This window comes from Vanacampus margaritifer, chromosome 11, assembly GCF_051991255.1.
Source record: "Vanacampus margaritifer isolate UIUO_Vmar chromosome 11, RoL_Vmar_1.0, whole genome shotgun sequence".
Classification (NCBI taxonomy): domain Eukaryota; kingdom Metazoa; phylum Chordata; class Actinopteri; order Syngnathiformes; family Syngnathidae; genus Vanacampus; species Vanacampus margaritifer.
Genome location: NC_135442.1, coordinates 15,059,772 through 15,167,780, shown reverse-complemented (window position 1 = coordinate 15,167,780; position 108,009 = coordinate 15,059,772). Strand labels below are relative to the sequence as shown.

At 39.0% G+C, this 108,009-nt stretch overlaps 5 protein-coding genes across 8 annotated transcripts in view; 3 read left to right on the top strand and 2 right to left on the bottom strand.

The window, feature by feature from the left end:
• Nucleotides 1–16,466, bottom strand: part of dcbld2 (discoidin, CUB and LCCL domain containing 2) — a 17,181-nt gene extending 715 nt beyond the window's left edge. Inside the window, exons 1-15 of the mRNA XM_077580593.1 lie at nt 15,890–16,466; nt 13,902–14,126; nt 12,961–13,098; nt 11,593–11,644; nt 11,436–11,508; nt 7,107–7,240; nt 6,981–7,021; nt 6,671–6,886; nt 5,079–5,203; nt 4,672–4,816; nt 2,692–2,835; nt 2,519–2,612; nt 2,392–2,441; nt 2,177–2,311; nt 1–164 (exon numbers count right to left, since the gene is read on the bottom strand). The exon at nt 1–164 is cut by the window's left edge and continues 715 nt beyond it. Coding sequence (XP_077436719.1) covers nt 1–164; nt 2,177–2,311; nt 2,392–2,441; nt 2,519–2,612; nt 2,692–2,835; nt 4,672–4,816; nt 5,079–5,203; nt 6,671–6,886; nt 6,981–7,021; nt 7,107–7,240; nt 11,436–11,508; nt 11,593–11,644; nt 12,961–13,098; nt 13,902–14,126; nt 15,890–15,995 — 1,842 coding nt within the window. The 5' untranslated portion in view covers nt 15,996–16,466. The remainder of the gene's footprint in view (nt 165–2,176; nt 2,312–2,391; nt 2,442–2,518; nt 2,613–2,691; nt 2,836–4,671; nt 4,817–5,078; nt 5,204–6,670; nt 6,887–6,980; nt 7,022–7,106; nt 7,241–11,435; nt 11,509–11,592; nt 11,645–12,960; nt 13,099–13,901; nt 14,127–15,889) is intronic.
• A 21,857-nt stretch (nt 16,467–38,323) lies between these two features.
• col8a1a (collagen, type VIII, alpha 1a) lies at nt 38,324–60,138 on the top strand. The gene is made up of 3 exons (XM_077581025.1): nt 38,324–38,413; nt 55,815–56,127; nt 56,247–60,138. The coding sequence occupies exons 2-3, from the start codon at nt 55,824–55,826 to the stop codon at nt 58,172–58,174; spliced, it is 2,232 nt and encodes a 743-aa protein (XP_077437151.1). The 5' UTR covers nt 38,324–38,413; nt 55,815–55,823; the 3' UTR covers nt 58,175–60,138.
• Nucleotides 60,139–60,989: 851 nt separating this feature from the next.
• On the top strand, nt 60,990–64,328 carry jagn1a (jagunal homolog 1a). Its single transcript, XM_077580171.1, has 3 exons — nt 60,990–61,120; nt 61,333–61,436; nt 63,341–64,328. The coding sequence occupies exons 2-3, from the start codon at nt 61,348–61,350 to the stop codon at nt 63,801–63,803; spliced, it is 552 nt and encodes a 183-aa protein (XP_077436297.1). The 5' UTR covers nt 60,990–61,120; nt 61,333–61,347; the 3' UTR covers nt 63,804–64,328.
• A 1,456-nt stretch (nt 64,329–65,784) lies between these two features.
• tfg (trafficking from ER to golgi regulator) lies at nt 65,785–78,034 on the top strand. The gene is made up of 8 exons (XM_077580440.1): nt 65,785–65,952; nt 68,081–68,293; nt 70,478–70,561; nt 72,139–72,285; nt 73,134–73,301; nt 73,491–73,637; nt 76,813–76,905; nt 77,043–78,034. Exons 2-8 carry the CDS (start codon nt 68,110–68,112, stop codon nt 77,447–77,449), a joined length of 1,230 nt encoding a protein of 409 aa, XP_077436566.1. The 5' UTR covers nt 65,785–65,952; nt 68,081–68,109; the 3' UTR covers nt 77,450–78,034.
• Nucleotides 78,035–79,633: 1,599 nt separating this feature from the next.
• abi3bpa (ABI family, member 3 (NESH) binding protein a) lies at nt 79,634–106,694 on the bottom strand. 4 transcript variants are annotated; one of them, XM_077580964.1, is made up of 23 exons: nt 106,401–106,694; nt 96,920–97,099; nt 96,763–96,831; nt 96,560–96,692; nt 96,171–96,361; nt 95,999–96,042; nt 95,453–95,498; nt 94,273–94,338; nt 93,837–93,914; nt 91,947–93,098; nt 91,771–91,848; nt 91,265–91,429; nt 90,588–90,644; nt 88,269–88,331; nt 87,162–87,284; nt 86,281–86,370; nt 85,075–85,287; nt 84,833–84,941; nt 83,738–83,817; nt 81,460–81,489; nt 81,201–81,359; nt 80,871–80,993; nt 79,634–80,795 (listed from the first exon to the last, which is right to left on the bottom strand). In XM_077580964.1, the coding sequence occupies exons 1-23, from the start codon at nt 106,504–106,506 to the stop codon at nt 80,680–80,682; spliced, it is 3,471 nt and encodes a 1,156-aa protein (XP_077437090.1). In that variant the 5' UTR covers nt 106,507–106,694; the 3' UTR covers nt 79,634–80,679. The 4 variants fall into 4 exon arrangements, with proteins under 4 accessions (XP_077437090.1, XP_077437092.1, XP_077437093.1 ...); XM_077580966.1 differs by having other exon boundaries at nt 91,947–93,095; XM_077580967.1 differs by lacking the exons at nt 91,771–91,848; nt 91,947–93,098 and having other exon boundaries at nt 106,401–106,688.
• Nucleotides 106,695–108,009: the final 1,315 nt, after the last annotated feature.

Genomic DNA, 108,009 nt, shown 5'->3' with positions numbered 1-108,009 from the left:
TCCTGAGGCAGGCAGGGGCTCGGCGTACGCGTGGTAGACGTCGGGTGAGATGGGCGCGTCGTACAGGTCGGGGTCGCTGTAGCCCGGGTCGGGACCCTCGTCGGGTTTAAAGGTGGACCGGGCGCCCAATGTTGTCACGCCGCTCACCAGGGGCTGCGCGTATTCTGGACAGATACAATAAATGGAAATATGTTATAAAACAATTTACACAGAGATACAAATGTGATAAATATTTGTTTTTTTTATTAAAATAAAATTTGAAGATGCATGTTTTTATTGGACAAGCATATTTAAAAGAGGTTGGGTAGGGGAGAAATCAGCTTCTTTCGTTACCCTGCTCTTAACTGTTAAAAATGTTGAATACTGCCACCTGCTGGTGTGTTTTACACACAACAGTGGATCAGCCAGAACACCTCACAAATGCTGTTCAGACTTGTCACAGTTTTAGCAAGAGCCTTCTAATGTTGAAATTATTTTTGTAAGCAAGTACATGTATCTTCACAAAAATACATTTTTGGTACAAGTTGAAGTCAACAATTACCAATGGAGACATTTATTATAAATTGAATACTGAGTATTGAAAGTAAACTTTTTTTTTTTAAGTGAGTAGTTGGAATTTTTATTTATTTTTGTTTAATTTTGGTGTATGATAGCTAGTTGTGTACACTACAGTTTACGCGTCATAAACAATTTCCAGTGATTTTTTTTGCAGTATTGAAAATGGTTGACGTAAATGTGTCAAAGTACATATTTATGTCAAAAAAATATCAAGTACACATACCTGTACATGGAAATTCTACACAAGTACAGCATCAAATAATTTGTACTCACTCACGCAAGACTGCTTTGAAGCCACAGAATGCAACAATTAATTGTATCTTCAAACTGATGCAGATGTGATGTATTATGACAAACCGCATCTTTTTTTTCTTCCCATGGCGACCTCCAATATTGGCGAACCAACCAGGACACGTGAATTCGGCACTTGCATCTGTGCAAATCTTACTATTCAAACTACCGTGTGTGGCAGAGAGCCTGTCAACATGGAAACTATTTTTCAAGCAACTCCACATGGCAAATGAAAGACGTAATTGCCATAATTGGACCGTCCAAATTATGGAGATTGTTACATACTTACTACTAATATGTGCTTATAATAAGATGAATACTAAGAATCGCTTCTATTTGCAGTATATAGCGTGGTATTTGAAATCTATACAGTGGTGCCTTGACTTGCAAGTAAGCAAATTTAGGAGTTCTGGGAAACGAGCTGTTGCTCATCGGATCATTCCTGAGCAAAAAATAAGCGATAGGAGTGCTAGACGTTGTCAGACACTTCAACTTAACTCATTTCAAAACAAGCAGCAGTTTGGCAGATATTCAACAACTTAAAAAAAACAAAAAAACTTGGAACTAAACATAAAACCAAGAAAATTACACAATGTGCATTTCAAGCACATGTATTTAAAACAGCGCACAGCTTTAGCCTACGAATGTCCGCTAGCTTAATGCTAATACACAATGTCAGGCAGGCTAACGAATAGCCTCGATAGTGGCGGTGATCTAACTAGGGCCTGACTAATTATATACAGTAGTATATTATCTATTAATTGTCATATTTGTTTTGTTTTTTTCCTTTCACATTATAACATAAGACAAAAATAGCATTCAAATACTCAAATTTTTATTTTGAAATTGGCAGATTTTTGCCGATTTTGCTCTTTGTACTGTTCTGTTAAAGAAATATGACAAAACGATGTAAAACAATTACATTTTCTTTTATCATTGTTCTAAGGGTTGAGGGACCAAAATAGTAATTTTATTTTTATTTTTTATTTGAATGAATCGGTCAATAAAAACCATATTGGTCAGGCCTTGTAATCTTTTAAGCAACAAATATTTGAACACAAACACTGAAGCAACACAGAAACAAACAGTATAACAATATAGTCTTTATCCGAGTTAGTTGTGAAACTCTTCTTTTTATGTCTGTATTATACTGCACCCTGGTGGCCAAGGCACACACACCAGAAGGAGCACAATGTAGGGCTGGAACAGATAAATAGCATTTCCATTCATTTCAATAGGGAAAGATGATTTGATATTTGGAGTTCATTTGTTTGTGACCTATTGTGATGCTTTCAATCTGATGGTCAGTACGGCAAACAATTGGTACCTGCGGGTTCGGCGTGCAGGCTCGTAACGGCGCCCCTCGCCGTGAGCCGGCCCACCTCGCTGCTGCTGTAGCGCACCGAGTCCTCCGCCTCCACCATTTTGGACGGCAGCAGCTGCTTCATACTCTTCCACCAGTCTGCGAGGACAACACGGCTAATTCTAAATTGGGAAGTTGCCGGGAAAGGATAGACGGTAAAAAGAAGGATGATGACGCACCGGTGCGATTCCAGTGAGGAAGATCGTACGTTCCTTCGGAGTTCTTCTTCCTATAAACGGCGATGCCGAGTCATAAAGTCAATGATTTTTTTTTATTTTTGTCAAGTCATGATGAGCGAAGACTTACCGACTCCTCCAGTGCCAAGCACAAACCACTAGTAAGATGAGTGCTGTTAACACCATGACCAAGACGGGCACCAGGACGGCAGCCAGCGCCACCTCTGAGTAATAAAAATAAAACAATTTACTTCAAATGAAGCGGGTTTTAAAAAATATATATATTTATTGTTATAAACGCACCTTTGCCAGTGAGAGGCGGCACGGTGGTGTTTCTGATGTCCGGAGGGGGTGTGGTCTTGCCGAACGTTCGCGGGCGTTTGGGTGCTGCCGGGCGAGGGGTGAAACGGCCCGGCGGGAACATCCTCGGCTCCATACCCTTCCTCGCTGTGGAGAACAGCGCAGCTTAAGCTACTATTAGACATGGTGCTACGGATCCGTTTTTTTTTTTAAGGGAAAACCTGATCCAGCGGCTGTTTTCACCAGAAGACATGACGTTTGAGAGACGGTTTTGTTCCTAGCGCCACCATTATACTACCCAGGGTTCCTTTTTAATGCAGCCTTAAAACTTAAAATTTAATGCCCATGTCATACTACATTTACATGTGCACAAATAAAAGTATATGTGACCGGCTCTGGCAAAAGAGTCCTTATGTTCCCCCCCCAAAAAAAAAATCTAAATTGAGATATTCATATATTCAAATTCTACACTTAATTCCCTTTAAAATAGAGTGTTCGAAAAAATCGATTCGGCAATATATCGCGATATTACAGCGCGCAATTCTCGAATCGATTCGATATGCGGCCGAATTGATTTTTTAAACATCAATTTTTTATGGGAATGGTCATTTTCTTCCTCTAAGTGGCATTCGTGTTTCATGTTGGATGTTGGTGACAGGAACAGTACATTTTTCTTTTCAAATTCAGAGCAATTGGTATTTGGAAGATGAGCATTTTTTGTTCATTGTAAATTACAACTTGTCACCAGTCCTCACAAATCCAGTATACCGTATATATTTGTATCTCATTCATTATTGTTAAATTATGTTAAAGTGCTTATTTGCACAACGGTGTAAAATAAAGCATCTCGACATCATATTTAATGCGCCATGATTTCATTTAAGGCCTTAACTCTAGCAAATCCCATGACTTTTATTGCTTTTTAATGACCCGCAGAAACCCTGACACTGCACTTTGTACGCAAAAAAAACTGATCTTGTGTCTGTCTGATACATTGTGAACAAAACCTGACACAGATGATAATTCGCAGGTGTGTCAAACTGCCGCCAACTACTGCCGGGGATGACTTGCCTTTTAAATTTTTTTTACCTTTAATATTGGTGGCTGGTATCGGAAGCCTCCACGATAACCCGATACCTAAAAATAAGGCTGTTACCAGTACTCGTCCATCCCTAATCATATCCCATCTAATTCAAGGTAAACTGTGAATCTGCATATTAGCCATTTGTCCTTCACAAATTCACCCATTTCTGGAGTTTTGGGGGGAATCTATTGTCTGTAATTACCTGAAAACTCACCTATTTGCTGTTTTTGTGCTCTTGTTAAAACCATTTCTAGTCAACTTTGGCACCACGTTGGTACCAATGAGCTATTTAAGTGAGTCAAGTTTTCGCCTTGTCTAATAGTGAAAAAAAAATACTTTGCTGCCATTTTATGGCATCTATAGGCAATTACTAACCTTTTTGGGTGGGCATTCATTACTTCATTTTCGCCATTCGCGTCAGGACTTGGTCCCGAGCACTAATCCAAACCGCAGCAATAGGTGAAAACATACCAAGCTGTATCGTAGCAACCGAAATGAACAGCTTCGTTCAGAGTCGTTTTGCCAACACGGGACACTAAGATGGCGTTAAAAACGAAAAAAAAAAAAAAACTGTGGCCCGGTGGGTGGTGTCTGGTCGGTGCTGGATTTCACTTTCCTTTCTTTTCTTTGGTCCTTCCTCGGGTCTCCTGACGGCCTCACGACTGGCTGGAAGTGTTCGGTTTAGGTGAACGGTATGGGATTTTTTAATAGGTTTTAGGTGAACTAATGAATACACGCTCACACACGCACATACAAAATAAAAAAATTATAAAAATAAAAAAAAGAGAGAACAATGATGATGACATGTCAAATCGGTAAAATTACCGAATGAACAATACTGAGCTCGCCAGAAAAAAAAAAAAAAATTAAATACCACCCGTTACGCATTGCGCTCTCACCTGCCACTTGGCACCCGAGCAGCTCCACCTTGATAGCGATCCTCTGTTGCCACCAGGTTGGATTGATCCTCACGTAGCGCGCCTCGATGGGGGGGATGAAATTATTCCTCACCTCGTCCAGGTAGTTGATGTTGCCTTGGAAAATCTGAAATCGCAAGAAAACAGCGACGTTCGCAAAACAGGCCACTTAGTCCCTATCCATTTATTATTAAAGCCGTGCGCATCCCAGCACTCGACTCAAACCACTCATTTCCTGAGATAAACCCCGAATCAATACCTGTTGCTATGGCAACACAGTCAAGTGTGCGACCCCCCCTCAGCCATCAGAGTCTTTTTTTTCCCCTGTCAATTTGCCCGACATGGATGCCAGTGACGTTATTGCTAAACTGATTAGCTGCTGGTGTTACCATGTCTTGTGTGGAGTTGGCCTCCTTGTAGCAGAGCCAGCGCTGGCCATCGTGACTGTAGAGGACGCGGTACGCCGCCGCGTAGTACGGGTACTCCCTCAGCGTAGAGCCCGTGCTGGTGATGCCTTCATGGAAGAAAATCAAACGTTTCACTAGAAGTAAAGAGAAGAAAGTGGAGCACCGCCACCGCTTGCCTGCATGGGAATGCATGGTCACTCTCGGAGTGTAGTCGGCTATACTTGTCGTGATACAATTTACAGACGATAGCTAGCGTAACACCTCAGCGTTATTTCTGGTTCGTTAGCAGGAAAGCTGCGTCACTGCAATGTGCATCTGTATAAAACGTGACAAACTAAAGGCAGACAATGGAGTCACTATAAAAAAAAATTGCAGTAATATAACAATGCATATCGTTGCCGTTGGGCTGAAAGTTCATCATTTGCTCAATTCCATATTTTTTCAAAAATATATGCTATTAGTCAGTCCACACATGTTGATGTTATTTTTAAAGGGTTTCTTTCTAAAGGGTTGAAAATGGCTTATTTTGCTGATGGTTGAACGAAAATGCTGGGCTTTGGTGTCTCCTGAAAAGTGACTATTTTGGAGGTTTTGGCCCGACGGCAGCGATATATTTGTGGGGCTGAGGGTCATGTTGTAGTTTACGATTTTCAAAGTCCACAACTCATTTGCTCCCCAAAACGTAAAAATATGTTCTATTTTAAATGTTTTAAGTGTCCCAAAGACGTATTTATACGTTTTTAATGGGGGGGGGGGGGTCATTTTATGCTAGAGCATAAAGAAGGCTTTGATGCAGCCTCAACTGCAGAGAACAGTTGAAAAAATGGTAGTTATTACAAAAACGGCCAGCAGAGCAAAAGGTCAGCCAGGGCCATGTTGAAAAAAAGATCATTTACCTACAGTTCTAAACAGATTTGTAAATAATGATGAAACGTAGCTATATTCTAATGCTAATTGCTGCAAAACGGAAACAGATAAAAATATCATCGTTCCCTGTTTATATAGCAATAAAACACAATATTCTGTGGGCCTTGCAAAATCAGTCAAAATCCAGTAAAACAGCTGGGAGCGAATGGGTTTGCTTCAGTGAAAATGGCTGGGAGTGAATGAGTTAATATTAAAAAATATATATTTTGCTGTCACCAATGTCTAAAACGAAACGCTAATGACATCTAGTGGCAGAAATACAACCACAACACAAATCAGTGTCTCGCACTCCTTTTTACAGTACATCTTTTTTTAACTTCAAATAACTTTATGAATCACTATGAAATGAATGTATCAATGAAGTAAAAGATAACATTTTTCATTTTTATGATTATCAACACAAGTACGAAAAACCTGGGGGGAAAACTATTTTATTGCACTTTTACAACAGATATAGCACGCCATTAATCACAAGTTAATTATTGAAATCTGAGATTAACTACAAGTAAAAATTTCAATCGACTGACATCCCCAGTTGGAAAAAATTTATGTGATGTTGCGCTGAAGTGAATCAATCAAATCCACGACAGGATTTATGATACAACAGCTAAGTGGTGTGCTTAATATTTTGGCTGCCAGGTCAGTACCTGTGATCCTCTTCTGTCGTTTCAGGTCCACCTGCAGCCATTGGTGTTGGTCACTCTGGGAGGGCGCCCAGGGCAGGCCCGCCTTTTTTAGCCGAGCCCCTGACGGTGCCCACACGCTGAGCTGGCCTGCCATGTCATTCCACTCCCACACGGACGAGGCGGAGATTTGAATATCCGCTACGCCGCCGGACTCTAACCCCAGCGTTCCATAGCAGCCTTCAAAAAAAATTATTTTTTTTTTTTAAAAAAAAAAGGTCAACCAAATGCATTTGGTGTTATCCTTTTTACACGGTAACCATGTGACATCTACCATTTGTTCTGAAGGTGAAAAGACTGTTTGACAGGATTCCTCTGTGGGGCAATAAAAAGTCAATTAGGGCGGGGTGAGGCGGTGACAAAATAATAATTAGTCAATGTGTGGTTCTTTCTTCCTTACCCAGTGGACGTGACGTTGTTAGCCAATGTGCCCTTGTAGTGCGGGATACCTTTACTGCTCACCACATGGATAATTCCCCCCACGGCGTTGGACACCACGCCAGCGTGGACGGCGGCCAAACACAGGGGAGACGACTAGACAGGTGGCAAAAATTAAAACATTTAAAAATCTATGAAGAATGTTGTCATTCACATTTCAGTGTTTCCCACCCCCCCCTCCCCCCTCAAAAAAAAATCTAATATCAGTAAAACCCTACACTTGACTTCATTTGGGACTGGGAACTGTTTAAGGTGCTGCTGTTTTGGTTAGCAAAATAATTCAAATGGGGGTCAACATTTAACACTAAATTGTCTGTGTGTGGACAATATCGCTGTAGTTGCACTTACTACCATTTTTTTCCAAATAATTTAATTTAACAATTAATTATTTTATTATTATATAATTATTAATTAACTATTAATATAACTTAATTTCCAACTGGAAAAAAGGTGAGGCATTAGCTCAAGAGAGGCATTTATTTTCCTTAAGTGGATGAAGTAACCAGCAAATACTTGGGGAATAAATAAACGAAAGTGACAAAATGATAACAAAATATATTTTGAATTGCATATAATACATAATAAAATTGAACATACAGTATGTCAAATAAACTAAAACTATACAAAATGGAAATAAAATACTCTTGACAGAAGGTAAATCAATACGTCTGACAGTGGCAATAATCAAAACTGCATGCATGTCGCTCACACTACAGCAAATGGGAAGCCCGTGAGTCGCTGCGATGTCACCTCTATTGGCGAGAATGCTGGACTGTCTCAGGTAGTGAATCACCACGCCGGCTGTATTCCATTTTAAACGTGCTACCCTAAACACAAAAAGAGACTTCCCGGGAACAGCTGTGATTTCTTTTTTAGGGCTGGTAAAGGCCCACTAGAGGAATTTGGCACTAACGAGTCGTGGGGCGATCCTGCGGAGTGACGAGCGTGTTTGCAACATGTATTTATTCCCATACACGCCGCGGGCGATCAACACTCGCCTGATGACTGCTTCAAATTTCCCATAATACGCAAACACACACTCCACTTCCGAGCAAAACTCTGTATGTTATGTTTGCCCCGGCTGTTATATAAACAGTGTGACGTCTTAGCAACACGACACAATCGCGTGGTACTGATTCATGTTGTAATTCAAAGAATCCTTCCAATAATCAACTGTATCACACAATCCACCCCCCCCTCCCAAAAAAAATAGTGCATAAGCTTTAACAACTATGGCAACTCATTAGCACCTTTTTGAATCTGTGTGTTTACAATTAACTCATTCACTGCCATTGACAGTTATAGACGTCAAATATTCATTTGAACTATTTTTATTAGTTTAACATGTCTTTCCATTTTTTTTAACAAGAGTATGAAAACCTAGAATTTTTTATTGTACATTTAGAACAGATATAAAATTTGTGATTAATCGTGAGTTAACTTGTGAAGGCATGCAATTAATTACGATGAAAATATGTAATCGCCTGACCCTCCTAATTTTTAATAATCTTTTCTTTAATCGCATCAGGCGATAATTTTTTAATTGCAATTAATCGCATGACTTAAATAGTTAACTCATGATTAATCATACATTTTATATCTGTTCTAAATGTACAATAAAAAAAATTCTAGGTTTTCATACTCTTGTTACAAAAGTGGAAAACATTTTAAACTAATATAGTTCAAATGAATTTTTGACGAATCTTTTATTGTACATTTAGAACAGATATAAAATTTGTGATTAATCGTGAGTTAACTTGTGAAGGCAGGCAATTAATTACGATGAAAATATGTAATCGCCTGACCCTCCTAATTTTTAATAATCTTTTCTTTAATCGCATCAGGCGATAATTTTTTAATTGCAATTAATCGCGTGACTTAAATAGTTAACTCATGATTAATCATACATTTTATATCTGTTCTAAATGTACAATAAAAAAAATTCTAGGTTTTCATACTCTTGTTACAAAAGTGGAAAACATTTTAAACTAATAGATATAGTTCAAATGAATTTTTGACGAATCTTTTATTGTACATTTAGAACAGATATAAAATTTGTGATTAATCGTGAGTTAACTTGTGAAGGCATGCAATTAATTACGATGAAAAACATTTAATCGCCTGACCCTCCTAATTTTTAATAATCTTTTCTTTTCTTTAATCGCATCAGGCGATAATTTTTTAATTGCAATTAATCGCATGACTTAAATAGTTAACTCATGATTAATCATACATTTTATATCTGTTCTAAATGTACAATGAAAAAAATTCTAGGTTTTCATACTCTTGTTACAAAAGTGGAAAACATTTTAAACTAATAGATATAGTTCAAATGAATTTTTGACGTCAATAGCCGTCAATGGCAGTGAATGAGTTAAAAAACAAACAGCATCATCCTGAATTAATCTAACTGTATTGCTTGAAAGTGAACTGGAGAGCTGCACCCTGCCGCCAACGCCGTGTCCGTGTGTCAGGCCTCCATAGTCATCATAATAACATGATGGGATGCGCACGCACGCATGCATACAGCGCACACATATACTCCATATGACATGCAGACAAAGTGAGGTGTTGTCCAGCATGTCAGCCGCACTGAGTCACCCTCCGAGAACACGTTGCAGCTGCACTGGATTAGGAGCTCTTTTCTTCTGGGCCAAACTATTATCTCACCTCCGTTTCACCCCTGTGACCCGGGCCCTCCTCTGTTCCTGAGGGGCGCCCCACTCCCTCAAAGCCCAGCCCACCACTACCACCACGTAGCCCTCCCCCCCTCCTTCGTCCTCCCTCGGTTGAAACATGCGGCGATGACATCATCGTGCCCCCGCAGAGTCAGATACCAAAAAGTAGAGAGCACAAAAACACAAGGTCAAACTACAACGAGGCTCAATGAAGGGCAAACCGTAATTCCCTCGTACCCTCAAGACATCACTGCCTGCACTAGCCCATATTTGTTTTGTATCTTAGTTTTGCTATGATATGCTCATTGTATTTCTCTAGTTGACATTTTTCAGCATTTAGATGCAATTCCAGCAGTAATTGTAACTACTACGACAACTTTTAGTCAACTTTTTAGTCCTATATTCATTTAATTCTATTTGGCATTTTGTCAAACTGACATTTCTCAGCATTCAACAATAGTTCAATAAAGTTATTTTGATATTATATCATTCATAACAGGTGAATTTAACATTTGTGAGTCACTTTGCATCGGTAATTGTTACAGTTACTAGCCTAACCTGACTTTGCAGAGACGACAGAAGTACCAACGTGTCCTGACCAGCCAGGTGTCAGGTGCCGTTTTTAAAGTGCCGACTGAAGCAAATCAAATCAGCCACCGCTTATTTCGTTAGCGTTCCGTCTAACTAGATAGCGGGCCGAATTCAAATTGCTCAGTGTGATCTAAACAGACTGAAAGCTAATTAGCGTGGGAACGACAGGCGCTTTGTAACAACAAGAGATGGATTCTGAGTATTTTCAAGAGGCGTTCGATATCAGATCAATTTAATGGCTTAAACAAGGTACAAAGTACAATTTGCAGAGAGTGGCTATCCTGGGTAATGGTGAGCTTAGATTCAAATATGGACCCATAAAAATGTTAGTTTAAGTGAGAGGTGACACGACTGCACTCGCGTTTGAACACATTTGACCAGCCAGGTTTGGCCCTGATTAACTCATTTGCACCCAAAAACGTATAAATATGTTCTATTTTAAATGTTTTAAGTGTCCCAACGATGTATTTATATGTTTTTAGGGGGGGGGTATGCGAGAGCATGCAGAAGGCTTTGATGCAGCCTCTGAACTGCAGAGAACGTGTGAAGCAACGGTAGCAATTACAAAAACGGTGGCAGCAGAGTATAAGAGATCAACCAGGGCCGTGTTGCAAACAAGCTCATTTACTCACAGTTCTAAACCGATTTGTGAATAATGATAAAACTTAGCTATATTCTAATGCTAATTGCTACTAAACAGAAACAGAAATATATATTTTTTCCTGATGAAAGAAAAGACTTGAATCTTTTTTTGGTAGGTTCCATGTTTGTATAGCAATAGAACACAATATTCTGTGGGCCTTGCAAAATCAATCAAAATCCAGTAAAACAGCCGGGCGCGAAGGGGTTTACTTCAGTGAAAATGGCTGTGAGTCAATGAGTTAATTTCCCCAAGGCTAAATTTCAACAATAATTCCAACAGTCCAAGGTCCTTGTGCAAATGTGCTCCATGATGGCCACAGTGGCACTACTGTAAGATTTCGATTTCCCAACTTTACTATAGAGAAAATGGTTTTGCTCACCTCTCTGTAGCCATTCGGTATCGTTCCAGAAACCTCCTCGGTTGACGTCAAGCATCCCGCTGGACAGTATTTGCTTGGGAAGAGAGAGAATAAAAATGAAAGTTGGACAAAAATCAACAAACAAATGCCTCCATTATGCAAACATTGAGGATTTTACCTGAACTCCGCCTCGGGGAAATCACTTCCTTTGTGCAGGCAGGTGATGATATCTAAAGTCAATAATGTCAGAACAAGTTGATGTGAACAATTATGTTGTCTAAGGAATTAGCAGCTTTAAGACACAGCTAAGTTCAGCTTCAGAAAACAGGTGAGCTGTGATTGGTCGTTGCCTGAACCCTGAGCAACTGTGATGTCATCTTTAGTTGACAGCAAGTGGCAAAATGGCCGCCCCCTGAGATGGCTAAAAACAGTTGGATTTTGCTGCTTAACTAATGTTTAGACTAGTGAGGTCACATTTGACATATTGCTGTCAAGAAATGTTTAAGGTTGAGTTCTCCTTTAAAGAGTGACTCGTCTGACTTAGTGTATGTGCAGGTAGCATGCATTCAATTCCCAATCAATTACAGTGTGAATGTGAGTATGAATGGTTGTTTGTCTATATGGGCCCTGTGATTGCCTTGACCACAAATGTGCGAGACATTTATAATAAAAATCTTAAGTTACGAAGTTTCTATGAGATTTTTTTTCTCCATTCAAATTCTGTATTGCTTTTTTTTTTTGGAGGTTTTTCACACATTTGATTTCACAATGCAAATTCTTTACAATCAATATTTCACATTCACTCAATTCAATTTCAGCCAGGTAATTGCTATGCTCACCACTAAATGTACTTTTAAGACTTATTACACCAGAGAATGCCACTTAATGCAGACTTGAAAATGTCACAAATTTTAAATATGTTGACGTTTTAACGGTAACCAGTTTTGCAATCCAAACTTTGACATTTCCACGAGTCAACCCGACTTTCCGAGAATTCACCAGAAATCTCGTGGCGTAAAAATGATCTGGTCTACCAGCCGCTGAGTCAAAGTGACTAACACAACTCCCCCGCCACTCACCACAAATGGTTGCTATGGTGACCTATATTGTTTGCCGGTCAGCAGCCACGTGGTTCACCTTTTAAGTGTACATTTGCGGTGACATGCACAACAACAAAAATGCACACACACACACACACACACAAAAAAAAAAAAAACTCTATTTGTAAAAGATAATCACCGTGACTAGACCTAATGGACGTCACCACTTCCTCTTCTTGTGGCGTGAAAAAGTAAAGTCACGACTACACCGGCTGAGTAGAAAATGAAACATAAGGAAAACGTTTTGTACTGCTGGGAAATGAAAATAGAGACATTTAAATAGAGAATTACCTGGCTGGTTATTTTTGGCCAAATCTCAAAATTGCTATTTTTGTCCAAACGATGTATTTTTTGCTATTTACGCAAAACTAATCTCCGTGACCTATGCCTGATTTTGTGAAAACACATCACATATAGCAAAAACAAAAGTGCCTTGAGCAGGTTACCTGTGTGGTCTGTGGTGGAATACGACAGGTAGAATCCACGTCCAGTGTGGTGGGTCCCGCTCATGAATTGAACGGTAACCTGGTTGCCGGTGGACTCTATTAGCTTGTTCACCTTCACGTCCAAACCGCAGTACTTCGCTGTGGCACAATAAAAGTAATGTTAGTTAGAAAAATATGTAATATATATATTTTTTTAAACAAACTTTAAGACTCGCACAGAACTGCATCCAATTATCTTCTCAGTCCTGTAGAGTTGATAGCCGAGAGGCTAATTTTGTTGCTAGCTAAACTGACTTGATTCTGACTGGAACACACTGGAATAGTAAGTAAATTGTTAAGCTTATGTTGGAGTGAAATGTATTATATGATATTGTCTAATGATAAATACTGGCTGTCTTAATAAGCCAACTGCTTTCACACCTCAGTCCTTGTTGGCACAAGATAACATACGAAGCTAAGCCTTTTTTAGTGCTACTTTAAAACCTTTCTAGCTTGATGTTAGCGCAATAAGAGTAAATGTGCTTCGTATGTTTGGTTTACTAGGCAGTTATCTATTACGCTATTTATAAACAAACACAATAAAGTGATTTATTTAAGATGTACTAGTAGCACAAATAGTTGTGTCAAATAATACTTAATTCAATGTTTTTTATAAGCTCTCTCAAACAGAGTTCAGTAAACATCAAAGCATTAATCTATCATTTTTAGCCATTTCGTGAAACTTGTTCTAAAAATAGGAATCATTACCACAGCAAGCAAAGCTTGTGAGATTTCAGCATATGGCAAACGACCTCATCAAAGAATTGTTTTTGTGGTTTTAGCTTTTGGGGGGGGTTCTTCATATTTTTGTGACACTGCAGAAGCCAGTCAATTTCATCGAAAGATGAACCCCATTTTAACTTTTTGCTTATCGCATGCGTCCGCGCCACTCGCATGCTTACCGATCTCGCTCCTGGCAGGTCCGATGCCGTTGTACAGGCGGAGGTAGTTGACCTGGCAGTCGCTGTCGTCGATGTCCAGCTCGGCGAAGCAGAAGTGGACCCTGTTGCCAGGGGGCACGCTGATCTCCCACTCGCACACTGTGTTGTTGGGGTACGGCCCCGGGTAGCCCAGAGACGACAGCGTCCCGCTACTGGGGCCCAGCACTGTGGGGCCGCAGCCATCACCTGCACGGAAACGAGAACATAACCAACAGGTGAACCTTTTTCTCTTGTTGGGGCCAAACCTCAATCTTGGCTTGTTTTTCTTTATTTCTTTCTTTTTGGGGTGGCTTTTCCCTACTACACATAATAATATGACCTCATACATCACAAGAGATCAGTTCAGCGGGTATCAAAAGTTTTAGCTCGTGGTTACAGGAGAGAGATCACATAGGTCTTCAGACCTCAGCTCAGCAAGCAACAACATGATTTGACATGGTTTAAGATTTTTCTTTGGCTTTTTTGTCACACTTCTGCCATTGTAACTGATGTCACGAGTGAAATTTCATCAGACTACAGTTCAGCAAATTGCGTGTTTCTGCGTCTTTGGCTATTTTGCAACACTTATTTCTACAAGTGAGCTTGTGCATAACCTCATTCATACCTTACTAGAGCTCTGTTCAGCAAGCACCAAAGGATTAGTCTCAGGGGTTTTGCATTATGTTTTCCAAATTATGACCTTCATCGTATAGGACAAGATTTCACCAAATCTTGTGAGTCTTCCAAAGCTCTGAGCAGTTTTAACGATTTACTTTGGTCATTTTTTTTACTTGACAATTACTCATTAACGCGACGCGTGTTTATCTTTTACTAACAGTGGTTAACTTGCTTGTACACTGTTTTAAATGTTGCTTTGACCCAGGAACAGACTATATCTATCTACTTTATTTCCTATGGGAAATTTTCAGGTCAAAACCTCACAGGATCCACTGTAATCCCTTTTGCAGCTGCGCAACACGCGCTAATCGTAAGCAATACATCAAAAAGTGCAACTTAAGTCAACTTGTGACCTTAAAGATTTTTTTTAAAGGGAGAGCTGAAGTGTGTTTATCTGTTACGCAAGAGCTTCCCGGTGGACATTATCCAGCTGAACAGGACAAAAACAAAAGCCTCTTTCCCTGCTCTGACTCACCGCAATGTTCACCAGCAGCTCATGTTACCTTCCTAATAACTCACCACAACACATCACTTTTAAATCAACTGTCCCCTTGTGCCACTGCAGTCAGCGCAAGGCCATTATATATCAGATTTGATTGAGTTGCATGACGTTTGAGCTGTAATTAAAAGTTATTATAACAAAATTGTCCACGTGTTTACAGTCATGCCCCCCCATACTCTTTACCCCAACCCCAAACTTTACCCACCTGAGTTTACCCCATTAAAACTGAACCCAATTCGCTCAAATGTGCCTGAGGTAGCTCCAAACATATTAAATGTAGGGTTCGTGGTACACACACACAATAAAAGCATGAAGGAACTGGCGTGATTGGAGCGAGGGGAAAGGCCACAACATGCCCGACATGTGCTGCTGTCTCGTATTGGCAAAAAAAAAAAAAAAGCAGCCACGCTCCTTCAAAACATGTAGGATTTTAAAAGATCCTTCCTCCGTTTGATATTTTAATCCAAGGTGGAAGTACGAATTTGCATCTTAAACTATTGCTTCAACGCTTTGTTTTAAATCGGCGTTTGTGTGAGCCCTCAAACGCTCCACGTGCCCCAAAAAAACCCAACATGAATAAAACCGGTTCTCCTGGTTTTAGCGCAACGAATGCATGGCGGCGGGCGGCTGCAAACGCTCAAAAAGCAAACGGAATTCCGCGCACGAAAATGGCCATGTTAGGACACAACTCAACTTTTCATTGCATTCGTAACACACTACGTTAGTTTGTGTGTTCCCCCCCTTCTCACACCAGTGTTTACACCACTCATTGAGGGCTTTCCGCACCCACCTTTCTGCGCCCTGCAGCCTTCCGCGGTGAGGATGATGACGAGGATCGACAGGACGAGAACCCCGGCCCCTGTCGGCCCCCTGCCCACCATTACCGCTCCTTCCATAGTAGCAGCCTGCAGTCCAAATGCATACTGCTCGCTTCGGGAGCGCCGGCCGCACACCGCTCCGATCGAAGTGCCCCACGCGAGCCGACGTTCAGGTCCACGCGAGCGGATCCGAGCGCGGCGTGTCCACCGCACCCCCGTGGATGTTATTCTGCCCCGATATGACGATCCAGTGAATCGCGACACTTACTATGGAGGTTAGTTAGTTAGCACACATACACACCGCAGCCAATCTAAAGGGGCTACTTCCTCCATTAAAGCTCCACCCCCTGGAACTCGCTCGACCACATTTGACACCCCCGCAAGTCCAAAGGGCAAATCCACCTCGGATTAATTTGGCTTTAGGGCAAATATTAGGCCTTGTGCCTCTTCACTATCTAAAACAATTCGCATGTGTTTTGATAGAATGTCTCGACTTCTGTGCTCAAAACACAAAAAGGATCAAAATATTATGGTGCATTTAATATCCACATGTGAAAATCTGGTTGTAGAGCGTTACCATGATGGCCAGAAGTGGAGCTAGGGTGTTGCTAATTGAGCTACTTAACCAATTATGGGGCGGAAAATCATAATCACAATTATTTTCATTTAGATTGAAATTACGATTAATAAAATGATCATTCGTTGATTTCAAAATTTAGGATTTATTCCACTACTAAAACTCAACTACTCAAAACTATCATGATAGCCTCATGTTCATTAATTGCTGCACGTTCAACACTTTATTCTTGAACTCTATATTCTTTTTGTCAAGTACAAAATGTTCATTATTCTTAAGCATAACATTACCTTTAGCTCTTTAGCATATGTATTTTATCTTATGTTGTTATTTTGTGCCATGTTATGTGGAAATGTGACCAAAAAAAGTCCTTGGATAGTTTGAATTTTGAGGAAAATTCCTTGAAACCTTGAAAAGTCAGATATAATAAACTTAAAAGGGCAGCAAGAATTACTAAGAAAGTAAAATAAGACTATGCTATAATAATAATAATAATAATAATAATAATAATAATAATAATAATACCAAATTAACTCATTCACTGCCATTGACGGCTATAAACGTCAACAATTCATTTTAACTATTTCTATTAGTTTAACATTTTTTTCCACAGAAAATAAAAACCTAGAATTGTTTTATTGTACATTTAGAACAGATATAAAATGTGTGATTAATTACGATTAAAAATTTTAATCGCCTGACGCACCGAATTTTTAATAATCTTTTTTTTAAATGAATTTATGGCAGTGAATGAGTTAAAACAAACAAATACCGGTACCACATATTTTCTTTTGCCTAGGGGAAAATAACAGAAAATAATTAAGTAGCACTGCATTATACCAGAGGTCACCAATATGATGCCTGGGGACACCAGTATTTGTCAGGTGTGGGTGTGTGAAGCCATTTGAGACCCTTTCAAGATTAAGCACTATATGAACATGACCAAGGAACCCCTAATGACCCTCATGAATAGCCAGCAGATCGGTTCTAAGAATAGCTCATCATACAGCGTTATCTTTTATTTGTAATTCTTCTCTAAATCGCACTTGCAGTAGTGTAATTTAAAAAAAAAAAGTTTTTTTTAAGTCGTGTAGTTCAAAGGTCAATACGGTTGTACTCACACATGACCAAACCAGTTTGTTTAATGAGACAAGCTAGTATGTTTAATGATGATGATTTACACACAAACAATTTGAAAATATATTTAATGAATCACAGTGTTGGCCGTCGGTGAAAAATGGTCACTCTGAATGGCTGTTAGCAAGACACAGAGATACAAGTGGACTGAAGAAATAGGCCACGAAAGCAAAGCAATGGATAGTAAAATGCATATTATCTAGTGAAATAGATGTTAATTTTTCCATAGACTTGATCTTGCTTGTACTATGAGTGTGTTTGTGTTGAGCATGTTTCTGGATATGTGTGTATTTTATTTCATGAAACACTGATTGTGGACACATAAACAGTTACATAGGTGGCTACGAGCATGCGGATGTATATGTGCAGTCATAATTTTAACAAAAAGAGCAGCGTTACAATCTTACAACATAAAAGACGGACGATTAAAAGAAAAAACGAGCTATATTTCAATACAAAAGTTGAAAAATGTCATTCATGCAACTCAGTGAACTGAAATGATACAACTTCGTTAGTGTCTTGCTGCAACCTGATGTCCACATTGAATGGATGATTTATTTTCTCATGTAAAGCACTACAAAGTCAAGTAAAAGCTGTCACAGTCCAAACATTTGTTTTGGAAAGTCACTGGAGCGAGGAGGTCACATTTTCTGTCACTGTCGTGTAACGCTGGCGTTCCTAAGCATCGTGACTCATCGGGAGGATGGCCCTTTTATTATTTTTGTTTCTTTATTTGACAAGATGACATAATGACATGTTCCAGGCTGGATTCCATTTATCTGCTGTCACAACAAAAGTCCATGTTAAATGTGTTTAAGGGTGACAACAAAAGGCCTGGCACTGCCTAAATGAAGTCATCAGTCATTTAAAAAACAAAAACATACACAAAACATAAAAAAAAAAAACAATGAGCAATTTAATTTTAAGTCAACCAAACATGCGTATAGTATTTTTGGAACGTGGGAAAATGCAATACCTGCATGGAGAAAAGCCATGCAATCATGGGGAGAACATGCAAAATTCTACTCAGATTCGAACCCAGAACCTCTGGGAGGCAGACATGCTAACCACGATAGTGCTACAGTGGTGTCATCTTTATAATGAACTTCAAGTCACGAAAACATTTTATACCACAAAACATTATATTAAAAAATAATTTGAATATAAGTACATTATTAAATTGATTAGGTATTATTTATTGTATTTCATAATAAAATTGAAAAGACACTAACATTAAAAATCAAGTGTCAAATTGATTATGCAGTGTTTTTGTGTTTGTATAATTAAGCGATTAATGGAAATATGCAGTATATATAATATAAATAAACTAGAAATCAATTAAAGCATTTAATTAATGTTTTTTTTGTATTTTCATGATTAATTAAAAAATATATTAAAAAATTATCTTGAAAACACACCAAAAAAAATTTAAATACAATATTTGAAGTATTTATGAACAAAGTATATTTTTTCCACTCTGATACTGTACATAGTGAGACCTGGTTGTCTCACGTCATGTGAAATTAAGTTGGCGTCAATGAAAAACAATCCAGCCTCCACCCTCTTCTAGCATATAAAGATCTAAAATGCGACGTCACTGTCGTCTGTTTCTACGGCTACCAGCACAAACAAACATTTTTTTTTAAGCCCTTAGCCTGCACGCATATGTCTGATTGTTATTATTTTTATTACTCCATATCAGGGGTGGCCAAGTTCGGTCCTCGAGAGCCATTATCCAGCCTGTTTTCCATGTCTCCCTCCAGCGCAGCTGAATCTAATTATCAACTCATCAGCAAGCTTGATAACCATCCTGATCATGAATCAGGTGTGTTAGTGGAGAGAAACATGGAAAACAAGCTGGATAGAGGCTCTCGAGGACCGAACTTGGCTACCTCTGCTCCATAGCCATAAGTAAGCATCCAGGGAAATCCCGTTGTGTGGCATACAAAGTCACAAACAAGCAAAGTCGAAACGCTCTAAAAAAAATAAAAAGTAAATAAAAAAATAAAAAACATGTGGGAGACAATACAAAAGTTTTATTATAAACTGTTTTCCCCGAGCTCTCATTGGAAGAATAAGCAAATGGCGACATCAGGTGGTCACAATATACTACTACACATAATTGTAGAAACATAAACCTTATGATTTTAATTTAAACCCTTATCGACCAAAATTGTAATATCAACAAACAATAAAAACAGTAGTCATGGTAATATAAAAGGGATTTGTGGGTTTTGCATAATGGACAGTAACATTAAAATTTAAAGCAGCAGCAGATGGTCAAACGTACTTCATATTCCGAGTGTCACTTAATGCAAATAAAAATTTTAAAAAAATAAAAAAGGGAAAGGGAAAATATATTTTTTTTCAATTGGTTGTTCAGAGTGCGGCTTGTTGCGAAAATGGAACTTGATGAGAATGAGACGTTTTGCTGCACATCACGTGACAGGTTCATGTTCCAACATCTTCATGCCCGGCTGCCATGACAACAGCCGCTAAAAAAAAAATAATCGGTACATTCTGAACGCAACTGTTGAAAAATACATAATATCTATCACGATGCCATCTGGTCCAGCTGTTTTACAATGGTCGTTTGAAATTTGTTATATGAACTTATTTATTTATTTATTTTGAAAAGATCACGCAGTACTGTATTGTTAAACATTAGTCGTGTATCCCAAAATCAAAATTAAAAATAATGCTCGTCTTGACATATGTTCAAATTTTATTAATGAATGTATGAGCGTGATTTGATGAGTTGATCAAATTAATAATTTAAAGAAATGATTATATGCATCCATGTGACACAATAGATTTAATGTAATCAAATAAGAGTTGTTTTTAGTGATGCAACGGTGCATGTCACGGTCACATGGCATCCGTGTTCAAGTGCATATGTAATAACACACGTCTCCACTAGAGGGACCCAAAGGGCACAGACTTGTACCAGGGTCACCATTTGTCACCTGTTGCAAAGTCACTCCTGGAAAAAAATCATTGTGATTGCATATATTAATATACTGTATACAGTTGACAGTAGTTTATTTACTTTATTTACAAGAGTCGTTAGCCCATGTGCCTCACAGTTGTCAGTTCCAAGTTCCAAACGAATGTATATGAAGTTTGCACTTTGCCCAGGAGAAAACCCAGGCAAGAACGGGGTTCCCAAAATAATAGCCTATGATGTGTTTTGGGGATAAACTATTGATATGTGATGATGACATGTAGGTGATATGGATCTTTTAAGCTGACTGATTCCAATTCCCGATATTGGTAAGAAAAAAATTCCGATAACCAACTAATTAGCCGATTATTATTATTTTTATTTTATTTTTCATTTTGACAATCCGTTGTCCTTTAGTATTTGTTTAACTGAGCGTCAGAGAGCAGTTTTCAAGTGCAAAAAAAGCATGAACTAATAAATTTAGCTTTAGATTTTGGCAACAAGTGTATGCAGTACATAAGCAACATAGTGAGTGAAATTACTGAGAGAAGATGACTTATGCATGATGCCTCCTCATTTTAAATCATATTACTTCTGCTCCATTATTGTCTTTGCCTTGAAAAGATGAATTTAAAATAAAAACCAGAGACACCTTTCTCACATGTCAAAAAATGTCGTCTTTAAAAGAGTTGCATTTGGAATACATGATGTACGCAGAGACAGAGAGACAGAGAGAGAGAGAGAGAGAGAGAGAGAGGCGAAATGAGACAATGGAATAGGATGTCATTCACACAAAATAATAGGGGTGTGCCAAAAAATCGATTCTCATAAGAATCACAATTCTCAATTAGTACGATTCAGAATTGATTTTAAATGTCCCAAAATCAATTTTATTTAAATTATTTTTATACTGTCTTGCCTTTGTCTGTGTGTGCGCCTTTATTTGGAGCGCTGTTCATGTTGTACCCGATTTGGCCACTTAGGGGCAGTGTGGTTCCACGCTGTCTAATAAACTGTTAAGTTGTAGCCACATTAGAGAGTAGAAGGAAAAAGTCACAATCAAATTATTCCAATAAAAGTTGTTTTTTTTGCAGTGTGGAGCCGTTCTTTTGAGTGATAAAAGTGCCGCAAGTAGCGCGCTAATTAGCATTAGCGAGTCAGACTGGAGTAGATCATTACAATTCCTTGCACATCTATAGATTGAAGCAAAAATCATTGTCAATTGAATCATTTTGAATCAAAAATCGGTCTTAATCGAAAATCGATTCTGAATCGAATCGCAGGCCCAAAAATCGGAATCGAATCGTGCGACATTCAAAGATTCCCACCCCTACAAAATAACGTTCTGTCAGCCATGTATATCGTTTACTTCCTGCCCATACCTACTAAAAAAAACATTTACTGTTTCATGAGAAAAGCTGTATTGTACTCCAAATGCACAAAAAAGTGAGAATATACACACGTGGACAGTTAGTTAAAGATGGTGTGTTGTTAAATCCTCTGGGTGATGTTCGCAGCATTAAACTCACACCCACGCTGGCAGACACACAGCCCAGACTATTATTTATTTGCCACATTAAAAGGAGGCCTCGCCGGTTCCTTGAGCAGAACGTGTGTTTGTGTACCCGCGTCTCAGCGGACGTATGGCTGCGTGCGAGCTATGCGTCCTCCTCCATCCATCATGGCCGACGTCGACATGGCCCCCCCACCTGTCTACCATTCTGGCCTGGTACTGCTTTGACCATCATCATTTCTCTTTCTTCCCTGACGTGATGAGCAACGCCATCCCGTTTGACGGCCCAGAGGGGCGGCAAGGCCGGTGGTCTCGGCCGCCACATGTACATACATCACACACTCAGCTTCCTGTACACTTGCACAAATAAACAATTTACAAAAGCTCTATTAAGGTGGCAAATTTCCTCCACAGGTTGTCAGGGAGGAATAATAATCTCTTTTTACAGGAAGACTAAATAATCAGCAGACACACGCTGACCTTTTAAAGCCACACGTGATGATAAATGACGGGAGGAGTTTATTCTCCTCCCCTGGTGCGCTGTGTTTGGTTGCCACTGCAGTGTGCAAGACATACGTACACTGGCTAGACTTGATGACTGGGATGACTGGGATCCATGAGTCTGGATATAGTCCTGTCCCACTGCGTCAGCCGCTGTCTGGGCTCCACAGGTCACACACATTTTTAATGAGATCCTAAATGATTAGTAATTGATTTGTTTTATTTCTGGGGATTATTTTTCTTCTTTTTATTTTTATTTTTTTTGTCATTTTCTTATTCTATGGGAATTTGTTTCAATATTGAATTTTTTTCCATTTTTAAGAATAATGTTCTTTTTATTTTTAATATTTTATTTGTTCATTTTTCAGAATTTTTTATTTTAATCCATCCATTTGTTCATTTTCTTTTGATATATTAGTATTTTATTCTTTTTTTCATCGCTTGTTTTTCTTTTTCTTTTTTCATTTATTAGTATTTAATTAATTTTTCTTGATTTTTTTAGTATTTTCTAGGGAATATTTAAAATTTTTATTTACGAGTATTTCTCTTTTGTTTTTTTGTTTATTTCTTGTAGGGATGATTCTTTTTTTCTTAATTATATTTATAGTTTATATTTCCTTTCTATATAAAATATTTTTTTTATTTATTATTATCATTGTATTTTTAAGGAATTCTACATTAGTTTTAGGCAGTTTAATGATTGCTTTCTTTTTTAATTGTTTTATTTAAAAAGTTTTCTTTTTTTAAAGTGTAATATACTTTTTGTACTATTAATTTATCTCTATCATTGCTATTTTATTCAATTTAGTATAAGGATTGCTTTCATTTATCGATTTTCAGGGTTCAGCTTCTTTTTTCTATTCTATTCCATTTATTTAATTATAGGCATTATTTTTTCAGCCTGTTTTGTTTGATCTTTATTTATTGTATAATGCCCTTTTTCCACATAATTATGTTTTTTTTTAAAGATATTTTTAAAATGATATTTATTTTTTAAGAACTGCAAATGACTCCATAGAAGGGCTGCTCAGTAAATAAAAGCAATATAATTAATGAAATTAATTATACACAAAAGTCAATTTGACCAAGTTGATTTGGTTTGATTATTTATTTGTTTAATAGGGGACAGTTTACCTTAATTAACATTTCAGTGGTTTAAAAACAAAAAGTAAATGAACTACAATTACAGTCGCAAAGCTGATTTTCATTAGTCCTCCTGCCAGAATGCACAGGCTCTGTTGCTACATGCAACTAGCATGTAGCAAAAAGCCAAATGGCTAATGGCCGTTTGATGTTGAGTATCAATTACTGATACATACTATACACCCCATACTGTATAACAAGAGACGTGCAGTTTGTATAAAACACTCGATAAAAGTATTGCCCTTTCCTATTCCGATGTCATTACGTGTCTGTCTCGTGTGAATGAGTGCATATTATTTAAAAAAAAAATTGTTTTAGTTTTATGCGTGCCAAAATACCATAACAGTTAAGACTGCTCAAATGTTCCGTAAAGCGATGTCTGTGTTATGAAGGTCACAGTTTGACCCTGGAACTGATTATTTGTAATTCTATTATTTCCTGATCTTGTTTGAAGCCTTCAGACCTTCAAGTGTGGCCTCGTGTTTTGTCCTTCCTTCTCGTTTTAATCCAAGGTCCTTCCCTTTCTTGCTTTCTTGCGGCTCTGTCTCCAGCAGCCAGCATCCATTACTCGGCTATCTGCGAACATTCCTCGTCCAGATGCTGTGTATTTTCCTTTTTTCTGCATGAGCCTCAAATGTACACAGCGAGGATCCATGCATTTATTTTTCAAAGACAAAAACAGAGAAGATCCATGTGTCTGGCAAGCAGCTTCATGAACTCGTCAATCCGTCCGCTCATTCGGCATGGAAATGTTTAAAGACGTCATTCTCAACGAAAACGGACGACCTTCCCATTCTGGACTACCGGACTATGGAAATAGTACGAAAATGCTTCCTTGACGATTACCTTCATTTTAAAGGGTGGAGCTTATTGATAGTTTAGCACCGGGAACCAGTTTAGTACAAGCTCAGTATCAATCCCTATCCTGAAGGCGTTAGTACAACTTTAAAGTAATTTGCCGTTCAAATCTTGCTAACAGTTAAAAACTGCAAATCCCAACCTTAAAAATGGTACGGTATATATTTTCCTTAGTTCCTATGGAGAAAACACCACAATAGATGTTTGCATTTACACAGGCCTAATTAAATGTGGAATGCCACAGGGCTGTGTTCTAGACCTTCTTTAGTTCAACTTGGACATTGGGAAAATCACCCCAAAATGTGACCATGAACTTTTAGAGTACTAGTGTATTTCTAAAGGGCAAATTTGGGTGGATAAAAGAAGCCTTCATCTTAACCACTTCCTCCATTGTAATACTGAAAACTTTCCACATTCCCTGCTGAAAACACGTCTGAAATGAACACAAATATTTTTTTACCATTTCCAGTAGTGAGTGTAAACATGGTCATTTAGCTATAAAACAAACTTGTTAAGAGCTGCCTTTAGTTCACGTCTATTGAACCTGGCATGCTGTTAGTTTGACATGGAATAACACTTACTGGCTTACGAGCATTGCCAACATTTCTGTCACAGAGCCCGCATATAACTTTTGCTTTTGTGTGCACTGAAAAAAAACAAAAAAAACACGTGATGCCGCTTTCCGAGTATTGGGTGAGCTCATTGTAAGTAAGCGGCCTCTATTTATACAACTATTTAAAAAGAATAACAACGTTTACAAAAGTGCTTCACACACCATCAAGTGTAAGTAAGAACAGCTAAATGGTTGACTGAGTGTGGAAACACTAACAAGGGAACAGGAAGTGAGGTCGTAGAGAACAAACTAGTGTCGAAGTTGGGTTGAATATTTCATCCAGACTTTCTGTTGGATCTAATGGAAAAATAAAGAATAATATTCAACAGAAGAAAAGCAAATTACCACGACAAGCATAAGAATGTGACATTGTTTTCCTACGTTAGATTTACAGTACAATCTGGATCACATCTGGATTCAATCTGATTTTGCATCATATCTCCTTAATTTGTTTACACATCAATTTTCATTCAAAAGGGACAATGTTACACATTTTTTTGTCCATAACAAGTACAGTATTCTGTTTGGTACTCTAGCATCTCTGGTTTTCACCATTCAACCATGTCCACCACGCCAGCTGACACAGTTCTGAGCTTTCCCAAAATGGGATCCATCAGGGTCTTCCTTAAGCCTACTCACATTTACGTTTCAGCCACGAAATATATAATTTTAAAGCTTCCGGTGACTAGAATATATCCCACCGGGTCATCTTCCATGCCGCAACAATGAGGTGCTCTAAAGTGGCCATGGTCACTGAATACTGTTTTAGCCCTGCCCAAAAAAATGAGGAAAACTAAAATGGTGGGCTCAAGTGACGGCCAATTACAGCACAACTGCTTTCTGACTTTGAGCCGTGATTGGTTGTTACCTGACAGCAAGTAACAAAATGGCCGCCCATGGGATGGATAAAAACGAATGGATTTTGCTGCTTAAAGGGACAGTGTGTAAAAGTTCACCGCTTGATGTCGCTAAATCATAGAATGTAGTGCGTTCATTAGCTTGCGAGAGCAAAGCAGACGGCGACAAGAGACGGGATTCAGTGGCGACGATCTGCAGGCCGCAGCTGTGGAAGGGTAAGCGGTGCTCAACCCAGTCCCAAAAGCACCACTAAGACTAACTACGTTCGTGAAATTGCCATTCTGGTATCCATAGCAGGGAAACCGAGGCAAAACATGTCAGCCTTCTGTCAGGACCGACGCCACCTATGTAATATAATTAGTGATTACTAGACCTATGATTATATTCTTAAAAAATGGATGTTGATGAAACGGACTTAATTATTAGATCACCACTACATGGTGCTAAGTATTACACAATGTCTCTTTAACTCATATTCCAAAAACGCAATATTAAATAGAATCCTGTGGTTTAGTAAATCTCCTGGTATGTTGTATAATTAAGGACAGGAGACGTGATTTTTCGTGACTTCCTGCAGAACATATTATTCTAAAGACATTTTTGGACTCGAGTTCCCCTTTAAAACATGTCTGATCTATTTAGAAACAAATCTCAGAATTTACTTAAAAGGGGAAGTCGAGTAAAATAATGTCTTTAACTGTGATTGCAGTACAAGGCAAAATGGCCGCCCCCTGAGATGGATACAGATAGCTGGATTATTCTGCTTAATTCATATTCCACAAGCGCAATGCTAATTAGAATATCGTGTTTAGACTAGTGGGGGCGCATACAAGATAAAGAAGAACATAAAGGCGAGTAAACAAATTGTTTGACTTAACTTCCACTTTAACCGGAGTCTTTAAGGACCCTAGCGAGAACCCTATTTGTTTTAAAGGCCGTCCATCCCACCACAATTTGACATAGCTGTCAATACATCCGAGCAATTTTCCTCATTTCCTTTTTTTTTTTCTTAAGATCATTGTCTGTGACAAGAACCCTAGTCCTTTTTAAAACGTTCTCACCTTTCAGGCCCATTTCCCCCCACAATGGGGCAAAAAAAGAGGCTTTTTTTTTTTCTTCTATCAGACCATATGCTGCGTGCATCCTTGCATGCCACGCTGTTTGTGCCGGGTCAACAGTGACTCCCATGAGCATTCCACGCATTACTCACACCTCCCTGGAGAATAGCCATCCCACAATTCCGTTCTGCAAGCACCTGCGTTTATGGCCCGGTGCGTTTTTACCCTTTAACCCAGTGAGACAACTTGATGTCTGTCGTCGAGAAACGGAAGAAGAGGGACGAGTAGTCAACTTGAATGAGTGCTAGAGAGGAGCTCATGTGGCAAGTGAGAGAAGTGACTTTTCCCACAGTGTTGCCTCAAAGGCTCGTCATTGGAGCATTTTGGTTTGACACTGTCAATAATAAATCAAAGGGTCAACTGATAGACACCAGCTCTCATCTCACATTAAAATGCAAAAGCTGGCACAAAGGTATGAAAACAACTGGTGACATGCTTAGTTAGGCTAGTACTTAAAAAAAAAAAGGGCATTTGTTGCTGTTTGAATTGAGAGGTTGTATTGAGCGAGCAAGGAATGCAGGATTCAAGGTCCTTTGACTAACATGGCTGCTGTTGTAGTCAACATGAGCCACCTCATGATCACAAACATACAATTACTTGGAATAGAGTATACAAAAATAATGATGAGCCACATGCTGCTTCACCAAGACAATATCTCATCACATGTGGGAGCCCCGTCTAGTAAATTTCCATGACAAACATGTAAATAGTAGAACAAATAACAGCAAAAACTTGTCTTTCTTTTTTTTTAATGTAGAGGAGCAATGTGTGTTGCAGTGGTGTCAAAACTTGTTTTTGTAGTTACAGCTTCAGACGGCCGTTCTGCTAAGCTATTGTTAGCTTGTTTAAGTTAACATAAAAAGGGTAAGAAAAGTGCTTGCATTATCTTGACACTGTTTATTACATATGTCATTATCATATGTTTGGCTCATTACCCAAAACATTAAGTCTACTAGGCCTTAGCTGCTGCTAAGCCATCAAGTTAGCAATATTAGCCGGCTAAGCAAATGATGCTAGCCACGTCGTCCAAAGCTAATGTCGACTTTTGTGCTGCACCAAATGTGCTTGCGTTAGTATTGCTAAATTAGTAAGTATGAGTATAGTGGTTGGGATAACTGCGCCGTATGAACATGGGTATAAATTCCTGACTTTAGTGTGACCCCGGCCCTCACCTCAGTCTAACATGTCATGTCAACATGTTTTTATCCCACACGAGTAAATCAAGGCATCAGCTAAACATGTCAGGTGTCTACAGACAGTGTGTCTCATGTTGACAAGTTATGAATGTAGCACAGTAGGATGGGGAGCGTGGTTTGCGGTTCTGTACATATGTGTGATATGTACAAGTGGTTTAGGATTATCCACTGCATGTGAAACCAATGGTACATGGACCTGACCATACTTAAATATGAATGTAAAAAGGGTAACAAAAATGTTTTCAATGTCTTGACAATATTTATAACATAGGACAATTTAAAATGGCCGTAGCTACAGATACACAGTGGGATCATCAGCTGTGCCACAGAATGTTATCCAGTTTCACTTCATGAGTTCAGAAATTCTTTATTTACTACAAATGTATCTTTGTTCATATATGTCAGCGACGTATACTGGCAGACACATCATTTAAATGCCCTTCAACTAGGTACAATCCATTTTTTAATGACATATATAGTTCATTAACATAAGGCCTACAAATACATTAAGCTAGCAATATTAGCCGACTAAACTAATGATGCTAGCCACGTCGTCCAGAGCTAATTTTGTGCAAATGTGCTTTCGTTAATACAAGGGCTGTGTATGGTGGTTGACATAGCTAAGCCGAGCCGCCTAAATATAGGTAAAGATTCCTTACTTTTGCTTGACGCCTCGAACGTGTCATGTCAACATGTTTTTCTCGCACACGCCTAAAATGAAGTATCAGTTCAACATGCCAGACAGTGTGTCTCGCTGTGTGTATGGTGTCATATTGACGAGTTATGAATGTAGCACAGTAGGATGGGGAGCGTGGTTTGCGGTTCTGTACATACGTGTGATATGTGAAAGTGGTTTAGGAATATCCAGTGCATGTGAAACCAACACTAACTGGACCTGAACACACTCAAATACATCATGAAGTGCAATAACAATGACATGACATGAGTGGCGTGCAAAGCGTAGTGGATGCCCGGTGGAGGTTGCGGTGTGATGCTTTGGGACAGGGGTTTGCAACCTGTGGTTCTGGAGCCACATGTGGCTGTTTAGTCCATTTACTGTGGCTCCCTGTAAGATCTATAAAACAATCATAGTAGAAATTATTTTAAAAAAAAATTACATTTTCATTTTTATAAAATAAAATATTCATTTAATGAATTAATGATTTAGATTTTTAAACAATGAATAATAATAATAATAAATTAAAAAAAAGTCAAGGGTCCAAAATTCTAAGTTGTTGTCAGAAAAAGAAAGATGAAAGGTGGATGAAAAAGTTTTTAAAATGACCTAAAAATGTAAAAAGTAACCATAAAATGTCCCAAAACAAAAGGAGAAAGGCAAAAAAGAAATTACCATAAAATGTCCTTGAAATTGCCCAAAAATAAAAACATAAAAATCAGAAAATTTATTAAATAAAATGCAGAAAAGAAAATGTTTAGAGTAACTATAAAATGTCCAAAAAACAAAAGAAAAATCCTGAAAATTACTGTAAAATGTACATAAAATTGCCCCCCAAAAAGTCAGAAATCTTTTTTTTTTTAAGTCAATAAATTAAATGTTTAAGTAACTAAAAAATGTCGAAACACAAAAGAAGAAATCACGAAAATTACCATTACAACATACCCACAAAATTGCCCCCCCCCCCCCAAAAAAGTCAGAAAAGTCATTAAAAAAAAAAAATCCCCAAAAAGTAACCATAAAATGTCGCAAAATAAAAGAAGAAATCGCCCAAATTACCATAAAATGTCCACAAAATTGAAAAATTACATAAACAAATTCAAAAACTGAAGACAAAATGTCGAAGAAAATGAATCTCTACGTATTGGATGCTGCATATTTTTCTGTTCTGGTGCAGATTTAATGAGCTTGTGGGCCCTCAGTACATTTGACTAACACTAACACACTGTTTCCCTCATCACAATCTTCGAGTGTTTTGCAGCTCCAGACAGATTTTAGTCTGTTGCCTAAAATGGCTCTTTTGACAGGAAAGGTTGCCGACCCCTGCTTTAGGACTACTGTACTTAAATGATACTTTATTTTTGATAATTGGCAAGCCAACCCACAACATAAAAAAAGTGCGCAAAAACATGAAATAAAAGATGTAAACATTACATTAAAGTGAAGTGAATGAAATGAAATAACTGGTGCATAAAGGCATACAAATTAACTACATACATTGATATTTAATTGGCTAATGAAATGACATGTCATGAATCAAAATAATACTTAGCCCACCTAGAGAAAGACCCCATCATGTCTTGTTTAAAATGGTTAGCGGTGATGTCAGCGGCGGGCGGACGGGCGCGAGACTGGAATGTTTCCGTCTGTTGATCGAGGCAAAGGATTGTGGGTACTGGCTACGTGTGAACGGAGAGAGCCGCATGCGCAAGCTTGTGTGCATGTAAGCCGCGACACTGCCGTGTGAAGCCTTCCCTAAAGCAAACACGGGTTAGGGGCGAGCTCACTGCTGCTCATTTAGAGGCCATGCATGTTGTTGACTTAAGTAGCTAATCATGAAGGATTGCGCTTATTATGTCAAACAGTTCCAAATAAGTCATTTCTATAGGCCTTAATGTCAGTTTGATTGCATGCGTGCTTTGTTTTTATATGGTAAAATGTTTCAAAGGTCATGGGACTTCCTCTTGTCATACCAGAGAATGGGATTCCCCCCCGATTTGAGCATAAAAAAAGCCATTAACGCACCTCAGGTCTTGTGGGGGGGGGGGGGGGGTGACGCAAGGAACCACTCTGTTAGACGAAGGTCAAGACTCACATCCGACTCATATGATTTGTGACGACCATTTGGTCATCATTGCAGGGAATTTGGTGCGCTCAGTAGTCAGCTTGTGACTGATTTCTTTATCATTGTAACCCCTTTGTACTATCAGCTGTTGGGAGAGAAAAAAAAAGTGATCAGATGAATATTTGCAATATAAATTCACATGTAATGGACCGTAAGGTGTTCCACAGGGTTCAGTTCTGGGGCCTCTGCTGTTTTTATATCTGCTGCCCGTGGGCTCCATCTTAAGAAAACAGCGGTGTTTTTATTTTTAAAGTGCTCTATAAATATAGAATTGAGCTGAGCTATGGGAGTCTACGTTCTACCTGCATGATTTGCAATGCCAAGTTTCAATAAAAAAAAGTTCGGTGAATGCGCACGTAGGAAACTGATGGAGTTCAGTTCTTCCAAAAAAGTAAAGAACGACTACTCGAAATTGTTCATAGGTGTGAATGCTTGTTTGTCTATATGTGCCATTTGATTGGCTGACAACTAGTTCAGGTTGTACCCCGCCTCTCACCTCGACGTCAGCTGGGCTGGGATAGGCTTCAGCACACCCGCAACCCTAATTAGACCCCTTGTTGAATATTGATCTTTTCTCACTGAATAAATCGCATCACTCAACCACTGACACACAGTTAGTCGTTTTTAGATATCCAATTGATGTCAGTAGTTTTGACCCAATTCTGGAACATTCATGGATTAATACTTTCTCCTTCTAACTGAATTGATGATTCCCATTCAATAGCATGCTTTGGCACATCCTTACTTTTATTTCATTGTTTATTTATTTATTTATTTAGCTCAGTATTGTTCATTCGGTAATCTTACCGATTCGACATGTCATCATCACTTTTTTTTTTAATGGCGTGAGTATATGCATGTGCGGGTGTGTGTGTGCATGTGTGCGTGTGAGTGTGTACTCATTAATTCACCTAAAACAAATTAAAAAAGCCCATTCTGTTCACCTAAACCGAATACTTCAGAATCCAGCTAGAGTCGTGAGGTTGTCAGGAGACCCGAGGAAGGATCAAAGAAAAGAAAGGAAAGTGAAATCCAGCACCGACACATCCTTACTTTTAGTGCCTTCCATTGTTCCTGTAGGTTGGCTCAGAGTGACCCGGGGTCAGAGAGGAAAGGCCACTGTTGCATTTGGTGGGGTAAAAGTTCAGACTAGTAAAAGCCTAAATAGTCCTAAACTGATCACACACGCGCACGCACCCACACCAGTCCAGGGTGGACCCCGCTCGAAGTCAGCTGAGAGAAGCTCCGGAACACCCACCACCCGAGTTGGTGGTATAGAAAATGGATGGATGGAGAGTTCACACAACGCTTTCAAAAGCAGCATCCAAAAATATGTTCCGTTACACCATTATTTACTTGTTAAACCATTGTGAAGAATTTGCATGCAATTGAGGCGTCTTTCCTGGATGAGCGAAATTCCAAAGCGCTTTGTAACTGCAGCCCACCTTGTGGTGTTTACTTCCGTTTGCACTGCAAATTCCAGCATTGGTCACTGCGAACGCGGGACCGAGCGAGGAATGCGGACGCGCGGGACAAACCCTGATGTCGTAAAAAAATGGGAATTACAGATTTGTCGCTTACAACGATGGTGCAATTGTCTCTCTGGCTTCATGACTGTAAAATGCAAATGTTCCCGAATGCATCTACAGTTGCTGGGACCCTGATGCCTTTATACCACGTATTCATTTAGCGCATTTAAGTAGCAGAGGTCACGGAAAATAGTGTGTGAAAGCTGGTGACCCGGAGCAACAGATAGGCCGTGATAAATAGTGCACTGTGTGCTGATTGCTCTCTTAATGACACGATACGACACGGCATGTTTGCATAGGCGGCGGATGGGAGCAATCGCGTGTAATCCCAACGGTCATGTTGCCTTTGTGGACTTTTATTAAGTAATGTAGAATCCACTTGTTGCTCTGATATCAAGCGAGAACATCAAATGTTTCAGCGTAGTGCGCAAAGGCATCAACAGGAAAGGGAAAGCAGAGGATTTTTTTTTCCATTCAAATTTGGCAGCTATTTCATGACTAATAAATGCCTCCTCTAAATTAAATTTTTCCTGTATTGTTTGTATTTCTGATTGTGAACATTGTTAGTAGGGGTGTGCCAAAAATGTCTCATTTAGTACGATTCAGAATCGATTTTATTTAAATAATTTTATACTGTCTTGCCTTTGTCTGTGTGTGCCTTTATTTGGAGCGCTCTTCATGTTGTACCCCATTTGGCCACTTAGGGGCAGTGTGGTTCCACGCGGTCTGGTATACTGTTAAGTTGTAGCCACATTAGAGAGTAGAAGGAAAAAGTCACGATCAAGTTATTCCAAAAAAGGTTTGTTTTTTTTTGCAGTGTGGAGCCGTTCTTTTGAGTGATAAAAGTGGCGCGAGTAGCGCGCTAATTAGCATTAGCGAGTCAGACTGGAGTAGATCATTACGATTGTTTGAACATCTTTAAATTGAAGCAAAAATCATTGTCAATCAAATCATTTTGAATCAAAAATCGTTCTTAATCGATTCCGAATCGAATCGCAGACCCAAAAATCGGAATTGAATCGAATCGCAGGCCCAAAAATCGGAATCAAATCGAATCGTGAGACATTCAAAGATTCCCACCCCTAATTGTTAGTGTTAATAGTTTTTATCTGTAGAGGTGATTGTTGCACCACCCATCCTGCCATACAAACACATACAAACGCAATAAAGGCCCAAGAAACACACACTTTGAGTCGCGGTGTGAAAGGTACACGATAGCCAGAAGGGAATGAGTTTGTCCTTGTGCTTCAATTCTCTTCCTGTTCCATTAATTAAGCTTAATTGGGACGACCATGCACCAGGCACCTGTATGTACCAATGTACTGTACAGCTGCCGCATGGCTAGCTACAGCAAGGTTTCCGTTGGTTTGGTGAACTCTTGTCAATTTGCCACCCGATATTACGGCTTGTAACACTTGAATGGCTGTGTGCGCGAGAGAATGCTGTTAAATGCTGTTAGTCATTTGAAATGTTGACTAAAACCCGGGCTAATACAGTACAGCACAGCATATCGTTGGAAAAAATATTCAGACTCTCTTACAAATTGCTCAAGAATTCTCAAATGCAGACGACAAGTTGAAAAGCAAGGATTTAAAAAAAAAAAAAATAGCAAGTTTCCCTGAATTTTGTGGGGATTTTTTTTGTTTGTTTGTGTTTCAAATGTTTTTTTTTCAGGTTTTGTTGCATGTATCTGCAAGGATTTTTTTCCCTCCAAAAATAATAATAAATACAATTCAAATCGCTTTTTTTTTTTTTTTTTTACATTTTGTGAGCTTATTTTCTTATCCTTTTCTTGAGCAACATTTTTTTTTCATGTTTAGGTTTAAAACTGAAGCGAGGATGTTTATTTATTTATTCATTTATTTATTTTTAAAATTGTATTATTTTTATGGGGGATGCACGTAAGTTAAAAATAAAATAAAAGCATGTATGTCAACATTTTGTGAGCTAATTTTTTGTTTCAAGATGAAAGCATAGTTCTGCAAAATGTGTAATCTTAATTTTTTTTCCCGGATTTTCATTAAAAAACAAAAGCAGGTAGCTCAGGTTTTTTTTTTTTATCTTTTTTTTTTCTTCTTCCAAAATTAAAAAGCCTTTAGTTTAAGTCAAAAGCATGTATGACCCTAAAACATTTGAATTCATTGTTCTTTATCTTTGTCATGTTTTGGTTAATAACAACAACAAGCATCTCTGGATTTTGTGAGCTTCACAAGTTGTGTTTTTGGGTCATTTACAAAAACTGCAAAAATACTAAATGATTACATAAAATAAATCCAACAATAGAACAATTGGAGCCTACTGTACATTCTATTGAAATATATACTGTGATCACACAGAAGTGAACATACTACTATTTTATCAAAACATGATAAAGTCATATGACCATCTGACATCTGCCTAGGGAAAGGGAAAATATATATATATATATATGGACACAAAAACCCTGACATTGACATGTTGTGCGTAGCGGTTGACTGATGCGTCGCAAATGGTGCGATGTGATGACGCGCTAACAAAAGGCTGACAGTGCGAAGTGCTTTGCTAAAAGCCAGTAAACTGACTAACATGACACTTGGCTGTTGCAGACGGAACAGGACATCCACCCTTTTGCACCGGCGTGTCGTTTAAAACCGCACACGCGCACACCCATACTGACTTCCATTTTAGCATCGACACACTGGTTTCATGGGAGTTAAATAAATGAGTTGATGAGGGACGTGCGCTGCCCAATTCTGTCAATAGCAATGGTGGGTGGCCGCCGGGCCGGTGACAGGTGTCAAAAACAAAACAAGAAAAAGCAACCTGGAAAAAGTGTCTGTCATCACAAAGACGCTCTGAGCAAGGAAGATTTATTTTTAGTGACGTTGCCACCGTCGAATCGGTTCTTCACACTTTTAGTATGCCAGGTGTGAGGGCAGCCATGTTGATTTTACTCTGATGACTGGCTGACGACAGTATAATATATAGACATTCAATTCAATATATTTAACTCAACTCACTTAAAATTCAAAACAAAATCAAATATAAATGGATGTTGTAAGCCAAATATAAAAAATCCAATCAATTGTGAGGAACAGAATGTCAATTAATCTTCTTGAAACAACTGAGTTACAATGAAATAAACTACGGACTGCAGCAATTGTAGAATACGAATAAACTGTCACATACTGTAAGTGTACAAAGTGAAATTAGTTCATCACTAATAAACAAGTACGTAATTATGTTTAAAAAAACGACAACAGGAGCAACGATAAAACGTTATGCGTTGGATGAAAAGTATGATGAAGACCCTTAGCTAGCTAGCCACGCCACAGCTGGCTAACTAGCGACTAGAGCTAGCCGCTAATATGAATTCTTTATCGTTGCACAAGCTTTTCTTTAAACATCCTTTGTTGAGGATGCTCGGTCCTTCAGAAAGAGTGTTGCCCAAAGCAAAAGAAGAAGCAAAATTGAAACAAATTCCCCAAAATTCTTTTTTTTGGGGGGTGGGGGTGCCCCGATAAACGATGACACTTTGCTGACTACTTTTTGTTAGTTACAGATTTGACACAACACATTTCTTTCCTTCAATTCTGGCAAACTTTGGGGGAAGAATTAATTAATTATCCCAATGCTAAACTAAATTGAGGTCTATTTAGGTGATAGCATTTAAAACTTACTTTGCTAGCTGAACTGAGGTTATATGATCTATGTCAATGATGTCACGCATGACAGTGGTTTGAACGACTTTTTTCTTTTTCTTTTACTTATTTTACTTAATAAAATTTAACTCATTTTATATTACTTATTTTGGCTTGTTTTTCTTTTCCAGAAAATTATTTTTCATATATATGATAATTAGGAGTGTGCCAAAAAATCTATTTTCATAAGAATCGTGATTCTCATTTAGCACGATTCAGAATCGATTTTAAATGTCCTAAAATCAATTTTATGTAAATTATTTTTATACTGTCTTGCCTTTGTCTGTGTGTGCCTTTATTTGGAGCGCTGTTCATGTTCTACCCGATTTGGCCACTTAGGGGCAGTGTGGTTCCACGCGGTTTAATACACTGTTAAGTTGTAGCCACATTAGAGAGTAGAAGGAAAAAGTCACGATCAGGTTATTCCAATAAAAGTTGTTTTTTTGCAGTGTGGAGCCGTTAATCGAAAATCGATTCTGAATCGAATTGCGCACCCAAAAAATGCTCTCTGAGCTGACATCTAGTGATGTTGCAGGACGGCAAAAGCAAAATGTATTCCTTTACTGGCTGAAGCTACCTACAATGTTATGTATGAAACTAGTAGGTCTCGCCTATTTTCTTTCCTAAAATTGAGACAATTTTATGACAAAAACATGTGCCACTAAGGCTACGTTCACACTGCAGGGCATGATGCCCAATTTGGATTTTTTGTTAAATCCGATCTTATTATGTATCGTTCACATTACAAAAGCAAATGCGACATCTAATGTGACGTACACCCAAAACAACCGCGTCACGTTGCGGTGTTCGCGGAAGTAACCCGACTCGCAGTGTTTCACCGCCAGCCAAGCGACTTTTATCAGTGTCATATGAAAATTTAGCTCCTGGTTGGCTGCTATCCTCGGCTTCCTCCCACGCCAGTTTTGAATGTGCTGTTTACAAACGGCAACAAACAAAAATCCGTCTGACTTATTTATTTTTTATATCTCATGTCGCCAGAGTAGCGAGGTTGGAAGAAGTAATTTACTGTTACTCAAAACAGCTTCATATATAATCACAGACGTTTCAGTAGTCTCCCTTCCGAGCACTCTCTCCCGCCCGCGCAGAGCCCATATCAGGTGTGAAAAAATCGGAATTGTACCGTTTACACTGCGTGAAAAAAATTAGATACTTGTGAAAAAATCAGATTGAGCTGCAGTGTCATTATCAGTCATTATCTCTCTGAGGTAGATTGAGTTTTTGACTGTGGTTATTGTGTGAAAGGCGGGAAAACACAAATACCAGAATCAGTGTGACGCTAGTTCAAAATATTTTGTGTGTGTGTGTAAAAAAGACAATTAAAAAGCTGTACCACTGTATTAATATTATTCTATATGCGTTCTTACACTTACGTACAGTACTCATAGCATTACTCATAACTCCATTTTTTTTGGGTCCCGTGCGTTTGTGTCTTAATTGCAACAACACATCACATCACGCCACGACGTCGGATTCTTTAATTTGATTTAATTCCTCAACTCCTCAGAGTATCCATACAGTACGTGGCGACACAAACTTGTTTGTCGTCTGTTCGGGTTTTCCTTCCACGTATGCCAGAACAGGTGAAGGCCTAACAATGCGTCCACTGTGGCTCATTTTAATGCATCCAGTGCATTAGATCACCAAAAGTGCGCGACAAAATGACTCTTTATTCTTTATTATCTTTGTGGCTACTCAGCCGGCAACTATGTTTTTGTGCCATTATAAATTGTGGAATAAGTTGTGCGAGTGTTTTTTTTTTTTGTTTTTTTTTACAGTCACCTCCTAACCCTCCCTCCTGTTCTTCCAGGCAGGCTCTGGCTGGGCCGCCCACCCCGTGTGGCCCCACCCTGCAGCGCATATAAGCTGTGTCCACAAAGGTGGGCATCTGTTATGAGCACAAGTGCCAGAGGCGGGTTCGTCCATCCCAATATTGCTGCTTTTTTTTTTCTCACTCTTTTTCTGAGTCCCCCGTGGTGATTATTTCAACTTTGCACCTGACACTCAAAGGTAAGCAATGCCGTGTTTTTGTGATGGACACTCCTGTATTATGGAATGAAGGTGTCATTTCTATTCGAAATACATGTACATGTACAAGTATTAATTAGATGTTTGCATATGAATGTGCAAGAATTTGTGGGTCTGGAATTGATCTCTGTGTATCCTCTAATTCAATTACGGTATATCATTTTTTTTCACAAAGAAAACTTTATTATTATATACAGTATATATATATATATACATATCATTTTCATATATTTTAATTTCATTCAAATTTCATTATTATTTATGTAAAATTTTTGTAATTCAAAAAAATACATATAAAAATATAGTGTCTTAGTTATACTAAATTGTGTTTTTGTGTGGTACTGATTTTTTTAAATTAATGAATAGTATGTATTTAACCAATTTTCTTTTATTGTTTTTATTTTATTTTATTTTATTAACCCAAACAAAAAGCAAACAATCATGTATAGTTTTGTAACGTAACATAATATTAAAATTAAAATATGATTAAAATGACAAAATATTTGTCTTTGTGTTTTGATTAACAATAAAAGTATTTATGTTCTGATTTTATGATCATTTCAGCTTCTTTCTTTTTCTTTTTTTTTTTTTTACTTGTTCTGGTTGAAAGCAGATGCATCAATCTCACAATTTTATTAATCCTTTCTGTAATAAAAATGTCTTTTGGCGGTTAGAAATAAACACAAGTTATCTCCTAACAATAGTTTTCTTTCAGATTCTGAAAAAAATATTGATAGTTAGTGTTACTATAAATGCTTTTCACTGGGTTCTAATCTAGAAAATGTGTATAATATATCTACAGTATATACATACACAATGTAGATATAGTACACATTTTGTTTGAAAAATAAGTAGGGAGCACAAATGAACTCATTCACTGCCATTGACGGCTATAGACATTAAAAATTCATTTTAACTATTTCTTTTAGTTTAACATTTTTTTCCACTTTTGTTAAGAGTGTGAAAACCTAGAATTTTTTTATTGTACATTTAGAACAGATTTAAAATTTGTGATTAATCATGAGTTAGCTAGTGAAGTCATGCAATTAATTACAATTTAAAAAATTTAATCGCCCCTAATTTTTAATGATCTTTTTTTTCTTCTTTTTTTCTTTAATCGCATCTGTTCTAAATGTACAATAAAAATATATATTTTTTTAGGTTTTCATGCTCATATTAACAAAGTGGAAAAAGTGGAAAATTAATAGAAATAGTTCAAATGAATTATATACGTCTTTTGCCGTCAATGGCAGTGAATGAGTTAAAATATTTCTTCAAAAGCCATTTTTCATAATGATGATATTCACCCATCCATTATCTGAACCGCTTTTCATCACAGGGGTTGCGGGCATGCTGGAGCCTGTCACAGTTGTCTTTGGCAGTAGGCAGGGTACACCCTGAACTGGTCGCCAGCCAATCACAGGGCTCACACAGACAATCAACCATTCACATTCACACCTAGGGACAATTTAGAGTGTTCAATTAATCTACCGTGTATGTTTCTGGAATGTGGGAGGAAACCCAAAAAACCTGGAGAAAACTCAAGAGGCCGCAGCCTGGAATCGAACCCGCTACCTAATGATGATACATCAATGTTAATTCATTTTCTTAACTGTTTGACCGGTTACCAGGGTGTCAGCTGGGATAGGCTCCAACTTGTAACAGTCCGTAGTACGGCACCACGCCACATGGTGGCGCCTCTTTATTTTGTAATGCCGATTGGTCACTTTTCCTTTTGCCTTTCATCGTATATTTGCCACGGACCTGAGCGGTTGTGTACACTTTATCGTGATACGTGGTAGCGCTGAGAAAGACATATATATATATATATATTTTGTCTTTTAATAAATTAAGTACATGTGGACATTCAGCCTATTTTTGCTCCCTTCTGTGGCTATCCAATGAATACAAGCACCAACAAAATGGAGTGATAAATGGATGAATCTTTTTCTTTAGTTCTTTTAATAACTACTTTTTCATTATTATCTGATTGGCTGGGAGTATTCGGGTAGCCTTTACAGTAAGCCATGTGGCATCCATTTTGCCCCGAGTGTCGTTGACCAAATATGGTTCCTTGCCTTACGACTAGCTACAGTTAGCATTTAGCACCACTATTGTGCATCCTTATGTTCCGGAGCATCCAATTGAAATGAGTGTAGTGTTGGATCTGCCCTGAGACCACATGTGTGTGCTGCATGAGTGTACGAGTGAATGCAAAGCAAATATGCATTGAAATGTCTAGTGAGCATGTAGGAAGCTGAAGCCAAACTGTCACATGAACGCCATGGGGGCAAGAGCACGCAGTTTGGTGAGAAGAGAGTGCCGAGCAAACACTTCCTCAATTGCTTTGCTGTGTGCTCATCGGCACGCCGCTTTGATACACGCACTGGAATGTACCATCGTGCAACCGCAGTACAGTGAAGGGCACTTAAAATGATTTCTTGGAAAAGTTAACTCATTCACTGCCATTGACGGCTATAGACGTCAAAAATGAATTTGAACTATTTCTATTTGTTATTTTTTTTCCCCACTTTTGTTAACAAGAGTATGAAAACCTATATTTTTTTATAAATTGTATTAGAACAGATAAAAAATTTGTGATTAATCGTGAGTTAACTAGTGAAGTCCTGCGATTAATTACGAATAAAAATTTTAATCGCCTGACGCCCCTAATTTTTAATAATCTTTTCTTAAAAAAAAAAAAGATTATCAAAAAAAAAATTAAAAGAAAAGATTATTAAAAATGAGGGACATTTTTTTCCCCACTTTTGTTAACAAGAGTATGAAAACTTATATTTTTTTATAAATTGTATTAGAACAGATAAAAAATTTGTCATTAATCGTGAGTTAACTAGTGAAGTCCTGCGATTAATTACGAATAAAAATTTTAATCGCCTGACGCCCCTAATTTTTAATAATCTTTTCTTAAAAAAAAAAAAAGATTATCAAAAAAAAAAAATCTAAAGAAAAGATTATTAAAAATGAGGGACATCAGGCGATTAAAATTTGTTATCGTAATTAATCGCATGACTTCACTAGTTAACTTTTTTAAAATTTTATATCTGTTCTAAATGTCCCCCAAAAAATTATAGGCTTTTCATACTCTTGTTAACAAAAATGAAAAAAAAAGTTAAACTAATAGAAATAGTTCAAATAAATTTTTGATGTCTATTGCTGTCGATGGCAGTGAATGAGTTAAAATGGAAGAATTGTCAGTGATTCCTGGTGTAATTGAATTTATGGCTAGATGAGGCGCATCTTTATTACAGGATGTGAGCGTCATCTGCACACACAAAAAACATGTGCCGGCAAACAATTCAACCACATGACACTCTCATTCACATCTACAACCAATTTAGAATGCAGGTGTCGAACTCAAGGCCCGGGGGCCAATTGTGGCCCAGCACATCAATTTATGTGGCCCAAAAAAGCAAATCCAGCTTGCCAAGTTCCATGAAAAATCTGTACAAAAATGTCTAATTTGTCATATGTATTAACAACGATGAGATATTGCGAAACGTTTTTGTTTTACTAAACCCCTTTTTAAAGGATTTTGAACAAATCCGAACTTATCTAACTTATAGCCAAAGTTATCCATTAATTCTTTGTGTAAAGTGTATCATTGGCATCGGCGGAATCCTTGAACCTCCACTTTTCATTCTTTTTTTTTCCCCCAACGATAAACATTGCATCGTTAAAGAGCGCAAGCCATTCTCAGCACTTGTGACTGGTCAGTTTTTTGTTTTTAAATTACACCCACACGTGTGGACTAGGATTTGTGCCCGTGAGTTTTCATTGAATCAAGCGTGCATGTTGTTGGAATGTGAGAGGAAGCTGGAGTACCGAGAGAAAATCCATGCAAGCAAGCGATGAACAATCAAACTCCACATATGAAGGCCATAGCTGAGATTCGAATCCCGGAAACTCGCTCACTGTGCTGCCCACTCACTTGTACAATTCACTCAAATGGAACTTAACTTAAAACAACCAATTAGGTCAACTTGATTTTATTGTAACTGTCAAAGTGATATAATGAATGATGAAAACATTTGTTCAATAATCTTGAATTTAATATACTGGCCTTATTATGATCCTAGTCACGTTATTTTTATATTGTGTATACTTTTGATGGATTTATTTTCATCCATATAATCACAATAACAAAATTAAAAATGTTCAGAATGACGTTTCTAGATAAATATATTGCTTTTTTTTTCCTTTATGAAAAGACATAAACAGAAAATTTTTGGTTTATAAACGAGTAAGTATCTGCCCTCATAATTCTATTAAATAAATGTTTTTTTTTCTTCTTCTTGTTTTGGTTGGGGAAAAAGGCATGCATAAAAAATATCTATTTGCCTGAGATCGTTGCTGATAAATAGAAAGCATATATCTCCCTTTTGTTGTTGTTTTTTAATATTTTTTGTTTTCTTTTTTCAACAACAAAAAGTATTTTGTTTGAATTAAAAACAAAAGCAGGTATCTCCCAAATATGTGTGCTTTCCCCCTCTAATTAAGAAAATACAAAAGCATTATTTTTCTTCTTTTTCTTGTTTTGGTTAAGAACAAAGGTAAATATTAGGGTTGTGCCAAAAAATCCATTCTCATAAGAATCGCGATTCTCATTTAGTACAATTCAGAATCGATTTCAAATGTCCCAAAATCGATTGTACAGTGATACCTCGGCTGACGAACGCTTCAGCTCACGAACTTTTCGCCTCCCGAACATTAAATTCGCGAGCATATAGTCTCAGCTGACAAACTAGTTTTCGGCGGACGAACCAAATCACGCGACACGAGAAATCACGAGAAGCTGACGCACGCTCACGGCGTCCCAGTTCGTCGCCCCCTTTCTTTGAGTGCGGACGTGGTTTGTGTTCGGTAGACATTTTGGACCATTTTGGAGTGTACTTTTGCTATCATGGGACCGAAAAAGACCCCACCACAGGCTAGTGGTAAGCCTAAGAAGACATTAAAGAAAATTACGGTCGAGCAGAAGAAGGAGATAATCGAAAAACACGAACGAGGTGTGCGTTTGTGTGACTTAGCGTCCCAGTACCAGTACGCTAAGTCGAGGAGGAGGAGGAGATGGCTGCAGCATCAAGTGAGAGCATCAAGACCATGTTGACTAAGTGGAGTGATGTGCAGGCTTTTATTGAACAGTACCATTCAGAAAAGACTGTGGCTATGAGAATCATCAACATGATGAATGATAATGTGATGCCTCAGTTTCGTAAGACCTTACAACTCAGAAAGCAACAGGTGTCAATTAAGAGGTTTTTAGTCAGCACAAAGGATAAAGAGTCTCCTAAGAAGCAAAGAAGAGAAGCCACACCGGAGGTTGAGTTACCTACAGTCCTTATGGAAGATGACTCTCCTTCCAAACAGTAACTCCCTCCCTCCCTCCCTCCCTCCCTCCTCCTCCCACTCCATTCCATCAAGCCATCAACTACTGTACCATCACAAAGGCAAATAAAACGACTTTATTATACAGTACAGTGTATTTCTTTAATTACAATACAATAGCACATTTATTATACATAAAATAAGGTATATTTTGTATAGTTTTAAGGCTTATTTAGTAGGAAATTATGTTTTATGGGGACCTGGGAACGGCTTATTCTCATTTTAATGGTTTCCTATGGGAAATAAATGTTTGGAAGACAAACTTTTCGCCTCACACACACTTCCTGGGAACCAATTAAGTTCGTGAGCTGAGGTATCACTGTATTTAAATAATTTTATACTGTCTTGCCTTTGTGCGCCTTTATTTGGAGCGCTGTTCATGTTGTATCTGGTTTGGCCACTGAGGGGCAGTGTGGTTCCACGCGGTCTAATACACTGTTAAGTTGAAGCCACATTAGAGAGTAGAAGGAAAAAGTCACGGTCAAGTTATTCCAATAAAAGTTTTTTTTTCAGTGTGGAGCCGTTCTTTTGAGTGATAAAAGTGCCGCGAGTAGCGCGCTAATTAGCATTAGCGAGTCAGACTGGAGTAGATCATTACAATTCCTTGCACATCAATAGATTGAAGCAAAAATCATCGTCAATAAAATCATTTTCAATCAAAAATCTTTCTTAATCGAAAATCGATTCTGAATTGTGAGACATTCAAAGATTCCCACTCCAAGTAGATATGGCCAAAAAAATTATGCTTTTTTTTTTTTGCTTTTTCCCCTCTTTTTTTTAAACAAAAGCATTTGTACATGATCCTGTACAAAATTGACAAGTTCGAAATGGTATACTAAACAAAAGTACAGACCGCATCGGGATTCCTCAAGGCCCACAAATGGCCCACAAACCATACTTTGAGAATCAAACAATGTTTTGTAATATTATGAAATCTTTATGAAAACCAGGTAGTATTCTTATTAGTCCTCAGTTGTTGTTGTTGTTTTTAATAAAGGGGGTTCTTCACATGATTTATCATGTGGTTTAATGCAATGTAATGGCATCATTGTTTTAAAAAAACAAAACATGTATCGCAACATTTTGCGAGTTTGTAGTTCCGCAATATGGAGATGAACTTTTTTTCCTCTCACATTCTCAAACTTTCCTTAATGTCACTTTTCCCAAAAAGCCATTGTGTGGCTACTCGCTGCATGAAAGGAGGATGCTGATTATACCACCCTTAGCATAGCTGACCCCGGTGCACAACAGGAAGCCTTTTGAATGCAGTGTGTGTGTATCTGTGAGTTCGTGTGTACAAACATTGCTCCTGCACACATTATTCTGCAAAGTAGTGCAGGGGTCCGATGGACAAAGGGACCTCAAGAGTTACTATGGTTGTATAAAGGAGAGAGTCAGAGGTAAATACTTTGGGTTATATAGCTGCACAGCTGTGGCACATTGTGTGTGTACGCATGCATGTAAATTGTAAAGTGTGCGTGTGTGTGGGGACCAGCTCAGCTCCACGTGATGTGTCCATGTTCTAGTGGAAATTCATCTGTTCCGGGGTCAAACTAGGGCTAGCTTCAAAAACATTCTTAATGTCTATGTTTTAGCTATTCTTAATTGCCATAACAAGTGTGAAAAATGGCGGTCCTCGAAAGCCACTGTCCTGCTTGTTTTCCATGTCTCCCATCTCCAATTCAGCTGATTGAAATGATCAGCTCATCAGCAAGCCCTGATAACAATCCTGTTCATCGAATCAGGTGTGTTGGGGGAGGGAGACATCAAATACAGGCAGGACAGTGGCGTTCGAGGACCAGGTTTCCCTAACGCTGAGCTACACGTTAGTTTCATTAGCGTATGCTTGCCAGACACTTTTTAAGTTTTTAAGTCCCCCCCTCCCCCACCAACCACCCCACTCCCCAAAAAACAAAGAAAAGCAGCAGTTAGCAGTTAGCTGCCTGTTAAAACTTCAGATGAAAGCTCAAGTCTCATGAGATTTGCTAACCTTTTTAATTTTAACCAATCAGATTTCAAATCCGTCCTCATTTAGCGAGCTGGCCCTCGATGACATCACATTTTTCTGTCCTGTGGTTGGTTGGTCAGAGCATAGCCATATAAGACTACCAAAACACATCTGTAGTGATCTAATAATATTAATAAATTCAATCTGCATCTCTGCTTAGTATGTTGTATTTTATCTGACGGTTTTATTTTTATTTTTTTTTGTCATGTTGTTAGATCAATATTGATAATGCACTGCTTGTATTTTGTGTTTTTGTATAGTAGTCAATGGTGTCTTGAGATACGAGTGACTTGTTTTATATGTTTTTCACGATAAGAGTTCTTGAACTCAGTTGTTTGTTTGTTTTTTTTGTTTTTTTGTGTTTTTGTTTTTTGCTTTGGTTAACAAGCGCAGACTTTAGCATTACTGACAAGTTGACAACAAGCAGCGAATATTGAACAATTCTTCCAAAAAGAAGCTTGGAGTTGTTTATTGCCACGCTCCGTTTAAATTGACTGTCAAACAAAACATATAACAAAGAGAATTACACCATATATATTTAAAACAACCACATAGCTTAGCCTTTCAGTCAGATAGCTTAAAGCTCATTGTAAATAGCATCTGCTTTAAAATTTAAATTTACGTGCAGCAACACATACAGAGAGACAACATAACAATATTATATACATATTTATATTTATATTTATAATATATATTTTTTGTTATATTAGTGGTGTCCTGATCATCTGAGAGGAGTTGAGACAATGAACATAGCTGTCTGTCTGTTTTATACTGCCCCCAGGTGGCCAATCCAGGCACAGCTGAAGGAGCAGCATTTAATTAGTTTAAATTCGTAAATGTCTTATTTTTACTGTATACTTATATAATGTACAATATTATGTTAGAGTGCTATTTTTCCTAAAAATCAATCAATCAATAAATAAATAATCATTACATAATTTTTGAGAAGATGTGCTGAGTTACGAGTGAAGGAATTAAACTTAGATTGATGGTTTCAATCATTTTGACTTGATAGTCATATTAAGCGGTGGTTCATGTCAGGTGAGTTAACACTGAAGGCCCGGGTCTCAAATGCAGCGCCCACTATTGGTTTTGTAGGTATAACAAAAAAAATTGGCTTAACTTTGACCATTTTTGGGGCATTTGTGGGTTAAATGTTTAGAGTTTTTGTAACTAGCTATTGTGATTTTTAGGTTCCCCCCACTTCCTTATGAGTGTATTTATTATGTCCTGCTACCTCCGCTGCCTCCGGGTAGACTTCGGGTCACTGGATTGGGACGTCGCCAAAGACGAGGAGGGGTGGTTCGTTGAAGTGGGGTCGCGAGCAAACAGACAGAGAAGACAGTGGGAAGATGGTGTGGAACAGACGCGCCTCTGTTTGCACAGAGATGGAGGAAAGGAAGGAAGGCAGACGGCGAGAAGAGGGTCGTCGCCTTCTGACAGATGACGAATGGATCGTGTCGGAGAACGTTTCCGTCTGCGGTGCTTAAGTAGGCGAGGCCTTGATGGACACTGCCAGAGAGGTATTCTTTTCATATGTTTATTGTATAAGTAGTTTATAGCACTACATCGGTGCAATTACAATATTAATCCACATCAAATGCAATAATATAGTTAAATGAATACCTCTCTGAACATTATTATTGCATTTATAGCTTCAAGGCATACCTAATATTGATGCCTAAAAAAAAAACATACATACATAAGTCACCCTCCTCCTACTACTACTTGACTCCTTGGGTAGGATTTTATTTTCCCCTCAATTACATTTCATTATTAATTATTAAAAAATATTTTTTAGTAATACCTAACATTTATAACTGTACAATGGACACTATATTTAACAGGTTAATTGGGGGGATTGTTCATTACATAAAAATACAGCCACACTGGCTAGCTTAGCCTGCTGTTTAGGACATGAGAGCTGCGCAAAAAGGAAACACGTGAGCAGTATCGGTCTGTTGATGGCGCGACAGTGCCGCTTACTAGAGTTGGGCCGAAATGCGGCCAATTATGGAACTAGTAGACTTTGAAAGGCACTGAATAAGGATACACGGTTCAGATGATGTATGTATGTATGTATGTATGTATGTATGTATGTATGGATATAGAAGTGTTTTGAGTGGAGTGGACACTATTTTCTAGCCGAAGATCCAAAATCTGTTGATTTCGGGTCGGTTAAATCGAGGTTATACTGTGCATTTTTTTCCCTTACAGTTTTTTTTTATTCAATATATAACATAATTTGACATTAGTTTACTTTGCTTTTTTTCCCTATATTTTTAAATTATATATATCATTTGATACACTACACTGGTCAAGAAATTTGTACAAAATTTGATTAGACAAGATTGCATCAGGCATGACAAATATGCCATCTGTAGCACATCACGTTTTCATAATAATAATAATAATAATAATAATAATAATAATAATAATAATAATAATAATAATAATAATAATAATAATAATGCATGGTCAAATCCTTATTGCACAAGGTTTTGAACTTTAAAACAACAAAATTAAAAATATCTTAAAACAAAAAAATAAAAATATCTCAAAAACCTGATGTGCTAGATAAAAAGTAAAGACACTTTTTAAAATCAGCGCAAAAAAATTATGTTTAGGGACACAAAGCAATCTCTGATTAAAATTTTCTGTTGACCAGTGAAATCACATGTTTCTGTCCATGTGTTTCAGTTACAATATGCATCATTAGTATTAGTTAATCTTGAGATGATAATCCCTTTCATCGCCATCATTCATCACATTTGAAGTCGACCAATGAAAAAGCCTGCTGCCCATCTGCTGCACTTAAATGACATTATGTCGTTCGTAGCTTGTGTAAAATGTTCAGCATCATTGGTGGATGTTGACCAGTGTTGGGCAGTAACTAGTTACTAGTAACACATTACTATAACTTAGCTACTTTTTACAACGACTAATAGTCTAACACATTACTTTTTTTTTTAATACAGTAATTCAGTTATAGTTACAATATGATGCGTTAGTCAGTTACTTGATAAATTATTTAATTTAATAATTTAATTGTGCGACACTCGTGAGGATAAGCGGTTCAGAATCAAATAATGAAAGAATGGCTTCTGTGTACTGTACTACTTCCTGTTTACAATGGATTAGTGCTGCTGTAATAACGCATTACTTTTTTGTTTAAGGAATCATCAGAGTAATTTAGTTGCTTTAAAAAAATATATCTGGGGAAAAAATCAATGAATAAATAAATTTTAAAAAATGAATAAAATGAAGTAACTTGTAACTGTAAATAGTTACTATTTTTTAGTAACGAGCACAACACTGATGTTGACTAAAATGCCATGATTTAATACACCTTGCTTGTGTGACATGGGAGAAGATGGACATCTGGAAGCAGTGTGTCAAACAGCAGCACACACGCACGTGTTTTCAACACAGCGGACAACTTGGGGATTTGCTTATTTTATAGTGTCTGGGACATGTTTTTGTATGAACATGTGCATGGGACTGGACAGTACATGTTCAAATGCCCTCAGTACTAATATTAATACTATTGTTTCAATAAATAAATAAACATTTATCATTTTATTGTTGAAGGAGATTGAATGTGTTCCCTGAAAATATATTTATTTCCAATGATGACAAATCTATCTTTACCATAATAATCTGTGTATCTAGCCTGACCTGCCCTATTCACTTACTTAGCTCCCTACTAGTCTCATTTACTTACCCACTTACCTACATACCTACTTTTCTGAATCACCTATTTACCTACAGTAGATATAAAAAAGTCTACACAACCCTTTTCAATGCCAGATATTTATTAGATATATAAACAAATGAGACCCCAAAAATGTTTGTGTCTAAAACTTGTATAAATCTTTCCAAGAGCAGTGGAAGTAAAATGAACCCATGAAATAATTGTTGTAGCAGAAGCCGGAAGCTTTTGTGCTAACACTGACCTCTATTCCTTCCACCCCCTTTAAGGCCTCAGTTACCACCTGCTTCATTGTTGTTTTGGTGTTTTCTCTTGGTGATGAGCAGTGGTATGTTTGCACTATAGGCAAGGAAGCTTTATTTATACAGTATAGCACTTTACATACAAAGACAATGTGTTTTATATTTCATTTGAAAACAGAGCTAAAGACATTTTTTTAAATGTACATAAATAGAAGACATTTTACTAAAATTACCACAAGAGTGAATAGTAGTGTAAGTAAAATAGTTTATTATTATTATTATAATAACTTCAAAATGCTTTAAAAGAGTCAAGTCTTCTTTATTTATATAGAACATTTTTGATTTAATTTAAGAGATTCCAGAGGTTTAAACATGATATTTTAATGTAATGCCAGCTCTCTATTTCCAAATGCCTCAACAACAAAAATGCTTTTCAGTGCAGGCCTGTCATTGTAGCAGGACATGCAATATAAAGTTGTTCACAGTCTTATTTTACTTTAATTCAAAGTAGGCAACCTGCCTGGCATGTATCAGGTGTGCTAAATTCTCTGCAGGATTGTGTTGACATTTATAGAGACAAAGGCTAATTTTGTTTGGAAGCAGTAACTTTCTTTCATGTCCAGTGATAGTTACATTTTATTTTTGATGTTGCATTGATGAGCATTTTATTAAAGGGCCATGTCAGTTTTTAACATTATCATTGACATTAGATTTTTCTTTTGTATTTAAAGGGGAACAAAATTAGCATTTTTTGGGGTGGGGGTAATGAAATGAGTAATTTCTTCTTTTTTTTTTATAGGGTTAATTCCATATCACCTATTGTGATTACCTAATGTGTGAAAAGAGTGCTGACGTCTTTCTCTCTAAGGTTGAATTTAAAATCGAATAGATTCAAGACGCAGTCCCACAGATTATACAGTTTAAATTCCATTGTTCTGCAATACTGACAGAACAATAATATAACAATATCGGAGGCACCGGGCAGATTACAGTGACATGGCATGTCGTAAATGTGATTTAACAAAATATTCTAACATCTACATGCAATGTTAAAAGCAGTGCAACTAAGAGAAATGCTATGAAATGAGGATAATACATTTTTGGGAGTGAATTAATAGAATTTAATGGAGAAAAATTGAGGTTGAAAATGTAGGTCAGTGCTCCTACTGGTGTTTAGGCCAGCAGAGAAGGACTTGTTGACCACTGCCAATGACACACCTTACACAAACACTAAGAAAGTACCCCTGATTTCCCAAATAAGGGAATAATCGCACAAGCTATTTTCTACTTTGCAAAATGAGTTGGCGCTAGCATGCGAGTCATAAAACGCTACCCGACTTCTCACGCCATGTGCGCTCACGACTGCGTTCCATACACATGTGACCTCACGTCTGCCCCCTGAATGGGCGACTATTGTGCGATGACACAGTGGCACTTTGGAGAGCTTAACAAACTTCTTTCTATTCACGCTCCGCATGCCACCGCTGCCGTTTCCTCAAATAACAAATAACAAGTTCAAGCGGTGGAAATTGCTGGTTAATTTTCACGGCGAGTGAATGAATGAATGAGTCGCTTGGGAGGCGACACCTATTTTCAATCACATGTCGGGGGGGTTTTGCGGCAGGTAGAGTCACAAGGTGTTTTCACCGCTCCCAGGTTACCGTGACAACAGGGTGTTGCTATGTGACAAGTGAACAGGCGCTCGTTGTGTACTTGTCACAGTATTTCCGTCCTTTTAAAAACATGTATTCACACACATACTTGCTTACTTACTTACATCATGTATCAATATGGGGGACACCCCTGCTGCAGGTCATAAAATGTTCCATGTTGTTTTTAAATATTTCTGTAACATTTGAAAGGCTCCCTCTGGTCAATATTGCTTTTTTTTTTTTTACAATAAATCTGGTATTTCCTTCATTGCTTTATTAGAAAAACATTAGTTAAATATTTCCTCTCCCCCTTACTCCATTCCAGAAAAATATTTTTAAGTGTGACAGACATGTTTACGTTTGTGGGCAGACACGAAAAACAAAAAATATTCAATTAGGCACGTGCATGACATCCGATACTACAGACTCACAATAACTTACATTGATACAAGCTAATAATGCTCAGAAACTGGAGAGGTATTCAGCAATGTTTACTATTGTGGTGTACAACTAGATCAGTGATTCCTAACAAAGTGTCATGTCCAGTAAGTGAGATTTTCGATTTAGAGCAGAGATGTTGATCATATGGCACAACTCAAATATCCATGAAAAGTTCAAGCCTAATAAAAATGACAATGATCAACATTAAATTTGGTGGACATGTTCATCACCACAAATGGACATATGTGATCCTCCAGAACCAAATCGATCAGAAGTCGCTCGACCATGTTTTGAGCTATAGCCAAAAAAACATGAAAATAATCGATTTTCAGATTTATGTTTCAAACACCAGAAACTTAAGTAAAGATAACTTCTCATTTACAGTTGATGTGAATTTCTTACCTTGATGCCTTAAAGAATGCTTTTCTTGAGAGGGTGCAGCGACATCTCCGTGACACACAATAAAGTTTGAAAATCAACCAAATAAAGCAAATTTGCTGCCGCATGCAAAGCAAGGTTCGACCACATCATATCTGGTATCAACAGGAAGCTTGGGCTTCTCTGCAGTTGCAGATTTCATTTAAGCCAACATCATTGCACATATGAACCAACAAGAGGCCGAAATACAATCCCTTGTGGCGTCCACAAAACATCCCTGTTGCTATGTTAATGCTGAAAGGTCGCTTCTGACTAGGCCTTGGCCGATATTGGATCCATGAGCAGAATTTAGTGCGGTATCATGGTAAAACTATTGCTCTACAATAACCTCTTTTTTAAAAAAAAAATAAAGATTTGGGTAGAAAAAATATTTTTTTATCCATTGAACACAATTTATTTTATTGTATTTTTAAACAAATATCGAATATTTAGTACATTACAAATGTTTAAATAAATAAATGTTAACATTTTTCTACTGTTTCAATTCCTCTTCAGTGTCCCATAGTGGTGAGCTATTCTTAGAACTATTTAGGGCTATTAATGTCCTTGGGGCTAACTAGTATCTGCTGGCATTTTTTTTTTTAAGGACAGTGAACTTTAATTAAAGAAAAAAGGCATCTGAGTTTGCAGTATCTTGTCTTGCTCCATCCCTCCTTCGTTACATGTCAAGAAAGAAAGAAACTACCAGTGACATATGGAAGCGTGGAACTGCCAATTTGGAGTTAACTATTTAGACTGGGCTATAACGTTCAAACGTACTGCCTGAAGTCGTTTCAACATCTTGATATTCGTTTGAACGTGTAGGCTGCAGGCTATATGTAAAATTTCCCATAATGCCATAGTTACAAATGCGCAAGTCAAAACTTCGTGGCATTATGGGGGAAAAATGCTATGTTTTGAGCACTTTACCGACATGTTACAAATACATTTGAACGACTTTACCGGTACGCTCGAATGACATAGCCCAGTCAAAACTGAGTACTTCACATTGGCAGTTCCACGCTTCTGTAGTGACAGCCAGCATCTGTGGTTATTGAAACCTTGACTTTTTAAAACGATGGTAAATCGTTATACCAGCAATCGGCCCAAGTACATTGCTCGTGCCCAGTTTCTCAAGGGCACTCTCACCGGTTTTTAAACAATTGACACTAAATTGAGTGGCCATATCTATCATAACAGGATGCACAAAAAAGGACGGAGACCTATCTCGATCAGGCCGTTTTTGTTTTGAGATCATATTTTGACAAGCTCCTTCTTGGGAATCCGCCAAAATGAGCCTCAGTTGGAAACTATCCTAGACAGATGAGCAAATGTAATTTGCGAAGATTATTTTGCCTGTGGGGGTTGGGAACATTTTATGATGGCTTTGACAGAAAAAAATGCAATGCAAGCGCTTGTTCATCTCTGCTTGCTGCTTTCGTTTTGTACCTAGTTTTGTTTGTTTTTCCGAGAAACAGGGTAGTAGGGGCACGCCATTGATAAAAATACTTGGAAAAGCCTATTCAGTATAGAGAAACACAAATTCCTTCTTTTTCGCTAAAATCACTCACATTCCTTCGAGGGACTCTTTGTCATGTCTGACTTGTGTTGCCATGGCAAGGAGATCCATTCCCTTTCAAAGGCCATCTCTCATCGGGGGGTAGACAGTGACACTGTCCTGTCAAAATTACCAGTCGACTGAGAAAAGGTCAGAGATCCGAAGGTAAAGAGTATCGCTGGCGCGGATGGTGTCGGGATGTGGCTGGGAATTCTGAAAATGACGGCCAATGTGTCCTGTGGGAAGCACCAATGGATATAAAGCTGAACATTGATGACAGGATGGAAATCGCTGGCTTTAGGAACGATTGAATTACAAAAGTAGGGACGCTTATTCTCTACACTACACAGTAGAAAACCGTGTGGGTTACATCATGGTGGCACAACATGTAGGAAGACATGTTTCATGTTCAGGCACAAAGCCAGCAGCTAGGAGGCATACTCTTGTTTTGGCTCTAGACCAACATGTCTGCACCATGATGAGAAAATAGGTACAGCCTAGTTTGACCCATGCTCCACTTTTTCACAATCAGGGGCCATTTACCGGTAAATGTGTATTTAAAAGTCCAAGAAAAGATATTTACTGTTATAACACTTGTAATAAAAAATAATAATAAAAAATCATGTTACAAGTAAAAAAAATAGTAAAATAAGAGTGAGATATTCACGGGGGAAACTTTATAATAATACTAGAATAAAGTTGGACTATTCTGAGAAAAATCTTGCAATATTGCTAGAATAAAGATGGGATATTACCAGAGCAAAGTTGTAAGGTGTCTTTTTTTTTTTTTTTACATTGTAATGTTATGAAAGTAAAGCAGTGCTTCTATGCCCCCCCCCCCCTCCAACACCAACACTAACACCAGGAAGAAGATAATATTTCGTGCCCCCAACTCCTACCATGACTACAGTATAAAAAGTATCATTTGTCAATAAAATTAGCTTGTAAGTACAACACTGCAAAGGAGCTAATACTCTTTTACTCTGACAATGAGAGCACCACTGCCACCTATTGTACTGGATGTGCAAATACACATTATTCTAGTACGGAGAGGGAAAAAAATATGTTATCACACTGCCCCAAACCGGGGGGCCTGCCCCACTGAACTGGAGTGAAGTAATAATGTCACTGAGAAAATCAGAAAATCAGCAATAATATCATAATAAACTTGGTATATTACAAAAAAAAACATTAATGCAATGCAAGAGTAATGTAAATGTAATGTAATGATTTAGGAATGAAGTCACAATATATGAAAAACAAATTTTACGTTTTAATTTACAAAAGAGTTATAATGATCCCATTAATAAGTAGAGAAAATGAAGTCAAAATATTAAAGGGAAAGTCAGAATATAATGAGAATATAGGTAAAATAAAGATAACATATTCTGAAAAAAATATTTATATTACTATAATAAAGTTTGGGAATATTCCAATAATTACCAGAATAGTAAAAGTTTAAATATTGCTGAAATAAAAGCACCTCTTAATGATAATGACTGTGAGGATGTTATCAAGCTAAAATATATTTTAGCATGTTCTGAATTTTCTCGTAGTATTACAATTGTATCATCTACAATTATTACAGCTTAATTCTCTTAACATTAAAAAGAAAAAACCCACATTCATTTTTCTTATTAAAAATGAAATCAGTTTTACCATTTACTTTGTTTTCAGCGTGTCTGAATTAAAATAATAAATCACATAAAATAACAACAACAACAATAATAATAATAATAAATAAATACATTCCTAAAATGTGTTTTCATATATCAGTAGATTGAGTCCAGCTGTCCAAACTACACATTATTTATAATTCATCTGGGAAAGTATCTTATCAACAGCATGCAAGAATAAACTTCTTGGTGCAATAAAACACAAAGTCAAGTTGGTTCGATCAATTAAAGCTGTTGTCCAAGCTTGTCATATTCTCTTCCTTCGATACAGGCCTTGGCCATGCAGCCTCTTCGGCCCCCATTCCTCCTGACTCTGCTGCAGCTTGTAGTACTTACATATGTAAGTGATGGGAAGTACTATGGACACAATCAACACCCTCAAGCATACCAGCAGCAGATGCAAATGCAACACCTCCAACACATGGGCATGGGCAATGAAGGCTACCCCCAGCAGCAGTACATCGGCAAAGATGTACCCTATATGCAATATCCCCACTATAGGAAGGAACTCCCCCAGATGCCCGTAATGAAGGGCAAAGAAAAGGCTCGGAAAGGGGGTGGCTATAATGGTGGACAAGACAAAGGTAAGAAATAATTTTTTTGACACCAGTTGTAATAAAAAGCTACATTATTGGAAGTTATTGTGAACCTGGACCTTTTGATGATGTATAATTTATTATTATATGCGTACCATTGATCCCAGGTCAGACAATCCCAAGCGGTGCTGAGGGAATACCCCAAGGATTACCAGGTCCAGTTGGTCCACAAGGACCTATAGGTCCCGCTGGACCTCCAGGCAACGGCCAACCAGGACCAGCAGGGCTACCTGGACCTCCTGGTCAACCAGGAGTACCTGGGATGGGCAAACCCGGGTTGCCAGGACCACCAGGCAGGCCGGGAGGACTCGGACAGCTTGGGCCTCAAGGAGAAATGGGACCTCGGGGTGAGGGAGGGCCGTCCGGACAACCAGGACGTCAGGGTCCACCAGGACCACCTGGGCTACCTGGAATCGGTAAACCAGGTGGTCAGGGACTCCCAGGCCAACCAGGAATGAAAGGAGAGCCAGGTCACAAAGGACTGCCAGGACTTCCTGGATTACAAGGACCCAAAGGTGATAAAGGAATGGGACAGCCAGGGCAACCAGGTCATAAAGGTCTGCCAGGACCTCAAGGCCCTGCTGGACAAAGAGGGCTGCCTGGTTTTGGAAAACCAGGTTTGAATGGGATGCCAGGCCCACAAGGACCTCCGGGAGAGAAGGGTCATCCAGGACTCAAAGGACTAAGTGGGTCACCAGGTGAAGGAGGACTACCGGGTCCGCCTGGTCTGCCCGGCCAAGGAAAACCAGGCCAAAATGGTCTACCGGGACAACCAGGCATGCAGGGTCCAAAGGGTCATCCAGGACCACCTGGTTTGCCAGGAAAGCCAGGAATGCCTGGCTTTGGTAAACCAGGCCTCCAAGGACCAAAGGGTGATAAAGGTATGAATGGGCCATCTGGACCCCTAGGACCAAAGGGAGATAAAGGCCATGCAGGATTACCTGGTATGACGGGACCTGCTGGGCCAAGTGGTCAACCAGGTCCTCCAGGACCCAAGGGGCCATCGGGGGGCATAGGCTTACCAGGTTTAAAAGGAGAATGTGGAGAAGGAGGACCTAAAGGGACTGATGGAATCCGGGGGGACTCTGGTACTCCTGGATTACCTGGTACTGATGGTTTACCTGGAGAACGTGGAAGTCCAGGGCTGAAAGGTCCACAAGGACCAAGTGGCGCCAAAGGAGATAGTGGACATAAAGGCCTTCCTGGGGCGCCAGGTCTGGCAGGATTTACTGGGCCCAAAGGAGAAGGTGGATTTCCTGGTGAAATGGGACCTCAAGGTCCTAAAGGAATCCCTGGCATGGATGGTGTAGCAGGCCCTATCGGCGCACCTGGACCTCAAGGGCCAAAAGGAGATTTCGGTCCTCAGGGGCCACCAGGCATTACAGGTGAAGGCATTCCAGGTCATCCTGGTCCTATTGGACCTCGGGGGAAAGAAGGCCCATCAGGACCCCAAGGACTAAGCGGAGCACCTGGCCCTCCTGGACCTCCTGGCCAACCGGGAGAACCTGGTGCGTCTCCGGACTTGTCTGGAGTGCTCTCCCAAATGGGCCCTGGACTGGATGGTGAGAAGGCTGGCGGCTATGGTAAAAAGGGCAAATATGGAGGAAATGGTGCAGAGGTCATGGGAGTCAGTGGGCTGGAAATGCCAGCATTCACAGCTATAACATCCACTCCATTCCCACCTGTGGGCAGTCCGGTAGTGTTTGAGAAGCCTTTGTACAACGGTCGCCAAAACTTCAACCCCCAAACGGGAATATTCACCTGCGAAGTCTCTGGCATTTATTACTTTGCCTACCACGTTCATTGCAAAGGAGCCAATGTGTGGGCAGCCCTGATGAGGAACAATGAGCCCGTGATGTATACATACGATGAGTACAAGAAGGGATACTTAGATCAAGCATCGGGAAGTGCAGTCTTACCTTTACAACCAGGGGACACTGTGTACATTCAGCTGCCCTCAGACCAGGCTGCAGGACTTTACGCTGGAGAGTATGTGCATTCGTCTTTCTCTGGATTTCTACTGTATCCATTGTAAATGAAAAGTAGAGTGCGTAAGAGATGGGCTGCATTTTTGGGCTGCATTCTTGTTGCCAAATAGTGGACTTTTAAATCTGGTAACATCAACGCAGTTTGCTTTTCACAAGGAAGTATGATGGTCTGTTTATAAAACCCATTTTACACCACAGAGCCATTAATCCATGTGCAATTTTATAGACATAAAGGTATCGAATAACCTATGAAAAAAGGCATTCACAGAAGACCTGAATGACTTGTCGTATTTCCTCAAATAGTGGCCTCCTTGAATAGACACTATAGTGTGTCTCAATTAGTCGCCAGGTGCAGCGCCAATTTGAAGTCTGCTGTTAACCAAAACAGAAGCACCGAACGAGGGATGTGAAACAGTCTCTCAGATAAAAGTACCAGAGTCTTCTTTGTTGTAAACAAGATTTCATGAGGTCTTCCATCATGTGGAAACTAGATTTGAGTTCTAGTAGACTCTGCCATGAGGCTCCACAATGTTGTGTGGGTCTATGTGTACATTCCCGGGACCTACGCGTCTTACCCCCCCCCCCCCCCACACCTAGTCTGTCTCATTTATTTTTGCATGTTCTCCCTTATGATAAAAAAATATATACATTTTTGTATATTTTTTTTGATATTTTTCTACAAATTGCATTTGTACAAAAAATAAAAGATGTCTCTGCCCATCTGTAGATGAGTAGCCAAAGGCCTCCGGCCACTAGATGAGGAAATAGGGTAGTTTTTATATAATCCCAGCAAACCAAGTAACTTGAGTTTTTTTTGTATATTTCAATGTGAGGAAATGAAGAGAAAATGTAAAGTATGCAAAGAAAGATTGAGCATAAAAATAACAATGGGGAATAGTTTTGGGGGAAGCAAAATCTGTTGAATTAGATTTTTTTCTGCTGATTAAAACTGGTTCAAAACTTTGTTTTGTTTTTCCATCTTAGTGTTTTATTTACACACATACACATTTATTTCAGAATGTTTTAAGAAAATGGCTAAAAAATAGCTGTGATAGAGAAAAACTGAGAACAGTTTTGGATTACCTAAACATTAGAGCTGTCAGCTGTACCCAACTCAACCAAAAATGTGTATAATCCTGTCGCAATAAGGCTTTTAAATAAAAAGGGAAGAAAAGTGGCAGCTACCGAATGTAAAATTCAGCCAAAAAACATGAACACATACATTGATTGGATTTTTTTCACCCTCATCCATACTTATGTACAGAAATTGCCTTTTATCAGTCACGGCAAAGCAGATCACATATTTATATTGATCAATCAAAAAATAGTTTGAACACTCCAGCATTGTGCTACATATATACACATTTATATGCATAACATTTGCAGAGAAATTGTGTCTAATTAATTCTGCTTTTTTTGTGCTTACTTTTGTTGTAATTTTGCTGCACATTTGGTGGTATGATAATCGCGCTGCAGATAGTGTAAAACTAGATGCAACACCATTCCCTACGTACCAGACCAAAACATTGTTTTCAAAAAAACATTCCCACTACATAGTGTGTTTACATCATGAAGCAATTTATTGGATTTGGCAAGTAATTTGGATACATGCAAAAGAAGTAGTATTAGTTTTGAATGTAGTTGTGTACAGAGGAGGAAATCTTTTTAAAATCAAAGCAAAACAAATCTAAATAAAAATTACATTCCTGAGCACAGTTACTCTTTTTTACCAGATTTGTCTTTACTGTAGTTATTTTATTTGTGTAATTGTTACTGTCAATCTGAAATGTCTATCGGCAGTAAAATTACACATAAAAGGGGGAAATTATGGAATGTGGGTGAGTACGTATAATGTCACTAATTTATTATTTGGACCGGTAATTGCTTTGCATGTAAGTGTAAAAGGCGTACAGTAGGGGGAAATCTTTTGAAAGGAAAATAGAAATGTATTTGTTCTTTTAAGCATGGTGCTAATATTGTTGTGTAACCTGAGAGTTAATGTATTAATGTTTCACTGTTGTTATAATAATTATTTTTTTGTCTATGCTGTTTTTCTAAATAAAGATGTTACTAAAAACTATCACGGAAGTCTTTATTTCTGATCCCAATGAAAAAACTCACTTTTTGATAAACTGGCCACCTCATTAATAACACCTGGACATGCAGTAATGGGATAAGAATGCCAAACTTTGATTGACACTCACATATACATTAATTTGTTTGTTACACTACAATTATTTAGAATTGTGCTTATGTACAGTAAATCAAAAAGTACACCAAATAGTGTGTTTATACATACAAGTTATGCACTGCATAATGTTAACATTATATATAGCGATTATTGTTTATTAAATATTATTTTTTATTTTATTAATACAAGCATTATATTGTTATCTTAAACGATTTCCATCTGTATTTAATATTTTCTATACTTTTCATTACTAAACAATTTCATTTATTTTATTTATAATATATATATATATATATATATATATATATATATATATATATATATATATATATATCATTCTTATTATACGAGTATTACTTCAGTGACAAAAAATCCCAACTTTAAGCTAACTTATTTATATATATTTAAATGGATTTTTAAATACAAACATCCTTATAAAAACAATGACAGCATTATTAACATAAAGTCACAAAGAAGAGGACAGCCTCTTACAAAGCAATATAAAATACAATGCTAAAAAACAAAAACATACTGTATATAAAGACAAACGTGTAAACATTTTTGTATTATTATTGAAATATTCCTATTCATTTAGGCAATATATATATATATTTAATGACTGTAAATGTGAACGTGCACTAGACGTAGGCCGCGCCCATTGAGGAACAGATGCTGATGTTGCCGTGACAGGCAATGCGCATGCGTACATCTGACGGAAGCCCATTGATTCTTGACATCTTTTGTTTAGTTGTTTTTTTAAGCTACGTATTCCAAGCAGCAGCTCCCCGGAAACACGCCGCCGGTAAGCAATGTAGTATTAGTAGTTCATATTACAATATCACAACACAGTGTTTTATCGCTTATTGTGTTCAGTGTGTAAATTCTGTTGCGTTCGAGTGAAAAGCAGATAATTGATTTACGCTAGCAGCTAACCAGCTCCGTAGGAAAATGGCACTTCAGCTTAAGTCAATTTTCATTCAACATTCAGTTCTTAAATGTCCGTTTTGTCAGTAGGTATCTTACTTCAATATGACGTCACGTGTTGGCCACAAAGCTGTTGCGACCAATGGAAGTGATTTCAAATTCAGAGAGAAGGGGACTCAACACTACCAAATGAGGCAAGTCATTCTTTTTTGACATGTGAATTTTCCCATATAATGATCATGGTACGAGGTGTATATTAAGATTATTGAGGCCTGTATGACTACAAATACACCCCCCCCCCCCACACACACACACACAAATGAACAGGGAGAATTAAAATACATTAACCTCATAATACATATTCTCTTTTATTCTATATTATCTTCTGATTGTATTCTTTCATTTGTTACTACATGTTTTCTATAAACATTCCAAAACTTTTGACTGGTAAATAAAATTAGAGTGAAGGCAGCTATTTGAGGAAAATTTGAGGTGCACTTAATTTTCAAGGGAGAAAGGGTATATTCACAAATTTCACATGTTAATATTTAAACTACAACTTCAATCTGATATATAATTTTTGATCATTAAAAATATGCTGCCTAAGTTTATTTTTGTAATATTGTGAGTTTTCTAATGTTACATATTTATTCAAACTATTTTCTGACTTTATTCTCTTTACATTATGACTTAATATTGTATCCATTACTCTTTCCCTCCGCCGTCCAATGAAAAGCATATACAGTATGACAGTATAAGCTATAAGGCATACTTTTTTTTCATAGTTTGGCTGCTCCTGCAATTTAACTCAGGTGCGACTTATATACATTAAAATTTGAGCTCGGACTGGCACCCGGAATTTCCGTTTCCAAATCGTGTGGACTTTCTTTTGGCGGTTAGAAAAAGACAGTAGAAGAAGAAATGAAAAGAGAAGCAGTAGTAGTCATGCATTGCCGCTGCTGGCCGCCTTCTTTGGCATGCTAGCGGTAATGCAACAAAAGTATTTGCCAACCGCCAAAAGAAAGCAGATAGAGAAATGGAAGAAGAAGAAAAAGAAGTAATACATTTCATAATAATGCATATATTTGTGGAGACTGGGGTCAAGTTGTATTTTACAATTTTAAAATGTGCAGCATTTCACAAGTTCTTTCATGTTAAAGATTAGATAGCTCTTAATATGAAAAGAAAAATGCATTAAGGTGTCATTTTACGAATGCAGCTATGCCATCCAGTGGCAGAAATATGACCTAAACACAAATCAATATCACACTCGTTTACAGTACAGTACATCTTTTAAATTTTAACTACATTTTATGAATTGGAAAATTACTGTACGAATGACTCAAAGATGAAGCCATATTTAATTTAGTTTAACTTTTTGTTCTTCACTTTTATGTTAGCAAGAGTATAAAAACATAAAAAAATATTTTGTTGTACATTTTATTGTACAACAGATATAAAATTTGCAATTATTCGCAAGTTAACTATTGTAGTCATGCGATTAATTACAATTAAAAGTTTTAATCACCTGACATCCCTAAATTAAAATTATCCTTAATTATGGCTGTGAGATATGGACAAAATGTGATATATATGTATTAGGTGTTAGAAAAAATCGATTCGGCAATATATCGTGATATTACAGCACGCAATTCTCGAATCGATTTAATATGTGGCCGAATCGATTTTTAAACATCAATTTTTAAAGGAAGTATTCAACAAAAGTCTTACTTAGGGTTCACACATTAAGCATGGAAGAATGTTATATTAATGTAACATTAAGCCTCAATATTTTATTTCAGTGCTGTTCAAACATGAAACAGACTGCAATCTGTTTGTTAAAAGCGGTGGCTCGGTTATAAGCCTGAATTTTAAGATAAATAAATACATTTTCATAAAAATCTTACAATGTACATGAACAAGTTTACTGATTAGTATTCTCTAAATTTGAGTTTTAAAAAAAATCGCAATAATCAATTTATATGTATCGGGATTTATCGGTATCGAATCGTGACCTAAGAATCGTAATATGAATGGAATCGCCAGGTACTAGGCAATTCACACCCCTAATATGTATATACCGTCGTTTGTGTTGCAGCGCCTCCTTGAAAACGGAGGTGCGTCGCCTGAACGTGATCCACCTTCTGGTTTGGCTGCTGGTGGCCGCCCACGTGGCCGTCAGTCACTTAAAGCTGCTGTCGCACGAGACCGTGGCCATGCCCTACCAGTGGGAGTACCCCTACCTGCTCAGCATGGTCCCCCTGCTGTGCAGCAGCCTGTCGCTGCTCAAGAACAACGTCAGCTACCTGGTCTTGTCCATGATCAGCGCCGGGCTGTTCTCGGTGGCGCCGCTCTTCTACGGCGGCATGGAGATGTTCCCGCTGGCGCAGCAGCTGTTTCGCCAGGGCAAAGCGTACCGCTTCATCTTTGGCTTCTCGGCGGTGACTGTGATGTACCTGGTCATGGTGGTGGCCGTGCAGGTGCACGCATGGCAGCTGTACTACATGAAGAAGCTGCTAGACTCGTGGTTCAACGCCACGCAGGAGAAGAAGAAGAAATGAGCGTAAAAATGAAATATTTTGCTGCTACTTTAACCTTATTTATGCATCATTTTACAAGAATAACATGGTATTATTTATTCTGGTAATGTTACGATTTTTTTCCCGTCACGGAATACAAATTGATTCTCCCAACATTAATACCATTTCCTCTAATTTATTGTTGAAATTTTATGACTTTACAATTTGTTGTACCTTTGACTTCTGCTTTGTTTCTTTTTAGCCTAAAGCTCCTTTTCCACTCTTGTGTCCATCTTCAAACACATTTTTTTGTTTGTTTGTCTTTATCCCCAAATCCTTCTCATTTTCAGATTTCCAGAAGATAATTGTAATTTTATGAAAATTAAATTTGCTTGTATCGCAAATTTGTTTTATTTTAAACCAAAAAAAGCCACTGTCAAATTTTTTGAATTTTGAGGGGGGTTAACAATTTCACAAAATGTTTCATTTCATGCATTAGGATTACATTTTTTCCTGGTTATATTCACTCCCCAATAAAATGAAGTCTCACTTTTTTTCAGATGAAAATCCGCAGTTGTTTGATTTTTTGTTTAGTTTTTACAAAATCACATGACATAACTGTAATATTTAGATTTTTTTTCATGTTTGAGAATAAATCTCACTATATTAGTGTTAAGTGTCCTAATTGTATTACTTTATTCTTATAGGATTACAAATGTATTTATTTTTTAGCACTTGAGTTGCTTTTCATATATATATATATATATTTTTTTTTTTACAAACTCCTTTTGAGGTGGTCGCATTCAGTCGCAAGTTTTAATTTGCAGATTTCTATTCCCGGCAGGGTTCGACCAACTTTCACTGTAGGGATATTGGCGGGGCTGATATTCGATATTTTTGACGGATATTGGTATCGGCCTTTTAAAAAAAAAAATCACGTTGGCCAATAAATGATCAATTTAAAACTGTGTTAACCTCGGTTAACTATTTAAATATTCAATAAACTTGATAAGAGATAGGCTACTGGTGACCCTGGGAATTTGCTGCAACTTCTGACCTTGTTTGAAATTAAAACTGAGATACAGTACATGAAAGTTCAACATTTCAGTTGTTTTTAAATTTGCTTTAAAAAGAAAAGAAAAAAAACACAAAGCAACTTATATTTAACAGATACACTGATGAAAATCGATAACTTCTGGATATGATGACTTTTGCACACAAGGACCACTGTGGCTCTGAGCACCATCACTGGAGTGCAAGCCGACCTGTCCAAGGTTTGTGATGACACGTCACAGGTGAAGAACGACCGAGCTGCATCCAACATCGCCACGAACAGAATGGCAATAAACTTGACAACAAAGCTGAACAACCTGGAGACGATTGCTCGTCGGAACTCAGCGATGAACAGAAATCGAGACGAGGAGAAGGAACCGGCTGAAGGGTGAGGCTGGATGCCGGCTACTATTTATCCTTAGCTATCCAATGCTACTGGACCAAACTGATCAACAAGAGACTAAATCAACGTTTTGATCAACAAAGACTGCTGGGGAGACGAACATTTGCATCAATCAACAACTAGATATGTGACGAATTACCACTTTGATTATCTGTGTCCTATTGCATTCTGGGAACGGGAATTAATAAACTTCAACTTCATCCCGTCAGCCCATTTTATTTTCAGGTATAATTGTATGTGAACAGTGAATGTTGTAAATTGTCTCTATGATTGAAAGGAAAAATGAACAAATAAAAAAAAAAAATTTGCGATGGTTTTCTCCAGGTACTCCAGTTTCCTCCCACATTTCAAAAACATGCTTGTTAGGTTCATTGAAGACCCGTTAAAAAGGGATGGAAGTTTATCAGCCCTATTTATCAAGTTATCATTATTATTTTGGTCATTCTTGTAACATCGGGTTGCAATTCATGGCGGATTAACGATAAATAAAGTAGTAATTGTTAGTAAAGTAGTAATCCGAAGTAATTATTGTTTGACGATTATAATGGTCCCTAATGTGAGTTTGTGCGCATGCGCGGAGAGATTGCCACGTACAGGTTGACAGCTGAGGCGGCTGAGGGGACACTTCCTGATGCTGCTGCCACCCGGCTCTTGCTAGGCTAGCAAAGCAGCTTTCACTTTCCACGGTTCGGAAGCAGGTAGTGAAATACAGCGCGGTCACGTCGTCACGATCAGGTAAAACACATTCTCGGGTTTGCTAACGAGTCGTTGAGTCGTCTGTGTCGAACCTAATGTCACGTGTTTGCGGTTTATTATGTGAATGTGTGTAGCTGGCTTACATGCTAACTAGTTAGCCGGCCAATGATACGTTCGCATTTCGGCGAGCTAACTGGCTACATTGCTAAAACAGGCGTTTGGGACTAATTCGTTCAAAGTCAACGTAGGTATGCTCAAGACTTTAAATGCGTTCCGACTTGCGCATCGGAAACATTTGTTTCTATTTTATTGTGTTTTTGTCTGTTAAGTGTGTCCGCTTTGGCCGCGTGTTTAATTTTGATTTCATTACGGTTTGCCAATGAGCATGTTAACCAGAGCTGTATTTTTGTTGTCTTAATACGTCCATACTCTTACTTATGCACAATCAAAGCAGTTGCCACTGTGTCATCGTTGGCATTGCTGTGAAAAAGGCCTAGCAAACGCTCACCCTCACAAGTTGTTAGCATCTGTTCTCTTGTCAGATGACTTGGCCTGTTAAACTGAGGGCGTTTATGTAAATAATCATAAGTCTCGAGTCGATTGCACATTGCGAAATAGTTACGCTTATATGGATGTTTAGAATTGACGTCGGCTGCTGTCCGCTGCTAACGTCCGATGTTAGCCACAAATCAATCCCTAGCATCCAGGCAATTATTCATCTGGGAAGGACACAACGCAAATCCCTCCTGCTTGGATTGTTTACCATCCACCTAGATTACACCGCCACTTGTCACCATGTCTTAATATTTTATCAGTTCGGGATCAAAGTCTGCATTAGCATGTACAAGTGACGCTTGACCCTTAGACTCTCGTGAAGCGCAAACTTGACCTGCGCCACCCCCCATCCCATTTGGATGATTTGTGCATTTGGCCGCACTCTTTTATATTGTGAAATATTTTTCTTCTGTCAAGAGGCCACTTAAGCAAGTCACACACTCAATGATTTTTAACATCTTAACCAGTTTTTACAAAGATGTACTCAAGAACACTGGTTCAGTAGGTCAAACTTCTACCCTTCATCAATTAAAAAAAAAAAAAAACAGGTGACGTGGACATAGTGAAGTGTTAAAAAAATTGCATTATGTAAAAGGTACTAAAAAAAAAAGTCAGCAATTATTTCAAAAAATGTCAAAACAATTCTCATTGCTCAATGCTCATTACCTTGCCATAGATATTTATGCAAAGTATCTTCAACACACATGTATCAACCTAAAGCTGACCATGCCCGTATGCTAATTTTGTACTCATTGTAATCATTTTAAGTCATTATAAGCCAAAATTAGGCTGGAAATCCACAGGATTTTCCATAAACAAATCGCCTTCAACTCTACCATAGCAACAGTTGCTATGTTACAGTTCATGACCCCAAAATACTGACCTCTGATTACTCTATTGGCTATTCATTTGTGTAGTGTAATGATGATAATAATGGTGATGTCACCATTGAAATGAGTTAGAAAAGCTTTGCCTCATTTACCCAAACATATTTTTACCTCCTGCATCATTCTTCTGTAGATATGAGATGATGAACCTCGACACACTGGACTTATTTGTGTTAAAACTACGTCATGAGTTGACGTCTCTTCTGTGCATGCCCGTTAGCCAGGTAGGCCCCAAGCAGATCAGTTTCAGCTCTTAAGAAGAACATTTAATGCTGACTTTTATTGTTGCGGTTGAGGTAACTGCATATCTCAAGGACTCGTTTCACCGCTAGATTACAGCAATGTTTTGACTTTGACTTCAGCGTGGCCCTAATACTCCTTTTTAGAAATACCACATCTGAGTCCAATGGAAAAGGTGTATCTCTAATTTAGTGTGTTTGTATCAAGTTTGGCTCTGCACTGCGGCGACGAACAAAGGACCCAGTTGATTCAGGCTCTACTAGTTTACTCCCTAAACATTTATTTGTGCTGCTTTTTCCAGCTTAGGAACACTGCCACTGGGCTGCTTTCGTGTGTTGACATATTCATATTTTTCACCCAAAACTAGCTGTTCCTGTTTACGGTTTGTTTTGAGATGACTTTATTATTACACTTAGAAAATGTAGAGAATTTTTAAAGGTGCTGCTCTGAAAAATGGCACTGTCTTTATCGTTTGTACCTTTCAGGAGGTCGGAGCAGCAGTTTGCACAGCACCATGAACGGCCAGCTCGACCTGAGCGGGAAGCTGATCATTAAAGCCCAGCTGGGCGATGACATCAGACGCATCCCTATCCACAACGAAGACATCACTTACGATGAGCTGGTGCTCATGATGCAGCGCGTCTTCAGGGGCAAACTGCAGAGCAACGACGAGGTCACCATCAAGTACAAGGACGAAGGTTGGTCACGTACAGACTTTATTTCCCTTGTAAGTCCATGTTTAATTCCAGCAACAAAACTAAAATGTCTCAGTAGCTTTAACCTCTGTAAAGGCTGGACAAAATTTGCTTACTACTACTGTTTGATAAAACGCTGGGGGGAAACTCTGGCTTGGAAGTGTTTTTCATATCATTAATTCCTATAGTTTAGGGGTGTTCCATATGATACCTTCTACGATATTACCGGTCTTGTATGGTTTGGCCAAGATAAACAATCTGCGGTGGTTATTTTGCCGTGACGAGTTGACGTGACTTTGCAATGAACCGCTAAGCTAAAAGTGCTCGCGAGGTGTGTCCGGCTCGATGAGACGGCGTGCGCGGTGCGACCACGCTGCTGCCTACGTGCACGTTTGCGTTATAGGTTTGTGTTTGCTTTGTATTTATTCATTAAGCTTTAAGCTGTTTCGTTACAATCAGGCTACATTCACACTGCAGGTCTTAATGCTCAATTCCGATGTTTTGTTGAAATCCGATTTGTTTGAGTAAGCGAGCGTTCATATTAACTATTAATTGCGACCCCAGTGTGTGCTGTGTGAACGTTATGCGTCCCCAAAGTGACCTGCATGAGCAGAAGAAGAAACGTTGCTTACAACGCTGTGTTTGCGGAAATAAATAAGTATGGTCCAGCATCCCAGTTGTATGTTTTAATTTTCTGTAAGCTTCATTTATGTATGTATGTATGTATGTATGTATGTATGTATGAATGAATGAATAAATAAAGAAAACTTAAAAAAACTAAACTTGGTCCAGTGTGTCAGGGCCACGGACTTTTATAAGTCCATCGTTGGGGGCTCATATTTTTACCATCTCATATCTACAGAAGAACGATGAAGTAGGATGTAGAAATAATATTTTGTGAAAATGCGGCAAGTCTGTTCAAGCTCCTCATTGCACGGGGACCTCTCCTTTTTTTTATTTTTTTTATCCTCCCTAGCAATACCGTTACGTCATTGCCACGCATAATAAATGAGTCGTCTGCGTGGCTAAATTACTAATATCACCACAAATGTCAACTTTATGCTTCATGCTTTAAGTGGGATTAAATTAAAGTGACATATGAAGCCACAACTTTGCCGATTCACATACGTCACCCGTGCGGATCTTGAGCGTCAAGCATAAATCAAGCTTTAATGCCCCCGCATATTGGACTTTTGATGACGTCGAGGTCGGATATATGCGACCTGGCCGTTCAGACAGCGGTCGAATTGCAAAAATTCAGATACGTATCCAATCTAGGACTACATATGAAAGTGACCCAGGTCGGATATGAAAAATTCGGAATTGAGCCGTTCAGACTGACATAAAAAAGTCAGATTTGGGCAAATAAATCCGACCTGGGTCTCATTTGCCTACAGTGTGAACGTAGCCTTAGATCTTGCAGGGCAAACACTATAGACCCCTCCCCATTTCAAGCAGTGTCACTTACGCTACACTTAGGCTACATTTGCCCTTTCAATTTTGTCAAAAATATCATCACCGCAAATTTCTTTGAAATATCGTGATATCATTTTTAAGCCATATCACCCACCCCTACTATAGTTAGTGATAGACTATGGCATGTTCCGAATGTTTGCGTACAAATTTGGATTATGTTGCCACCGTAGGTACAGAATCCGGCACAAACCAAGAAGCACCTGTATTCTGCAAAAAATTATACAAACAAGGACTGAGCAATTAATGGAATATGAATTGACATCGCAATGTAATGAAAGCAATTTTCAAATTACTAACACTGAGTGCAGTCCACATTGTTGTTGTAATCTGAATTGTGACTTACTGACTTGGAGTTCACGCAACACTTTTTGGTATAATTCTGTGAAGTTGTCGTAGTCGATTACAAGTTATAATAAATCTGATTGTTTGAAATAGATTAATTTATTGCTTGTGTTTGTTAAATAAATATATATAGGAAGAGAACCTTAAAAAATGATCTCATATTAAATCACAATCAAGATATTCAGTGGTGAAAATTGCAATTACCGGTACGTCATTTTTTATAAACGTTTAGCCCTTGTACGAATGGCAACCCAAGAAAACACCACCAAGAATGACTATGGTTCTGATGTTATGTAGTTTTTTACTATTTTTCAGCACACTCATTCACCATCTTCTCTCTCTCTCTCCACACATTTTGTCTTTATATAGACGACGACCTCATCACCATCTTTGACAGCTCTGACCTCTCCTTCGCTATCCAGTGCAGTAGAATACTCAAGTTAACTTTGTTTGGTAAGTTCATATTGTGCAAATGTATTTACTGTAGTTGGTCACTAGAGGGCAGTCCTGACTATTGTTCCCAGCCAAACAATCCTTGGTTTGTCAGAGTGCCACAAATAAGTGCTGCAAATAATGGGACTAAGTTGTGGATACAAAGTGAGGCCGCATTTACTTAGCAGATTATTAGCAGTGTTTGTTAAAATTATACGGACACCTTGAATGCGTTAAAGCTCCTAAGATTTGGAGTTTTACCAATGTTTTCAGGACATGTGTACCTTGAATAATAATAATAATAATAATAATAATAAAGATAGAATATATAGTAATTTTACAGTTGTCATGTGGATGACTGAGAAGTGTTTTCTGTTAAGCCACGTCTAATTAGCACTGCCACTGCTTTTAATGTGGTAGGCTGCAATCAAATGCCGCAAACAAAAACTTTGATTTGGACCTTGTATGACTTTAGTGCATTTGAGTGTCATTCATCTGTTTGTGATGTTGACAAAGAGCACTGAGATGTTATGTTACTAATTTTATTTAGGTAGGTTTTTATTTTATATATGGATTTTTTTTACTCATTCAGTTAGTTATGACTAGTTATGATAGTCTTCCGGCTCACTGAGCTGAATAAATGGCAGCTGATGGATGCTTATACATTGCCTGTATTATGATATCATGGATTGTGCTCAACATTTGGAGTAATGCTACACAGTACAACAAACCATTGGCCGAATGTTCTAAAACGTGTGCATGTTTGTTGTGCTCTGCTTCCAGTCAATTTGTCATCGAGCTGCCGCCATTAGCCAGGAATCTTTTTTTTTTTTTAAACAAAAACTGTGGGTGTTTGTTAAAACGTTTTGCTTCCTTCCAATCAAAGCGGAGCCCTGGCTCGTCACATGTTGGGACCTCACGTGGAAGAGTGCTCCTCTCGCACGCGTCAAAGCTTGGAGAATAGTCTGAGTAGGCCGGCGTCTGGGTGCAGTGCCTTCTGACCTTGAACATCTCTGTTCAGCATTATCCACTCAAAAAGAGAAACGTTTGTGTGTGTATGGGAGAAAGGAATGTCCAGCAGTCTTGGTGCTCATTTTCACTCTTTCGTGGAGGAATTTTCCCTCCATTATCAGCTTCTAAGTGGGGTAAATGAGTGTGCTTGAATGTTGCATGTAGTGCAGGTGACAAATTGTCACTATGCTGTAATGGGCTAGGAATTACTACCACAAAGGTCAACCACAATCAATCCACTTTTAAAACTTTAATTCCCATTGAGATCAATTATGTTTAGAATAATTAGTTCCACAGTCCAAACTGACACATCCTAAAACTTTTATGTACTACAGGTAAGTAAAGGGCAAAAAAGATGTATAAAGCCTTCAATAATTCTTTTGGATGTCCTGTGCTTATATGAGAATGTGTAATACTTGTAATCATTTCAAGACAAAGTACAGTACACACAGTTATGTCTGCAACATTTCTATTGACAATTTGCTAAGAATTATTTGACTGATGGACAAGTTTGACAACTTCCTTGTTGGTCTGTATGTTACCATGTAACTTGAGATTCAGCCACCCTCATCTGTTGTCATCGATAGTGAACGGTCAGCCAAGGCCTTTGGAATCCAGTCATGTGAAGTACCTGCGCAGAGAGCTCATCGAGCTGAGGAATAAAGTCAACACTCTCCTGGATACCTTTGAGCCCCCCAAAGAGCCCGGCGTGGCCACTACGGCACCACAGAGCGGTAAACAAACCCTATTATTTGTATATTTATACCTCCCAAATATCAATCAGGCTGGCAATGCAACATGAGCAGCCGCAGTTGTGTGTAGAATCCATTAAATATTTATAGATGTCATTGGTTTTGCTAGGATCAGAATCCTGCTCATATAGTTAATAAACTCTTGTTTGGGCTAAACACCATTAAAAAAAAAATCACCAGAATGTAGTAGACAGAAACATTTCATTTGCTATTATACAGAAAACACCTTACTTTTTGTTCCTTGCAATCAGGCAAATTCTTGTAAATCACTACTATGATAAATGTACAAAATGTCCTTTTGAAGTACTCACATGGGGAAAATATTTATCTTAATGTCATTAATTGTTCCCCTGGTGTGAAGAAGCAATAAAATGATGCTTCTGCTTGCCACCGTGCGGCAAAAATATAACTTGAGCCTTTGCAAGAAAGTCTCCGTTTGATCCAATTGCCATGTGGAGACAGCATGGCTGATAGCTAAAAATCAGCACGAAAGCCATCTTGCGTCTTTGAGCGGCGTGCCAAGCAGCAAGTCTGTCGAAGTACGCGCATTATTGTTGGCTGCGACACATCACACAAACCGCTGCAAATGTTGCAGACAAGTGGAGGATCTTATTTTTGGAGGCCTGCCTCGACCTGTCTGAGTCACACTTTCCACCAAGCACACTGTAAAGAACAGCGGTACACAAAAGCACAGATATAGGATATACTGGATTAACACAGAAAATATCAACAACAAAAAAAAGAGCTTTTACACACAGGTGCTATACGTACATCCATTGCTACACTACTTCCCTTTTGGGGGCTCGTACTACTTCTTTTTCTGTTCTTAGACATGGTTGACGGACGCGAAGGCAAGGTGGTGAGCACAGACGCTGCTGCGAAGCACGTGACCCCAGTCAGCGCGGCCAGTATGTCCGCCTTTGACCCCTTAAAGAACCAGGATGAAGTCAGCAAGAATGTTATCTCTGCTTTTGGTCTGAGCGAGGACCAGCCCCCAGGTATTATTGCTCAAGATCCTAATGACCTACCATCCCATACAATTATCCAGCAGTGGTCCTGTGTAACAACAGCAACAACATCATTAATTTCACATCGATAAGCAACTTAACAGCTGTTGTGAGTTGTGGCTTTGTTTCAGCGGTCTCTCTCTCTCTCTCTCTCTCTCTCTCTCTCCTTGCCATCTGTAGCGCCGCCAGCAGCGGCCCCGGAGGAGCGCTCAGGAACCCCTGATAGCATTGCTTCCTCCTCATCCGCGGCCCCTCAGCCAGGATTGCCTCTCCAAGCGCAGGCTCCCTTTTCTGGAGTTCAGCAGGGAGCCCCGGCTAGCATGGATGGTAAGCTATAGAGTACGGTCAGATTTGTTTACATGGATTGTATCATATTTATAGAAATAAATATTTGAACAATTACCCCAAAAAATGCTAACCATAAAGATTTTTTATATATATATATATATATATATATTTTTTTTTTTATCAAGTTCAGCTTCAATCATTCCAGCAACCGCTTTGGTCATGTGGTATTCCACATATCGGAGATTGCATTCTCAAGTTGGACTTGGAGTTCACATGATATGCTGACAATTACAGGTCCAATAGTTGTAAGACATTTAAGGCACATTTTTTCCCAAATATGTGGTTGAACCAATTTAACCTTGTGATCGCATGTCAGATTTGAAGACAATATGGCGTCACGTCATGCTCCTAAAAATTAACAATGGAATCGTTTTTTTTTTTTTCCTCTCCCATTTACTTATTTGAGCTGTGGCTAGAGCATGAGGTGCGAAGTTCACTCGAGTCCCTTTGCGATCCAGATGTTCAGCATCACTTCATGGGAACTTCTTTGTGCCGAAGACAATTTCCTCCTCAGTTTTTGTGTGTTGTTTGTCAACGGGACGTTCCTTCCACAATCTTCGTTGTCTCGTTTTCTTTATCATCACAGCAGGCTGCCATCGGAAGTACAGAATTTCAATGGTGCAGCATTTTATTTGAAGCCTTGAGCTTGGCTGCTTTGTTGCATTTGGAACGTCGCTAATAAGAGCCATAAGATGACCGTGTAATTTGATTAGAACCTGTTGTCAGACAGATGCCCGGTGGTGGACCTCTTGGCAGTCATTAACATCCGTGCAGGCAAAAAAAACATAAATGTGGAAATGGAGCTGCTGCTCAACCCGTCGTTTACGTGAGGACGTTGATCTATTGTATGCTGTACGTGCAAAATGTTTATTTTAAAATAGTCTCAGCGTTCGCTTTTGCACAAAGGCATGTTCAGGCTTTCAGCATGAGGTAGCGTTAAAGGAATCCACTGAGGATTTTCTTTTGGAAAGAATGTCATGCTGAGGAGATGATAAATCTCCTCCAACACGGTGTCAAAGTTGAGGCCCGGGGGCCAGATTCGATCCGCCACATCATTTTATGTGGATCACAAAGGTATATCATATTTGTGGGCTTCATGTTTCATGCTAAAATATTGAAATTGTAAATTGTCTTCCATTCTAATCGCGGTTATAGATTTTTAGTTTATAGTTTTGTTTTTTAAACAATCTACCTTTTAAAATAGAATAATAGTTGAACTTAGCCTATTGTCCATCAATTTGTTGTTTATAAAGAAACGTAGTAATAATATGATGACTTATGGATTTACAGTTAATTATAACGATCCTCCCAGGCAGAGGTGGCAAATCCAGGTCCAGAAAGTAAAAACCCTGCCACAGTTGGACTTTAGCCCCAGGTGCTAGCTAGCTAGCTCCCACGGTGCTCGTCACCCGCTAGTAGGGCTGGGCAATAAATCAAATTAATTCGATACATTGTCATTTTAAAAATCGAATCGTTGAAAATTTGCTAAATCGTGAAGTCGAATTTTGTCTTCGGAATTGTTAAAAGATGTTGTTCTTATGTTCTGTTACGTTCAAATGTTTTTGTGAGTTGTAATTTTGCCCAAGTGGCAGAATGCTTGATGCTTGAATGCTTTACAAGACATGTTTACAATAGCTACCAACTACTTCATTGTGGCATTTAAGAACAAACTATGAATGTTAAATTTATGGTAAAACAAATTTAGAATCAGTATACATTATTGTTGTCTGAACATTTTGCACAGGATTTATTTTTGAATAAATGAAACCTTTAAATAAATGTTTGTTGGGTTTATTAGATTGAAATCGTAATCGTCCTGAATGACTGCAAAAGTCGAGACTTTATTTTTTGGCCATATCGCCCAGCCCTACCTGCTAGGGAGCTCGCTAGCTAGCATCAGGAGCTAAAGCCAAACTGTGGCAGGGTTTTTACTTTCTGGACCTGGATTTGCCACCTCTGCTCCCAGGGAAAACAATTACGATGTGGTCCATGACATAAATGAGTTACACCCCTGTCCTAGAACTAACTTCACATTGAAGGGTAGAACTCCCAAGTTGAGGTTCTTCAAGACACCTCATTGTATAAAAGTGATATTTATTATAATACAAATTGCGTTATTAGGGGCTAAAACATTCTCATGCCGATAGGGCCGTAACAGTCACTCATCCCTGTGTAGCGCTTACGTAACCGCATTGATGGAGGACAGACCACAGAAAGGATGAATGGCGGCCAAGTTCACACACACGTTTTCACACATAATAAAGATCGTGGCGGTGCTCATGTTAAAGCGTGCAACACCTGGCCACCACATCAGTGCTGCGCGCCTCACTTTTAGATTGATCTGCTTACTTCAATGTCCAGAATTTGTTTGTCTGGGAAGGCACGTGCTGCATATCATGGCTTATCAGATTGAATTGAATGTAGCAGTAGAAGAGTTTTTTTTAGGTTCTGACTTTCTCTGCTTTGGAAATAGCAGATTATCAATCCAGCCTCCATTCCATGGAAAACTTTAAGTTAATTAAAATACCAACAGATAATTTCACGCTTTTAAAAGCCGCCAGCCATGTTGGGCTGCTCTCAGCTGTCGTTTTCAAAGAGGCACGCTTAGCTTTTGAGATGGTCGTCCTCCCGCACATGTGCGCATAGGCAGTGTGGTCTGGTGAAGTCATGGCTAATTCAAGTGCAGCAGGAAGTCACTGTCTGCAAATGTAGACGTGTCTGCCCAAAGAGATGCCGCATGGGAAATGTCCATGTGTGTTTCTGATAGTGGGTACACGCATCCCTCCAATCGTTATCTTATGTGTAGAGCCAGTGTTTACATAGAAGGGCACCTGCATGCCACTTGGCTAGCTTGAGGCCACTGAGGGATGTTTGTGGTGCGTGCACATTTATCAACAAGATAAACCCACGAATGTGCATTAAAGAAGAAGTTCACCACTGTTAACCCGACAGGTCGTGATAAGACAAAAATAAAAAAAATAAAATAATAATAAAATAATAATAACAATAAAAATAAATACTACTCAACCTTGAAGACGCCTTACGGATACAATAGAAATAGAAAAAGTAAAACACATGTAGAGTCAATTGATGGGACTTTTGTTTTATGTATTGTTATGTAAGCTAGCAGTTATCCTCTTTGTGTCTTAATCAGGTCAGGTGTACCAGCAGCAGTACCAGGCCCCAGGTGGATATCCTCCACAGCAGCCGGGTGCCCCGCCTCAACAGTATGGAATGCAGTATCCTGGTAAGGGTCTCAAAAGCCTGGCGGACCACCAGGCCTAAAAAGCATTCGAGGAAACCCTGGATGACTTTTTTTTTCCTATTTTTTATTTTTTTTGCATTGTACATTTTAACGCTGGTGCTTTCTCGTCATTTTCTCAGCGGGGTATAGCCCGCAGCCAGGAGCCCCGCAACACGGTCCACCGCAGCCACAACAGCAGCAGTTCCAGAACTATGCGCCCCCCTCCTCCCAAGCCCCAGCCCCAGGTCCGCCGGCCCCCAGCTTCCAGGGTGGCCAGCAGCCACCGCAGCAGCCCCATCCTCCTCAGGGACCCCAGCAGTACCCACCAGGAGCCTTTCCTCCCCAAAACTATACTTCCCAGGCAACGCAGCCCGCCAACTACAGCATGCCACCCAGCTCCCAACCTGCCGGGTACCAACCTCGCCCGGGATACACCCCGCCTCCGGGCAGCACGGTCACCCCGCCGCCAGGGGCTGCTAACCCATACGCCCGCAACCGGCCCCCTTACGGTCAGGGCTATGCTCAGCCAGGCCCGGGGTACCGGTAAGAGGTGTTCTTGAAAGATCCATACACCAACCCTCATGGCTTTAACTGTTTGGACTGGTTTACTGCTCAGAATTGTGTTCCCATCATATGAATATCAAATCCAAATATGAAACAGGCAAACTCCCTAGTCTGATGGTTAGTGTTTATATACGGGCTGACCAACACATCGCTGGCCTTTTGTTGTTGTAATGATGACTTTTGTTTTATTTCATCTCACCATCTTTTTCCCTCTCGTATTTGCCATTAGTGTACTCGTTTGGAAGACCAAAAGAGGCTGTTAACCTTATTTTTACATCTTTGCGTGAATGACATCCATATCCTTTAAGACTTTATGCGCTGGGCATCTGACACACCAAGTAAATTCCCAAGTTTTGTCACTACCATGCTTGCATTAATCACGACGGGGGAATACGGACGTGGGCGATCCCAGTGAAATACGCAAGGTTACCCTTCGCTCTTTCTCTGTCCTATCACCGGTTTTTACTAATGTATAAAAATCAAATGACACCTTCACATGAGATTAGTCGTTTAGTGTATAAACTGTATCTTTTTTTCTTTCTTTAACACAATAAATGATTGAGACCCAGCTGAGTTTTTTGTATTTCCCAGCACTTGTGTTTCTGTTGGAGTTTATGTATTGGGCTTTTTTTCCCCCACTTTCCTCTCAAGCAGATTTGGGAATACTGATGTAATGCTGGTGGTATTATATTTTGTTTTCCTGTTTTGAGGCTTGTGGCGGCCTGGATGTGTTCTGAGGGAACGTGCGGTCTCTCTGCCATGTCAAACTGTCTCAGCGAATGAGAAGGAATCGAGCACAAAGCGTTTATTAAAGAACGTTTTCAGTAGTTATCGAACACCCGCAGGGTAGTCGCTTCCAAGCCTGAAATAGTTCATCTTTGATGGATTTCACCACATAATAGTTGGAAAAATATGAGCGAGTTGTTAAATATGGACACAGTTTACTCCGACGCTGAATTTAAACTTTGCAGCCTGTTTGATCCATCTAATTCAAAGGAGACCATAAGCTTAAAAGTAGTGCTACAAGTACCACCCATTTATGTCGATAGCTAAAACACACTCCAAAATCTTTCATTTAGCCTTTGTTGTACTTAGCTTTGGTTTTTACCTGACCTTAGTCCTGGCTTTTTGTTTGTTTGTTGTTTTTTTTAAAGAGCACAGTGGTCCTTAATCTGTTATTTTTGGGGTGCCCACTGTAAACTAACTTGGTAAGTAAATACTCAAATTTCCATTATATTACCTATTTGTGGGCAGAATGTGCAGACATTTGTCAACAACAAAAAATATTCAAGAATAATTGTAAAAAAAAAAAAAGATTTACTTTCACTGTTTACAATTTTCGGGGCAAAATACCACTAGTTAGGGTTAGTCTGAAGTAGGGTTGCCACCTTGGATTTGTGGGGGGAAAAAAAAGGGATACCTAACCAAGCTCGGGCACTTAACAGTCAAGCCTGAAATTATTCATACCCCTGGCGAATTTTGAATACGTTGACATTTTAGCATGACAAAATCCCAAAACACACAGCATAAGTGGTTAAGAAATGGTTCGAGCAGGAAAATATTAACGTTTTGCAGTGGCAAATATAGGATGCGTTTTATTTGTGGTACTTTTTATTAGTGGTACTTTAACTTAATTTGCATTTACCTTGCTTAACTTAAAGACCTTAGCGTTAGCATTAGCTTAGGGTAAAGATGTAATTCTACATCTTGACATTTCTTATTATATTCAATTTAGGCTTTACTTGGCATAACATAAAGACTGTACAGAAGTCTTAACATTTATATTGTTTAGGCTTAAAACCTTAGCCTATGCCTCAAGTAAACAGCAGGGGCGCCACACCTGACAGATTAATGAGGGGGCTGTAGCACCCCATAAGCTCCTCCAGCATTCTTTTTGATATTCTAAAATATATTTGTAAATTCTCTCAGCCTCCCTATATATCGGTCAAGCCAGCCTTTAGACCTGGGAGAGAGAAAAATCCTGGAGCCATGACTGGTAAACAGCTTTAGCATTTATCCTGTTTAGCATTGAGACCTTAGCTTTTACTTTCCTTAGCATAAAGACTTTAGTCTCAAAGCCTTAGCCGAAGACCGCATTCTTTAATTGTGTTTATGGAAAAGATTTAACAAGATCATGCTAAATCCCTTGAAATCACACAGAAAATAGTAACAGTTAATATCAAAACAAGATTTATTGCTCAAAAACAGTTTACATGTTGCAACACAAAAGTATTTGTATAAAAAAAAAAAAAGATGTGAAAATTATGTACAATATTCGCAAAATGTTTCAACAAATATATTTCTATGGAATAGCCTTATTGGAGAAACGTTAACATGTTAGCGTTCAAAACAACACAAAAGAAGCAAATTTTTTTTTTCAACAATTTGCACTTTTTCCATCCTTGTAACAATCTTGGACTATCCCTGGTAGCCCCAAAAAAATATTTCACTCCATATACATATATAAACAAATGTAATACTGTGCAATCTGCAACTGCTAGCAGTTCCTCGGGAACAGCAAACTGTCGGTCTCGCATGTGTCATATGTGCTTGTATTTTACATTGTCCAAATGTACAATCATTATATGAGTGGCACCGTGTTTCTGTATACAAATGACCAATGTGTGTGTATTTATAGCCATGCAAATCTATGTCCTCTGGAATGTACAAAGCGCACGCTATAATCTTGTAACGTTCCCTTGATAAATAGTATCTTACATTTTGGGAGCCAGCTTCCCAACAATTTTCAAAACAACGACTGTATAATCAACATTTTGGCCACTCATGCATCCATTTCGACACTTTAACAACATTAGGGATTTGTTTCCTTGAACCCGTTCATACCTTGTAGCAACCTTTAGACACGCCCACAATCTACAGTGTCTATGGCAGGGGCTGGGAACCTACCGCTTGTGAGCCGTATAAATAGCCTGCGAGAGCATTTCATCCAGCCCGCCCTGTAATTCTAAAAACAAATCCTCAGCAGAACATCTAACCAACAAATGCTAATAATATATAGCAATAAACATTTGTTTGATCCTGTTTTTGTTTTTTTCCATCAATTTAGTATGGCCCTCGGAGGACTATCTAAATGGGGTGAATAAGGTTCCCTACCCCTGATTTATGGTAACAAGGAAAAGAAGCCGAACTCCCTTCCGTTAGGCACCTTTGCTACTCTTCCAGACCTTCTTTCTGGACTGTGTGGGGAAGGTGTTACCACTTGCCAGGTATGGGCGTGCCGCATTCGTACCATCCCACGTAAGTCACGTGCGACTTGCCGCCAATCTCGCCGAAGCTAACCGGCTCTTGTCTCAGCGCCCTGAGGTAACCTGTAAGAAAAAAACAATCCAAGGTCCTGAAGTGATCATGTCATATCAATCTGTATACTGATCATCAATAAATACCTGGCCTGGATGGTAACTGGTGAGGAAACAGCTGCGTTCCAGTCCGCCCGTCCAGGAACGAGTCCACAAACTGGCAGTGGTCCTCGCCATAACCTGACAAATCTCCGATGTTGTAGAACTTCCCTAAAGAAACAGAAAAAGATGTAAATTTGTATTCTCGGTTATGATTTCACAAAACGTACCATCGAGGGACGGATATGGCTGGACTGGGCAGGACTAATGAAGTAAACAAAGTAAAAATGGATGCACACAGCTAATTGGTGTTAAAGAAGAAAATCATTTGCAAGTCATTTACAGCTTGCTGTAAGACTTGAATTTGTATGTATTTACCATTGAGCGAGTCACTCAGGTAGATTTTGTATCGCAGAGAGTTGCACAGCTGGATGCCCACAAACTTTCGGTACCACGTCCTCTTCACGTATTGCTTCCCGTTGCATTCGGAGTAGGCGTCCGTCTTAAATGGGAATTGCGTCCAGATGGCATCTTTTCCTGTTTAAAATGATTTTTTATTTTTTTTTTAAAAAAACAACAAATGTATTATGTATTTAAAAGAAAAAATGCTAGAAAATAATAATGTTACAATATTTACCTGATACGTTTTCACTCACTCGTGGGTCCGCTGCAGGTCGGAGAGAAATGAGAATCATCATTGGCATGTTTTCATGTTTTTTTTTTTTTTTAACATGTTTGTCACACTTAACTCATTCACTCCCAGCCATTTTCACTGAAGCAACCCCCTTCGCTCCGAGCTGTTTTACTGGATTTTGATTGATTTTGCAAGGCCCACAGAATATCGTGTTCTATTGCTATAAAAACATGGAACCTACCAAAAGAAAGATTAGAGTCTCTACTTTTATCAGGGGAAAAAAGGTATATTTCTATCTGTTTCCGTTTTGCAGCAATTAGCATTAGAATATAGCTAAGTTTCATCATCATTCACAAATCTGTTTAGAACTGTGGGGAAATGAGCTTTTTTCCAACATGGTGCTGGTTGATCTCTTTTCCTCAGCTGGCCGTTTTTGTAATAACTACCATTTCTTTAACCGTTCTGAGCAGTTGAGAGGCTGCATCAAATCGTTCTGTATGCTCTAGCATTAAAAAAAAACAACAACATATAAATAAGTCTTTGGGGCACTTAAAACATTTAAAAAAGAACGTACATTTTTGGGAGCAAATGCGTTAAATGTTGCCCATCATCAAACACATTTCATTATCAGTCAAAGACAACACAATTAAACACAAAATGCCATTCTTAAACAAAGGTCCAAACCTACATCATGTCCCTGTGTGGAAAAGCGATTGCCCCTAAACCTGAAACCTGGTTGGGCCACCCTGAGTAGCCACAACCGAAATTAAGCATTTTCTGTAACTGGCAGTCTTTCAAATCTCAATGTAGATATTTTGGTTTATAATTCCTTGCAGAGTTGCTTTAACTCAGCAGCACTGGAGGGTTTTTATAAAGGCATTTCAATCAGATTCAAGTCTTGATTTCAATTAGGCCACCGCAAAACCTTTTTTTTTTTTCAGCCGTTGAAGTTGCTTATGTATATTATGTATGGTAAGGAGCAGAAATCATGGTTTCATCAGTCACAACAAGTCATCCAGGTCCTGAAGTCGCAAAGCAGCCCCAGACCACCACCATTTTTGACTTTTTTTTATTTTTCTGAAATGCGGTGTTACATTCACGCCAAATGTAATGCTTACTAGGGGTGTGCCAAAAAAAAGCTTCTTATAAGAATCGCGACTCTCATTTAGTACGATTCAGAATCGATTTGAAATGTCGCAAAATCAATTTTATTTAAATTATTTTATACTGTCTTGCCTTTGTCTGTGTGTGCCTTTATTTGGAGCGCTGTTCATGTTGTACCCAATTTGGCCACTTAGGGGCAGTGTGGTTCCACGCGGTCTGATGCACTGTTAAGTTGTAGCCACATTAGAGAGTAGAAGGAAAAAGTCACGATCAAGTTATTCCAATAAAAGTTGTTGTTTTTTGCATTAGCGAGTCAGACTGGCGTAGATCATTACAATTCCTTGCACGAAAATCGATTCTGAATCGAATCGCAAGCCCAAAAATCGGAATCGACTCGTGAGACAGTCAAAGATTCCCACCCCTAATGCATACCCTCCAAAACGTTCAACTTTCGTTTTGTTAGTCCATAGAGTATTCTCCCAAAGGTCTTGGGAATCATTCTGATCTGTTTTGCAAAAGTAAGATGAGCCTTTTTTGCTCTGCAGTGGTTTTCGACTTGAAACTCTACCATTGATTTTACCCAATCTCTTTCTCGTTGTTCAGTCAGGGAGGCCATAAGTTCTTGAGCAGTTCTGAATGAGTCTCTCTCTCTCTCTCTCTCTCTCTCTCTCTTGGGGTCATTTTTGTAGGCTGGCCACTCATGGAAAGGTTCACTGTTCCATGCTTTCTCAATTTGTGGATAATGGCTTTCACCGTGATTTACAGGAGTCCTAAAGCATGACTTTACAGACTAGTAGATTTCAATGACTTTATTTCTCGTCTGTTCTTGAACTTCTTGGATCATGGCATTTTGTTGCATCTTACTGGGATCTTTTAGAAGACGTTCATTTTGTTAGATAGAGGCAATCAGGCTTTGGTGGGGTCAGAAAATGAAAATGAAATGGAAAAAATGTAATTACACAGTAAATTCCTGATTTAATAGGGAGGCAAGTACTTTTTCCACACAGGGTCAGGTAGCTTTGAATAGTGTTTTGGTTGCTTCTACCATCATAATCGACGTTTAATAATTGTTATGGCTATTCATAGTCTCTCTCTTTCTCTCTCTCTCTCTCTCTCTCAAAATCGCTTATGGGATTTCTAGGCTGTCTTCCTATGTATTGTATTAAGTGAAACTTGCCTGACTCTGTGTTAAATGACACAGGTTCGCTGGACGGTCCCGTTCCCAGCTCGTTCTTCGGCGTCACTTTGAACTCATAACTGAAACAAGACAGAAACAATCAATCCAGGGGATAAAGCGAAAATCTGGCTCATTTTTTTCCATCGAAATTCCCCCTCCAAGCCTGAAATTGTCGCAGTTTCAGAGCCAACGTGAGTCGCGGTGACTCACTCACTGTAGTCAAACAGCTGATGGTTATTCCACGTGCTGAAGCTTAAGATATCTTGGCAAAAAGCGGCCCAGGGGATGCTTCTGGTGAAGTCCAGATGCAAAATGAAAAACCCTCCACCCAATCCACCCTTTCTGGTTTTTGTTTCTCCTTGGATATTTTTGCGTACAGTAAAAACAAAAAAATGAAAAAAAAATTATTTATTGGCTCTCATTCCTTATAAGCTAAGTCGTTTTTCTTGCGTACGAGTACATTCAACTTGTGCGGTGAGAAGCGGTTATGCTTGTTTATCGGCATTGGCAGCTCTGACACATACTTCACTTGAGATAAAACTGCTGGAAAACGTGAGCTGCAATCCATCACCGTGATGGATGAATGGGAGATTTTTAAAAAACAACGGGATTGATAACTAGCAAAACACAGTTATTAAAATTGTAAACCTCTTTTGAAATGGCATGTGTGTTAATCACAAGAAAACACTACTCTCAGATATTTATAAATTCCCTCATTTTCCAACAGTCATGCAACTGTAACGTGAAAAGCAACCACAACAAAAAGAAGCTCATCATGACGTGCTACGGCGCTAGCATCGCACGAATGACACACAGATCACGTGATGCTAGCTAGCACATTGTTGCTGTTTGTCGGCAACTTGGAAGTATTTTTCTTACAGCTCCTTTGGTCTCTGTGACGTAAAACTAGCCAACCTAATATTTACATACTCCTTTCATAGTTCAGTCAGAAGCTAGGCTACATTTTATGATATTTGGCTCAGGATTCAGGAACGAGTCACGACACATGGTAAAGCTAATGCTAATTGCCAACCTACTTCATTTGACGAATGACTTGAGTTTTAAAATCTAAATGAGCTTTTGGCGGTCACCGACCTGCTTTCTGGTTTTAGATTCTCCACTGCCGTGTGTGTCTGGTTTGTTGTCGTCAATATGGACACTTCCTCTCCATTGGGTCCTTTAGCTGTTGATACGACTTCATACTCTGATAAAGAGAAGTATTGCCATTAAAAAAAAAATAAAAATCTAATGAACGGTAAACATGAGAAAATCAATACACATCTCCAAAGAAAAACAATCTGTCATCAAGTGCTATGTGAAATATTCTTTTGCGATACCTCTGGTTTCGTTATCGGCTTTCTGCCAGTCGAGGATGACGAAAGACGGACACCCTTCGACTGTGACCACGGTGAGGTTGGAAGGCGGGATTCTGGGGGCAGCCGTCACGTTCTGATCGCTGCCATCCTCCTCGTCTGGGAAGTAAGTCAGCGAGGATGTGATGGAACACGGCTCGTCCGGCTTCTTATCAGTCTTGTAGATGACGTGAGGAGCTGTGGACATGAACAGTCAGAACTCAGTATCGTTAATGACTCATTTGTGGTTAGAAATTGCCTTCCCCCGTCCGAATTATTTGGTTTGGTTCATACACTTGATCATTTTCCCACTGCTCTGGTTTCTTTTCACACTATAAATTATCCAAATTATTCTTGTAAGCAGAAGTTGCTTCATAGGTAAATGTATTGTAGACGTGATTATATGGAAATGTGTACCGCATCTGCCTCAGGGATGGAGATGGCTTGTTTTCTAAACCAAACAATTATCTTAAACCGTTTCGGTGGTTGATGGTTAGTTTCTATCAGTTGAATGTTGGCTTTTATCATTGCAGCATTGTAGCATGTAGCATTGACAATTTGTTGACGACTGACGATTGGTTAATTTGTATCATCTTACAATCAGTTTCGGGGTTGTTTCTTTCCTTTTGGAGTTTGTTTGTATTGGTTGACCAGTAACCACTAACCAGTTGATTTGTACCGGGTGATTGGTTGTTTTGTTAATCGGTTGACCAGATTAAATTATTTTTTTATTTTTATTGTTTGGCTAATTGGTTGCTAAGTTGGTTTCTACTATTTGACAGTTGGTTTGTAACAGCTTGTTGACTGGTTGGTTTGTCTTGGTTTGCATTGGTGGATGGGTCATTTTTAATGGTTGTTGGCTTGTATCGGCTAACTGATTTGTTTCTAAGGTTTGTAGCATTTGATCGGTTGGTTGGTAGTGGTTGACTGTTGTTTGGTTTATATTGCTTGCTGCTTCAAGTTTGGTTTGTGAAGTTGGCTGATCCCTATTGGATGATGGTTTGTATCAGCCAATGGTTGGTATGTATCAGTTGTCAGTTAGTTGACGATTGCTTTGTACTAGTTAACCAGCTGTATCAGTCCACACCAGAGTTCAATAATGTTTTTGTTTTTTCTGACCAAACACATACAGTAATGGGGGGAAACTAAGTACGATAATATGAAAGATTCATAGAAATGTCGTACTCTTACCCACATAGCGCTTCTTGCCCATAATGTCCACATCGGATGCAGGCAGGGGCCTGAATATGGAATAATTTTCATTCATGTCAAAGCGACTGCCTGTAAAAAAAAAAAGCAGTAGACAAGTTACTTTGGTGTGCCAACATTCCCTGGCAGGACGTTCTGTCAGCATTTTTCATAGTTCTGGACCAGGTCGACATCCAGTCTGCCCAACACCTGCTTGAGTGTTCGCGACGACTCGGGGGGGAAAAAAATCACACATGTTCTCTTATTTCCTTCTCAGATTATAACCTCCTGATCCATGGATGCATTGCTCCATATGGAATGCATCATAAATGTACAAACCTGTACAAGATAATGAAATCCAGAGGATCTTAAACGTTTATAGTCAAATTCAAGAAAGTTCAAGATTCATTTTCAAGCTTTTCCAGCAAGTTGCTGCTTTGATCAATTGCATGCTAGGATAAATATCCAATTACTCAAAAGAAATCAGATAAGATATCTTATATTGATCTCCAAAGGGGAATGTAGAGTACTTTATGACCTTAATAGTCACTCTTTAGCCACAAAACAAAATTGTGTTGAAAAATGCTCATTTTGTTTTCACATAATAGAGGAACAATCCTTACCTAATTTAAAAATGTATATGTTGCTATTAGCATTCAGTCTGACTGTCTTTATTTTTTGCAAGCAATTTTCTAGAATTTTGAGAAACTATGGTGAACAATAATTCATGGTTTTAACTTGTCAAAGCGACATCAGAGGTATAAAACTACAGTACAACCATGTTTATTATTGTAGCTGTAGCCCATAATACCTCTAGTAACCGAGGTAACATTTCAGGGATCGTATTTATATACAACGTAAAAGACAAATGTTGAGTTCCCTACTGTTTAATAACGGGGTCGTGGTGGTTGTCTGCTGTCGGCGCTCATGCTTAGGCTTGGACGTGACCAGAGGAAAAGGCTTCAAGATGGACTCCTTGTCGCCTTGTTTGAGGTCCATGGGTTTATCTGAGGCGAGAGAGGAGGAAGGGGAGGGGTCAGATCATCATGTGAGTCATGCACAGTTGTGTTCCATCTGCTTTGGTCGTCCTTGCAAGGCAGCTCTGTGTAAAAAAAAATTCACATCAGAAATTACACGCTGAGTTGTTGTTTTTTTTGTCTCAGGTGCAAATGTCAGTGACGACAGCACGGGGTGCTTTGATTGTGACCTACGCTTGCACCATTGCGTCTCACTGCAATGAGATTACGCAGATAGTGCTCATTATTTTTGTATTATGGGATGTATTGTCCTTTTCACTGGAAGCTGGTTGTTTGTGTCGTGGTCACTTTTAACTCGTCCAAGCTTGACAGCTGAAATAAATTGTGGTGAGCAGAAGGCAAGAATGCAAAAGTCAAGCATTGCGCTGTGACTATTTAAATGTGGAGTGGAATTTATCCAAGTTTGACAGCTCAACAACAGGAATTACTGCATGCAAGCACATTGCATTGGGAAGTCTCGTTAATCCTCTTTTGAAGTCGTACAATTCGTAATTCAAACAATCATTTCGACCACTGAAGTCGGGATTTTTTTTTATATTTTGGAATTTTACTCAATACATTAACATGCCACACGGCTGCTCAGTTCAGAGGCTAATCGAACGATTAACACTGCACATTTATTCAATCACATTCATTACATTGCTGTAACGTTGTAAATTTTTCAGGTACGACCATGTATTATATCATTTTAAAGGGAATTAAGTGCAGAATTCGAATATATGAATATTTCAAATTTTATTTTTGGGCACATGAGGACCCATTTTGTATATATATATATATATATATATATAGTCACACTTAAACAGCAAAAGGGTGTCTTATGCATGAATATTTAAAAAACTGGAACAGAAAGCCAAAGGACAATCAAGTTAAGGAAGCAATTTGAGAAGCCAGCATATGTGGGATTGCGTCTACTGGCGGGATTTCAACAGCATTTGTAATTGTTTCTCTCACCATGGTCATTAGGCATCCCCACCAGGTTGGGTCTCTTGTTGACGGGAACAGGTGGACGCAGAACTACAGGGATTAAATTGTAAACATTACATATGTTACAAAGTTACAATGGCAAACTCATACAGAGCAACAGGTGGTCGGCACTCTAGGAGAAGGGATTCACAACTGGAAATAAAATGGTGGTAACAAGCTCACATTTATGGATAGATGGGTAGTAGCAGTAGAGAGCTGTCAACAAAAATCAATTCATACACAAAAGCAACAATAAAAGCTAGGGATGGGCATCATAATCGATTAATTGAGTGTTAATTAATCACCTCTTGAGAAAGGTAACACGAATGGCTGCCACCAGCAGAGCTGCTGGTTGATTCAGCCAGTTTGCAATCTGAAGAACGACATGACCTTGCCTTTCATTTACATTTTTTGGGGGTGACAATTAATCGATTATATGAGTGTTAATGTCATCAAATGCTCATCCCCGATCATAGCACACACATACAAGCCAGGCAGTTTGCAAATGCTGCCACAGTCTACGACAAATAAAAACATCAATCAGACCTAAAAATTGTTTTAATCATCTGAGCAAAGCAAAGCCAAGTACGACTTTGCTTTTAAAAAGTGACTCATTTAAAAATACATCTTTGAACCGATGCTTATTTTCCACAGATATCTACGAGCTTCAAAAATCCTCGCCAAAGACTTTCAGCCTGTAATGGAAACATCTTAGCAACAAACTCAGATTTATTTTTATAATGCGTTAAAGCACATCGCACTAAATCACTTAAGAGGCGACACGGCGGCCTGAGGGAGTCTTTAAGACTTTTCCTTAATTGGAGTTGCTCGGCTACAATACATTTCACATTGCACTCCGGTCGTTTTTCATTCTCTTATCACAGAGATTAATCCATGCTTATTCTCGCAACATTATGCAATTGTCAATGATCTAAGGCAGCTTCAAAACATTTATTTCTGGGATCGTTTCCTTCCCTGCAATCAATGACCTCGGACCTAAACTCCCTGAATAAATCGGCATGACAAGCCGCTGATGATTCTTACTGATGAGCCCCGAGATGAACCGTCGTATGACAGATAGCTAATGGCAAACATGCGCCGATATGTATCTAATACTGTATGTCCATGTTGTAATCAATCCTATGCGGTTATGTGAGGCTGGCAATCACCAAAAAACATGATGTCATGCTTAATTGGTTGAAGGTTAGCCGTGCAGTGATGTATAGCACGTGTTATCAACCCAACATATGCCTTGTATCATTGCCATTTTGTACAGCGGCAATTACATAACTGCTGTCCTTGGATGCAGCAAAGAGTGGAAGAATGGAAATGTTGGGAACATCGATAAGAGTTCAACTTCCAATAATTTATATAGGTTTTGTTGTTGGGTATTTGCCACACATGAGTTGAAATCAATGCTTGCGATACCCATCCAGGGAAGTCTTCAAAGCGATCTGAAATCATCCAAATTTACAGAGACAACACGCCAGCCGTGACTGAAGCAAATGAGAAGTGAGGGCAGCGTCATCTTTAATATTTGCGGTCCAGACGTGGTTTGCATTCTCCTCCTACGTTTGACTGATTTTAATTAGCAGAGACGGGCCTGGCCAAAGTAAAGCAATGTGACGGGCCTAAGAAAAGTTGTGGAGGTGGCGGTGGGCTGAAGTGTGCTCACCTTTTAGGAGCTATCATTATGCTCGACATGAATCTAACTAAGGATGGGCATTTGAAGTAATATCTTTTGTCGATCATCAGGAAGTTAACGAAACATGAAATTCTTTCAGATTTTGACGTTTTTAAGCAACCTGTTCAGGCAGCAAACTAGCTCATAACTGTGGTGATGCTGGCTTCATTCACCCATCATCTTATTTAGATTGCAGGTAGAATTCACCTTGAGGTGATCCAGCTAAGTCGCAGAGTCTGCAGTAAACCATCAATTAAATATGCATATTTTTGCAAACTTTACAGTCAAGATTCGGACCAAGGACCTCTCAAGGTTCTGCTGCCCCCTATTCCACCGTGTTGCTGATCCGAACTACAGATGGATCCTATTCCAAATGATCGACAAAGATATTTATCTTCAATTTTTGATTTCAGCCCATCCCTAGCCGAAACCGTGAACTGATTCAACAAATAGCCGCAAAAGGTCTGACAAGCAAGTTGAAAGCATTAGTGGACTGTGACAGAAAGTGCATGATGATGATGATTGATTATTATGATGCGCACACACTGGGACATACTGTAACAGTGCCTCATGGGTTAGTGCGTGTGGAACGCTGAAAGGAGATTTTTCTTGTCAGTCTTTACCAGGTCTCTCTTTGGGCCATGCTCCAGCTTTAGGGAGAGCATTGCTCTTATGATGCGCTGTTGGAGGGAGAAGAAGGTCGGTTATGAAGTGTTCGGCGTCACCGGATTTGGCAAGTGTCCAGTCAGGGGAAAGAAACAAAGCTGAAGATGTGAGCTTTTACCCTAGTTTTTAGAGATGAGCTGGATTTAAAACTGGAGCTGACATTAATCTTATGTTTTGGCCTTCCTAACTCTCCATTGTCTACGTCTTTTGAGGTATGTGTGGGTATGTTTAGGAAAGGATGATACAAAGAGAGGAAAAAGACTGCCTGCCTGCGCCGTGCTTGGTTTGGCATGCTAGGTGTAAAATGTTGCGTGTCCTTGCCAGCGCTGTAGCCAGACATGCCACATGGCCCAGCAAAGAGGGACTGTAAATCATATTAACGACACCAAGGCTCAAGCCACAAATGCAGCTCATGGCAGAGGTGCGAAGTGCACCGCACGGGAGCGTACATGTGGTCGAGCGCAAGGAGTTTCAGGACTGCCGAGGAAGACTCAAGAAAGTGAGAAAGGCACAAGCTTTTCTGTGCTAAACCAGGAGCCATCTGCAGTCACCTGTAAACGCAGAACTGCAGATAAAGATAGGAAGTTTGATAATAAGAGGAGATTAGAAGTAGAGGAAGCGAGTTCTCCATTACCCCCAGAGGTCCTGGAGCTGTGGGAGGAGGTGGAGAATGATCGGACACCATTGCGAGGGAAGTGAGGAGGAGGCCGGATGCGTGAAAAGGTCGTGTTTCTTCCTGCCGGAATAGCTGAGGAGCTAGCGGGGGAGCGAGGAGCCTCGGCTCTCCGGTTCGTGGTACCTAGATCATAAGAGAGGCATTCGGGAAGGTTAGTGATCATCCACCTACCGAGAAGGGACAAATGACAGTGCACGTCGGTGAAAAGAATGTAGACGAGAGACCAAGGAATGAAATGACAGACACGAATGGCACACTGCGCTGTTTGTGAGTGGGTGGGTTAGGAGGGTCTGCTGGGCCGCGATTGACAGCACACATGGTGACAGGGACGATGACGCGGGTGTGAAGATGGAGATGGAGATGGGGAAGCAGTGATATCATCCAGTGGTTTGAGTTGCAACTGGCCGTCATACAGTTTGGACGAAAAGCGGTGAGGGTAATGCGACCAACTTTGTGGTGTTTACCAAGATTGTAACTATCAGGCTTCTCTGATGCCGGGGCTGGGATTGGCAGAGGCTTTCCCTTCTCCGGTGGACTAGGAGCTGCATAGGAGAAAACTCATGTATTTTCTAAAGGCCATTTCTTGTAATTGTGACATTGAACATGATGTGTCTTAACATGTGAGGTGTGAAAAGTTTACCAGTGGGAACTGCCTGCAATGGCGGGACCTCAATAGGATCAGAGTGAGTCCTGCCCCGAGGCTGAATCTCAATTCCAGGCTGTGGTTCTGCTTGGGATTTTGTTGCAGGAGTTACTGTGGTTTGGGATTCCGATTGGGGCAGATTTTGTGCAATTGATGGGAATTCGGAAGCCGGTTTCCTTTTCGGTTGAGTGTCTGATAAAGGATGAGATCGGGGCTGTGTCTGGGTTTTATCGAAAGGATGTGTTTGGTTACTATGTCTGGTGATGAGTTGTTTTTGAGATTTGGTTGGTTGACCTGGCTGTGTTTTTGGCTGGGAGTGTGTTTCTGGTCGGACCGTTGTCTTTACCAGGGGTTGTGTCATGGGGATTAAAGGACTAGTTGTTGGTTTGGATGTCGATTGAACCTTAAACTGTTTCTTCGTGCTAGGCCAAGTCTCTAGAGAGGTTTTTTGTTGAGTGAAGGGTTGGAATGTCTGAAAATGGATAATTGATTCAGATTGTGTGTTGATATGTTGCTCAGTTGAAGATTGGGACGGTTGTTTAGGTAGGATGTGATGCATTGTTGTAATTTGTTGCCTCTGAGTTAGATGTTGCTTTGTTGGTTGAGATGTTTTTGGATGTGCCTCAAATGCAGTTGTCAAATGGGTTGGATGTATGAGCTGGGTTACTGGATGATGTCGTGGTTCAGGTTGACTTGTGGTCTGAGGCTGTGATAGGGGGGGTGGCTTTGTCTGAGTTTTTGATTTTGTCTGCGTCTTGGGTGTTGATCTGGTTTCTGACTGGGGTTGTGCATGAGGTGTAGATTGTGATGTTTGATGATAATGTGTTGGAATTGGGTCATGTGTTGTGGTGTGTAACGCTAGATCTTGATATGGTTCATTTTGGGGTACAGACTGGAATCCTAATTGATGTTGATTTGAGTGGGGTTTTGGTTGAGAACCTGTTTGGGGTTGTTGTGGTCTGGGCTTGGATTGTCTTGGTGGTTGATGGAGATTTAAAGGATATGGGGCATGACTTTGGGATTGTCCACCATTTTGCTTGGGGGATGGTACAGAAACTGCTGGAGCTGAAATCTGAAGTGGAAGTTGGATATTAGGAACTAAGGGGACCTCGTGGAAAGGAGTAATGACAGATTTGGAGAGGCCTCCTCCTGGGTGGCGAGTGAAAGAGAGAAAATATTTCCTGTAAAATACTGTTTGGTTCAAATGACAAACATAAGCAATAATTGAGCTTTCTACAGGAAACCAGCAGAGGTGCAAGCCTGAAAACTTACGTTATGATGCTTGAGCCTAGTGTTAAGTTACACATTATATTTGACCTGACTCAAGTTTCAATGACTCATTCAGCCTCAAAACTATCCAGTTTCCCTAAGCTGGATTTATATGGTATGAATCCAAAGGCCGTCTCACTAAGACACTACGATAGAAGGTTTTATTAGGTAGTGATTGATTGTTGGCCTTATGGGCATTAAAAACTGGTTAGACCACCATTGAAAGGGAATCCGATACAAAGTCCAAAAACAGCACAGGCAAAGCCGATACAATGAAATTCTGACTAGAATAATATATGGTCCAAAATTTATGACAGTCCCATTATTAAAATCATTCCTCAAATTGAATTGTTGTTAACAGTCTGGTTTCAATTGGGTCAGCCAAACAAACGGATAAAAATAAATTTTAAACACAACAAGGCCCTAAAATCCATCATTAAAATAGCTTCAAGAGCTGTGTTGTGCCAAGCTTACCTACTTTAGCCTTGTGAAACAGCTGACATCACACATTTAGTGTGGGCTAGCTAAGCATGCAACAATTCTTGATCAACACTGTCTGCCTCTCACTTAAAATAGATCCAGTGTTTAAGATCTTAACAAACTTGAATCACTATTTACCAATTGGCTGTTTGGTAGACACGGGTGCCGCAGGTCCAGGGGTAGACAGAGGTTCCTGTTTAGTAGTTGTGGTGGGAGCTGACAAATATAGTACACATTAGATCATGTGAAAGAAGTGTAGAAATAGAAAGTAGACTAAATGTTGCATCAGTCTAAGTCAGAGGTGGGCAATCTCGGTCCTCGAGGGCCGGAGTCCTGCAGGTTTTGTAGGTTTCTCACTTCCAACACAAGCTGATTCCAATCAACAGGATCGTTATCAGGCTTATGCAGAGCTTGCTGATGAGCTGATCATATATCAGCTGTGTTGGAGAAGGGCAACACGCAAAACCTGCAGGACTGCGGCCCTCGATGCCCACCTCTGGTCTAAGTGATAGCGAGGCAAAGTTTCTTCTGACTATTGTGGAATTCCTGAGTTCATGCTCAGAAAAAGAATTACCAAGAGTTGTCTTTGGGGTTATGTGGCGGGAGAGTGGTAGTCTGCCCTGCGTTCTATTGTGAAGAACTAACAAAAGAGTAAAGGAAGACAGGTTAGATTCCAAGTCAACACAAAGTTTACATCCCAGTCCTGCAAAAGAAATTGGAAAGTCAAAACATTTGTTCAGTGCAAGTACACTTTGACAGTTTTCCCAAAGGATTGATCACAGTTTACCGGTTCACAGTAATGCTTTCTTCTTTCTTTATTGATACAGTATCGAGCCAAAAGCACTGTACATGCCAATGTTCCTCAGGCCTTAGAGACAATATGCCATTTTTTCAGGCACTGTAAAACACGATTCAGTTCTTCTGGAAATAAACTTCGTGTGAGGTGGTCTGGGTTCAGCAGAGGCCCCGTATACTATTACCTTTTACAATATTTCTTTAGGAATAGCTAATATGCTAATATACTTCCAAGATGCGATTACCTAAATCGTGAAAACTGGATATAGAGAATTGTGATTTATTTTCTTTCAAGAGTAATTAACGTATCTGTATTACAGTATTTCTTAGAAATGCAGCAAAAATATTATCTAGCGTTGTTACATTTCAAATCATATTCATTTTGTCTGGGGCCAAGTGTCTTCAAGGCTCTCGCAAATATCTGCGAAATGATGCGTGTTGTGAGTGAACGGAGCACGTCATGGTGGAGAACGTTTAAGTACTCACTCTGTGAATGCGTCATAACACGCTGCTCAGCATCAAGTCATGTTAATCAGTGATTGGAGTCAATGATATTGTTTTGTAATTGGACTTAATCCGATAGTATCACATCGTAATTGGAATTGATGCTATTTATTGCGTCACAATCAGCTTTACATGTTTCGTGAATGCATCATTGCATTGTATCAAGACAATGCATTGGCCTGAGTGATTCACATCCCTTTTATTTGCTATTTTACTGAGATTTGTGCAAGTCTTGTACAAAAACAGCTTTCTGGTAACTGCAATCTGTAATAAATCAAAGTTTGAATAGAATTTTATCAGTCTGCAAAGTTTTTTTTCTTCCAGTGTTTAGACTCAAAGTTCAAAGCAGAACAGGGAAAATATATTTTTATATACATATCACAAATACATTCATTGTGCATCTTCTATTGCAGTAATCGGGTTTTACCAACAAACGAAGTCTCTGATTAACTCACCATGGCGAGGAGCAAAGGGGAAGTGAGGACTTTGTGCTAGCGATTTCTAGAGGGTAAAAAACAAAAGGAATAATTAGTCAACAAATAGTCGCAATGATCGCAACACATAAATTGATCACTACTGGAGCATTTGGTTGCTTTTAGTATCTCCTGCTGGCTTTAAGTTGGAATAAACGGAGAGGCTAGCACACTACAGACGGACTTGGCTTGTCGCACCCTGGCTGTACTCACGCCGTTTCCATTCGGCAGCTGGAAGGGAAATTAATGAGGCAAACAACCCTGAGAATAGCATACACATACAAAAAAATGTACAACATGCTCTCCAGGGTGTATTAATTCTTCCGAACGCACGCCCTGTTCCTGAATATGTTTATTATGAGCCGAGCTGTTCGTTCTCATTAGCTTCAACAACCTTCTCCGTTTATGCAGCAAGCAATGCGTGTTCATGTATTGATAGAATAAAGCCTTCATGCAATAAATAATGTAGTTATGACAATAAGTTAGAACTCTTAGTTTATTCTGTTTTTAAAAAACAAAGGTACGTACCACAGGACTGATGGGACGTTTGATGATTTTCCTGATGACTTTCTCTGAAAACACACAATAAATAAGTAGCTACTCTGATAGAAAACTGAAAAACGTGTTGGTTATCTCAGAAAATACCAAACTTTAATCAATATTGTGTGTGATGGAGGTGGTCCGCTGTGATCGAATCTACCTTGAACATTTCCTGAGCTGATGTTGTGGATGACGGGCTTGCTCCAAGATCCTGTCTTTTCCTTGGAGCTGGGCTGGACGCCGAACTCGTAAACGGCGTTGGGCTTGAGATTGTCAATGACCGTGTCGCTCGTCGGGCAGGTCTGGTAGTTCCACTTCCTGTTTCTCTCCCGATAACGAACTGTGTAGTGTCTGTGCAAAAGACAAAACCAACAAAATATATGAATAGAGATTCACTGAAAGACATTTGGTAACATTTTATTCAGTTTTCCTGGCATTGTCTTTGGATAAACACTGAAAACTTTTTTATTAATCCTGGTCAGAGTTTTTCTTTCTCCACAAGCTTAATTATCTTTTTAGGCCAAACTCTGGTGTAATGTGTAAGCATACCCGTCCTCGAGACAGTCGTTCATGATATTCCCGTCATAGGGGGTCTTCAGTAGAGTCCCCCAGGAGAGCAAAACTGATGTGGGTGTCACAGATCCAATAACCAGGTGGAGCGGCTTCTCAAATTCCACTTTGCCTGCGGATGAATGGTTATTCACATACCGTATGGGTGTGTCACTTTTAACGACTTTTCTATAAAGTCATACCTGTGCAGTGCTTTTTGACATCATTGGTTGGGATAGGCTGGACAGCGATAAGATACTTTGGCTCGGCGTCTGACGGCACAACATTTAGAAATTATTATAGCCTTGTAACTTCAAAAGACATGCACCTTCTTGCTTGCTCGTCATTGGCCACCCTCACCAAACTCCGTCTCGTAAGGTTTCCCGTTCTCCGGTAGGGGGATGAACTGTTTGGAAAACATGCTGCTGCCGTAGCCCAGGATGTAGCCTTCCAGCTTGGTGTCGGTGTTGGGACGTACAAACTTCATCACAATGGTGTCACCTGTGGCGTTGATGCGGACCTTCATGTTCTGGCGTCGGACTGATGGGACAGGAGAGGATGCCATTATTATTGGTGAAATATCTTTCTTTGGCATTAATAATTCTAGATTTTGAGGAATTTCCTATACTGGTAGGCCTGTCTAATATGAGTAGATCCTAGTGTTGTGGTTCTTGAGATCGGTCACTTTTTAAGGGTCTTGGTCTCGTCTCGGAATCAAAGACATTTTTCCTCGGCCTTGGACAGGGCAGACTTGAGATTTTTGCTCAAGACCAGTCGAGAACAGACCATTGTTAATATGATCAGAAGTCAAACCAATTTGCTTCGATTGGAGATTTGTTTCTCTGCAATGTTTTAAAATGTGTTTTTGTTGCAAATGTAATTAAAAAAAGATCTGCAGTCTTGGTCTTGTCTCAGTCTTGACCTCCATAAGTCTTGGTCTTGGTCTCTGTCTCAATACTCTCTAGTCTTGACAATATCTGTGTCTAAGTGCGGTCTTGACTACAAAACTAATAGACCCACAAAAAAGTCTAAAATGCCACCCCCTAAAAACATACAGGGGTGTATGCCAGTTTGGTTTGAAGCAGCTGTTCTTGGGTCATTTTGGCCATTGCCAGTGGTTTTTCAAAAATGAACTCATACAAGGCATTTTGTCCAATTGCTACCAAATTAAAACCATAGATAGATAGATAGATGGATGGATGGATGGATGGATGGATGGATGGATGGATGGATGGATAGATAGATAGATAGATAGATAGATAGATAGATAGATAGATAGATAGATAGATAGATAGATAGATAGATAGATAGATAGATAGATAGATAGATAGATAGATAGATAGATAGAAAAGTGTCAATTTTGTCATTGCAAGAGGTCAACAAAGTTTGATGACTCCCCTACCCCTTATGGCATAATACTTAAAAAATCAGTTCCATGAGGTCTTGTTGACTGTCCCATTCTATTCTGTGCATCCCAAATTTTCCAAGTCCAGCTTCAACCAACTTCAAAAACCGATGGGTGGAAAAACAAGGTCAAAACTGTCATTGAAAATCGATTACACTCAAATGATTTAGCCAATCTTATTTCTCTTGTGGGACTCACTTATGTTCACACTTGACTCGATCTCAGGGGCCGGAATGAGCAAATTTATGGGCGACATTAATGATTGGAAGTCATGCTGCTCGGTTGAGTGAATCTGGGTCAAAACGGTGATTGATGACTGTCAGTTGGCGCATAGACGTGTACAACAATAAATCAGGACACCCGGGCATACTTGCGTTATAAATTATCAGACGTGACAAAAGAATGACTGGCAAGTTGATCAAATTAAGTGTGTTTTTGTGGGATTGTTGGTCCACTTTCCCTCATCTTCTTCAAATCAACATTGACAACACAGCAATTAGTGGATTTTTATGGTTTAAAAAAGGAGCAATGGAGTGACAGATGAGTCTGTAAGGGATTTAACCTCCATCCTTTGTAGTTAAGCCTACAAACAATAAACTTTCCAAAGCACATGTATTTGGCTTCAATCTCGGCACCAAATGAAATAGTGGAACATTGCATGCCGAATAACGCTAGCAGTTGCCAGACACCAACGCAGACACTTGCAAAGGGGGAAGCCCTGGATTTGAAAAATACCCTCTTAGCTTTTCCAGCTTTGTGTTCTCGATGAAAACCTCAATCAAAAGCATTTGCTTTTGCTTCTCCCACCAAAATTCCCCACTAAAGCACAAGTGAGATTGGCTCAGTCAGTAGGAAACTTCTGGCAGTGTGTTTTTAAAATCAAGTACAAGCAAAGACTGGCTCGGACCCACAACCCTTCCACACTCTGACCATTTGGCCTGCAAACTACTTAAAAACTGTTTAGCTTTATCAATATTTCCCAAGTACAGTGATTAGATTTAGATGATTTGACAGGCCACAGGCCTGATCACCAATCCATCACTCAGCTACACTACTCACATTGTTGCCATTTGCATGGGATTCTTGAGGCTCTCTGAACCCCCTACTGGCTGTAACCCAAATTGCTCTGAGATATAATTTTACTGCTTTCCGCACAATATGACTTGCCAAGTTTTCAGACTAAACAGTATTACATATCAGATTTTCAACAAATCCTAATAGTGTTAGCTTTAATATATGACTGCCTAAGTAGGAGGCCAGTTTATCAAAATTATATCTGTCTTGGTAAAACAGTTTCAGCTGCTACATTCTAGATTTACTCAGGAAACATCTGTAGGCCTATGTAGTAAAAAAAACAACAACTAAAAAACAAAAAACGCGGGTGTACCAAAGAGAATAAAATAAAAATGATTATACTATGGGGTAAAAGTGATGGAATAATCTGAATATATGTAATTTTTCACTATAATGTTTTAATTTTAAGAGTAAAAAAGTAATAACACAGTGATCACTTTTTTAGTATAATATTAGAATATTATAAAATTATATATTGTGAAATTATAATATTTTGTTTGTGAACTGTAGCCTAAATTGTAAAACAGTCCAAAAAAAGTTTAGATTTTACAAGAAATTGTAACATTGCAAGAAAAAAAAGTTGCAGTTTTATGTGGGGAATTTTTTTTATATTGAGAAGATAAAATTGTGATTTACTACAATTAAGTCATAATTTTGAATGTTTAAGTCATAATATACTGAGGAAAAGCTGCTATTTTAACGCCCCTCCCCCCCAAAAAAAAAAAAAACTGACAGTTTAAAATTACAAGAATGAAGCAGTGCTTTAATGAAAATTAAGTCTTAATATTGCATGAGACATTATTTTAAAGAAATTAAAGTCGCAATCTAGACAGAGAAAAGTTACTGTAGCTCATAATATTACGAAATCTAAAATAAAAGCTTAAAAATAAGGACTGCAGCAGGTTCTAGTCTGACCGTTGAGCGCTTGTCGGAATTTTGAGTTGATACAATTGTGTCTTTCTTTTCAGAATACTACCATTTCATTTCTGAAAAGATTTGGATGTATTCCATGTGATTTTACTTTTTTTCAACGAGGCCCCAATGTCTTCATTAAGGCCCAATGAAATCTAACTTGCATGCTCATTTGCGACAGAAGTGTCTGCTGACCTAATTTTCTTTATCTTGCCAAATCAAATGACACAATGATTATCTCCAGATTATCACAGATGGACATTTAGCGCACTCATTCTAACAAAAACAAACATGGTTGAGTCCCTTTCGTTAAAATATTATGACTCCAGCAGTCTGGCTCTAAATGTTAAACCAGTTAATTCCGACTAACTGGATGTGCAATCCTTTCAAAATGCAATGAAGTCACCAATCAGCACGCAGCATTACCCAATAAATAAAGGCCCAGAATCTGGTAAACATTGAATAATTGTCCTCTCCATCTTATGTTTTGGTGAATAAGCAGAGGAGGTCATGCAGTTGGCTTGAAAAGCAGCAACACCCTCAAACTGGAGAGTGGAGCTTGGCTCCAAAGAGGACGTTATCGCCTGGTGATGCATGATCCTCCGGGAAAGGGAGTCGCATAATAATGGGGAAGAAAACACACTCGCATCAGCTTTGACCACAAATTTCCGCGATACCTTGAAGACTCAACGCACCAAAAGTCAAAACATCCTTGGCTGTGACTTCATCAGCTTGGGCTTTGTTAGACTTTTGATGGGCAATAGTACCAAATACTTTTGTACTTCCAAAGTTTCTACTTTAAATTTACTCTGTCCAACTTTGTTGTTTTATTCACTTGTTAATTTGATAGGAATCTTGGCAGGATACAGTGTCTGGTAAAAAAAAAAATAAATAAAAAAAAAAACAATAATCTTGTCTTCAAATCTCTATACAGTTCTTTAGTTTTTCTTTTTTAAGTGTCGAGCAGCTATTTATAATTGAGTAATTACACAGTGAGTAATTAGTTGGTACTTTTTACAAATATTTAGCATCAAACTTATTCAATAACATAAAAAATGAATGTATGTTTGACAAGAAGGATCACCACATAAAGATTCAGAGTGTTGTGCTAGCTTTTCACGCTAGCCACCGGTTAGCTATAGCTGCTGTTTGTCACTTGTGATCAAAAAGTTATACATTACAGTGGCGGTTAATGTTAAAGAGTGACGTTAAGAGGTTGTTTATGGAGTTTTCTGTTTTAAACAGAATGGTTAATCTCCTTTTCTTCTAAATAAGAATGGTGAAATTGTAGCTAAGCCTGCCCAGTTAATGTTTTGTTAATGTTTAATGATGGCGATAATTTGGACTCTGGAAGCAATTATTCCAGAAATAATCAATCTCTACCGATGGAAGCTTTGTAGTCATACTTTGAGATACTATTGTAATCCTTAAACTCTTGTGAATGTCTATTTACTCTCCTTGTATTACCAAACCACCAATTAGCATCAGTGAATTTATATCGCTTTAAATGCTCTGAGTATAAATTCTTCCCCACTGATTTTGAGAGCTATAAATATAAGACATGGAGAGCTATAACACGAATTGTGTTCTAGAACAAAAAGTGTCTTTGTTGGAGTCAATGTGGTTGTTTTAGTGGGTCACACAACACATCTGCTCTCATCCCGCAAACTAAATGAGGGTGTATAAACTTTATACACGTGCGGTATACTGTCCAACAAACTATATCCCCTCACATGCGCGATCGTTTAAATCAATTAAACTGAGTGAAGTCGGTAAATCCCACCCCATGCAACACACACACACACACACACACACACACACACACACACACTTTGCCACACACAAAAGAGGTGATGTCAAGCTGGAGTCCTCGAAGATGGGAGGTAGATAGAAGAGCCGAAACAGATGTTTAATGGCTTACTCCATTTAGGGCAATGGAGTGTGAAAAACTTGTCATGTCTTGTGCCAGCCGCGGCACAGACAGTTGAAAATAATTTAGATAGCGAGAAGGCAATGACAGCTCCAGTGACCTATATTAGTTAAAATGGGACTGAGGGAATATCGGCTATAAATCAGTGGGAGTCTATTGTGGAACAATCCCTGATCCCGCGGGAGAAAGTCATGCCAGGGATCACACTCGGCAAATTTTCCTTGGCAGCCTCCGTGCTGTTTTCACACTACAAATGGCTTTGGGTATATTTTTAATGGAGCCACAGCTGCTTTCTCTTCCCCCTTGCGGCGCCGCTCCATCCCATCCTTCTCCTACCATCCTTTATGTGGAAGTGGCCATCTTTCCATCATCTTGACATCCTGGGATTCCAAGTTCATCCGGTAACCCTTCCTCTCTGCTGTCTTTATATTTCCAACGCCATTATTTATCCGCGCTTCATCTGCGGTTTTGTTCTGGTTGCCTTAATGTTCTCTCCAAGACATTTATTGTCCAAATGTGGGTCAGTCGTAAATAACTTTGTGTTGTGATAGCGAACAGGGTGATGTCACCATTGTTTTGCAGGATACCGTTTTTTTGTTTTGTTTGGTTTCTCGTCATTTGGTTTTAGTTTTTGGGTTCCTTGGAATTTGGAGGCAAGATTCGACTATACAATGAACTAGTGCTCATCATAGGGGATATGTTCTAACCCACCTGCTATATATGAAAATTTGTGAGAAAATATAAAAAAAAAACATTTTTTAATTTACCCCTCCCATACACTTTAAACACCTTAAACCACACTCATTTTAATCACATTGAAATCTTATTTGAATACCGTATGTATTATAGCCCCATGTATGTTAGATATGTTTCTTTAAGAGGCGGGGCCTGGTGCAGTAGCATGTGAATTCAACAAATCTGCATGTGAGTTTCCGGGCATGGGCTGTGGTCGAGAGCGGCTCCTGCTTGAAAGTGTGTTTGTTGTGTTTATTGTGTGTTTTAATGGTCTCCAGGCTGAAAAGTGCATTGACGATTGCGGCTCTCCTTTCCCGCATTCAAGTGGCATTACTGTACGAAAGAGAACTGTCAAAACCCATTTCCAAAAAACTCACGATAAACCACAGATTTATGCAATATAGGGAGGATTTCCAAAACATACAGATAAATAACTTCCACAAAAAAGCGTGAACGATTAAAACCCTTTTCACACTGCACTTGGTCAGTGTGAAGGAGTCGTGTGGCAACGCAAAAGTCCCATTTTATAGCATGCCCATATTTGGACAAAATGTATCTTTCAAGGTTACAAAAAAAAGCCCTGACTTTCCTCTTTTTAAGAAGGCGGAGGAGAAGAACTCAAGCAACGGAGAAAAACTCATGGCTCGGCGGGAACTCGGATAATTTAATCATGCCATTACTTGTAAATAAGCCCGCCAAAATAACACTAAATGACTTTGCCAGCTATTTTCCGATTGGAGGCACTTGTTTATTGTCATGAAGCTGCTGCTCTCGAATAGACCATTTTCCATTTTGAGGTCATGACACCACTCATTCTGTGATCCCCGTCTCACCACATATACAATAAATGTGCTTGATGATGACATGATGCGCCCTGCTAAATGCAGTGTGAAAAGGGCTTTATAGTAGTAGGTTTGATCATTGTTTTTGAAGTGGGTGCATGGCTTAATAATTTTGAGTAAGGCTATTGTTAATGTAGCATTCCCAAATTGTGTTGGGCCCTCCAAGAGTATGTGTGTGTTACAATTTTAATAGTGGTCAAGTAGGAGAGGGGGTGTGTCAACACTTCCAAGAGGTTTGAAGGGTGTATTACCTAAAAAAGCTTGGGGAAACAGGGTGTTAGATTAAAATTGTGATGGCGGTCAGGTAAAAAAGTTCAAGGATTAAACATGAAGACTTGGCTAAAATGTGCTTCAACAGACGTTGAAGGGGTGCATACTTAAAAAGTTGGCAAAGGCCGTTGTTTTCACAAGTGGCCCTCATCTGGTCAATGGACCAACGTTCGTTCAAGGCATGACTTGACAATTCTGACCCTTCTATCTTGAAGGACCACTCTGTAAGATTCAACCAACGAGGAGTTCACGGTACATATTTTTTGACTGAGCTTAGAATAATATCTTCAAATCATTCCTTTAAAAAAAATAAAATAAACACTTCATTGCATAATGTGTTTGACTCTCAAATCAGGTGCTTGAGCCAAGAAACAGTAAAAGGAAAAAAAATCCTGCTTTTTCCCACAGAGAAGAAATAGAAAAACAAGCACAAAGCTGCACACCGTGACTTGTTGGCAAGCCAACTTGTGCCAGCAAGCGTTAACCAAGTCGAGGCTGCTGGCTGGCTGCTCACCTCACATCACTTTTTACAACCATCAAAGTCTTTAAAGCAACAAATACAGCACGACTTGTGAATGCATCAGAGAAAAAGCAGATCCGGAGTGCGTCTCTGCAACGTGAGACAGGAAAATATTCTGTTTACAAAAGTTGCCAATCAGCGACTCAATTATCTAATCTACTGAGACTGTGTTATGGCTTCTTTCTTCTTTCCTGTCGGAAAGAGAGAGAAAGCTCTCAGGTTTTGTTCAAACTCCCGAAAGGGAGGTAAAATGTATGTAACATTTGTCAACTAAAAAAACCTGTAGTGATAATCTCCCATCTGTGCTGCTGGAACTACTGCGGATGTTTAGTGTGTGGTCTTTATGCTTAGTTAGGCACAATACATGACTGCGCAGCTGCAATGTTTGCGGGTGCTTTGATTAAAATCAAACTCGTGTAACTCACATTTTAATTGCCACACCAGAAAGACATCACACTCCTGCTGTAATACTTGATCTTGTAAGCTTGTCTTGCAAGATTAACCTTTGAACTCCCTGACCCAAGGACGCCTCCAAGAAAAACCCGTGACGGACCAGCTGTGGTCCAGAATTTAATTTTTTTATTTATTTTTTAAACTTGATGTGAGTCTGACCAGTGAGAACCAGACTCCTGTCTGGATGATATGCATTGGTTTTTCAGAAGCTCTCTACAGTATTGAACAAATGGATTCCTACATAATGCAGGTACAGTGGGAGGATGCAGCTGTTGGGGGGGGGGGGGGGTATCTTTTGAACAACAGTGCCTGTCTTCCAAATTTTTGTCACATGAACTCTAAAGGCAGGTGGCTCAAAATAACCCAGTTTGGGTCAAAAATGGACCCACTCACTACTTTAACAACCTAAAAAGTTGGGGTTAATTGGCCCAAGTAGTGGGTTGATCCCTTTTCCCTCACAAATTGGGGAAACAAACATCCCACCCCCAACCCCCCATATAAAACGAGCTATTTTATTGGGTTGTTTGGTGAAAAATAACCCCCCAAAAATGGGTTTAGTTGGGTCCTAGTTAGCTACTTAGTTTTAGAATTTTTCATTTTAGTTTTTATTCCATTTTGAGTTTTTTTTTTTTTTAATTAGTTAGTTTTTATTAGTTTAAGTTATTTCAGAAATGATTAATTTTAGTTTAGTTTTAGTTAGCTTCAGTATTTATTTATTTATTTTTTGTATTACTTGTGCATAATATTTAAAAAGCACCATGGGAGCAATGTCATCTGAAGGTGCTTTTCTATTGGCTGCTGCTAGATGACGTCACTTTTGTGTGACACACTATCAAATGTCCTTATTCCGATTAATATAAAAATAAATCATCCCCAATTGTTGGCATTAAGTTGATTACCAAAGACTAAAACAAAGGACATTTTTGCTATAATTATATATATATTATAAAATGTAGTTTCAGTTAGTTTTCATTTTTTTAAAAGCATTTTCGTTTTTATTTTATTTCGTTAACGAAATTGTTTTTTTGAATTTTTGTTTTAGTTTTTTCGTTAGTTTTAGTTTTTTCATTAGTTTTAGTTCACTAAAATAACCTTGGTCCTAAATAACCCAATTTGGGTAAAAAAGGGAATGTTTTGTATAAAATCACCCAATTTGTTGGGTTGTTTTATACAAAACGACATATTTGGGGGTTTATTTTGTATAAATCAAACCCATTTATTAGACGGCTTTGTCCAAAAACAACCCAGAAAGTTGGGTTACATTGGCCCAAGTAGTGTGTATTCTCTAAAAAGAATTGTTGGGTCAAAAATAACCCAACATCAAAAGAACGACCACCCAACATTTTGGCATATTTGTTTAACACAAAAGAACCCAAGTTTTATGTTATTAATTTTACCCAACTTTTTGACCCAAATTGGGTTATCTTTGACCCAACTGTTTTTAGAGTGAAGGGCAGAAACACATTTAATAGCAGGTGGACTCTCCAACTCCAAACCACCAGGAATGTGGAAGACACCTACCAATAGACGAAGACCAAGCCTTTAATCAGAGAACCATTCATTCATTCTCTAACCCGTATCCTGTTCAGGTGCACACGTAAACTAAACCCTATACCAGCATGGACTCGAACCAGGTCGCCAATTAATCATAATCAGATGTTTGCTAAGTGGACACATAAGATAACGTAGGCATGTCCTACCTCTGCTCCTGCGTGGCGTGGAGGGACCAGACAAAACTATCCCAGCGATGAGGACCACCAGGAAGAGGACCAGAAAGCCGGACGAGCGCTGCTGCATCCTTGTCATGACTGCGGGCGCCCTGTGCTGCGGAATCTTGGGACGAACGGACCAACGCTGGCGTCTCAAAGTTCAGAGGAGGCTCTCAAGTCACGTGAGGTAGCAGGTAGCAGGTTTCTTGCTTGGATTGTCTCTGGAAGAGGTTGGATGACTTTCTCTGAGCTGTGCAGCACACTTGACTGCAGGTTCGGATGCTGCTGCACCTTCTATACCTCCCTGATGGAGGGGAGGGGTCAGAGGGAAACACTGGCGTTCTCTCGAAAAGGAGTTGTCGCCAAACCTCCCGCCCTTCTCTTCTCTTCTGTTTTTTAATTTTTTTTTTTTTTTACTTTTCCCTCCCTGCTTAGTCTAGTGGGTCCGCACCAATTCTGCTTTCCATCTGCAGCAGCTGCTCTCTGACACAAGTTTTCATTCTCCTTCCCTTGTGCTTCTCTCTGAAGGAGTGTTTGTATGCACACTAACAGGCACATTCAATGCCATTCATATGCATGATTTACTTAGAATGCACAGTAAGATTATTGTCTAAAAAGTGACATCTGACGTTTAACCCATTATGGTCGTGTATGGATCAGCCGTTCCTTAATTCAGGGTCTTTGGCTTTGTGCATACCTACATGACAACAGAGTTCCAGAGCCTAAAAAAAAATCATAAACAATCAATCCCTCTAAATACTCTATTTGGGGAAAATACTCTATTTGGGGAAAGGTAGTGAAGTTGCATTTTACAGCATTTCCTGGATTATTTTTCTTCGGTCAAATTGATAACTGGGAATGATAATCATCAGCTGTACATGAAACTTCTCATTTTCGTTTTTGGAAATATCTGTTGCATGCACCACATGTATAGATCTAATACGCTGATTGACAAAGCGCAAATTGTCAGCTTGGAGATGAAGTACTGCCTCTACTGTTGAAAAAGCAAATTGCTGACAGGCAAAAATCTTGCACCTCCAAAATCATCTGTTTTCAACACTTAAAAATCAGTCAGTAATTTGTAAGATAAATAAATAAATAAGAATGATAAAACATTACTTTAATAATAATAATTAGTACAGATTTGAGAAAAATAGGAAAATCAGTTCCTGCCCAACGCCTGCAAAATGATGGTTTTATGTTGTATTTACGGGGGCTTCCTTCCGCTCTGCGTAAGCCTGATAACGATCCTGTTGATTGGAATCAGCTTGTGTTGGAAATGAGAAATCTCCAAAACCTGCAGGACGCCGGCCCTCGAGGACCGAGATTGCCCAACTCTGCCCTAAACCATAGGTGTCAAACTCCGGTCCTGGAGGGCCGCAGTCCTGCAGGTTTTGGATGTTTCCCTTCTCCAACACAGCTGATATATGATCAGCTAATCAGCAAGCTCTGCGTAAGCCTGATAACAATCCTGTTGATTGGAATCAGCTTGTGTTGAAACCTGCAGGACTGCGGCCCTCCAGGACCGGAGTTTGACACCTAAGCCCTGTACGCAACTGCCACGGCTCTGTCCCAGGTTATCATGGTAATGAAAGCGTAG

What these genes read in the sequence shown, in the direction of transcription:
- col8a1a (XM_077581025.1), top strand. Translation starts at nt 55,824, where the DNA reads ATGCAGCCTCTTCGGCCCCCATTCCTCCTGACTCTGCTGCAGCTTGTA. An exon ending in TAATGGTGGACAAGACAAAG is followed by an intron (nt 56,128 to 56,246) that starts GTAAGAAATAAT and finishes CATTGATCCCAG; the next exon opens with GTCAGACAATCCCAAGCGGT.
- tfg (XM_077580440.1), top strand. Translation starts at nt 68,110, where the DNA reads ATGAACGGCCAGCTCGACCTGAGCGGGAAGCTGATCATTAAAGCCCAG. An exon ending in CATCAAGTACAAGGACGAAG is followed by an intron (nt 68,294 to 70,477) that starts GTTGGTCACGTA and finishes GTCTTTATATAG; the next exon opens with ACGACGACCTCATCACCATC. An exon ending in ACTCAAGTTAACTTTGTTTG is followed by an intron (nt 70,562 to 72,138) that starts GTAAGTTCATAT and finishes TGTCATCGATAG; the next exon opens with TGAACGGTCAGCCAAGGCCT.
- jagn1a (XM_077580171.1), top strand. Translation starts at nt 61,348, where the DNA reads ATGACGTCACGTGTTGGCCACAAAGCTGTTGCGACCAATGGAAGTGAT. An exon ending in ACTCAACACTACCAAATGAG is followed by an intron (nt 61,437 to 63,340) that starts GCAAGTCATTCT and finishes TTTGTGTTGCAG; the next exon opens with CGCCTCCTTGAAAACGGAGG.
- abi3bpa (XM_077580964.1), bottom strand. Translation starts at nt 106,506, where the DNA reads ATGACAAGGATGCAGCAGCGCTCGTCCGGCTTTCTGGTCCTCTTCCTG. An exon ending in CCCCTTTGCTCCTCGCCATG is followed by an intron (nt 94,339 to 95,452) that starts GTGAGTTAATCA and finishes CTCTTTTGTTAG; the next exon opens with TTCTTCACAATAGAACGCAG. An exon ending in GGGCAAGAAGCGCTATGTGG is followed by an intron (nt 85,288 to 86,280) that starts GTAAGAGTACGA and finishes TCATGTCCACAG; the next exon opens with CTCCTCACGTCATCTACAAG.